The sequence below is a fragment of the Amblyraja radiata genome, chromosome 5 (genome assembly GCF_010909765.2).
Source record: "Amblyraja radiata isolate CabotCenter1 chromosome 5, sAmbRad1.1.pri, whole genome shotgun sequence".
Classification (NCBI taxonomy): domain Eukaryota; kingdom Metazoa; phylum Chordata; class Chondrichthyes; order Rajiformes; family Rajidae; genus Amblyraja; species Amblyraja radiata.
In genome coordinates, this window is record NC_045960.1 from 4,958,205 (window position 1) to 5,102,383 (window position 144,179).

General features: G+C 46.2%; 2 protein-coding genes across 2 annotated transcripts; one reads left to right on the plus strand and one right to left on the minus strand.

Moving 5' to 3' along the window:
• Window positions 1-399: 399 nt before the first annotated feature.
• On the plus strand, window positions 400-57,704 carry polr1b (RNA polymerase I subunit B). The gene is made up of 15 exons (XM_033020540.1): window positions 400-585; window positions 3,258-3,425; window positions 6,420-6,566; window positions 12,819-12,951; window positions 22,833-22,969; window positions 27,963-28,186; window positions 30,197-30,368; window positions 31,816-31,987; window positions 34,090-34,371; window positions 38,028-38,161; window positions 39,987-40,157; window positions 42,907-43,063; window positions 45,247-45,443; window positions 54,127-54,380; window positions 56,165-57,704. Exons 2-15 carry the CDS (start codon window positions 3,366-3,368, stop codon window positions 57,045-57,047), a joined length of 3,123 nt encoding a protein of 1,040 aa, XP_032876431.1. The 5' UTR covers window positions 400-585; window positions 3,258-3,365; the 3' UTR covers window positions 57,048-57,704.
• A 5,964-nt stretch (window positions 57,705-63,668) lies between these two features.
• On the minus strand, window positions 63,669-76,450 carry LOC116972944 (N-acetylneuraminic acid phosphatase). The gene is made up of 2 exons (XM_033020543.1): window positions 76,273-76,450; window positions 63,669-64,936 (listed from the first exon to the last, which is right to left on the minus strand). The coding sequence occupies exons 1-2, from the start codon at window positions 76,372-76,374 to the stop codon at window positions 64,295-64,297; spliced, it is 744 nt and encodes a 247-aa protein (XP_032876434.1). The 5' UTR covers window positions 76,375-76,450; the 3' UTR covers window positions 63,669-64,294.
• Between the last annotated feature and the right edge of the window lie 67,729 nt (window positions 76,451-144,179).

Sequence of the window (144,179 nt, forward strand, 5' to 3'; positions counted from 1 at the left end):
GTATTCAATTCAATTTCAATTTAAAAACTTTATTGGTGTGATAAAAAAACATTGTTATATTGCCAAAGTATAAAACACAACACACATTTTTAAAATGCATAAGTATAAATACAAGTATACAGTGCATGGATAGATATTTCCCTGTACATAAACTCGCAATAGGCCCATAGCCCTTTATTGATGCTACACGTTGTTGCAGTTCATTCATTCATTGATTGAGACATCCCCTGGACTGGAGTACAGCTGGGGACAGGCAGGCAGGCAGCGGAACCAGAGTGCGGAGCCGGTGTGAGCCGCCCGGAGCGGGCCTGTGGGAGCGGGAGCGGGGCCGGTGCGGGGCCGGTGCAGAGTGCGGGGCCGGTGCGGGGTCGGTGCTGGGTCGGGGCGGCGATGTCGGGCCGGTGGAGGCGGCTGTGCGGGGAGGAGAGGCTGGAGCCGGTGTTGCGGCGCCGGTGGAGCGGGGCCCGGGCCGGGCACGAGCACGAGCAGCAGCAACAACAGGCCGCGGCGCTGCACCAGCTGGTCGCCGCCCATGTCCGCTCCTTCAACCACGCTGCTGCAGAGGGGCTGAGCCGGGCCGTGCAGGTGGGTGGCGGCTCCCCTTGTACACCTTGTACACTCACCCTGCTCACACTCACCCTGCTCACACTCACCCTGCTCACACACACCCTGCGCACACTCACCCTGCTCACACACACCCTGCTCACACACACCCTGCTCACGCTCACACTCACCATGCTCACACACACTGCTCACACACACACTGCTCACACACACTGCTCACACTCGCCCTGCTCACACACACTGCTCACACACACTGCTCACACTCACCCTGCTCACACTCACACTGCTCACACTCACCCTGCTCACGCTCACACTCACCCTGCTCACACTCACGCTGCTCACACTCACACCGCTCGCCCTGCTCACGCTCGCCCCGCTCACGCTCGCCCCGCTCACGCTCGCCCCGCTCACGCACGCCCCGCTCACGCTCGCCCCGCTCACCCTGCTCACACTCACCCTGCTCACACTCACCCTGCTCACACACACACACACTCACCCTGCTCACACGCACCCTGCTCACACTCACCCTGCTCGCACTCACCCTGCTCCTGCTCACACTCACACTCACCCTGCTCACACTCACACTGCATACACCCCCCCTCCACACATACACACACACATACACCCCCCCTCCACACACACACACACACACTGCATACACCCCCCTCCACACACACACACACACACACACTCACACACACACACACACACATACACCCCCCCTCCACACACACACATACACCCCCCCTCCACACACACACACACACACACACACTGCATACACCCCCCCTCCACACACACACACACATATACCCCCCTCCACACACACATACACCCCCCCTCCATACACACACATACACCCCCCCTCCACACACACACACACACACATACACCCCCCCTCCACACACACATACACCCCCCCTCCACACACACATACACCCCCCCCTCCACACACACATACACCCCCCCCTCCACACACACACACACACACATACACCCCCCCCTCCACACACACATACACCCCCCCTCCACACACACATACACCCCCCCTCCACACACACATACACCCCCCCCTCCAACACACACGACATACTACCCCCCCCTCCACACACACACATAACACAACCCATCACACACACACTGCATACACACCCCCCTACACACACTCCACACAACACACACACCCCTGCATAGCACCCCCCCTCCACACATACACATAGGCACAAACCACAGCCGAGCACACACACACTACATACACACAACTACCTACACACACACACATACATCACCAACACACCCCCCCGCCACATCACCACAGACACCCCCGCCACACACACACCCCAGAACACAAACACATCCACAAACGACAGCACACACAAAAAAGACAGACACACACAAGAAAGCAACACACACACAGACACACACACACACACACACACACCCCCCGCCACACAACACCACAGACACATGACACACCGACACACTACACAGACACACACACACCACACAAACAACCCGCCACACACACACAAAGACACCCCAGCAACCAACACACAATCACACACACACCACACACACACAATCACTGAAACACCACCCCCCAACATACAACCCCCCTCCACACACCCACACACACACACACATCACACACCCACACAAACACACACACAAACGCATTACCCCCCCCACACACCATACACATTACACCCCCCCTCCACAACACACACATCAACCCCTCCACACACATACCCATTACACCACACACACACACAACCACCACACACACACACACACACACACACACACACACACACACTGCATACACCCCCCCCCTCCACACACACACATACACCCCCCCTCCACACACACACATACACCCCCCCTCCACACACACACATACACCCCCCTCCACACACACACATACACACACACACTACACACACACACACACACTGACTCTCACCCCCACCCCCTCACACACACACATGTGGACAACATCTACCCTGTACCCTGACCAAGGGAGGGAACCTTGACCCCGGGGAATAACTCCCCACTCCCAAGAGACAGCAACTACACCCCCCCTCTACCTTCTTCCTTAGGCTACCTCTTCCCACTCTGGGATACACCCTCCCACCTTCACCCCCACCCCACTAAATGCCGCTCCTCTGCCTCCCTGGGGGTTCCAGCCTAACCAGTTTTTTGTTAAAACTCCAGTACTGACCGTACATCTTTATAGAGTTACACAGGCGTGGAAACAGGCCCGTCAGCTCAACTTGTCCACACTGTCCAACCCTGGGCCCATTTCAGCCCCCTCCCCCAGGGAAATAACCACCATCTCGCCCCCTTCCCTGTCTTTGGAATGTGGGAGGAAACCGGAGCACCTGGAGAAAACCCATGCGGTCACAGGGTGAACGTCCAAACTCCGTATAGAAAGCAGTAGGGAGGAACTGCAGATGCTGGTTTAAATCGAAGATAGACACAAAATGCTGGAGTAACTCATCCCTTCTCTCCAGAGATGCTGCCTGTCCCGCTGAGTTACTCCAGCATTTTGTGTCTATCTTCGATTTAAACCAGCATCTGCAGTCTGTATCGAACCCGGGTCTCTGGCGCTGTGAGGCAGCAACTCAACCGCTGCGCCATCTGTCTATAAATACATATATTTGTGTAATTTATGTAAATGTGTTTCATCACAGGATATTCGTCCACTCGAGTTCGATTATAAAAATGAGCGCATCACCCTGGTGTTTGCAGATGCTCTCATCAGTCCCCCAACCGTCCCGAAAGGCAGCATCTGCAGTGACATGAAAATCTACCCAGCGGAGTGCCGAGGCAGGCGTAGTACTTACAAGGGCAAGCTAACTGTAAGTGTTCAGAACCTCACAAGCTCTTGCAGCAGAATTATAAGCCAGTCGGCCCATCAAGTCGACTCCGCCATTCAATCATGGCTGATCTATCTCTCCCTCAATATAATCTATGATCTACATAATAATGATCTATATAACCCCATTCTCGTGCCACCCCTCCCCATAATTCCCGGAATGGCGGGACTTTCATATGCTGAGTGAATGGAGCAGCTGGGCTTGTACACTCTGAAATTTAGAAGGATGAGAGGGATCTCATTGAAACATATAAGATTCTTAAGGGCTTGGGCACGCTAGAGGCAGGAAACATGTTCCCGATGTTGTGGGAGTCCAGTTTAAGAATAAGGAGTAAGCCTTTAGAACGGAGACAAGGAAACATTTTTTCTCACAGTGTGGTGAGTGTGGAATTCTCTGCCTCAGAAGGCGGTGGAGGCAGGTTCAATGAATGCCTTCAAGAGAGAGCTAGATGGGGCTCTTAGTCAGCGGAGTCAGGGATTATGGGGAGAAGGCAGGAACGGGGTACTGATTGGGGATGATCAGCCATCATCACATTGATTGGTGGTGCTGGCTCGAAAGTGCCGAATGGCCTACTCCTGCACCTATTGTCTATAACCCCTGGCACCCACACTAATCAATATAACCATAATGTTTAGGACACCAGCAATGTCATGTAAATGAAAGTAGTCATGTTTAGTATTTTGTTGGATATCCTTTGCATGCAATGACTGCTTGAAGTCTGCGATTCATGGACATCACCAGTTGCTGGGTGTCTTCTCTGGTGATGCTCTGCCAGGCCTGTATTGCAGCCATCTTTAGCTTATGCTTGTTTTGGGGGCTAGTCCCCTTCAGTTTTCTCTTCAGCATATAAAAAGCATGCTCAATTGGGTTCAGATCATGTGATTGACTTGGCCACTCAAGAATTGACTATATTTTAGCTTTGAAAAAATCCTTTGTTGATTTAGCAGTATGTTTGGGATCATTGCTGTAGAATGAACTGCCGGCCAATGAGTTTTGAGGCATTTGTATGAACTGGAGCAGATAAGATGTGTCTATACACTTCAGATTTAATTATGCTACTACCATCAGCAGTTGTATCATCAATGAAGATAAGTGAGCCAGTATCTTCAGCAGCCATACATGCCCAGGCCATAACACCCCCACCACCGTGTTTCACAGATGAGGTGGTATGCTTTGGATCTTGGGCAGTTCCTTCACTCCTCCATCTTACCATCACTTATATAACTTGATTTTCGTCTCATCTGTCCAAAAGATCTTTTTCCAGAACTGTGGTTGCTCTTTTAAGTACTTCTTGGCAAACTGTATCCTGGCCATCCTATTTTTGCGGCTAACCAGTGGTTTAGAAACATAGAAACATAGAAAATAGGTGCAGGAGTAGGCCATTCGGCCCATCGCATCTTGCAGTGTAGCCTGTTTATTTCTGTTCATGAAGTCTTCTGCAGACAGTGGTCATTGACAAATCCACACCTGACTCATGAATAGTGTTTCTGATCTGCTGGACAGATGTTTGGGGGGTTTTCTTTATTATAGAGAGAATTCTTCTGTCATCAGCTGTGGAGGTCTTCCTTGGCCTGCCAGTCCCTTTGCAATTAGTGAGCTCACCAGTGGTAGACTAAAATGCTGGAGAAACTCAGCGGATGAGGCAGCATCTATAGATGCTGCCTCACCTGCTGAGTTTCTCCAGCATTTTTATCTACCTTCAATTTTTCCAGCTTCTGCAGTTCTTTCTTAAACAGTAAGCAGTGTTCTCTTTCTTCTTAATGATGTTCCAAACAGTTGATTTTGGTAAGCCTAAGGTTTGGCTGAAGTCTCTAACAGTTTTATTCTTGTTTCTCAGTCTCATAATGGCTTCTTTGACTTTCATTGGCACAACTTTGGTCCTCGTGTTGATAAACAGCAATAAAAGTTTCCAAAGGTGATGGAAAGACTGGAGGAAAGACTAGGTGCTGAGAGCTCTCTTATACCTGCATTAAGGAGGCATTTAAACACACCTGAGCAATTACAGACACCTGTGAAGCCATGTCTCCCAAATATTATGGTGCCCTGAAATGGGGGGACTATGTATAAACACTGCTGTAATCTCTACATGGTGAAACCAAAATGTATAAAAATGGCCTTTATTAAAGTCTGACAATGTGCACTTTAACCACATGTGATTTTTGCTATTACAAATCTCAAATTGTGGAGTACAGAGGCAAATAAATAAATGGTGGGTCTTTGTCCCAAACATTATGGAGGGCACTGTATGCCTAAAGCACAAAGTGTAGAAACAGGGAAGGACAGATGCTTGTTTGCAGCTGACGACACAAAGTGCTGGATTTATGCCCCTGTCCCACTTAGGAAACCTGAACGGAAACCTCTGGAGACTTTGCGCCCCACCCAAGGTTTCTGTGCAGTTCCCGGAGGATGCAGGTAGTGGAAGCAGGTAGTGGAGACTGACAAAAACCTCCGGGAACCGCACGTAAACCTTGGGTGGGGCGCAAAGTCTCCAGAGGTTTCTGTTCAGGTTTCCTAAGTGGGACAGGGGCATAACTCTGCGAGCCAGGCAGCATCTATGGAGACCACGTTTCTGGTCAGGGCCTTTCTTCAGACTGATCTCCAGTTGATCAACAGCGTCTGAAGAAGGGTCCCGACCCGAAACATCGCTTATCCATGTTCTCCCCAGGCGCTGCCTGACCCACTGAGTTACTCCAGCACTTTGTATTTTGATCAAGCTGCCAGCCTCTGCAGTTCCTTGTGTCTCTGCCATCATGGCACATGTTTAATGTCTGCTGTCTTTTGTTTTGATATAGACTGTGTACTGACTGGAGCTGTGTTGATGATTGTGTTTTCAAGGGGAAAGTAGATGTCATGTAATTGGCCCTTTGCCTATGAAACATTTGCTTTTTAAAAGAAGGAATGGGAAAGTAAAAGTAATCGTCAAAATTGAAGGGGCTTGCAAGAGGCAATGAACTTTTCCTGTTCCTTTATGTTTAGGCAGATATCAGCTGGTCAGTGAATGGCATCCCCAAAGGCATCATTAAACACAGCCTTGGTCTGATCCCCATCATGGTCAAATCAACCCTCTGCAACCTGTACGGCCTCTCTCTTCAAGATCTCATCAAACATCACGAAGAAGCAGAGGTACTGAACTCCTATTTGAAGCCTGATTTCCTTTGTCCTCGGTGGCGATTCTGTCTGGGCTGCGGTGATTCGATAGACCGTGGTGGTGGTGGTGGTGGTTGGGAAAAGGAGGGGAGCTGAGTGGTGTGTTTAATTAGTGTGAGGCGAGTATGTCTTGATGTTCAGAGAGATCTGGATGTTCATCTGCCCAGGGGAACCAAATAGAATAGAAAGGGAACAAAGAATATCCTGTGTAGGAAGGAACTGTAGATGCTGGTTGACACTGAAGATTGACAGAAAATGCTGGAGTAAATCAGCGGGACAGGCAGCATCTCTGGAGAGAAGAAATATGTGACGTTTCGGGTTGAAACCCTTCTTCTGACTGAGAGTCAGGGGAGAGAGAAACTGGAGGTCAATGTCTTGTCAATATTGGGGCAGGTGGCAGAGCGGTAGAGTTGCTGCCTCACAGCGCCAGAGACCCGGGTTCGATCCTGACTATGGGTGCTGTCTGTACAGAGCTTGCACCTTCTCCCTGTGATGGCGTGGGTTTTCCCCGGGTGCTCCGGTTTCCTCCCACACTCCAAAGACATACAGGCTTGTGGGTTAATTGGCATTGGTAAAAATTGTCAATTGTCCTTGATATATAGGATAGTGCTTGTGTACGGGGTGATTGCTGGTCGGCGTGGACTCGGTGGTTCGAAGGGTCCGTTTCCATGCTGTGTCTCTAAAGTCTAAATCTAGAATAACTTGTCTTTCCTCGCAAGAGGAATGCAGTAGGATATTGGAAGAATGTGGTGAGGCCCCACATGAGGAGTAATGCACATGGTTTAATCATTCTTTTATGTGTGTGTGTGTGCTTGTGTGTATATCTATGTATATATAAACATATATAAATATTAAATATACATTGCAGATTATATATCATAGAGGTATGTAGACTAAATGTTACATTCACTGGATTGATTGATATTTGGAAAGAAAGGTTTCCTTTCGTGGGAAAGACTGGACCATAGATTGGCACAAAAAGCGTATGGCGTGATCGCTGGTCACCGTGCACTCGGTAGGACTGTTTCCGCTCCGTATCTAAAGTCTAAAGGTGATTGAAGGCAATAGATTTGAAGATGGCTCCAAGGCGGTGGTGTGGTGGACAGTGAGGAAGGTTGGCTTGGGTCTGGAGAGACTGGGAAAGTGGACCAAGGAATGGCAAATGGAATATAACTCGGACATGTAGGGGATGAGGGTGATCTTATAGCGGTGTATAAGATCATGAGAGGTTTAAGAAAGAACTTCAGATGCTGAAAAAAGGTAGACACAAAATGCTGGAGTAACTCAGCGGGTGAGGCAGCATCTCTGGAGAGAAGGAATGGGCGAAGTTTCGGGTCGAGACCCTTCTTCAGACTCAGCCTCACCCGCTGAGTTACTCCAGCATTTTGTGTCTACCTTCGATTTTACCAGCAGTTGCAGTTCTTTCTTGCACAGGGTGGTAGAAGTGGTCTACTTGGATTTTAGTGTGGGTTGTAGCAAGGCTTTTGACAAGGTCCTGGTTTGAATGGTTAGATCGCGATTGAGGGTGTGCATGCCAATGATGTGGGTTGGTGGAAGGTGATAGCGGGGGGGGGGGGGGGGGGGGGGGTTGTTCTGTGGATTGGAGACCTGTGCTATGTGTAGTGTCAATATATATGAATGATTTGGAAGAGAATATTGGTGGCAATAATTAGTGTTTGATGATGGCTCCAAGGCGGTGGTGTGGTGGACAGTGAGGAAGGTTGGCTTGGGTCTGGAGAGACTGGGAAAGTGGACCAAGGAATGGCAAATGGAATATAACTCGGACATGTAGGGGATGAGGGTGATCTTATAGCGGTGTATAAGATCATGAGAGGTTTAAGAAAGAACTTCAGATGCTGAAAAAAGGTAGACAAGAATGCTGGAGGAACTCAGCGGGTGAGGCAGCATCTATGGAGAGAAGGAATGGGTGACGTTTCGGGCCGAGACCCTTCTCATGAGAGGAATAGATTGGGCAGACGCACACTCTTTCCCAGAGTAGGGGAATCGAAACCAGAAGGCATCAGTTTAAGGTGAAGGGGGAAAGATTTTATAGGAACCTGAGGGGTAACTTTTTTACGCAAAGGGTGGTGGGTGTATGGAACAAGCTGCCAGAGGAGGTAGTTGAGGCTGGGACTATCCCAACGTTTAAGAAACAGTTAGACAGGTACATGGGTAGGACAGGTTTGGAGGGATATGGACCAAACACAGGCAGGTGAGACTAGTGTAGCTGAGACATGTTGGTCGGTGTGGGCAAGTTGGACGTTGATAACGTGGTGAGCAGGCGCGAACATGGAGAGAGCTAAAGCTAAACATCAGATCAGTTAATGACGTTGTGAGCGGCATAGGATATTGATTAGGAAGAGCTTTGTGGAAAATTGCAAATGTACAATGCCCCAATATGGTTAGAGTGGCACCCGAGTTACCGATTGATACCTTCCTAACTCTCCATGTTTGGATCAATCGTTTAACTGTGAAGACCTTAAACTGCATTGCAGAAGATTCTGTTTGCTTTGTGTGTGGGATGTATGTATAAACAGCACACTTCCTTAGTTATTGCCACCAAATCATGTCAACATTCAGCAACAGATAGCAGATACCAAACCTTGCATAGTAAATAGACAGTCTGACCCCGACAGTCCTTTCAGGTTAGGCAGAGGTTCACTTGCACCTCCTCCAATCTCATCTACTGTATCCGTTGTTCAAGGTGTGGACTCTTATACATCGGCGAGACCAAACGCAGACTGGGCCATCGCTTCCCGACCCGAAACGTCACCTATTCTTTTTCTCCAGAGATGCTGCCTGACCTGCTGAGTTACTCCAGAATTTTGTGTCTTCAGCATAAACCAGCATCTGCAGTTACTTCCTGCAAACCTTGAATAGTGATCATAAGTTCTGGGATTCGGCCCATCAAGTCTACTCAGCCATTGCTCATACATGTGTCAGAAGGAACTGCAGATGCTGGTTTACACCGAAGATAGATGCAAAAAGCTGGAGTAACTCAGCGGGGCAGGCAGCATCTCTGGAGAGAAGGAATGGGTAACCAGAGATATAGACGGTGGTGTGGAGAGATAAAGAACAATGAATGAAAGATCTGTGTAGGAATGGGAAGGAGAATTAAAATGTCCAGCAACTGGGAGATCAGGTTGGTTCAGGCGGGCTGAGTGAAGGTGTTCAGCGAAACGATCGCCCAGTCTGCGTTTGGTCTCGCCAATGAATAAGAGTCCACATCTTGAACAACGGATACAGTAGATGAGGTTGGAGGAGGTGCAAGTGAACCTCTGCCTAACTGAAAACGACTGTCGGGGTCCCTGGACATAGTCGAGGGAGGAGGTATAGGGACAGGTGTTGCATCTTCTGCGGTTGCAAGTGAAAGTACCTGGGGAGGGGGTGGTTTGGGTGGGAAGGGATGAGTTAACTAGGGAGTTGCGGAGGGAACGGTCTCTGCGGAAGGCGGAAAGGGATGGAGATGGGAAAATGTGGCTAGTGGTGGGATTCCATTGTAGGTGGCGGAAATTTTGGAGGATTAGAGCTGGAAAAAGAAAAAGAAGTACTGACACTTTTGAAAAATATAAAAGTGGATAAGTCTCCAGGTCCTGACAGGATATTCCCTAGGACATTGGGGGAAGTTAGTGTAGAAATAGCAGGGGGTATGACAGAAATATTTCAAATGTCATTAGAAACAGGAATAGTGCCCAAGGATTGGTGTACTGCGCATGTTGTTCCATTGTTTAAAAAGGGTTCTAAGAGTAAACCTAGCAATTATAGACCTGTTAGCTTGACTTCAGTGGTGGGCAAATTAATGGAAGGTCATGTTTGACTAATCTTCTGGAATTTTTTGAAGGGGTTACTAGGGAAATTGATGAGGGTAAAGCAGTGGATGTTGTCTATATGGACTTTAGTAAGGCCTTTGACAAGGTTCCTCATGGAAGGTTGGTTAAGAAGGTTCAATTGTTGGGTATAAATGCAGGAGTAGCAAGATGGATTCAACAGTGGCTGAATGGGAGATACCAGAGAGTAATGGTGGATGGCTGTTTGTCAGGTTGGAGGCAGGTGACTAGTGGGGTGCCACAGGGATCTGTGTTGGGTCCACTGTTGTTTGTCATGTACATCAATGATCTGGATGAAAGTGTGGTAAATTGGATTAGTAAGTATGCAGATGATACTATGGTGTTGTGGATAATGAAGTAGATTTCCAAAGTCTACAGAGAGATTTAGGCCATTTGGAAGAATGGGCTGAAAGATGGCAGATGGAGTTTAATGCTGATAAGTGTGAGGTGCTACATCTTGGCAGGACAAATCAAAATAGGACGTACATGGTAAATGGTAGCGAATTGAGGAATGCAGTTGCACAGAGGGATCTAGGAATAACTGCATAGTTCCCTGAAGGTGGAATCTCATATAAATAGGTGGTAAAGAAAGCTTTTGGTATGCTAGCCTTTATAAATCAGAGCATTGAGTATAGAAGTTGGGATGTAATGTTAAAATTGTACAAGGCATTGGTGAGACCAATTCTGGAGTATGGTGTACAATTTTGGTCGCCCAGTTATAGGAAGGATGTCAACAAAATAGAGAGAGTACAGAGAAGATTTACTAGAATGTTGCCTGGGTTTCAGCAACTAAGTTACAGAGAAAGATTGAATAAGTTAGGTCTTTATTCTCTGGAGCGCAGAAGGTTAAGGGGGGACTTGATAGAGGTCTTTAAAATGATGAGAGGGATAGACAGAGTTGACGTGGACCAGTTTTTCCCATTGAGAGTAGGGAAGATTCAAACAAGAGGACATGACTTCAGAATTAAGGGACAGAAGTTTAGGGGTAACATGAGGGGGAACTTCTTTACTCAGAGTGTGGTGGCTGTGTGGAATGAGCTTCCAGTGGAAGTGGTGGAGGCAGGTTCGATTTTATCATTTAAAAATAAATTGGATAGGCATACGGATGAGAAAGGAATGGAGGGTTATGGTCTGAGTGCAGGCAGATGGGACTAGGGGAGAATATGTGTTCGGCATGGACTTGTAGGGCCGAGATGGTCTGTTTCCGTGCTGTAATTGTTATATGGTTATATTATGTGTTGTATGTGATGGCTGATGGAGTGGAAGGTAAGGACTAGGGGGACTCTGTCTCTGTTGTGACTAGGGGGAGGGGGAGCAAGGGCGGAGCTGCGGGGTACCGAGGAGACACAAGTGAGGGCCTCATCTATGATGGGAGAGGGGAACCCCCGTTCCCTAAAGAATGAGGACATCTCGGATGTCCTGGTATGGAACACCTCATCTTGGGCGCAGATGCGGCGTAGACGGAGGAATTGGGAGTAGGAAATTAAAATTTTCCATTGACTCGGCCTCCACAGCCGTCTGGGGCAATGAATTCCACAGATTCACCACCCTCTGACTAAAGAAACTCCTCCTTGTCTCCTTTCGAAAGGTAACTCCTTTTATTCTGAGACTATGACCTCTAGTCCTAGTCTCTCCCACTAGTAGCAGAAACGGCCTCTCCACCCAGGCCTTTCTCTATTCAATAATTTTCAATGAAATCCACCCCCTTACCCTTCTAAACTCCAGCGAGAACAGGCCCAGTACCATCAAATGCTCATCCTATGTTAACCCAATCATTCCTGGGATCATTCCCATTCCGTTCTCCTTGAGCTGTAAATTTTAATGATACATAGGTAGAGAGATACTATTTTAAAGATATATAGATAGATACTATTTTAATGATACATAGATAGATAGATACTATTTTAAAAATACATAGATAGATAGATACTATTTTAAAGATACATAGATACTATTTTAAAGATATATAGATAGATACTATTTTAATGATACATAGATAGATAGATAGATAGATACTATTTTAAAAATACATAGATAGATAGATACTATTTTAAAGATACATAGATACTATTTTAAAGATACATAGATAGATACTATTTTAAAGATACATAGATAGATACTATTTTAAAGATACGTTTGATCTATGGATAATTATCATAATTAGTACTTGCCAGTAGAATTACTGAATTCCAATTTAAGATGGGTTGACAAAATGTGCTGTGAGTACTGTGTTTGCAAACCTGAAGTCCTGCGACTGCAAGTAAGAGCATTTATTTCATTGCTATATGTTTCGGGACGTGTGACAATAAAACTCTCGTCTCCGTCGCCCCCCCCCCCCCCCCCCTCATCTCCCTCCCCTCTCTCAACGCAGCAGAAACTGAACTTCTCCTCTTTTGAACAGGAAATGGGAGGATACTTCATCATAAATGGCATAGAAAAGGTCATCCGGATGCTGATCATGCCCCGTCGGAATTTTCCCATCGCTGTGCTGAGACCCAAGTGGAAGAGCAGAGGCCCTGGCTACACGCAGTATGGTAATGTAGTTCTAACCAAGCGAAGGTGGCGCAGCGGTAGAGTTGCTGCCTCACAGCGCCAGAGACCCGGGTTCCATCCTGACTACGAGTGCTGTCCATACGGAGTTTGTGCGCTCTCCCCGTGACCTGCGTGGGTTTTCCCCGGGTGCTCCGGTTTCCTCCCACACTCCAAAGACGTGCAGGTCTGTAGGCTAATTTTGCTTGTTATTATTGTAAGTTGTTCCTAGTGTTCGTAGGATAGCGCTAGTGTGCGGGGATCGCTGGTCGGTGCAGAGTCGATGGGCTTAAGAGCCTATTTCTGCGCTGATTCTCTAAACTAAACTAAATAAAATTCCAAGCTTGGAGAATCGGCTGTAACATGATTGTGATATTTGGAATGGCGTTTTAATAAGATATTAGACATTGATTTGCTGTTATCATGAGAAAAAGAAACAGGAAAAAGGGTCGTGTCTGTGGAAAGATCCCAATCTGAAACATTGTCTGTCCATTCCCCTCCACAGATCCTGCCTGATTCACTGTTCTTCCATCAATTTGTTTGTTTTTTTTGTGGCAGAAACTAGAATGAGATCAGCTTTGGTTTGCCCTCAACATCGAGTAAGATAGATTAATCGCCATTGTCCTGAGCTGGTTCAATGGTTCTTTGTTATCATGTGTAGCAAGGTAGTGAAAGCTGAAACCATGTCCCGCGCAGCCTCTGTGTCCCACACTGACTCCACATGCCTTAGTTCCCATGAAATCCAAATATCTATTTATCTTTGTTTTGAAGGAAGTTAATGACTGAACCGGGTCGGGAAAGAATTCCAAAGACTTAGGACTTTATCCCTTGGAGCGCAGGAGGATGAGGGGTGATCCTATAGAGGTGTATAAAATCATGAGAGAAATAGAGAGGGATAATGAATGAATAAATGTATTGGCCAAGTATTCACATACAAGGAATTTGCCTTGGTGCTCCGCCCGCAAGTGACAACATGACATACAGTGACAATTAAGAATGACACATAAAACATTAATAATAAAACATTATCGATTAAACATGTGAATGAAATAAAATAGCAGAGCAAAAGGAGGCTACAGATTTTTGGTTATTGAGTGGAGCTGCTACTCGTGGGGGACAAAAGCTGCTTTTTTTGTCTGCTTTGATAGTCCGGAGTCGCCTTCCAGAGGGAAGTGATTCAAAGAGTTTTACCTTTTACCCAGAATAGGGAAATCAGGAACAAGAGGATGGGTTTAAGGTGAGGGGAGGCAGATTTAATAGGAACCTGAGGGGCAATTTTGTCACACTCATAGTGGTGGGTATATGGAATGAGCACATGTCGCCTGTATGGTCGTGAGTAGTCGCCCAAAGAGTCGTACCTTTTTCTGGTCGCCGCTGGATTTTCAACATTTTGGAACTTTTTGGCGATCTGCTGCGACTATGACGGGTCCCAGTCGAAAAAATTGCTTGCGGGACAGGCCCTTAAAGGTCTCGACCTGAAACGTCACCTATTCCTTTTCTCCAGACCCGCTGAGTTAATTCAGCTTTTTGTGTCTATCTTTGTTTTTTTGATAGGTTGGAACAAAGGCCAGAAATGAAAAATCAGGGGTGAATAAAGGGATTGAAAATTGTGAAGCCAGAGGAAGGAATGTATTTTGAATGGGTTGTTATTGAAGGATATCCTCCTGAACTCTGCAGTTTGATTCATATAGTCAAACTATTTCATTCTGATAAGACCTTGGTGAAAGCAAACTTTCCATGCTTTCCATCTGATTTGTCCTTCCTTGATGCCTGAAGTGGTGACTCAGTAAATACATGATAGAAAATTGAGAGAGGCATTCTTCTTTCGTGTGGCGTGCACAGCCTAATGTTGTAGGACAGCTTGTTCTTCTGTTTGTGCACGTCGAGTTGATTGCATTAGTCGATCTTCCACCCCAAAAGAGGCATAGATAGGGTAGACCGTCAACTTTCTTCCCCAGGGTGGAAATGTCAAAAACTAGAGGGGCATAGCTTTCAGGTAAGAGGAGCAATGTTTAAAGGAGAAGGTGGGAGACAGGTTTTAACACAGAGAGTAGGGAGTGGCTGGAACACGCTGCCAGGAGTCGTGTTGAGGAAGGATACGCTAGTGATGTTTCGGAGGCTGTTGGATATGGAGGGATATGGATGGTGTATGTGTAGATGAGATTTATTTATCCTGGCATTGTGCTCAGCACAGACATTGTGGGCCGAAGGGCCTGTTCCTGTGCTGTACTGTTCTATAACCCCCCCCCCCCTCTAGTTCCACCGGCATAGGTATATTTTGAATGTTGATCCCAATTTATCCTCTTCTGATGTCCATCTATTTCTGATTTGAGGAAGGACAGCAAGTCGGAGTGAAGACGCCTCTGATATGTTCTATTTCAGGAGAATGGGGTTGAGAGGGAATGATGGAACAGCCATGATTGAATGGTGGAGTAGACTCCTTGGGCCTAATTCTGCTCCTATGACATTTTCTTACAGGTCTTTAGGTTCTGTAATCAACTGTGAGAGCTGTGCGGTGGTTGAATGGGAAGGCAGCCTCCTGTACTGTAATTTAGTTGAGAGAAACAGCATGGAAGCAGGCCCTTTGGCCCACCGAGTCAATGCCAACCATCGATTGCCCGTACACACATATGCCCCTGTCCCACTTAGGAAACCTGAACGGAAACCTCTGGAGACTTTGCGCCCCACCCAAGGTTTCCGTGCGGTTCCCGGAGGTTTTTGTCAGTCTCCCTACCTGCTTCCACTACCTGCAACCTCCGGCAACCACCTGCAACCTCCAGGAACCGCACGGTAACCTTGGGTGGGGCGCAAAGTCTCCAGAGGTTTCCGCTCAGGTTTCCCAAGTGGGACAGGGGCATAATTCTATGTCATTCACTCCTTATACACTAGGAGCAATTTGCAGAAGTCAATCAACCTGCAAATTCGCACGTCTTTGGTATGGGGGAGGAAATCAGAGCACCGTGCGGACTCGGGGGGGAAAAAAGGTGCAAACTCCACACAGACAGCACTCGAGGGCAGGATGGTTGGGCCTCTGGCGCCGTGTAGCAGCAGCTCTATCAGCTGTGCCACTAGCCAGCAAGGTGGGAGGTGGATGATATGAAGGCAGATGAGATTAGTTTATCCTGGCATTGTGTTCGGCACAGATATTGTGGGCCGAAGGGCCTGTTCCTGTTCTGTTCTATGTTCTCGGGGCTCCTTCATTGTCTCATCTGCACCGGATGTTGAATTTAGTTTAGAGATACAGCGTGGAAACAGACCCTTTGGTCCACCAAGGCTGACCAGCGATCACCTATACGCTAGTCCTATCCTACACACTAGGGGTAATTTCCACAAGCCGACGAACTACAAACCTGCATGTCTTAGGAATGTGGGAGGAAACCGGAACACCCGGAGAAATCCCACCCGGGGAGGAGGTACAAACTCTGTACAGACAGCACCCGTGGTCAGGATGGAACCCGGGTCTGTGGTGCTGTCTACCAACTGCACCTCCGTGTCACCAAGGAGATACGGATTATGTGAAGGCAGATATGATGAGTTTAAGAAGGAACTGCAGATGCTGGAAAATCGAAGGTACACAAAAATAGTTTCTCCAGCATTTTTGTGTACCTAAGTTGAGTTTATCTTGGCATTGTGTTCTGAACAGACACTGCAGGCTGAAGGGCCTCTTCCTGGGCGGCATTTTTCTTTGTATAAGAAGGAACTGCAGATGCTGATTTATACCAAAGATAAGGAAAGAACTGCAGATGCTTTCTGAAGAAGGGTTCCGATCTGAAACGTCACCTGTTGCTTTTTGCCACAGATGCTGCCTGAGTTACTCCAGCACTTTGTGTCTACCTTCTGCACTTTTCTATGTTCAGTTACTCCTACCTTTTTCCATCTGCACTGGTTTCAATCGACTGTTGAACAGATCTCAACAAAGTGGAATTTAAGATGCTTTTAGATAGGTTCATGGATATGCGGTGAATGGAGGGATAGGAATTATGTGCAAGATAGACACAGAAAACTGGAGTAATTCAGCATCTGTGGAGAAAAGGAATAGGTGACGTTTCGGGTCGAGACCCTTCTTCAGACTGAGAGTCAGGGGAGAGGGAAACGAGATATATACACGATGATGTAGAGAGATATAGAACAAATGAATGAAAGATATGCAAAAAAGTCACGATGATGAAACAGGCCATTGTTAGCGGAGGGCTAGATGTAAACAAGTTACAGACAATGAGACTCAACAAGACGACTTTGAAGCTGGTACGACTTGGGTGGGGGAGGGATGAAGAGAGAGGGGATGCAAGGGTTATTTGAAGTTAGAGAAAACACTGTACCACTGGGTTGTAAGCTGCCCAAGTGAAATATGAGATACTGTTCCTCCAATTTGCATTTGGCATCACTCTGACAATGGAGGAGGCCTAGGACAGAAAGGTCAGTGTTGGAATGGGAAGGGGAATTAAAGTGTTTAGCAACCGGGAGATCAGGTAGGTCCAGGCAGGCTGAGCGGAGGTGTTCAGCGAAACGATGGCCCAGTCTACGTTTGGTCTCGACGATGTATAAGAGTCCACACCTTGAAAAATGCATACAGTAGATGAGGTTGGAGGAGGCGCAAGTGAACCAGCATCTGCAGTTCCTTCCTACAATAATGTTCCTTACTACACATATGAGTTGTGTGCAGGTGTAGTTGCTGTGAAATGGGGTTGAGTCCCTGTTTAACTGTTGCCTGGTGTGCATGTGCAACTGAAGTAATGTGTGGTTGGGGTTGTGCCAGCTTTGTGTCCTCTCGGGATGAGAGCATTGCTGGCAAGCTCACAGTTGTTGCCCGTCTCTAGCTGAGCTGGTGGTGGTGGGCCACTGACGTTTCTGCTGCTGAAAGGAGGGCCTCTGAGAGGAATTTTATCAGTGGGTACAAAGTTTCTTTCGGGCCCCCTTCCCTTCTCCATCAGTCATGCTCAAAGATACTACAGGAGCTCCACACACCGCGGCTTCAGGGTGTTATAGTCCGCGGGCCAGCGATCGGCGCAATTCTTCTGGCGACCCCCGGCTCCACGATCTGAGCTATAGGAAGAGAACGGGCAGGCCACACGACAGAAAGTCATAATTTTTTACTTACCTTCTCGTCTTTAGTGGGGAACCTGAAGAAAGACGGCTATAAAGTACTCGAATCGCTTACATTGGTGATTCGAGCACTATAGCAGAACAGCTCGCTTTGCTTGTAGATGTGGACGCCATGACAGAGGCCCATTCAAACAAACCCCCCTCATATATTTGATTCCCAAAGTGGCGTGAAAAAAATTACTCATGACCGTACTACAGCTTTTTTGTCAAGTGGTCTATCTTGCTCCTCTAGTGTCTTTGGTCATGCTATTTTATCCACTACGGTTTTATGCCATGAGCTGTAGCCTGTAAGGCCAAAAAGGGTATGGAAGATGAGAGAGAGATGGAATGGAGCGCTCTGTTGATTTTCTGCATTTGTGGCCTTATGCTCCTATACTCCCTCCATGATAAATATAAATGAATATAAAAAGATCAGAGGAAAAAGAGCACATTTGTTTTGAACATCTTTGTTTGTGCTACAATATAGATAAGGAGAAAGAATTCACATTGAAACATCCTTTTATATTAATATCAATGCAGATCAGATCATCAGAATTATTAGTGAAAAGTAAAAAGTACTTTCAGCCTGAAAGTACTCCAGTCATTTTGCTCTGGGATCTTTACCCACCTGCGATGGAATGGCAGTAGAATATTTCTATACCAAGATAGTGCTCAATGTGGAGCTCAACTATGATTACATGCTGCTGTTACCACTATCGTTGGACAGTACACCACTGGAGCGGGCCCTACAGTGCACCATGTTGATGCTGAGCACCAGGCCAAGTTAAACTGATCTCAGGTAGACACAACGTGCTGGGGTAACTCAGCGGGACTGGCAGCATCTCCGGAGAGAAGGAATGGGTGATGTATCGGGTCGAGACCCTTCTTCACACTGATCTCATCTGCCTGCACATGATCCATATCCCTCTATTCCCTGCACTTCCAGGTGTCTATCTAAAAGCCTCTTAAATGCCACAATCGTACCTGCCTCCACCACCACCACCACCATCCCTGGCAATGCGTTCCAGGCCCAAACCAGCTAACAAAATTGCCCCGCACATCTCAATTGAACGTTCCCCCTCTCACTTTATAGCTCTGCCCGCTAATGTTGGGCATATCTACCCGACCTGGCTACCCGTCTGTGCCCCTCATCGCTTTATATACTTCTATCAAGTCTCCCCCCAACCTCTCGCGTTCCAAAGAAAATCATCTAAATTTATCCAACCTCCGCTTGTATCTAAAAGCCTCTAATCCAAGCAGCATTCTGGTAAACCTCTGCACCCTTTCCAAAGCCTCCACATCCTGTAATGGGGTGACCAGAACTACACGCAATACTCTAAATGCACCCTAACCAGGAGTCTTATCAAGCTGCATCATGATTTCTTGACTCTTGAAAGTCAATGCCCTTAGCAGTTCTGAAAACAACTAGTAAATACTGGATCCATGGCATAGAAAGTGTTAATATTTTAGCTCGTACTGTACCTGATGAGTGTTGAAACATGGAACTGCTGATGCTGGTGCCCAAAGTGCTGGAGTAACTCAGCAGATCAGGCAGCATCTCTGGAGAACATGGATAGGTGACGTTTTGGGTCGAGACCCTTCTTTAGACTGATTGTTGGGTGGGGGAATATTTGACTTGCCTGGGATTATGAGTGCATTATGATTTGAAGTAGCAACTGGATAGGTTGAGGTTGTTTTCCCAGGAACAGAGGGGGCTGAGGCGGGACCTGATGGAGGAATATAAAATGATGGGCGATTGAGGATGATCAGCCATGATCACATTGAATGGCGGTGCTGGCTAGAAGGGCCGAATGGCCTACTCCTGCACCTATTGTCTATTGACTAGCTCTATCAGGATGTAAATGCCGTATTTTGTGCTTGTTTAAAATATATTACGTAGATTATTGTCTATGTTTCAGGAGTCTCCACCTGCAGGATTAACTTTGTTTTCACTTTAAAAAAATAGCTGCATCAGTATTGATTTTTAATGCAATTGTAGTAAGACCTCTACATTAAAACTCTTAAGCCTTGCATGTGTACTTCCTTGCATGCAGCAATGTTGTTAAACAGAGAATGGTTCATTGAGTGAACTTGTCCCACCAGTAACTGACCAGAATGTGACAGAGATGCTGACCACAGTTTGCTACAACTGGAGTGTGAATGTTTCATTTTCATGCTTCAACATTGTAACAATGGAATTGTGACTTGCAGCAGATTAACAAGCCCTTAAATGCAAAATGCACATATAATAAATAATAACCATAATACGTGCAAAAACAGAGATCTTTAGTGCAACCAAAGTCCAGGTAGCTCATAGTTACTGAGGATGGTTGTTGGTAAGCAATTCTTAAGCCCCAGTCCCACTTACATGTCCTTGGCACGCTAATTACGCGACCTCATGGTCGCATTGAGGCTCGACGGTCCCGCGAAGGTCGCGCGCTGTCTGGAGCGCGTGACGTCATTTGAAGATGGACGCAAAATGCAGGAGTAACTCAGCGGGACCGGCAGCATCTCTGGAGAAAAGGAATACGTGAAAGAAGTCTGAAAGAAGGGTCTTGACCTGAAACGTCACCCATTGCTTTTCTCCAGAGATGCTGCCGGTCCCGCTGAGTTACTCAAGCATTTTGTGTCTATCTTCAATTTTCTTGGCCCTGCTCTGGGAGTAGAAGTGGGGGCAGATCCGGACCGCAACGGCCGTGAGCCCCAGGCCGAGCTCGGTGAATGTTTGCCTGCTTCTGCTGCTGTTGGAGGTGAGATGTTGTGTCGCGCCAGGGTCTTGGGCCTGTCCCACTTTGGCCATCAGTTACGCGACAGGCAGTTGGCGTGCGAAGATTTCGTTTGTTACAAAATTTCGGAGCGCCGAGCGATACCATGCACAACTCCATACCCCTCCGCGCTTCTCAGTGGGACAGGCCCCGCGTGGCCACATGATGCCCGTGCACCTCAACGCGACCATGAGGTTGCGTAATTTGCGTGCCAAGGACACGTAAGTGGGACAGGGCCTTAAGTTGTCACTGTTTTCAGGCTCCTGTACCATCTTCCTTGCTGTGGGTGATGAGCGCGTGGGCAGGGTGGTGTGGGCCTTTGATATTGGCTGCCTTTATGAGGCAGTGCCTCCTATAGATCCCTTTGATGGGAGGTGGAGGTGGGTGTGGGAGAGGTCATTGCCTGATCTGGATCTGGCAGTGTGCACCACTCACTATAATTTGAGTTTATTTTACTGTAGAGATACAGTGTGCAAACAGGCCCTTCAGTCTACTGAGACGGGGCCGACCAGCGTTCACCCCAACACTAGCCCTATCCTACTCACTAGGGACAATTTATAGACACTGATTAACCTACAAACCTGAAGGTAGACAAAAATGCTGGAGAAACTCAGCGGATGAGGCAGCATCTATGGAGCGAAGGAAATAGGTGATGTTTCGGGTCGAGACCCTTCTTCAGACTTAAGTCTGCAGTTCCTTCTTAAACCTATAAACTTGTACATCTTTTGGAGTGAGGGCGGAGACCGGAGCATCGGGAGAAAACCCAGGTGGTCACAGGCAGAACATACAAACTCCGAACTCAATCTCCGTATAGTCAGCACCCGTAGACTGGATCGAGCCCGGGTCTCTGGCGCTGTGAGGCAGCAACTCTACTGCTGCGCCACCGTGCCGATCAATCTACTTTGTTCCTGGGCGTTCGAGTTGCCGAACCAGGCTGTGATGCAACCGGTAGGCTCTTTCCTGCACACCGCGAATGTTCAATAGAGTAACCTAATTATATTTTTAAAATAAACTTCCACATGTGCATGGAACTAGAAAGTTTGATATTTTTAGCTTATGCCTGATTTTGTTGATTTTCTTTAGCGATGAAGGGAGTAACATGTGGTGCAAGATAAAGTCCGATTAAAGATAGTCCGAGGGTCTCTAATCAGTAGATCGTAGCTCAGGACTACTCTCTAGTTGTTGATAGGAATGGTTCAGTTGCCTGATAACAGCTGGGAAGAAACTCCCGGAATCTGGAGGTGTGCGTTTTCACACTTCTGTACCTCTTGCCCGATGGAAGGGAGTGACTGGGGGGAGACTGGTCCTTGATTATGCTGCTGGCCTTGCCGAGATTGCAAGATGACTAAATGGAGTCAATGGAAGGGAGGTTGGTTTGTGCGATGGTCTGGGCTGCGTCTACAATTCCCTTCAGTTACTTGCGGTCTTGGGTGGAGCTGTGATGGACATGCTGAACTGCCTGAGCCTTGTAAGGAAGTAGTAGCGTTGGTGTGCTTTTTTGGCCCTTGCTTTGACATGGGTGGTACAGGACAAGTTGCTGGAATTCCAACCTTTCAACCAGATGTCTGCGCCGAACATCATGCTATGATAAACTAGTCTCATCTGCCTACATATGATCGATATTCCTCTATTCTCTGCTTCTCCACATCATCAACAAGAGGTATCAGTGGCGGTAGAGCTGTTGCCTCACGGCGCCAGAGACCCGGATTCCATCCTGACTACAGATGCTGTCTGTACGCAGTTTGTACCTTTTCCCCGTGACATGCATGGGTTTTCTCCGAGAAGCTCCCTCCAAAGACGTACAGGTTTGTAGGCTAATTGGCTTTGCATAAAATGTAAATTGTACCCAGTGTGTGTGTTGGATAATGTTAGTGTATGGGGATCGCTGGTTGACGTGGGCTCGGAGGGCCAAAGGGCCTGTTCCCACGCTGTATCTCTAAACTAAACTAGATGAAGTTGGCGTTCCAAGTTGGTAACATAGCCAGAAAATGATCTGCCTGTAAATGTAATAGATTCTCTCGCTGTGTTTCTTCTGCCAGGTATTAGCATGCACTGTGTGAAGGATGAGCACACAGCTATCAACATGAACCTCCACTATCTGGACAACGGCACAGTGATGGTCAACTTCATTTATCAGAAGGAACTCTTCTTTATCCCACTCGGGTTTGCACTGAAGGTGAGATCGCATGTTCCACCATTTTAGAGTTGGGATTAAAAATCCCGAACGGGACCAAATCCTTTTCAGGAATGCATTGGCATTAAACTTCGTTGACCAAGGTTACATCATTTGCTTTATATTTATATTTTAGGTTGAGGTTTATTATTGCCACGTGTACCAAGGTACGGTGAAAAGCTTTGTTTGGCATGCTATCCAAACTGATCAGTTAATACTAGACATACATATCACCAAATCAAACAAGTACAATAGTTCAAACATAGGGGCGATACAGAGTGCATCACATAGCTCTCAGCATTGTAGCGCATCAGTCCCATAGACAAAGTCCATTGTCCACAATTGGCTGTCTTTTTGAGGCAGTGCCTCCTATAGATCCCTTTGATGAAGTGGGTGTGGGTGTGGGTGGATGTGGGGGAGGTCATTGCCTGTTCTACATCTGACAGTGTGAAGAAGGGTTTCGGCCCGAAACGTTGCCTATTTCCTTCGCTCCATAGATGCTGCCTCACCCGCAGAGTTTCTCCAGCATTTTTGTCCACCACTCACTGTAATTTGAGTTTATTTTATTTTATTTTACAGTGTGCAAACAGGCCCTTCAGCCTACTGAGTCGGTGCCGACCAGCGTTCACCTCTACACTAGCACTATCCTACTCACTAGGGACAATTTAAAGCCACCAATTAACCTACAAACCTGCACATCTTTTGGAGTGAGGGAGGAAACCGGAGCACCCGGAGAAAAGTCACTCTACCTGTCCAAGTCACCCTGCAACCTCCTAGTATTCTCTTCGCAGTTCACACTGCCACTCAGCTTTGTGTCATCTGCAAATTTCCTGGTGTTACTTTTAATCCCATCATCTAAATCATTAATATATATTGTAAATAGTTGCGGCCACTCGCCACTGCCTGCCATTCTGACAGGGACCCGTTTATTCCTACTCTTTGTTTCCTGTCTGCCAAACAATTCTCTATCCAAGAATTATTATTATTCTTTAATAATTGACTCCAGCATCTTCCCCACCACCAATGTCAGGCTAACTGGTCTATAATTCCCCGTTTTCTCTCTCTCGCTCCTTTCATGAAAAGTGGGATAACATTAGCTACCCACCAATCCACAGGAACCGATCCTGAATCTATAGAACATTGGAAAATGATCACCAATGCGTCCATGATTTCTAGAGCCACTTCCTTGAGTACCCTGGGATGCAGACCATCAGGCCCTGGGGAATTATCATCCTTCAGTCCCATCAGTCTACCCAATACTATTTCTCGCCTAATGCAAATTTATTTCAGTTCCTCTGTCTCCCTAGATCCTCTGTCCTCTAGTACATCAGGTAGATTGTGTGTGTCTTCCTTAGTGATGACAGAACCAAAGTACCTGTTCAACTCCTTTTTAAATGCTAATCCTTATAAAATGCTTTCTATGGCCCATCTGTAGAAGTTGGTGAGAGTTCTTGGGGACATGCCGAACTTCCTTAGCCTCTAAGGAAGTAGAGGCGTTGATGTGCTTTCTTGGTCGTTGCTTCAATATGGGTGGTCCAGGAGACGTTGTTGGTGATATTGACTCCGCATAATTCTAATTTATCAACCATCTCTAATTTGGCGCCATCAATGTAAACTGGGGTATGTGGACCGCTTCACTTCCTGAAGGCCATCACTATCTCCCTTGTCTTGCTGAGAGAAAGGTTGTTGTCTCGACATCAGGACACGAGGTTCTCAATCTCCTTCCTGTACTCCATCTCATCATTGTGTGGGAAGGAACTGCAGATGCTGGTTAAAACTAAAGATAGACACAAGAAGCTGAAGTAACTCATCTCTGGAGAAAAGGAATAGGTGACGTTTTGGGTCGAGACCCTTCTTCAGACTCAGGGGAAAGGGAAACGTGAGATATAGACGGTGATGTAGAGAGATATAGAACAAATGAATGAAAGATATGCAAACAAGTAAACATGATACAGGAAACAGGCCATTGTTAGCGGAGGGCTAGGTGTAAACGAGTTACAGACAATGAGCCTCAACAAGACCACTTTGAAGCTGGTACGACTTTGGTGGGGGAGGGATGGAGAGAGAGAGGGGATGAAAGGGTTACTTGAAGTTAGAGAAGTCAATATTCATACCACGGGTGTAAGCTGCCCAAGTGAAATATGAGATGCTGTTCCTCCAATTTGCGCTGGGCCTCACTCTGACAATGGATGCAACACCTGTCTCTATACCTCCTCCCACGCCTCTGTCCAGGGACCCCGATAGTCCTTTCAGGTTAGGCAGCTAATCACTTGCACCTCCTCCAACCTCATCTACTGTATCCATTGTTCAAGATGTGGACTCTTATACATCGGTGAGACCAAACGTAGACTGGGCGATCGTTTCGCGGAACACCTTCGCTCAGCCCGCGTGAACCAACCTGATCTCCCGGTTGCCAAATACTTTAATTCCCCTTCCCATTCCCACACTGACCTTTCTGTCCCCTAGGTCTCCTCCATTGTCAGAGTGAGGCTAAATGCAAATTGGAGGAACAGCATCTGTTATTTCGCTTGGGCAGCTTACAGCCCAGTGTTATGAATATTGATTTCTCTCACTTCAGGTAGCCCCGGCATTCCCTCTCTCTCTATCCCTCCCCCACCCAAGTCGTTGTAGCAGCTTCACCGTCGTCCTGTTGAGTCTCATTGTAACTCGTTCTCACCCAACCCACAGCTAACAATGGCCTGTCACCTTTATCATCATTACTTTATTGCATATCTTTCAATCATTTCTTCTATATCAAGATTCAAGAGAGTTTATTGTCATGTGTCCCAGATAGGACAATTAAATTCTTGCTTTGCTTCAGCACAACAGAACATAGTAGGCATTTACTACAGAACAGATCAGTGTGTCCATATACCATTGTATAAATATATACACACATGAATAAATAAAACAGATAAATTGCAAATAAACTGATAACGGGCTATTAATGTTCAGAGTTTTGTTTGAGTTGAGTTCAATAGCCTGATGGCTGTGGGGAAGTAGCTATTTCTGAACCTGGTCGTTGCAGTCTTCAGGCTCCTGTACCTTCTACCTGAATGTAGCAGGGAGATGAGTGTGTGGCCAGGATGGTGTGGGTCCTTGATGATACTGCCAGCCTTTTTGAGGCAGCAACTGCGATAAATCCCCTCGATGGAAGGAAGGTCAGAGCCGATAATGGACTGGGCAGTGTTTACTACTTTTTGTAGTCTTTTCCTCTCCAGGGTGCTCAAGTTGCCGAACCAAGCCACGATGCAATCGGTCAGCATGCTCTCTACTGTGCACCTGTAGAAGTAAGAGAGAGTCTTCCTTGACATACCGACTCTCCGTAATCTTCTCAGGAAGTAGAGTCGCTGATGTGCTTTCATTATAATTGCATCAGTGTTCTCGGACCAGGACCATTTATACCTCTCGTTTCCCTTTCCCCTGACTCTCAGCCTGAAGAAAGGTCTCGACCCGAAACGTCATCTATTCCTTTTCTCCAGAGATGCTGCCCGTCCCGCTGAGTTACTCCAGCTTTTTGTCCGTCTCTCCGCCTATGTCCGTCTCATTATTTGATATCCGGCCCACAATGGTGGCGTCGTCTGTGAATTTAAATGGAAATAGATTTGTACACAGCTGCCCTGTCGTGGGTATACAAGGGGTAAAGAAGGGGCTGAGAACACATCCTTGCGGAGCACCAGCGATGAGGATTATCGTAGAGGATGATTTGTCCCCTATCCTCATTGATTGGGGTCTGTTGGTCAGGAAATATAGAAACATAGAAAATAGGTGCAGGAGTAGGCCATTCGGCCCTTCGAGCCTGCACCGCCATTCAATATGATCATGGCTGATCATCCAACTCAGTATCCTGTACCTGCCTTCCCTCCATACCCCCTGATCCCTTTAGCCACAAGGGCCACATCTAACTCCCTCTTAAATATAGCCAATGAACTGGCCTCAACTACCTTCTGTGGCAGAGAATTCCAGAGATTCACCACTCTCTGTGTGAAAAATGTTTTTCTCATCTCGGTCCTAAAAGATTTCCCCCTTATCCTTAAACTGTGACCCCTTGTTCTTGACTTCCCCAACATCGGGAACAATCTTCCTGCATCTAGCCTGTCCAACCCCTTAAGAATTTTGTAAGTTTCTATAAGATCCCCCCTCAATCTTCTAAATTCTAGCGAGTACAAGCCGAGTCTATCCAGTCTTTCTTCATATGAAAGTCCTGACATCCCAGGAATCAGTCTGGTGAACCTTCTCTGTACTCCCTCTATGGCAAGAATGTCTTTCTAAGACAAGAAGTCAAGGATCCAGTTGCAGAGATGCGTGCTGACACCAATCCCCACGAGTTTGGTGATAAATGTGTTTAAGATAGAGCTGTGTTCTTTGAGTATGGAGTTTTGATGTTCTCCCTGTGACCGACCGCATAGGTTTTCTCCTGGTGCTCCAGTTTCGATCCCACACTCCAAAGATGTACTGGTTTGTAGGGTTATGTGGCTTCTGCAACATTATAAATTGTCCCTAGTGCGTAGGGTAGTGCGAGTGTACCTGGTGATTGCTGGTCGGCACGGATGGGCCGAAGGGCCTGATTGCACAGTGTATCTCTAAAGTCAGTCCCATCAATACTCTGTGTAAGAAGGAACTGCAGATGCTGGATAAAATCAAAGGTAGACACAAAATGCTGGAGTGGCTCAGCGGATGAGGCAGCATCTCCGGAGAGAAGGAATGCCAGGTGGGACTAGTGTAGCTGGGACATGTTGGCCAGTGTGGGCAAGTTGGATGGAAGGGCCTGTTTCCACACTGTATCACTCTGACCCGAATCGTCACCCAGAGATGCTGCCTCGCCTGCTGAGTTATTCCAGCATTTTGAGTCTCCCATCAATACTCTGTTTTCCAATTCTTCACTTGAATCAGTAACGTGACTCATCAAGATGCATGTTGGTTTAGCCATTCGCGTCTGTTTCTATTTTGCTTCATCCCGATCTAGCAGAGATGTTCCTGTTTTGTGTTTTTGCAGGGGTTAGTTGATTTCACCGATTTCCAGATTTACCAGGAGTTGATCAAAGGGAAGGAGAGCAACTCCTTCTTCAAGAGTTGTGTGGCGCAGATGCTGAGACTGGTGATGACTGAGGGCTGCACCACCAAGAAGCAGCTCTTGAATTACCTGGGCCAGAGGTTCCGCGTCAAGCTTTATCTCCCCGAGTGGTACACCAACGAACAAGCCGCAGAGTTCCTGTTCGAGTCAGTGACACTTATTAATATGCATCATGTGCTGCTTATATTACCATGTTACCACAGTTTAGTTTAGATAGACACAGAGTGCTGGAGTAACCCAGCATCGGTGGAGAACAAGGATGGGTGAGGTTTCAGGTCCAGACCCTTCTACTTCAATCCAAGCATCACCTATCCATGTTCTCCAGAGATGGCTGCCTGACCCACTGAGTTACTCCAGCACTCTGTGTCCTTCTGTGTAAACCTTGTGTAGGACAGAACTACAGGAGCTGGTTTAAACCGAAGATAGGCACAAAAAGCTGGAGTAACCCAGCGAGTCGGACAGCATCTCTGGAGAAAAGGAATAGGTGACATTTCGGGTTATAGAGTGATACAGTGTGGAAACAGGCCCTTCGGCCCAACTTGCCCACACTGGCCCACATGTCCCAGCTACACTAGTCCCGCTTGCCTGCGCTTGGTCCATGTCCCTCCAAACCTGTCCTATCCATGTACCTGCCTAACTGTTTCTTAAACGCTGGGTTAGTCCCAGCCTCAACTACCTCCTCTGGCAGCTTGTTCCATACACCCACCACCCTTTGTGTGAAAAAGTTACCCTTCAGATTCCTATTAAATCTTTTCCCCTTCACCTTGAACCTATGTCCTCTGGTCCTCGATTCACCTACTCTGGGCATCTATCCGATCAATTCCTCTCATGATCTTATATACCTCTGTAAGATCACCCCTCATCCTCCTACGCTCCATGTAATAGAGTCCCAGCCTACTCAACCTCTACCTATAGCTCACACCCTCTAGTCCTGGCAACATCATCGTAAATCTTCTCTGAATCCTTTCCAGCTTGACAATATCTTTCCTGTAACATGGTGCCCAGAACTGAACACAATACTCTGAAGAAATCCTCCTCTCGGACCAGCCGCAAACACACACAATACTCTGGCGCCACCTTGTTTTGAGGCAGAGGTTCACTTGCACCTCCTCCAACCTCATCTACTGTATCAAGGTGTGGACTCTTATACATCGGCGAGACTTAACCAGACTGGGCCATCGTTTCGCTGAACACCTTCACTCAGTCCACCTGGACCTACATGATCTCCCCGTTGCCAAACACTTTAATCCTCTTACCCATTCCCACACTGACCTTTCTGTCCTGGGTCTCCTCCATTGTCAGAGTGAGGCCAAACACAAATTGGAGGAACAGCACCTCATATTTTGCTTGGGCAGTGGTATGAATATTGATTTATCTAACTTCAAGTAACCCCCTGATAAAATGCTTTCTACGGCGCATCTGTAGAAGTTGGTGAGAGTTGTAGGGGACATGCCCCATCAATCGCATAACATCCAAACTTGGAAAAGAAATGCCAATCCTTCATTGTCGCTGGATCTAAATAATGGCTGATTTCCCACCCAGTAGAAGTGGGCACAATCTCACCAAAGCGACTCCAGTGCAGTGAGAAAATAACTTGATCATCAAAGCAACAGACATTACGACTTGGCAGCATACATATATATGCTTGCTTGCAGGTCTTGATCCTGGAGATGTACAAAACAAAATCTAGCACAGTGGAGTAGCTGGTAGAGCTGCTGCCTCACAGTGCCAGAGACCCACGTTCAATCCTGACCTCGGGCGCTGTCTGTGTGGAGTTTGCACTGGAGTTTCCTCCAGGTGCTCCAGTTTCTGCTCACATCCTAAAGGTGTGCAGGTTTGTAGGTTAATTGGCCTCTGTAAATTGCCCCCCTAGGCAGTGGTAGCGAAAATGGGTTAATATAGAGCTAGTGTGAATGGGTGATAGCTGGCCGGCATGGACTCGGTGGGCCGAAGGACCTGTTTCTATGCTGCATCTGTAAATCAAACTACAAATAGTTATTCTGATGCACGATGTGAGGCTCGCCAATAGCGATGTGTGTTTTTGATGTTTTTGCGATGTAATATTTTGATGCATTGTAAGAATTATAAAGGTAATGGACCTTTGCTGCAGTTATTACTTATTGCTTAATAATGGTGCTCTGCTTGTTTGCCTGCAGTCACTGCCTGTGTGTCCACTTGAAGTCTAACGTAGAGAAATTTTATTTGCTCTGCTTGATGACCCGGAAGTTGTTTACATTCGCCAAGGGTGAATGCCAGGCAGAGAATCCAGACAGTTTGATAAATCATGAAGTATTGACTCCCGGTCAACTCTACCTGATGTTTTTGAAGGTTAGTGACTCCGCAGCCAGCACATCATTCGCCCACATTTCCGTCACCTCCAACGTGATCCCACCACCAGTCCCATCTTCCCATCCCCACCCCTTTCTGCCTTCCATAGAGTGCTGCAATACTAAGTAAGTAAGTACGTTTATTGGCCAAGTATTCACATACAAGGAATTTGCCTTGGTGCTCCGCCCACAAGTAACAACATGACATACAGTGACAGTTACGAATGGCTCAGAAAACACTAAACATTAATAATAATGAAACATTAATGATAAAACACCATTGATCAAGCATGTGAACCAACAAAATACCAGATCAAAGGGAGGCTACAGATTTTTGGCTGTTGAGTAGAGCTACTACTCGTGGATAAAAACTGTTTTTATGTCTGGTGGTGGGATCATGTTGGAGGTATCTTCACCAAACCAAGGCCCATGTGAAGACTCAAGAACAGAACAAGTATTGCCTGGATGAGAGAGTATTACCGCTAATAGTATTAGAGTATTATCTGTCAAGAGCGGTTGGACAAAGATGAATTCTTTTCTCTGAAGCATCGGAGGCTCCAGTAGGTGGTGCAGCGATAGAGTCGCTGCCTTACAGCGCCAGAGACACGGGTTCAATCACACGGGTGCTGTCTGTACAGAGTTTGTACGTTCTCCCCTTGACCGTGTGGGTTTTCTCCGGGTGCTCCGGTTTCCTCCCACACTCCAACGACGTGCAGGTTTGTAGGTTAATTGGCTTCTGTAAATTGTGAATTGTCCCTAGTGTGTGGGATCGTGCGAGTGTACGGGGTGATCACTGGTAGGCACAAACTCGGTGGGGGTCGGCACAAACTCGGTGGGCCGAAGGCCCTGTTTCCACACTCTTATCTCCAAAGTCTAAACGTTTGAGGGCCAATCTGATAGAAGTATATAAATGTAATACCATTGATGGGGTAGATAGTTGGAGTTTTTTGTCCCAGGGTGGCAACCAAGGTATTGAATTACATTTGAGGTCGATTTGGTATTGACGTTTGGAGAAGCATTGCAGACAATTTATACACAGCAAGATCCAACAAGATCTTTGATGGTGGTTGTGTAAGCCGTTAGAGTTAGACAATAGACAATAGGTGCAGGAGTAGGCCATTCGGCCCTTCAAGCCAGCACCGCCATTCAATGTGATCATGGCTGATCATCCCCAATCAGTACCCCGTTCCTGCCTTCTCCCCATATCCCCTGACTCCACTATCATTAAGAGCCCTATCTAGCTCTCTCTTGAAAGCATCCAGAGAACCGGCCTCCACCGCCCTCTGAGGCAGAGAATTCCACAGACTCACCACTCTCTGTGGGGAAAAAGTGTTTCCTCATCTCCGCTCTAAATAGCTTACCCCTTATTCTTAAACTGTGGCACCTGGTTCTGGACTCCCCCATTTGATTTTCATACCAGCCTTTGATCGTTTTATTGTTGCTTGCAGGAGAAGATGGAGTTATGGTTGCAATCCATTAAACTAGCCCTGGACAAAAAGAGCCAAAAAGGAACCATCCAGATTAACTCCGAAAACCTGATGAAAGTTTTTAATTTAGTGCCAGATCTGTCGAGGCCATTTGAGTACCTCTTGGCCACTGGAAACCTGCGCTCAAAATCGGGTGAGTACTCTGTTATATAACTTTGGTTAGGACGAAGATAGACACAAAATGCTGGAGCAACTCAACAACGGCTGGCCAGCATCTGTGGAGAAAAGGAAGAGGTGACGTTTCGTGTCGAGACGCTTCTTCAGACTTGATTAGGCTGCGTTTAGTTTAGTTTAGTTTAGTTTAGAGGTACAGTGGGAAACAGCCCACGGAGTCCGCGCCGACCAACGATCCCTGCACACTAACACTACCATAGACACACTAGGGGCAATTTACAATCATACCAAGCCAATTAACCTACAAACCTGTACGTCGTTGTATTGTGGGAGAGAATCCACGCCGGTCACGGGGAGAACGTATAAACTCCGCACAGACAAGCACCCGTAGTCGAGATGGATCCCGGGTCTCTGGCGCTGTGAGGCAGCAACTCTACAGCTGCGTCACCGTGTTGGTTCATCCCATTATGGGAAGGATGTGGGGGCGTTGGACAGAGTGTATAGGAGGTTTACCAACATGCTGCCTGGAGCAGAGGGTCTTAGCTATAGGGAGAGATTGAACAAAGCTGGACTATTTTCTCTGAAACGTTGGAGGATGAGGGGAGGGATGCTTATATAATTACGGGAGGTATACACACGATCGATAGTCAGAAGCTTTCCCCCAGAATAGAAATGTCAGACAATGGATGGCATAGCATTAAGGTCAGGAGGGGAAAGTGTAACGTTTTCTTATATAGGCAGTGGTGGGTGCCTGGAACATGCTGGCAGCTACTATAGTGATGTTGATGAAGCTGTTATATAGGCAAATGAATATGCAGACAATGGAGGGACATGAATCATATGTTTAGTTTAATTTAGCAACCTGGTCGGAATGGACATGGTGGGCCGGAGGGCCTGTTGCTTTGTTGTACTAAAGATAGACACAAAATGCTGGAGTAACACAGCAGGTCAGGCAGCATCTCAGGAGTAAAGGAACGGGTGACGTTTCGGGTCGAGACCCGTCTTCAGTCTCCAGTATGTTGTGTCTATCTTCGGTGTAAACCAGCATCTGCAGTTCCTTCCCACACAACTCCTTTGTTATACTGTGCAGGAAGGAACTGCAGATGCTGGTTTAAACCGAAGATAGACACAACATACTGGAGTAACTCAGCGGGACAGGCGGCATCTCCGGAGAGAAGGAATGGGTGACGTTTCGGGTCGAGCCCCTTCCTTTGTTCTAAATGCATCATGTCCACTGCTTGACACTGCTGGCAAGTTAATAGTTACAGTATATTGAATTTACTGTGGCAAATTCAACTAAATCTAATTTACAAATGTGTATATATTTTCATAGCTGTGGTCAGAAATGACACGATGTTGCATAAGCCTTGTGTTACTTCACTTAAACCAATGCAATACTCCATACATGTGGGAAAATACCAAACATTCAGCACCCGATTGTTCAGCAATCCTCTGGTTCTTTATTGTCATATGTGCAAAGGCAGAGTGAAATTCGTTGCTTCCGTCCAGTCCAGTCCAGTGAGTATTGCCATAACTCAGCACAATCCCCGATTAGCAAAGTGTACGGAAATAGTCCACTGGGACCACATGCAAGAGGTGCCATTATCATAATCCAGCCCGTGCTCGAGGTCTGATGGAGCAGTGCCCGATCCAGGCGAGCCCCAGGTTGCTGCAGGGCCTCCAGCCATTGCCTTTCCTTGGATATCTGGTTGTCAGGCAATCCACAGTGTACAGACACAGGGTAATGGGAATAATGTTTAGGGATCATTGCACTGCATGGCAGCCTCATTGTTACTTGTAACAAAAGTTGTAATTCCAAAAGATTTTTGTTGAAAACCATCACAGTGAGAGTTGAAATGGCATTCTTTGGATTCTTTCTCAAACTGTCTGGATGAGAGGTCCAGTTGTGTGTGGTATCTGCCATGCAGAGTGACTAAACTATTCTAAAGTAGGCTGTAAACTACTGGGAAGCAGACTAGACTGTAAAGCAGACTACGTGACTAAAGCGGCTTTGATGTAATATAACACAGGCTCAGGATTGTGTGTGTCTTGCGATAAGTTCAACACTGGGCAGTGAACACCATTCATTCATTCCAACCTGTCATTCCTTCCTGATCCAAGGTCTGGGAATGCTGCAGGACTCTGGTCTGTGTATCGTGGCGGACAAGTTGAACTTCATCCGCTACCTTTCCCATTTCCGCTGCGTGCACAGAGGGGCGGCCTTTGCCAAGATGAGAACCACGTCTGTACGCAGGTTACTGCCGGAGTCCTGGGGCTTCCTGTGCCCCGTGCACACTCCGGATGGAGAGCCGTGCGGCCTGATGAACCACCTGACAGCTATCTGTGAGATTGTCACCCAGACATCCAGTACCGTCACCCTGCCCACTCTGCTCTGTGGACTTGGTAAGTACCTTTATTGCCTGTGTAATGCTTGTAATGAAATCACCCTGTATCTTTCCCATCTTACCTTCAACCTATGTCCTCTGGTTCTTGATTCCTTTACCCTGAGTAAAACACACCGTGAGCATTCCTTTAATTTTAGTTTAGAGATACAGCGCGGGAACAGCGATCCCCGTACACTAACACTACCCTGCACACATTAGGGACAATTTACATTTACACCAAGCCAATTAACCTACAAACCTGTACGTCTTTGGAGTGTGGGAGGAAACCGAAGATCTCGGAGAAAACCCACGTGGTCACGGGGAGAACATACAAACTCTGTACAGACAGCACCCGTAGTCAGGATTGAACCTGAGTCTTTGGCGCTGAAAGCGCTGTAAGGCCGCAACTCTACCGCTGCACCACCATGAGAGTTAATTATTCCTATAAAATCATTTCTCCCTCACCTAAACCCATGTACCCTAGTTTTTAATTTCCCCTACTCTGGGCAAAAGACTATGTGCATTCCCCTCGTTATGTTATACACCTCTTTAAGATAACCCATCGGCTTCCAGCACTCCAAGGAATGAAGTCCAAGCCTGCCCGATCTCCACAGCTCAGGTCCTCGAGTCCTGGCAACATTCTCGTAAATCGGTCAACTTGGAAATTACACGTAGCATCCATCTGCTGAAAGAAACACAAAGAACTGCAGGTTTTGGTTTGCAAAAGAAAAGACACAAAGTGCTGGAGTAACTTAGGCAGCCACTCGAAAGGGCATGGGTAGTTGACGTTTCAGGTCGGGTCAGAAGAAGGGTCCTGACCCGAAACATAAGTTCACAAGTCACAGGAACAGAATTAGGCTATTTGACCCATCGGGTCTATTCTGCCATTCAATCGTGGGTGATCTATCTTTCCCTCTCAAGCCCATTTGTCTGCCTTCTCCCCGTAAACCTTTGGCACGCGTTCTAAAGAATTTGTCAATCTCCGCTTTAAAAATATCCAATGACTTGGCCTCCACGGCCGTTTGTGGCAATGAATTCCACAGATTCACCACCCTCTGACTAAAGACATTTCTCATTTCAATTCTAAAGGTACGTCCTTTTATTCTGAGGCTGTGCCCCCTGGTCCTAGACTCTCCCACTAGTGGAAACATCCTCTCCACATCCACTCTATCCAGGCCTTTCACGACAGCATCTAGTAGTCCCTCTGCCAGATGAACTTGAGAGGCCAATCCTAACCTGCCCATTGTCACCTTCTTCAGGGCAGGTTAGGATTGGGTTAAAAGTGCTGACACCCTGAAAAATAAAATGTAAAAAATAATCTTGATCCTTCCGTCCAAGTGGACTGTAGCATTGTGGGGTGGCACGGTGGCCTTACAGCGCCAGAGACCCAGGTTCCATCCTGACTACGGGCGCTGTCTGTACGGAGTTTGTACCTTCTCCCCGTGACCTGCGTGGGTTTTATCCGGGTGCTCCGCTTTCCTCCTACACTCCAAAGACGTGCATGTTTGTAGGTTAATTGACTTCTGTAAATTGTCCCTACTTTGTAGAATAGACTTAGTGTTTGAGTGATCGCTAGTTGGCATGGACTCGGTGGGCCAAAGGTCCTGTTTCCATTCTGCATCTCTAAACTAAACTAAAGTTCCAGTGATGTATACCCAGGTTTGACATCTAATGAAAAACATGGTGGAAATTTCCACCTAATTCCCTCAGCTGGTTGTAAATGTGTAGAAAATGTGTGAGAGGATTTTGGATCTACTACTGTTCCTATTTAGTTTAGGAGAGACAGTGTGGCCCACCGAGCCCACGACAACCAGCGATGCCCCACTCTATCCCACACACTAGGGACAATTCAGAATTTTTACCAAAGCCAATTAATCTACAAACCAGTACACCTTTGGAGTGCGGGAGGAAAGCGGAGCACACAGAGAAAACCAACACAGGTCACGGGGAGAACGTACAAACTCCGTACAGATAGCATCCATGGTCAGGATGGAACCCGGGTCTCTGGCACCATGAGGCAGCCTTCCTCTTCTGCCATTATTTCTTATGTCCCTGTGGTTTGGCAAATGATGCCATGCCAACACAGAGTATAATTGTCAGCAAGTCTGGAGCTGGCACCAATAAGTACAAAATCATCATGCCTCTTTGGATTTGGAACTGGATGTTGAGTACGTTGGAACCCCCACCCTCTTGGAGTACGTTGGAACCCCCACCCTCTTGGCACCTTGCATAAAGGAGAGGTGTCAATGGGGCTTTATTACCACGTGCAAATGCACAGTGAAATCCCTTCTTTGTTTGCATACAGTTCAGTAAAGTATTGTGTATGTAAGTGGTCCACTGAGATCGCATGCAAGAATCACCATGTTTGGCTCCTCCAACCTCATCTACTGTATCCGCCGTTCCAGGTGTGGGCTTCTCTACATCGGCGAGACCAAGCGCAGGCTCGGCGATCGTTATCGCTGAACACCTCCGCTCAGTCTGCCTAAACCTACCTGATCTCCCGGTGACTCAACACTTCAACTCCCCCTCCCATTCCCACACTGACCTTTCTGTCCTGGGCCTCCTCCATTGTCAGAGTGAGGCCCAGTGCAAATTGTAGGAGCAGCACCTCATATTTCGCTTGGGCAGCTTACACCCCAGCGGTATGAACATTGACTTCTCTAACTTCAAGTAGCCCTTGCTTTCCCTCTCTCTCCATCCCTCCCCTTCCCAGTTCTCCCACCAGATTACATTTTAACTCTGTATCGCCCACTCCCCTGACATCTGTCTGAAGAAGGGTCTCGACCCGAAACGTCACCCATTCCTTCTCTCCAGAGATGCTGCCTGTCCCGCAATTACTGGAGTTACTCCAGCATTTTGTGTCTACCTTCGATTTAAACCAGCATCTGCAGTGCTTTCCTACACGCCATGTTTGGCGGCAGTTTCAAAGTCCAGTCCGTTCTCTAGATCTTATGGAGCGGTACCCGATCCAGGCGAGCCCCAGGCTGCTGCGGGGCCTCCAGCCGTCTCCTTCCTTGGACGTCTGGATTGTCCAGCGAACCAACGTCCCTCTCCTCACCCGTCCACCTTGAGATTGCGGAATGCCGGACCGCTGTTCACTCACCTACTGGCCTTGACCCTCGACTCTGGTCTCAGGGGATGAGCAAGGGGCAGGCTTGTCGGCTTCCTGCCCTCACGGTCTTGTGTGTGTGTTTTCATGCTGTGTAGTGTGAAAGGATGTGTGCCCCTTGTATGTTTAGTTTAGTGTAGTTTAGAGCTACGGCACGGAAACAGGCCCTTCAGGCCACCAAGTCCACCTCGCCCAGCGATCACCCGTTCACACTAGTTCTATGTTATCCCATTTCCGCGTCCACTCCCTACACACTAGGGGGCAATTAACCTACAAACCCGCACGTCTTCCGGAAACTCACGCGGTCATAGGGAGAACGTGCAAACTCCACACAGACAGCACCTTATTTTCGGATTAAAACGGGGTCACTGGTGCAGTGGGGCAGCAGCTGTACCAGCTGCGCCACTGTGCCGCGCTATGTTCAATGGGGGAGCGCTACCATGGGATCGTTGAGAGGGTGCTGCCGTTGCAGTGACTCTGCTGCTGCGGGCCACTATGTGAGCACTGTCTTTGCTGGTCAAGGCTCTGCCCTGAACTGCTCCTGTGTTTGTGTGTGTGTCCTGCAGGAGTCACCCCTATCGATGGCACACCCAGTCGGCCCTACTCTGAGTGCTACCCAGTCCTGCTGAACGGTGCCCTGGTGGGCTGGGTCGAGAAAGACAAAGGACCTAGAATTGCCGATGCCCTGCGCAACTTTAAGGTAGGCACCACTTTTGTTTCCTCTTTCAGCCGTTTCACGCGGTGGTTTCCAGGGGGAAGTATTTCAGTGGAAGACAGTAGCCGTTTGTTGCTCAACACACGCTGACAACCTGTCCACTCTCTGGTTGTAAGTTTTTAAATAGATAGACTTTAGAGATACAGCGTAGACACAGGCCCTTTGGCCCACCAAGTCCATGCTGACCGGCAATCACCCCGTACACTAGAACTATCCTACACACTAGGGACAATTTACAGTTTTACCAAAGCAAAAAAATGGCCTGTTTCCGCACTGTATCTCTAATCTAAACTAAACTCTCACTAAACACAGTGCCAACCATGTGCAAAACTCTTCACTTTAGTTAGTTTACCATTATTATCACATGTACCGAGATTTAGTTATTTAGTGTAGTTTAGGGATAGAACTCGGAAACAGGCCATTGGGCCCACCGAGTCTGCACTGACCAGCGATCCCTGCACATTAACACTATCCTACACATACTAGGGACAATTTACACATACACTAAACCAATTAACCTACACAAAAGTGCTGGAGAAACTCAGCGGGTGCAGCAGCATCTATGGAGCGAAGGAAATAGGTGACGTTTCGGGCCGAAACCCTTCTTCACACTGACCTTAACAATTAACCTACAAACCTGTACGTCTTTGGAGTGTGGGAGTAAACCGAAGATCTCATAGAAAACCCACGCAGGTCACGGGGAGAACGTACAAACTCCATACAGACAGCGCCCGTAGTCGGGATGGAACCCGGGTCTCCGGCGCTGTAAGGCAACAGCTCTCTACCGCTGTGCCACCGTGATATGGAGATGAAGTGAGAAGCGCTACTCCTCATCTCCATGAATCCACGGCATTGGTCAAATATATTATATAAACCTAGCGCTGACTGTAAAAGGCAAAAGCAGCACTACCTCCAGTCCAACAATGGGCCACTATAGGGCCCACCTTTCCTTGATCATCTGTTGCCGGCACCGCTTTGTTCCTGCATTTCTTTATCTCCAGTTCCCTCCCCTCTACTTTCGGTCTGAAGAAGGGTCTCGACCCGAAGCATTATCTATTCCTTTATCTCCAGCGATGCTGCCTGACCCGCTGAGTTACTCCAGCACTTTGTGTCTATCGTCAGTATAAACCAGTACCTGCAGTTCCCCAGTTGGTCTGCGTTTTTCCTTTAGCATGCAAACTCTTTAAGTTTGTATATATTTATGTAATTTTTGCTATCGGAGTGAATGGATCATGGATCCTAATGGAGATTACACGCATGGTATTTTGTGGGTAGACAAAAGTGCTGGAGAAACTCAGCGGGTGAGGCAGCATCTATGGTGCGAAGGAAATAGGTAACGTTTTGGGCCGAAACCCTTCTTCAGACTGATGCAGGGTGGGGGGGCGGGAAGAAGAAAGGAAGAGGAGGAGCCAGAGGGCTGAGGGAGAGCTGAGAAGGAGAGGAGACAGCCAGGGCTACCGGAAATTGGAGAAGTCAATGTTCATACCGCTGGGGTGCAAACTGCCCAAGCGGAATATGAGGTGCTGCTTCATTTTCCGATGGTGCTCACTCTGGCCATGGAGGAGGCCCAGGACAGAAAGGTCGGATTCAGAATGGGAGGGGGAGTTGAAATGCTGAGCCACCGGGAGATCAGGTTGGTTATTGCGGTCCGAGCGGAGGTGCTGGGCGAAGCGATCGCCAAGCCTACACTTGGTCTCACCGATGTAGAGCAGCTGACACCTAGAGCAGCGGATGCAATAGATGAGGTTGGAGGAGATGCAGGTGAACCTCTGTCGCACCTGGAACAACTGTTGTGTATTTTGTGGAGCAGGTGCTACAGATGAAGAAAGTGCCAGCCTGGATAGAGATCGTTCTGATTCCGATGATGGATAAGCCCGGTATTTACCCGGGATTGTACCTCTTCACCACCATGTGCCGAATGATCCGTCCAGTCAGGAACCTGGCCTTGGGAAAGGAAGAGCTTATTGGAACACTTGAACAGGTAACAAACTGCTTATAACGGCGTTTCCCACGTAAACCTCACTCATTCTTCACAAAATGATAAAACAAATGGGGGCGGGATGATCATAAGATCATAAGTGATAGGAGTAGAATTTAGCCATTTGGCCCATCAAGTCTATTCCACCATTCAATCATGGCTGATCTATCTCTCCCTCCTAACCCCATTCTCCTGCCTTCTCCCCATTACCTCTGACATCCGTACTAATCAAGAATCTATCTCTCTCTGCCTTAAAAATATCCACTAACTTGCCTTCTGTGGCAAAGAATTCCACAGATTCACCACCCTCTGACTAAAGAAATTCCTCCTCATCCTAAAAGAACATCCTTTAATTCTGAGGCTATGACCTCTAGTCCTAGACTCTCCAACTAGTGGAAACATCCTCTCCACATCCACTCTATCCAAGCCTTTCACTCTTCTGTACGTTTCAATGAGGTCCCCCATTGTTCTTCTAAACTCCAGCGAGTACAGGCCCAGTGCCGTCAAACGCTCATCATATGTTAACCCACTCATTCCTGGAATCATTCATGTAAACCTCCTCTGGACCCTCTCCAGAGCCAGCACATCCTTCCTCAGATATGGTGCCCAAAATTGACCAGCACCTTATAGAGCCTCAACATTACATCCCCGCTTTGTCTACAAGCCCGCTTGAAATAAATGCTAGCATTGAGTTTGCTTTCTTTACTACTGATTCAATTTGCAGATTAGCTTTTTGGGAATCCTGCACCAACACTCCCAAGTTAGAGACGGAGACTAAGACTTTGCCTCCATCACAGTGAGGATGTGCTTGGTGAACTCACTGTGGTGGATGTTTAATTTGTGTTTATTGTATGTTTTGTTTTTATTGGTTCTGTGTATGACTGCAGGCAACATAATTTCATTCAGACCGAAAGGTCTGAATGACAATAAAGGAATCTAATTCTAAAAAGTCCCTTTGCACCTCCGATTTCTGGATTCTCTCCCCATTTAGAAACAAGTCTACGCCTTTATTCCTACTGCCAAAATGCATGACTCCACACTTTGCTACACTATATTCCATCTGCCACTTCTCTGCCCACTCTCCCAACCTGTCCAAGTCCTTCTGCAGAGTCCCTGCTTTCTCTACACTACCTGCCCCTCCACCTATTTCCGCATCATCTGCAAACTTGGCCACAAAGCCTTCAATCCCCTCATCCAAATCATTAATATACAACGTGAAGAGCAGCGGGCCCAGCACTGACCCCTGCGGAACTGCGCTAGTCACAGGCAGCCAACCAGAAAAAGCCCCCTTTATTGCCACTCTTTGCCTTCTGCCATCCAGCCAACCTGCTATCCATGCTGGTATCTGCCCTTTGATACCATGGGCTCTCATCTTCCATAGCAGCCTCATGTGTGGCACCTGATCAAAGGCTTTCTGGAAACAACATCTACTGACTCTCCTTTGTCTGTCCTGCTATTTACTTCTTCAAAGAATTCCAGAAAATTTGTCAGGCAAGGCCTCCCCTTCACAAAGCCATGCTGACTTCAGCCTATTTTATCGTGACCTTCTAAGTATTCCGTAACCTTATCCTTTAGAATGGACTCTAAAATCTTATCATCCACTGAAGCCAGACTAACCGGCCTGTAGTTCCCACTATTCTGCTCTGCTCCCTTCTTGTACAGCGGGGTAATATTGGCAATTGTCCAGTCATCTGGGACCACTCCTGACTCTAGTGATCCTTAGCTTTAACTGATTTGTTATACTAACTGACCAGCACCTTATAGAGCCTCAGCATAACATCCCTGCTTTGTATACAAGCCTTTTGTATACAACCAGTATACTAACTCGACAGTCTTCCAATCCTCGCAACTAAAGTAACCCAATCAGAAGTAACAAAATGAAAAGATAATAAATAAAGGTTAAATGATCCACGTAAACGGCCAAAGGCTACTTTGTTTTAGATTAATTTTAGTTTTGTTTTAGAGGCACAGCCTTGTGCCGACCCTTTGGCCCACGGATTCTCCGCCGGCTAGCAATCATCCCATACACTAGAACTACCCTACACGCTAAGGATAATTTACACAAGCCAATTAATCTACTCAGTTAATCTGTGGAACTCATTGCCACAGAGGGCTGTGGAGGCCAAGTCAGTGGATATTTTTAAGGCAAGAGATAGACAAATTCTTGATTAGAACGGGTGTCAAGGGTTATTGCTACTGTATGTACATATATATATTTTTACTGTTCCATTACTCTATGTTCGCTCTTCTGGGTGAGATGCTAGCTGCATTTTGTTGTCTCTCTACTGTACTGTACACTGACAATAAAGATTGAATCTGAATCTGAATCTGATTTGGAGAAGGCAAGAAAATGGGGTTAGGAGGCAGAGATCAGACGGAGTAGACTCGATGGGCTGATAGGCCTAATTCTACTGCTATAACTTGGGAACTTGTGAAACCTGCACTTCTTTGGAATGTGGGAGGAAACCGGAGTAGCCGGAGAAAACCCATGCAGTCACAGGGAGAACGTACAAACTGCGTGCAGACAGCACCCGTAGTCAGGATGGAATCGTGTGTCTGGACGGCAGCAACTCTACCGCTGCACCACTGTGCCGCACAATCTTTTGCCTGAAAATAAAACGGGATAAAATGCCTGATAGTCATTGAGGCGAGCACTTTGCAGTTATCATGACATGGTAATGTTAAATATAGAATTGTATATAACATTGGAAGAGGGCATGCTAACACTTCTGACATATTGTTGATCCTGCAGCTGTACATGAACATTGCCATCACTGAGGCAGACATCCTGCCTGGAATAACGAGCCATCAGGAGCTTTTTCCCCACAGCATGCTGAGTGTTGTGGCTAGTTTCATCCCCTACTCAGATCACAACCAAAGTCCCAGGAACATGTACCAGTGTCAGATGGGTGAGTTAAAATGGAAGGTGTTGTGTTACAAGCTGTTTGCACTGACTATAACCCCCGTGTGGAGTGAATGTCAGAAATTTGGAGAAATTCAAGCGGGCAATGGTACAGAGAAGATTTACGAGGATGAGGGGTGATCTTATTAAGGTGTATAAAATCATGAGAGGAATAGATTGGGTAGATGCACAGAGTCTCTTGCCCAGAGTAGGTGAATCGAGGACCAGAGGACACAGGTTTAAGGTGAAGGGGAAAAGATTTATTAGGAATCTAAGGGGTAACTTTTTCACACAAAGGTTGGTGGGTGTATGGAACAAGCTGCCAGAGGAGGTAGTTGAGGCTGGGACTATCCCAACGTTTAAGAAGCAGTTAGACAGGTACATGGATAGGATAGGTTTGGAGGGATATGGACCAGGTGGGCCTAGTGTAGCTGGGACATGTTGGCCGCTGTGGGCAAGGTGGGCCGAAGGGCCTGTTTCCACACCCTATGACTCTATGCAGAGTTTCACCGAGTTTGGTGAGTGAATTAGCAAGAAAATAAAAGGGTGGTGGTGCTGCAGACAAGACAACTCGATGAGTTTAGTTTAGTTCAGAGATACAGCGCAGAAACAGGTCCTTCAGCCTTTCCGAGTCCGCGCCGACCAGCGATCCCTGCACACTAACTTACTCGGGACAATTTACAATTTTACCGAGGCCGATTAACCTACAAACCAGCGACCACCTGAACACTAAGTCTAACCTACAAAGGAGGGACAATTTATAGATGCCAATTATCCTACAGACTTTGGAATGCGGAGCACCCGGTGAAAACCTTTGCGGTCACAGGGATATCTCTTTCAAAGCATTTCAATAGGGATGATGTTGGATCTATCGGGTGGTAGTCATTGTGAAAGATCATTTGACTTGGGGACTGGACAGGGAGAAGCTGCTCTGTTGAGGTTCACATCAGAGAAAACAAAATGAAGAACATTGGTGCTCGGGCCAAAATGGAGGTGTGTGTTTGTACAGTGAGTGTTTAACATTGGGTATTCACTGCAGGCGAGTGAGGTTCACGGAACAATTCAATCCTGGAATTCAATAGATGACCAATATGTAGAGTCACAGAGCATGGAAACAGGCCCATCGACCCAACTTGCCCACACCGACCAACATGCTCCATCTACACTCGTCCCACCTGCCTGAGTTTGGCCCGTATCCCTCCAAACCTGTCCTATCCATGTACCTGCCGAAATGTTTCTTAAACGTTTTGATAGTACCTGCCTCAACTACCTCCTCCGGCAGCTCGTTCCATACACCCACCACCCTTTGTGAGTGTACTTGAAAGGGAAATAATTGCAGGACTGGGGGCGGCGGGTGCAGGAGGCAAACTAGCTGGATTGCTCCTGTGTAAGACACAGTGCTGGAGTAACTCAGTGGGTCAGGCTGCATGTGTGGAGGGAAGGGATAAGATAACGTTTTGGGACAGGACCCATGTTCAGACTCTGAGCAGGGCAGGAGAAGAGATTACTGAGGGAGAGCAATGAGAGAGAGTCTCACAGAACCCCTTCTTCTGACTGCTTTTAGTTTAGTTTGCAGATACATCACGGAAACAGGCCCTTCGGCCCACCGAGTCCGCACTGACCAGCGATCCCCGCACACGAGCACTATCCGACACACACTCGGGGCAATTTACAATTTTACAAAGTGAATTAACCTACAAACCTGTAAGTCTTTGGAGAGTGGGAGGAAACTGGAGCACCCGGGGAAGGCCCACAGGTCCTGCATGTCACGGGGAGAACGTACAAACTCCGTACAGACAAGCACCCACAGTCAGGATCGAACCTGGGTCTCTGGCACTGTAAGGCAGCAACTCTACCGCTGCGCCCATGTTCTGTGAAGGACTGGAGTTTCGGCCCGAAACGTCGCCTATTTCCTTCGCTCCATAGATTCTGCCGCAACCGCTGAGTTTCTCCAGCATTTTTGTCTACCCTAGAGTGGACATGATGGGCTGAATGGCTTCCACCATTCAGTAATCTTGGCGATCCTGTCGTTTTGTTTTGGTTAAGGCTGTTTCCTGCAAAATATCAGCAATCAGAAATTCACTAATCCATATATACATGTCTATCAAATAATTATATGATGTGTTGATGACCTTTTGATTTTGTATTGCAACCCAACAGATTATTTACTTCTATCCATCTTCCTTCTAGGGAAGCAGACAATGGGGTTTCCATTGTACACTTTCCCAGACAGATCGGATAGCAAACTGTATCGTCTCCAAACTCCACAGAGTCCACTGGTTCGGCCGCATATGTATGACTTTTATAATATGGACAACTACCCCATAGGAACCAATGCTGTCGTGGCTGTCATATCCTACACTGGATATGATATGGAAGATGCTATGGTACGTATGTACTTGGACTTGGATAGCTGGTTTAGCAAGTGGAAATTAATTCACTGGTCGATTAGCAGCTAGCTTTGGTGAGGTAGTGTACTTTAAAAACTTATCTTTGCAACTAATTCTGCTATAAATGGAACAGGCAACACTACAAACTCCAAATAAGCTCAGGACCACCTAGACTATTATTGGTTGTTTGATTTTATGTGTATATATGTGTGTGTGTGAGATATATATGCATATGTGTGTGTGTGTGTGTATATATGTGTATATGCATATGTGTATATGCATATGTGTGTGTATATATATATGTGTGTGTGTGTGTGTGTATATATATATATATATATATATATATGTGTGTGTGTATATATATATGCATATATATATATGTATATATATATATATGCACATATACATACACACACACATATATATATATATATATGCATATATATGTGTGTGTGTGTGTGTGTGTATATATATATATATATGTTTTCATTCCAAAGAGGAAGAAAGATTCTAGGGGGAGAATGAGGTGGCCGTGGCTGACAAGAGAAGTCAAGGATAGTATAAAACTAAAAGAGAAGACGTATAACATTGCAAAGATTAGTGGGAAGCCAGAGGATTGGGAAGCTTTTAAAGAACACCAGAAGGTAACTGAAAAGACAATACGGGGAGAAAAGTAAGCTAGGAAGCTACGAAGGAAAGCTAGCCAATAATATAAAAGAGGATAGCAAGAATTTATTCCGTTATATAAAGAGGCAAGAGTGGACGTTGGGCCGCTGGAGAATGATGCAGGAGAAGTGAGAATGGGGAATAAAGAAATGGCAGAGGACTTGAATGACTTTTTTGCATCAGTCTTCACAGTGGAAGACACCAGCAACGTGCCTGAAATTGAAGAGAGTCGGGGGGTGGAAGTTAGTGGAGTGGCTATTACTAGGGAGAAGGTGCTTGGGAAGCTGAAAGGGCTGGAGGTGGATAAGTCACCTGGACCGGATGGACTACACCCTAGGGTTCTGAAAGAGGTGGCTTTAGAGATTGTGGAGGCGTTGATGGTGATGTTTCAGGAATCACTAGAGTCAGGACTGGTCCCAGATGTTGGAAAATTACCAAGATTACCCCGCTGTACAAGAAGGGAGCAAAGCAGAATAGTGGGAACTACAGGCCGGTTAGTCTGACGTGTGGATGGTAAGATTTTAGAGTCCATTATAAAGGATGAGGTTACAGGGTACTTAGTTCACGATAAAATAGGCCAACCAGCATGGCTTTGTGAAGGGGAGGTCTTGCTTGACAAATTTGCTAGAATTCATTGATGAAGTAAATAGCAGGACAGACAAAGGAGAGTCAGTAGATGTCGTTTACTTAGATTTTCAGAAAGCCTTTGATAAGATGCCACACGTGAGGCTGCTAAGGAAGATGAGAGCCCACGGTATCAAAGGGCAGATACCAGCATGGATAGCAGGTTGGCTGGATGGCAGAAGGCAAAGAGTGGCAATAAAGGGGGCTTTTTCTGGTTAGCTGACTGTGACTAGCGCAGTTCCGCAGGGGTCAGTGCTGGGGCAGCTGCTTTTCACGTTGTATATTAATGATTTGGATGAGGGGTTTGAAGGCTTTGTGGCCAAGTTTGCGGATGATACGAAAATAGGTGGAGGGGCAGGTAATGTAGAGAAAGCAGGGACTCTGCAGAAGGACTTGGACAGGTTGGGAGAGTGGGCAGAGAAGTGGCAGATGGAATATAGTGTAGCAAAGTGTGGAGTCATGCATTTTAATAGTAGAAATAAAGGCATGGACTATTTTCTAAATGGGATAGAATCCAGAAATCAGAGGTGCAAAGGGACTTGGGAGTGCTGGTGCAGGATTCCCAAAAAGCTAATCTGCAAATTGAATCAGTAGTAAAGAAAGCAAACTCAATGCTAGCATTTATTTCAAGAGGACTTGTATACAAAAACAGGGATGTAATGTTGAGGCTTTATAAGGCGCTGGTCAGGCCACATTAGGAATATTGAGAGCAATTTTGGGCACCATATCTGAGGAAAGATGTGCTGGCTCTGGAGAGGGTCCAGAGGAGATTTGGAAGAATGGTCCCAGGAATGAGTAGGTTAACCTATGATGAGCATTTGTCGGCACTGGGCCTGTACTCGCTGGAGTTTAGAAGAATGAGCGGTGACCTCATTGAAACTTACAGAATAGTGAAAGGCTTGGATAGAGTGGATGTGGAGAGAATGTTTCCACTAGTTGGAGAGTCTAGGACATAGTCTCAGAATTAAAGGACGTTCTTTTAGGAAGGAGGCTTGATGGGTCGAATGGTCTAATTCTTCTCATATCACTTATGATGTATGTGTGTGTGTATATAATATATATATATACAGTGGCTTGCAAAAGTTTTCATACCCCTTGAACATTTCCACATTTTGTCACGTTACAACCATAAACATAAATGTATTTTATTGGGATTTTATGTGATAGACCAACACAAAGTGGTGCATAATTGTGAAGTGGAAGGAAAATGATACATGGTTTTCAAATTTTTTTACAAATAAAAAACTGAAAAGTGTGGCGTGCAAAGGTATTCAGCCCCCCTGAGTCAATACTTTGTGGAACCACCTTTCGCTGCAATTACAGCTGCAAGTCTTTTGGGGTATGTCTCTACCAGCTTTGCACATCTAGAGACTGAAATTTTTGCCCATTCTTCTTTGCAAAATAGCTCAAGCTCAGTCAGATTGGATGGAGAGCGTCTGTGAACAGGAATTTTCAAGTCTTGCCAGAGATTCTCAATTGGATTTAGGTCTGGACTTTGACTGGGCCATTCTAACACATGAATATGCTTTGATCTAAACCATTCCATTGTAGCTCTGGCTGTATGTTTAGGGTCGTTGTCCTGCTGGAAGGTGAACCTCCGCCCCAGTCTCAAGTCATTTGCAGACTCTAACAGGTTTTCTTCCAAGATTGCCCTGTATTTGGCTCCATCCATCTTCCCATCAACTCTGACCAGCTTCCCTTTCCCTGCTGAAGAAAAGCATCCCCACAGCATGATGCTGCCACCACCATGTTTCACAGTGGGGATGGTGTGTTCAGGGTGATGTGCAGTGTTAGTTTTCCGCCACACATAGCGTTTTGCATTTAGGCCAAAAACTTCAATTTTGGTCTCATCTGACCAGAGCACCTTCCTCCACATGTTTGCTGTGTCCCCCACATGGCTTGTGGCAAACTGCAAACGGGACTTCTTTTGGCTTTTTTTCAACGATGGCTTTCTTCTTGCCACTCTTCCATAAAGGCCCGATTTGTGGAGTGCACGACTAATAGTTGTCCTGTGGACAGATTCTCCCACCTGAGCTGTGGATCTCTGCAGCTCCTCCAGAGTTACCACGGGTCTCTTGGCTGCTTCTCTGATCAATGCTCTCCTTGCCCGGCCTGTCAGTTTAGGTGGACGGCCATGTCTTGGTAGGTTTGCAGTTGTGCCATACTCTTTCCATTTTCGGATGATGGATTGAACAGTGCTCTGTGAGATGTTCAAAGCTTGGGATATTTTTTTATAACCTAACCCTGCTTTAAACTTCTCCACAACTTTATCCCTGACCTGTCTGGTGTGTTCATAGAAACATAGAAACATAGAAAGTAGGTGCGAGAGTAGACCACCAGGTCCGTCGAGCCCGCACCGCCATTCGCTCATGGCTGAACACTAAACAGACACACTTACCCACAAACAGTAGACACAAGACACAGAACACAAGACACTACCCTCCCCTTTATACCGCTATCACCCCTCTCCACCCCAAGAACCTCGTGATCTCCTGGGGGAGGCAAAAAACCGGATAAAAACCCAGGTCCAATTCGGGAAAAAAATCCGGGAAATTCCTCTCCGACCCCAATCCAGGCGATCGACACTTGTCCAGGAGATCACTCAGGTCTTACTATACTAACCATACCTAGGTCCATATCCCTGCCCTCTCCCCGTAGCCCCTTATCCCCTTGGCAGCTAAAAAACCATCTATTTTAGTCTTAAATATATTTAAAGTTTCTGCTTCCACTGCTCCCTGGGGCAGTGAATTCCATAAATTAACCACCCTCTGGGTGAAGAAGTTCTTCCTCATCTCAGTTTTAAAAGAGCCCCCCCTTATTCTGCAACTATGTCCTCTAGTTCTAGTTTCCCCGATCATTGGGAACATCCTCGGTGCATCCACCCGATCAAGGCCCCTCACGATCTTATATGTTTCAATGAGATCGCCTCTCATTCTTCTAAACTCCAAAGAGTAGAGTTCCAGCCTACTTAACCTTTCCTCATATGTCAATCCCCTCATTGCAGGAATTAATCTTGTAAACCTTCGCTGCACTGCCTCCAGGGCTAGTACATCCTTTCTTAAGTATGGACCCCAGAACTGTACACAGTATTCCAAATGTGGTCTCACTAATACTGTGTACAGCTGCAGCAAGACCTCCGTGTTTTTATACTCAATCCCCCTAGCAATAAAGGCCAAAACTCCATTGGCCTTCCTGATTGCTTGCTGCACCTGCATACTAACTTTTAGTGATTCATGTACTAATACCCCTAGATCCCTTTGCGTTGCATTACAACGCAGCTCCTCCTCATTTAGAAAATAACTTGCCCCATCATTTTTTTTCCCAAAGTGAATGACTTCACATTTATTAGTATTAAATTTCATCTGCCAAGTTGTTGCCCACTCACCTAGCTTATCTATATCCTTTTGCAGACTCTTCCTATCCTCCTCATCCCCTACTTTTCCTCCCATTTTTGTATCGTCCGCAAATTTTGATATATTACACTTGGTTCCCTCCTCCAAATCATTTATATAAATTGTGAACAACTGGGGTCCCAGCACCAACCCTTGCGGAACCCCGCTAGTTACCGGTTGCCATCCCGAGTATGAACCATTTATCCCCACTCTCTGCTTCCTATTTGTTAGCCAATCCTCTACCCATGCTAATATATTACCCCCAATCCCATAATTTTTTATTTTTAGCAATAGTCTCTTATGTGGCACCTTGTCAAAAGCCTTTTGGAAGTCCAAGTATACCACATCCACCGGTTCCCCTTTATCCACCCGGGTTGTTACTTCCTCAAAGAATTCGAGCAGATTCGTTAAACAGGACTTCCCCTTCACAAAACCATGCTGGTTCTGTCCGATGAAGTCATGTTTATCCAAGTGCCCCGTTAGTGTTTCTTTAATAATTGTCTCTAACATTTTACCCACCACCGATGTTAGACTAACCGGTCTATAGTTACCCGCCTTCTGTTTACTTCCTTTTTTAAATATAGGTGTTACATTGGCCATTTTCCAATCCACTGGGACCGTTCCTGCCTCCAGGTAGTTTTGGAAAATTATCACCAATGCATCCACGATCCCCACCGCTATCTCCCTCAAGACCCTTGGATGTAATCCATCAGGCCCAGGGGATTTATCCTCCTTCAGTCTCATTAATTTCCCTAATACCACCTCCTTGGTGATCTTAATAGTATTTAGCTCCTCCATTCCTACCGCCCCCTGTTTATCCAGCGTTGGAATATTTTTTGTGTCTTCTATGGTGAAGACTGATACAAAATACTCGTTTAATGCCTTTGCCATTTCCATGTTCCCCACCAACAACTCTCCAGTCTCACCCTCCAATGGACCAACGTTCACCTTAGCCACCCTTTTTCTTTTTATATAGCTATAAAAACTCTTACTATTAGTTTTTATGTTGTTCGCTAAATTCCTTTCATAGTCTATTTTCCCCGTCTTAATTAATCTCTTAGTTATTTTTTGCTGACCTTTAAATGCTTCCCAATCCTCTACCCTCCCACTATCTCTGGCTACCTTATATGCCCTTGCCTTCAGCCGAATACTATCCTTTATAGTTTTACTGAGCCATGGCTGACTGTTCTTACCCTTACCCCTTTTTTTCTTCATAGGAATAAATTTTTCTTGAAGGTTATACAGTATACCCTTAAACGTACACCACTGCTCATGTACCGTCTTATTCTTGAGTCTGCTATCCCAGTCAACTTTGATCAGCTCAGTCCTCATACCTTCATAATCCCCCTTATTTAGACTAAGCACCCTAGCCTGAGTTTCAACCTGCTCCCCTTCTATTTGAATATGGAATTCGACCATATTGTGGTCACTTGTTCCCAACGAGTCCCTAACTATGACATTTTTAATTAATCCTGCTTCATTACACAGGACCAGATCCAAGATTGCCTCCCCCCTTGTCGGTTCTGTGACATACTGTTCTAGGAACCCGTCTCTAATACATTCTATAAACTCTTCCTCTAGTCTACCCTGCCCAGTTTGGTTTGCCCAATTAATATGAAAATTGAAGTCCCCCATGATTACAGCAGTTCCCTTTTTACATGCGTCAACTATTTGCAGATTTATGTTCTGACTAACAGCGTCACAGCTATTTGGAGGTCTATAAATTACACCCACTAGTGTTTTTTTCCCCTTATTATTCTCTATCTGTACCCAAGCTGTTTCACTATCCTGATCCTTCAACGCAATATCCTTCCTCTCTATTGCCGTTATTCCCTCCCTTATTAAAAGGGCCACCCCTCCTCCCTTTCTTTCCTGTCTATCTTTCCTAATTGTCGAGTACCCCTCTATATATAACTCCCAGTCCTGATCCCCTTGCAGCCATGTCTCCGTAATGGCCACGATATCATAACTATATATACTTAATTGCACCGTTAATTCATTTATCTTATTACGAATACTCCGTGCATTTAGATAAAGCACTTTCAGATGATTTTTACTACCCTTCCTTACCGTTTTTGCCCCTTTTACATCTAGAGCTTTATCTTCACACATTCTGTCTCCTGTCTCATTTTGACTTACCGCTTCCCCACTGATACCCTGCTCTATTTCCTCTACCCCTGCCGTTATTACCCCCCTTGATACCTCCCCCCCGCTACTTAGTTTAAAGACCTCTCTACTGCCCTAGTTATATGATTTGCCAGGACCCCAGTCCCAGCACCGTTCAGGTGAAGTCCGTCCTTACAGAACAGATCCCCCCTGTCCCAGTACTGGTGCCAGTGGCCCAAGAAACCAAACCCATTATTCCCACACCAGTCTTTGAGCCACGCATTTAGCTTTTTAATTTTACGTACCCTCGCCGATTTGGCCCGTGGCTCAGGTAGCAATCCGGAGATCAGTACCCTCGAGGTTCTGCTTTTTAATTTATTCCCTAACTGCTCAAACTCCTTCAGCAGATCCTCCTTCCTCGTCCTTCCTATGTCATTGGTCCCCACATGGACCACGACCACTGGATCCTCCCCCTCCCACTGCAAATTTCTCTCCAGCATCGCAGAGATATCCTTAACCCTAGCACCGGGTAGGCAACACAGCCTTCGGGACATGTTCTGCTGGCCGCAGAGAACCTTATCTACCCCCCGAATAATACTATCCCCTATCACTACGGCATTTCTTCTAACTCCCCCCTCTTGAATGGCCTCCTGATCCACGGTGCTGCAGCCAGGTTGCTCATCCCTCCCACAGCCCCTGATCCCGTCCTTACATTGAGTAAGAGCCTCGGTCATGCTCGTCAGGGACAAGGGCTGTGGCTCCTGCCGCATCTCCTCCTGGTTCCCCCTACCTGCCTCGCTTATGGCCACACCTTCCTTTCCTTGCTCACTGCCTACTGAATTAGTTAAACTGGTCGGTGTGACCATCCCCTGGCACAAAACATCCAGGTAATACTCCCCCTCCCTGATGTACCGCAGCGTATGAAGTTGGGTCTCCAGCTCATCAATGCGGAGCTGGAGTTCCTCTAGCCTCAAACACTTACTGCAGCTGTAGGGATCTTCTACATCAATGGTGTCGACAAATTCCCACATCTCGCAGTATTGGCACATCTCCTGACCGCCCATCTTATATAAGTAATTAACTGGTCCTATTTAAGAATCCCCTACTGTATTGATACACCCCTTATTTATATAATCCTACCTCCTATAAATGGGAAAGTACTCACCCCAGCCGTAAATTACCTACTGGTTTGGCTGTCTAGTGGTAATTCCTTCCGCTCTTCCTATCTGGTCCACTGCTCCCTTGCAGTGTGTGGCAAACCTCTTTGCCTCTGTTAGTCTCTGTTAGTCTCTCGAGTCTCTCGAGCCGCGGCTCCGTCCGTCCTCCCTCGGCGACAGCACCTGTGGCACCGCGGTCGTGACGTCCCTTCCGTTTTTGAGAGTAGAAAGGGAATGTCACTCCATGTCGATGCAAGGGACTGCAGATGCTGGTTTACATGTAGGTGACGTTTCACAGAGTGCTGGAGCCACTCAGCGGGTCAGGCAGTATCTCTGGAGAACATGGAAATGTGACATTTTGGGTCGGGATCCTTCTCCAGTCTGAAGAAGTCGACCCAAACATCACCTATCCATGTTCTCCACAGATGCTGCCTGACCCGCTGAGTTACTCCAGCACTGTGAAACGTCACCTACATGTTTTCCAGGGATGCTACCTGACCCGCTGAGCTACTCCAGCACTCTGTGTGTTGTTTGTTCCCATTCCTCCATAACTGCTTACCCCAATTAGTGCAATTAATTTTTTTAAAAAAGCATATTTGTTTTCAAGTGATCTTCATTATATTCTAAACATGTCAGGGAAAAAGTATGTTTCCATTGGATGCAGATTTGCTTTGGGGGACATTTGTATTAAGCCTTTTTGGTTCTAATGGCACATGTTTTTTTTTAATTTAAAAGATTATCAACAAGGCATCCTGGGAGCGAGGCTTTGCCCAGGGAAGTGTCTATAAGACGGAAATAATCGACCTTGACCAGCAGGTTAAGCAAAGCAACGGGAACATTGTGTTCGGCGTAGCGGCCGATCAAAAGCGAGTCGCACACAAACTAGATGATGATGGATTGCCACCAGTCGGGGCTGTACTGGAGTACGGTGATCCGTATTATGGTTACGTCAACCTTAACACTGGGGATGGTTTTGTCAGCTACTACAAGTGAGTCGTCTATTCACTGCAAATACCCAACGAATTATGGCGGAACGGTGGCGCAGTGGTAGAGTTGCTGCCTCACAGCGTCGGAGACCCCCCCTTCGTTCCCGACTACGGGTGCTGTCTGTGCGGAGTTTGTACCTTCTCCCTGTGGCCACGTGGATTTTCTCTGTGTGCTTCCGTTTATTCCCACATCCCAAAGACGTGCGGGTTTGTATGTTAATTGGCTTCTGTAAATTGTCGTCAAAACATGCGTAGTATATTTCAAAAATAGTTTCACTCTGCAGTTCTATGTGTGGCAAATAAGGCACCAGTAAATTGTCCCTAGTGTGTCGGATAGTGCTAATGTACAGGGTGATCGCTGGTCGGTACATACGCGGTGGGCCGAAGGGCCTGTAACCACCCTGGATCTCTAACGTCAAAACTCTATGTTTGCAAAATTGATCTGAGTTCATTTATTTGGGCTCGTTTCCTTTCCCACCAGAAGCTGACACTTTTCTATATCTGGCAGGGTCAATAGAAACGCTTTATTTGTTCCTTCTGAACACTTCATGATATATTTACATGTGTGTTAAAACAAAACTAACTTTGGACACAAACTGTAAAGACAATGAGAAACAAACAATCTGCTGGAGAAACCCGGCAGATCAGGCAGCATCTGTGCAGGGAGATGTTTTGGACAGGGATTCTTCATCTCAACTCAGTGGATTGCAATTGGTTTTGGGTTAGGACCTTTCATCTGGGCTGCGAAAAGACTGGATTACAATTACAGGTGTTGCCCGACTTACATAAGGGTTACATCCTGTGGATCCTTGCTTAAGTCAGATGTTGTGTAAGGTGGAGAACCATGTGGGAACTCTGTGGAGATGAGGGCGGGCATGGTGGCGCAGCGGTAGAGTTGCTGCCTTACAGCGCTTGCTGCGCCAGAGACACAGGTTCGATCCCGACCACGAGTTTGTACGTTCTACCCGTGACCTGCGTGGATTTTCTCCGAGATCTTCGGTTTCCTCCCACACTCCAAAGCCGTACGGGTTTGTAGATGAATTGCTTGGTATATATGTAAATTGTCCCTCTTGTGTGTAGGGTAGTGGTAATGTGCAGGGGTCGCTGGTCGGTGCAGACACGGAGGGGCCGAAGGGCCTGTTTTCTCACTATATCTCTAAACTAAGAAATAAACTAAATAGGGGTGCTCCGACGTGGAGCCCACAGGGGGAGCAACACGAGACCAGCCGACTGGCTTGTGGAAACGGCCGCATGCGATGGCAGCGGTGTACCGCTTCGGAGACGCACAACCTGGAAATAACGCGGCGGCTTAAAAAACGTCATGCATCGGTGCGAGTCTATGTAAGTCACCTATTTTAGTTCAGTTTAGAAATACAACGAAAGAGGATCTCACGGATCTTCCTGTTGGAGAAACCCTTCTTCCGACTGCTTCTTTTAGTATTAGTTTAGAGATACGGTGCAGAAACAGGCCCACCGAGTTCGCGCTGACCAGCGATCCCTGCACACTGACATTATCCTATACACACAATAGGGATAATTGACAATCTTTACCGAAGCCAATTAGCCTACAATCCTGCACGTCTTTGAGTACGGGAGGGAACCGGAGCACCCGGAGAAAACCCACCCGGTCATGGGGAGAACGTGCAAACTCCATACAGACAGCACCCGTAGTCAGGATGGAACCTGGGTCTGTGGCGCTGTGAGGCAGCGACTCTACCACTGCGCCACCGTATGCCCGTACGTAGGTTGGGGAGTGCGTGTGGTTTAAACGTGTATTTGTTCTGCAGGAACAAGGAGAGCGGCGTGGTGGATAACATCAAGGTGTGCGGCAACGACAGTGGGACAGCGCTGTTTAAACGGGTCTGCATCACCCTGAGGATCCCGCGCAACCCCACCATCGGGGATAAGTTTGCCAGCCGGCACGGGCAGAAGGGCATCTTGAGCCGTCTGTGGCCAGCGGAGGACATGCCGTTCACGGAGAGCGGGATGGCGCCGGATATCCTGTTCAACCCGCACGGCTTCCCTTCCCGCATGACCATCGGCATGCTGATCGAGAGCATGGCGGGCAAGTCTGCTGCCGCGCACGGCCTGTGCCACGACGCCACGCCCTTCACCTTCTCCGAGGAGAACTCGGCCCTGGAGCACTTTGGCAAGATGCTGCGGGCAGCCGGCTACAACCACTACGGCACGGAGAGGCTCTACAGCGGCATTAGCGGGCTGGAGCTGGAGGCAGACATCTTCATCGGGGTGGTCTACTACCAGCGCCTGCGCCACATGGTGTCCGACAAGTTCCAGGTGAGGACCACTGGGGCGAGGGACAAGGTGACCAACCAGCCCCTGGGGGGCAGGAACGTCCAGGGGGGCATTCGCTTTGGGGAGATGGAGCGCGACGCCCTGCTGGCTCACGGCACCTCCTTCCTGCTCCAGGACCGTCTCTTCAACTGCTCCGACCGCTCGCTGGCCCGCGTGTGCGTTGGCTGCGGCAGCCTGCTCTCACCGCTGCTGGAGAAGCCACCGCCGTCCTGGTCCGCCACCCGCCACCGCAAGTACCAGTGCACCGTCTGCCACCAGTCCGACACCATCGAGGTCATCTCCCTGCCCTACGTCTTCCGCTACTTTGTGGCCGAGCTGGCTGCCATGAACATCAATGTCCAACTCAACGTGCGATGACCACCGCTGGCTCACGTTTAGTTTGGAAACAACAGGCCCCTTCGGCACATCGAGTCCATGCCGACCGTTCCACGTAATCCCATTTCATCCGCTCCCTGCACACCAGGGGCAAGTTTACAGAGGGCCGATTAACCTGCACACCCCCATGTATCTTGTGATGTGGGAGGAAAGCCAAGCACCGGCAGGGAGAACATACAAACTCCGCGCAGACAGCATCCCAGATCAGGATAGAACCTGGGTCTGTCATGCTGTGAGGGAACACATCTACCGGCTGTGCCACTGGTAGAGCTGGCAATGGGATGGTTTTTAAAAAAAGTATTTTTGTAGCTCGGTGGAAAAATGAGATCCAGAGAAACATGGACTGTGCTAAAAAAAACAAACGACATAATCAAATCTTGCTGTGGACTCATGGTGACAGCATCCATGCTTTATTTCTGCTAAAGCTACAGGTCAAAATGAAAGCAATTGTATTATCCAAGATGCCTTTTATAAAATGAATTATGTATTGAAACGACAATACCATTCCAACAACTTTCCCACCCTGCCATCTCTGTGCATTGGATTATGGTTTGAGTGCCCTGGGTTGTTAGGGTGTGGACAGACTGGAAGAAACATTAGTTTTCAAATAAAATGTGCTGCCATTTTTATTTTGAAGTATTTACTTGTCAAAAGCCTTCCTCAATGTCCCTGCGACCTTGCATCTCCACCTGTTCCTGTGTCTTGGCCTTCCTAATCCCTCAGGGCTGATCTGCCCCAAGCCTCAACTCTTCTGTGCCAGTTCCCCCCTTGCCCTTAATACCTCGATTTTTCAGAAACTTATCCGTCTCCTCTTTAGATATCCCCAGTGACGAAGCCCGGCATGGTGGCGCAGCGGTAGAGTTGCTGCCTTACAGCGCTTGCAGCGCCGGAGACACGGGTTCGATCCCGACTACGGGTGCTGTCTGTATGGAGTTTGTACGTTCTCCCCGTGACTGTGTTGGTTTTCTGCGATATCTTTTGAGGCGTTTCCTCCCACACTCCAAACACGTACAGGTTTGTAGGTTAATTGGCTAGGTATAAATGTAAAATTGTCCCTAGTGTGTGTGGGACAGTGTTAAGGTGCAAACTCGGTGGACCGAAGGGCCTGTTTCCTCTCTAAACTAAACTTTAGACTGTAGATAACAGCGCTGATTCAGGCCCTTCAGCCCACCGAGTCCTCGCCGACCAGTGATCATCCCCGTACACGAGCGCTATTCTACACACTAGGGACAATTTTACAATTTACTGAAGCCGGGTGGGTTCCCAGTTCCGCAGCAGGTGAACCAGATTCAAGATTCAAGAGAGTTTATTGTCATGTGTCCCTGATAGGACAATGAAATTCTTGCTTTGCTTCAGCACAACTGAACATAATAGGCATGACTACAGAACAGATCAGTGTGTCCATATACCATAATATAAATATATACACACATGAATAAATAAACTGATAAAGTGCAAATAAACAGATAATGGGCTATTAATGTTCAGAGTTTTGTCCGAGCCGAGTTTAATATCCTGATGGCTGTGGGGAAGTAGCTATTCCTGAACATGGTTGTTGCAGTCTTCAGGCTCCTGTACCTTCTACCTGAAGGTAGCAGGGAGATGAGTGTGTTGCCAGGATGGTGTGGGTCCTTGATGATACTGCCAGGCCTGCTGTTTGAGATTCTCCCCATGAGTGGAAACATTGTCCACACAGTCGTGATCCCTGAAGATCTTCTGTTCCTGTAGACATCACCCCTCATTACTCTAAACCCCAACACATATAGATCTAGCCTCTACAGCCGCCGGTAATAGGACAACCCTCGTGCCAGGAATTAGCCTATTTACACTCCTCTGGAACCACTCCAATGCAGTATATCCTTTCTTAAATAATGCAACCAAAACTCTTCAAAGTACCGTAGTTTGTCTTTACCAGCCCCTGTGACTGTACTTCCCCATTGTAAAACCCAGTCCTTTTGCAATAAAAGGGAGCCCAGGACAAGGAGTGTGGGGCTGGGGGTCGGTGAGTCTGGGCTGAAGATCGTGGAGAATCTGTGGAATTCTTTGCCACAGAAGGCTGTGGAAGCCGTCAGTGGATATATTCGGCAGAGATAGATAGATTCTTGATTAGTGCGGGTGTCAAGGGTTATGGGGCGAAGGCAGGAGAATGGGGTTAGGAGGGAGAGATAGATCTGCCATGATTGAATGGCAGAGTAGTATTGATGGGCTGAATGGCCTAATTCTACCACTTATAATAAAGACCATATGCCATTTGCCTACCTATCCACTTGCTGTACTTGCCTGCGAACGCTTTACGATCTGTGCACAAGAACGCCAAGACACTTTTGCACTTTGTACATCTGCAATCTTTCTCCACTGAGATAATAATCTGCCTTTGTATTGCCCCAACCAAAGTGCAAGTCCTCAGTAAACTCCATCTGTCACTTTTCTGCCCACTCACTCAACTTGTCTATATCCTGTTGCATAGTCCAAATATCCTCATTGCAACATTTTCTCTCACGATTTTTGTGGCATAGTGTCATAGAGTGATTCAATGTGGAAACAGGCCCAACTCGCACACACCAGCCAACAATGTCCCAGCTACACTAGTCTCACTTCGTCCATATCCCTTCAAACATGCCCTATCCATGTACCTGTCTAACTGTTTCTTAAATGTTGGGATAGTCCCAGCCTCAACTACCTCCTCTGGCTGCTTGTTCCATACAGGTGTGAAAAAGTTACCCCTCAGATTCCTACTAAATCTGGGTAAAAGACTGCATCTACCTGATCTATTCCTCTCATGATTTTGTATAACTTTATAAGATCTCCCCTCATCCTCCTGCGCTCCAAGGAATAGAGACCCAGCCTACTCAACTTCCCCCTATAGCTCACACCCTCTAGTCCTGGCAACATCCTCGTAAATCTTTGAACCCTTTCCAGCTTGACAATATCTTTCCTATAACATGGTGCCCAGAACTGAACACAATATTCTAAATGCAGTCTCACCCAACATCTTATACAACTGCAACATGACCTCCCAACTTCTGAACCCAATACTCTGATTGATGAAGGCCAAAGTGCCAAAGGCCTTTTGGACCACCTTATCCATCTGCGACTCGACCTTCATGGAACCATGCACTTGACAAACCTGAGGGTCTGGCATACTGATTACAGCTGTATTCATTGGTGACTTTAATCTACGTATAACTTGGTCAAAGCAAATCAGCAATGATGCAGAAACAAGGAACTGCAGATGCTGGTTTGTACCAAAGATAGACACCAAGTGCTGGAGTAACTCAGGCAACATCTCCGGAGAAAAAGGATAGGTGAAGTTTCGACTTGGGACCCTTGACACTGAAGGTGGAGCCCCCGGATATTAAGACCACCTGAGGAACAGATTCTTGTAGATTGGGTACTAGATTACTAAAGGCATGGTGGCGCAGCGGTAGAGTTGCTGCCTCACATTGGCAATGGGAGGGGGAATTAAAGTGCGGAGCAACCGGGAGATCAGGTAGGTTAAGGCGGACTGAGCGGAGGTGTTCAGCGAAACGATCGCCAAGCCTGTGCTTGGGTATCACCGATGTACAGAAGTTGACACCTGGAACAGCGGATACAGTTCTTTCCTACACACTGTAACCAGAATGTTTAGGAAGGAACTGCAGATGATGGTTTACACCGAAGACAGACACAAAATGCTGGTGTAACTCAGCGGGACAGGCAGCATCTCTGGAGAGAAGGAATGGGTGATGTTTCGGGCCGAGACCCTTCTTCAGACTGAGAGTCAAGAGGAGAGGGAAACTAGAGATATGGAAGGTACACAATGCAAAAAGGATAGATCAAAGCAGAAGATGATCAATGGTTGATTAAAATGTGGTCTGAGAGCCAGAGAGCAGGAGGAATCAGAGGGGGAGCAGCAAGAGAGGGTGTTGCAGAACTCCCGCTTCAGAAATGAGGAGAGCTTCTTCAAAGTAGGCACACCTTGAGATTTCACAGTGGAACAGGCAAAATGTTTTGGGTGGAACTGCAGATGCTAATTTACACCGAAGTTAGACACAAAATGCTGGAGTAACTCAGCGGGACAGGCAGTAAGTAACCAGAAGGCAATTTCACAAGTTATTTACTGTTGGCTATTATAAATTTTTTACACTGATAATGATAAAAATGTGGAACAAAATCCATTCAACAGTTGATGCAAAAACAGAGAATTGAGAAATTAGTAAATGCTCTCGGGCAATGTTTGTCCAATTTAATCCATCTAGTTTTGGTCACCCTTTAGTAGGAAGGATGTCGTTAAGCTGGAAAAAAGTGCAGACAATGTTTTTGAGGATGTTGCCAGGACTTGAGGGCTGAGCTACTGTATAGGGAGAGGTTGAGCAGGGTAGGACTTTATTCCTTGGAGCGCTGGAGAAGGAGGGCTGATCTTATAGAGGTGTACAAGGTCATGAGAGGAATAGATAGGGTAAATGTGCCGTCTTTTACTCAGAGTAGGGGAATCAAGAACCAGAGGAGTGGCGCGGCCTTTCGTGGAGGCCGACCAGGCGCTTCAAACGCGGGTGCGGACTTACCGTTTTGGAGCTTGCGATCCCTTTGCCGGGTATTGACTGGAGAGCTCCAACCGTGGGCCTGTGGACTTTAGCATCGTGGAGCCCGCTGTCCCTGGTTAGAGACCGATTCGGGAGCTCCAAGCCGCGGAGAGTTTCGATCACCACGACGCGAGGGCTTCGGAACGCCGGCTGCGGGAGCTTTGATGGCCTTGACTGCAGATGGTTCGACAGCCCCAACCGCGGGAAAATAAAGAGGGAGAAGATTGTACTTTATTACCTTCCATCATAGTGAGGAATGCGGGGAGCCGCTGTGGTGGATGTTTATGTTAACTTTTATTTTATGTGGCTGTGTGTCTTGTTGCTTTTCACTTAGTATGGCTGTATGGTAACTCATATTTCACTGTACCTTAATTGGTACATGTAACAATAAACTAACCGTTGAACCTTGAAACAAGCTGCGGGAGGTGGTTGAGGCAGAGACTATCACAGTGTTAAAGAAACATGGATAGGATAGGTTTAGAGGGAAATGGATCAAATGAAGTCTGAAGAAGGGTTTTGGCCTGAAACGTTGCCTATTTCCTTCGCTCCATAGATGCTGCTGCACCCGCTGAGTTTCTCCAGCACTTTTGTCTACCTTCAAACGAAGGCATGTTGGGCTGAAGGGCGTTTCCACACTGGATGATTCCATGACTAGATGATGAATTACTATGGACAACTGTCCTTATCGTTCTGAATTATCCAGTCAGATGTCACATTTGATAAGATGTCTTCCTTGGGTTGAATTTTGCTTGCGACTAATCTTTAAGATGACATCTTTAACATGAGGGGTGGGGTACCCTGTTCCTCCGGTTTAGTTTATAACGGGTGTAGTCATCTGCTCTCTACCTACTTTCCCCATTATACAAGGTGCCATAAGTGCACTTTTAATTGTGCATCAGAAACCATGTCATCGTGCCAGCAAGGTGTGGTATCTGATTTTAATCAGCTTGGATATAATGCAGGACGTAACGACTGGTGCCTTCCAGTTACCATGCATTGTCTTTCAAAACTATACTCTGACTAACAGCTTTGTGCGCGCATCATTTCATCTTTCATTATCTCGTTGTGTGCTTAGATTTCATCAACAGTTAAGTGCACCTCTTTGCCGAGGCACATTCTTACCTTTCTGTCAACCTGTGATTTGTTTGAGATTCACTTTTTCATAGAACGCCCATTTTAAGTGACGAGGCAACTGTGATGTAGTGGTATATATGATAAATCTATCATATTATACAGCCCTTGTAATTGAGGTCAACTTTACTACTGATCCCTCTTGAGACAAGAGAGGACTATTAAACATGACTGAATTTTACAGCGACTCTTTGGTGGGGAAATTATTTTCTATTCAATGTGTAAATTAGAAATCGGTAACACTATAGAGCCTATAGAACCAGCCGCACAGTTGCTGCCTTACATTGGCAGGGACCCGGGTTCCATCCTGACTACGGGTCTGTACGGAGTTTGTACGTTCTCCCCATGACCGCCTGTGTTTTCTCCGGGTGCTCCGGTTTCCTCCCACGTTTCCAAAGACGTGCAGGTTTGTAGGTTAATTGTTTAAGATGGAACTGCAGATGCTGGAAAATCGAAGGTAGACAAAAGTGCTGGAGATACTCAGCGGGTGCAGCAGCATCTATGGAGCGAAGGAAATAGGCAACGTTTCGGGCCGAAAAGTTGCCTATTTCCTTCGCTCCATAGATGATGCTGCACCCACTGAGTTTCTCCAGCACTTTTGTCTACCTTTGTAGGTTAATTGGTTTGGCTAAGAATTGTAAATTGTCCCTGGTGTATAGGACAGGGCAAGTGTATAGGGACCGCTGGTCAGCTTCGGCTGAAGGGCCTGTTTCCACTCTGTATCTCTAAACTAAACTTTAAACTCTGGGAAAAGTAATTGAGGCCAACTTCTTTACCACTGACCTCTTTTGAGATGAGAGAGGGTGTTTAAACATGACTGAATTTTACAGGGACTCTGGTAGACAATATTGTTCTACAATAAATCCTTTAGATACTATACTCTTGTTAAAACATTCATATTGACAAGTGCACAAATTAGCTGGTTTCCTTTATTACATCTTTTTGATGCTATTGTCGAATTTTAAAACTAATAACAGCCTTAATAAAATTAAATCCCCACATATTCAATATTTGTAAATTTCCCATAGCCATCATAATAAACCTCCAAACTCAAGCATGTATTCCATTGTTAAACTCCAAAAGCATTACAACACTTTGCTTTTGAATGATAATTCTTGAAAAAAATAATTTAAAGTCCTGCCACCCCAATTAGATGATTTTCACTCCCAAACATTTTTTCCATTAAAATAAATACCAAGTCAATTAGGCGACAAGAGACTGCAGATGTTGGGATCTGGAGGAAAAAGACTGCTGGTGTACTCAGCAGGTTGAGCAGCAGCTGTGGGGAAACATTTCTGAGGTATCAACAGCAGGTTACAGGCACCTTGCGTTTTACGTGTGTGTGATTTATGCATCTTTGAAATAACATGCTTGTTCCTTTCATACTAAAGTTTGATTTATGCGTTGGTATTTTTGGAATAACGCGCTCAGATTTATTGCTGACAGGGTCGTTGCGAGTACGCTTTGAATCAAGCGCTGCTTATTCAGCACGTAACCCCACGTAAAACACCAGGTGCCTGCATTTTCAGTCAAACGTTAGACCCGTTCTTTCCCCAAAATGTCCATAACCTCCAGTACAGATTTCACAGTGTAGTCGGGCACAGCACCTTTGTCACATTTGACATTAGTATTGTTGATCCAGACAGTGGCGCCTAGACCAGCGTTCACACCTCCTTTAATGTCGGTATCTAGGTTGTCACCGATCATCATGCAGCCGTCTGCCTCCACTCCCAGCAGCTGAAAGCATTTCTGGAATATAGAGAGAGCTGGCTTCTGCTCCTGGTGTTCGCCCCCTATCACGATGGTGTCAAAGTACTGCTGGCACTGGCACGCGCTGATCTTCTCCCTCTGGACCGTGGTGCTGCCGTTAGTTAACAAGAGCAGCTTGTAGGACTGGCGGAGGCTCCTCAGCATGGCCTTCACTTCGTCCGGAATGTGCATGTGTTGGAGCCTCGTGGCTTTCCAGAGGAAGTAACACTTAGCAGCCAGGCCCTGATCTGGGTCAAGACCGTCTGTTTCTTGCAGAGCCGCCTCAAACAGCAGTATCCTCTCCTCATCAACGTTCACTCCGGGAATGCAATCTAAATTCTCCATCTGCAACTTGATGTTAAACTTCTCAATCACCAGCTTTGCAGTAGATTCTTCGTAACCATATTGTGACTTCAATAAATCTTCAACCTTTGGACGGAAAAATAAAAAGGTATAATAGATTATATATAAACGTGGAAACAGGCCCTGCGGCCCAACTTGCCCACACCGACCAACATGTCCCATCTATACTGGTCCTACCTGCCTTCATTTTGCCCATATCCCTCTAAACATTGAACTTTTAGCGGTTAGTTTAAGACCATATTACCTACCCAGGGAGTTCACTGTGGTGGTAGCCATTGTTGTTTACATTCCTCCATCTGCCAAGGCGGAAGTCGCGTGTGATGTGCTGCACACCACTATAGCGGGACTCCAGTCCAAGTACCCAGAGGCGTTCATTGTTGTGTCTGGAGATTACAACCATGTCTGTCTCTCTAAGACTTTGCCCACTTTTAAACAGTTTATTGACTGTACAACCAGAGGTGATAAAACGCTGGATCTTTTGTATGCAAATGTGAAAAATGCATACAAATGTACTGCACTGCCCCCTCTTGGTCGATCAGACCACGACATGCTACATCTCTCTCCCTCCTACACACCAGCTGCCAAGAGGCTGCCTGTCACCACCAGAACATCAAGAGACTGGTATCCTGAGGCAGATGAAGCCCTGAGGTATTGTTTTGAGACAACAGATTGGGATGTGTTCTGTGAGGAGTATGGGGAAGACATTGACGGCCTAACATAATGTATTACCCATTACGTCAATTTCTGTTATGATGACATCATGCCATCCAGGGTAATTCGTTGCTACCCTAATAACAAACCTTGGATTACCAGCAGCCTGAAGACCTTACTAAATGAGAAGAAAAAGGCTTTCAGGGAGGGCGACAGGAATAAAATCAAAGAACTTCAAAAGGAACTGAAGGTGAGGATTAAGGAGGGGAAAGAAGCCTATAGGTTCAAATTGGAACGACAGCTGCAGCAAGATGGTGTGAAGCAGGTATGGGCTGGAATGCGAAAGATCACGGGCATGAAGCAGAATGGTGGTACACTGCCTGATGGTGAACAGAGTCTGGCTGATGATCTGAACAGATTTTTCAACAGATTTGACTGCCCCACACCACCCCAGCCTTCCCCCACCTGGTCTGCTGACCATTGCTGCTTCCTCTCCACCTCCCATCCCTCTCTCCATCACTCCTGAGATGTCACCTGTACGGAGTCCCCTCTTTCCACCTCCCACTCCACCGGCAGCCCCACCTATGACTCTTCATACTGCTCAGGTCAAGGTGATGCTGGACAGACTGAAGCCAGGGAAAGCAGTGGGGCCTGATGACACCAGCCCAAGGCTACTGAAGACTTGCTCTTCAGAGCTGTGTGGTATTCTAACACACCTGTTCAACCTGAGCTTGCGTCTACAGAGGGTTCCAAGGCTGTGGAAAACATCTTGCCTGGTACCTGTCCCAAAGAAGACCCATCCCACTCTCCACAATGACTACAGACCAGTAGCGCTCACTTCACATATAATGAAGACATTTGAGAGACTTGTCCTTTCCTACATCAGGACTAGTGTGTCAAATCAAATGGATCCTTTACAGTTTGCATATCAGCCTAACATCAGTGTCGATGATGCCCTCATTTACATGCTGCAGAGGGTGTACACACATTTGGACACTACTGATGCATCTGTAAGGATTACATTTTTTGACTTCTCAAGCGCCTTCAACACAATTCAGCCCCGACTGCTAGGGGAGAAGATGGAGAAGATGAAAGTGGATCCATCACTGGTACTGTGGTGTTTGGATTACCTTTCCCTCAGACCACAGTACGTGCGCCTACAGAACAGTGTCTCGGGCACCATCTTGAGCAGCACAGGGGCTCCACAAGGAACGGTGCTGGCTCCGTTCCTGTTTACCATCTACACAGCGGATCTCCAATATAACACCAACAGCTGCTTTTTGCAGAAGTTTTCGGATGACACAGCTATTGTCGGCCTCATTAAAGGGGGCAATGAGGAGGAGTATAGAGACATAATAAGTAACTTTGTGGAGTGGAGTGCACACAATAACCTCCATCTTAACACCAAAAAAACCAAGGAGATAGTTGTGGAGGGGGAGGAGGAGGACTCAAGCAACACCAATCACCATTAAGGGCACTGAGGTGGAGGTGGTCGCTAACCACAGGTACCTTGGGGTGCAGCTTGACAGTGAGCTGGACTGGAAGTGTCATATGGAGGCGGTGTACAGGAAGGGACAAAGCCGACTGTATTTTTTAAGGAGGCTGAGGTCATTTAACATCTGCCAACCCCTACTGTGCAGTGTCTACCATTCAGTGGTGGCCAGTGCTCTGTTTTTTGCTGTGGCCTGTTGGGGAGATGGCGCCCGCATAGCGGACAAAAACAGACTGGACAAGCTAATCAGGAAGGCCGGCTCAGTGATCGGGGCTGAGCAACGAACGGTCCAGCAGGTGGCAGAGGCCAGAACTCTGAACAAACTGGGTTCAATAATGACCAACCCCACTCACCCACTCCATGCCCTGAAGGTGATCAAGAGCAGCATCTTCAGTCAGAGACTGATTGCACCAATGTGCAAAACTGAGAGACATAGGAAGTCCTGTTTACCAGCTGCTATAAGGTTATATAATGCGCATAAATAACTGCACTTTTTTTAAATTAATTGTATTTTAACTTGTATTTTAACGTATTTTAACTTGTTAAGTATGGAAGCCATTTGAGGAAATGTGTGGTGTTATGTCTGTCTTGAAGCTGTCGTGGCACTGTAATTTCCTGTAAAGGATTATTAAAGGTATAATCAATCAATCAATCAATAATCAACCTATCCTATCCAAGTATCTGTCTAAATGTTTCTTAAATGTTGTGATAATTCCTGCCTGAACTACCTCCCTCGGCAGCTCGCTCCATACACCCACCACCCTTTGTGTAATAAAGGTCACCCCTCGGATTCCTATTAAATCTTTCCCCCCTCACCTTAAAGGGCCTGTCCCACTTAGACGACTTTTTAGGTGAGTGCGGGAGACTGCGCTCGCCTCATGGATCGCCACATGGTCGCCATATGTTCGCTGGTGGACTCTGATGAGTCTCCTTCAAGGTCGCGAGGAGTTCCCGCATTCTGGGAACTAGTCACGGCCTCAGTATGGTCGCCACAAATTTTTCAACATGTTGAAAATTTTTCTGCGATCACAAATTGGTCGCCATAGAGAAAATCGATAATCCTGTAGTCGTAGGTGCAGTTGTAGTGGGGTCGCCATGTAGTTATAGGTAGTCGAGGTAGTCGTAGGTAGTTTTAGTTACTCGCCTTGGCTGACCGAGCATTTTCATTGGCTCATTGGGAGGGAAAAAATGTAAGCACGAGTTTTCAGAACCAAAGAAAACCAACCGGTAATGTTAAATGCCCGCTAAACTTCACAGCTGTGTATTTCTGGCTCATTAAAAGTTGTCTGGCTTCTTAAAAGTGTCCACTCCTTCTCCCCCCCCCCCCCCCCCCCCCCCCCCCGCTCTTTTAAAGGACTTACCGTACACTGTGCTAGCCGTCTTAACCTTCCTGTTCATCGCAGTGTGTGTCTGTATCACCTTGGCTTTGCACTGTGTGAATTTCAGACAGTGCTCCCCCACTTTTCCTGGCCCCCGCCTTTGTGGTGTGTTTGTGTGTGTGTGTTCCATTCTTGACACTCGCCGTTCCAGCTCCCGGTTTTTCAGGCGAGTGCCGCGGGCTTGACAGTCTCCGGCAGTCCGCTGAAAAATCGCCTAAGTGGGACAGGCCCTTAAGCCTACGTCCTCTGGTTCTCGATCCCCCTACTCTGGGGGAAGAGACCCTGTGTGTTTACCCGATGTATCCCTCTCATGTTGAAGACAGGGATACCATCAAAAACGCTATAACCAATCTTAAACCAATCTGCAGCCAATGTGAGTCTCCATTAGAAGCAGAAGGGTCAAGACTTTGTACCTGGATTGAGCAACCTTATCTTGAATGGTAGGCAGGTGGGTACTATTGCAACGTTCAAGAAACATCACCCATTCCTTCTATCCAGAGATGCTGCCTGCCCTGCTGAGTTACTCCAGCATTTTGTATCTTAAGAAACATTTAGACAGGTACATGGAAAGCATTTGGAAAGACAGGGACTGATTAACGATGGTTAGCAAACCTTTATGTGTGGGAAATTGTGTCTGATGGTATTTTTCAAGAGGATTGATGAGGGCAGGGCAGTGGACGATGTCTACAGGGACCATCGTGAGGCCTTTGACAAGTCCCACATGGTAGGCTGGTTGGACGGTTAGTATTCAGTATTTACTTTAATGTCATTTTAACTGAGTACTTACATACGCAGAAGAAACGAAAAATAGTTTCTCAATCAGTTCCTGTCAGTGTAGTTAATAAAAACAGAATAAATACATATAGCTTTAAAATTAAAATATCTAAAAATAGGCCTAAAAACAGACATTCAGACCGAACAGTGACTTTACCTTGACAGGTGTCTAGCTGTCATAGTATGGGCGAGGTTAGATATGTTGGTGTATAATATATGGGGAGGGGACACAGTCCGTTGACCAGTCTTATTGCCTGTGGGAAGAAGCTGTGGAGCATCCTGCTGGTTTTGCAGCTGATGCTCCTGTACCTCTTCCCAGATGGCAGAATGGAGAAGATGTGGTGTGATGGATGATAGGGGTCCTTAATAATGGAGATGGCTCTGCAGATGCTGTGCTTCTGGTAGATCTCCAACAGGAAAGGGAGTGGAGCACCAATGATCCTACTGGCTGTCTTCACTATCCTGTTAAGTTGTTTTTGCTCATAAGCCTAGCAGCTCCCAAACCAGGAAGTGATGCCGTAGGTCAGTATACTCTCGATGATGCCCCTGTAGAAGGTCCTTAGATGAACAGTAGGGAAACCTGCTTTCCTTAGTCTCCGGAGAGGGTGGAGCCGCTGCTGAGCTCTTTTGATGACTGCTGTGGTGTTGGTCGTAGAGGTCAGGTCATCCGGCAGGTGAAGTCCCAAGAACTTCACACTGCTGACCCTCTCCACAGCAGCTCCATCAATATGCAGCGGAGTGTGATGGTGTTTACCAGCCCTCCTGAAATCGATCACCATCTCCTTTGTCTTTTCCACATTGAGGGTGAGATTGTGAGATCTGCACCACTCCGTAAGCAGCTCCACCTCCATCCTGTACGCCGACTCATTATTGTCACTGATGAGACCCACCACTGTTGTGTCATCAGCGAACATATTGATATAATTATTGCTGAGTCTGGCAGTACAGTCATGAGTAAACAGACTGAACAGCAGGGGGCTTAGGACACAGCCTTGGGGTGAGCCGGTGCTCATTTGATGTCCGGCTGCCCACCCTGACTGGCTGCTGCCGCTGCGTCAGAAAATTAAGGACCCAGTTGCAAGTGCCAGTGTCCACCTTCAACAGCTTCAGCTTCTCCACCAGCTGCTGTGGGATGATTGTATTAAAAGCTGAGCTGAAGTCTATGAAGTGGATCCTGCCATAGGTGTTCTTCCGGTCGAGATGTGATAGTGCGAGGTTGAGTGTTGTAGAGACTGCGTCCTCTGTGGCTCGGTAAGCGAATTGTAGTGCGTCCAGGTTGGCAGGGAGACAGTTTTTAATGTGCTGCATGACCAGCTGCACAAAACACTTGATTAATATGGGTGTGAGAGCCACTGGACAAAAGTCATTGAGACAGGCTGGGTTGGGCTTCTTCAGGACGTGAGGTGGCAACGAGGCACTACTGCCTGGCTGAGTGAGATGTTAAAAATGTCTGCAAAGGCATCTTTTAGTTGCTCTGCGCAGTCCTTTAAAACGCGTCCAGGGATGTTGTCCGGCCCTGCAGCTTTGCATGGATAGACACTGGCAAAGGTCTTTTTAACCGGCTGTGGACAGCCTGAGTGACTGGTCGCTGGGTGATGGTAGGAGTGATTGTATCTGGGTGGAATTTTTAAACCTAAAAACGTGCGTAAACTTTGTTTAGTTCGTCTGGTAGAGAGGGGTCCTTTTGGCATATCCGCAGCGGGAGGGGGGGGGGGGGGGCTTGTAGTCAGTGATGGTATGAAATCCCTGCCACAAGTGACGTGTGTCTTTGTCGTCTGCGAAGTGGCTGTTTAGTTTTTGTACATACCGCCTCTTCGCATCTCTGATCCCCCGGGACAGGTTACTCCGTGCCAATTTGTATGCTGCGTTGTCCCCAGATTTGAATGCAGTATTCCGGACTCTCAGTAAAGAACAAACTTCCCCAGAACGCATGCAATCGAAGGTGGGCTTGCTAAATGGAAAATGGCTCAGAGGAAGGAGTCAAAGGGTAGTTATCAGGGTTTATTTTACTGATTGGAGCAATGGGTTCAGCAGACAGGGGTCAGTTCTGGGTCCACTGTTGCTTGGCATCTAAATCGGAGCAATTGCAGAGAGTTGTGCAAGAGCGGACCCAGTGGCCGTCGAGAACAAAGACGGAGACAGACACAAAATGCTGGAGTAACTCAGCAGGGAAGGCAGCATCTCTGGAGAGAAGGAATGGGTGACATTTCGGGTGGAGACCCTTCTTCAGAGAGCAAAGACAGACCAGGCAGCTGAAGAGAACGAGCGGCGAGAACAAGGATGGATGCGGTGGCCTGGAATGGAAACAGTTCATAACAACTTGAGCGCGGACTGGACTTTGGAAAATGGTGCCAAAACCGGAGCATGCGGGATTGTAATCATGTATTGCCTTTCTGCTGACTGGATAGCATGCAACTAGTTTTTCACTGTACCTCGGTACACATGATAATAAACTAAACCAAACTTCCTGGTTGTGTAGGAAGGAACTGTAGATGCTGGTTTACATTGAAGATAGACACAAAATGCTGGAGTAACTCAGCAGGACGGACAGCATCTCTGAAGGGGAGGATGCAGCCTGCGCTGCCGGGTTGCTGCAGCATTTTGTGTCTATACCCCGTGGATTGCCGGGTCAGGGGGCGCTCAGAACCCCGCCGACCCCTGCTCCCTACCTCTTTATTTCCAAAATAAATTCAGTCAATTATTTACAATAGGTGACAGTGGGGAAATCCTGATAGACAATAGGTGCCGGAGTAGGCCATTCTGCCCTTCGAGCCAGCACCGCCATTCAATGCAATCATGGCTGATCATCCACAATCAGTACCCCGTTCCTGCCTTCTTCCCATATCCCCTGACTCCGCTATCTTTAAGAGCCCTTTCTAGCTCTTTCTTAAACGTATCCAGAGAACCGGCCTCCACCTCTGAGGCAGAGAATTCCACAGACTCACTTTCTGGATGAAAAAGTGTTTCCTCATCTCCGTTCTAAATGGCTTACCCCTTATTCTTAAACTGTGGCCCCAGGTTCTGGACTCCCCCAACATCGGGAACATGTTTCCTGCCTCTAGCGTGTCCAAACCCTTAACAATCTTATATGTTTCAATAAGATGCCCTCTCATCCTTCTAAAGCCCAGCTGCTCCATTCTCTCAACATATGAGTCCCGATATCCCGGGAATTAACCTGGTAAACCTACGCTGCACTCCCTCAATAGCAAGAATGTCCTTACTCAAATTAGGGGACCAAAAACTGCACACAATAATCCAGGTGTGGTTTCACTCGGGCCCTGTACAACTGCAGAAGGACCTCTTTGCTCCTTTACTCAACTCCTCTTGTTATGAAGGCCAACATGCCATTTGTTTTCTTCACTGCCTGCTGTACCTGCATTAACTGATGAACAAGGACCTCCAGATCCCGTTGCACTTCCTTTTCCCAACTTGACACCATTCAGATGATAATCTGCCTTCCCGTTCTTGCTACCAAAGTGGATAACCTCACATTTATCCACATTAAACTGCATCTGCCATGCATCTAGCCACACCCCCAACCTGTCCAATCCACCCTGCATCCTCATACCATCCTCCTCACAGTTCGCACTGCCATCAAGTTTTGTGTCATCTGCAAATAAGCTAATGTTACTCTGAATCCCTTCATCCAAATTATTGATGTATATTGTAAATAGCTGCGGTCCCAGCACCGAGCCTTGCGGTACCACACTAGTCACTGCCTGCCATTCTGAAAGGGACCCGTTAATCCCTACTCATACCATGTGCTCTGATTTTTCCCACTAATCTACTAATGAAGTAGATTTTCAAAGTCTACAGAGAGATTTATGCCAGTTGGAAGAGTGGGCTGAAAGATGGCAGATGGAGCTTAATGCTGATAAGTGTGAGGTGCTACATCTTGGCAGGACAAATCAAAATAGGACGTACATGGTAAATGGTAGGGAATTGAAGAATGCAGGTGAACAGAGGGATCTGGGAATATCTGTGCACAGTTCCCTGAAAGTGGAATCTCATGTAGATAGGGTGGTAAAGAAAGCTTTTGGTGTGCTGGCCTTTATAAATCAGAGCATTGAGTATAGAAGTTGGGATGTAATGTTAAAATTGTACAAGGCATTGGTGAGGCCAATTCTGGAGTATGGTGTACAATTTTGGTCGCCTAATTATAGGAAGGATGTCAACAAAATAGAGAGAGTACAGAGGAGATTTACTAGAATGTTGCCTGGGTTTCAGCAACTAAGTTACAGAGAAAGGTTGAACAAGTTAGGGCTTTATTCTTTGGAGCGCAGAAGGTTAAGGGGGGACTTGATAGAGGTCTTTAAAATGATGAGAAGGATAGACAGAGTTGACGTGGATAAGCTTTTCCCACTGAGAGTAGGGAAGATTCAAACAAGGGGACATGACTTGAGAATTAAGGGACAGAAGTTTAGGGGTAACATGAGGGGGAACTTCTTTACTCAGAGAGTGGTGGCTGTGTGGAATGAGCTTCCAGTGAAGGTGGTGGAGGCAGGTTCGTTTTTATCATTTAAAAATAAATTGGATAGTTATATGGACGGGAAAGGAATGGAGGGTTATGGTCTGAACGCAGGTGTATGGGACTAGGGGAGAATACGTGTTCGGCACGGACTAGAAGGGTCGAGATGGCCTGTTTCCGTGCTGTAATTGTTATATGGTTATATGGTAATCTCCTGTGTGGGACCTTGTCAGGGAATTCATTCAATTATTTACTATACTATTCACAATACTAATGACAATACTAAACAAACCCACCACCATAGTACAAGTGAAGTAAATACACTGAACATTGGATGACTATTTCCCCATCCTTTAAAAAAAAAGATTCATTCAATTATTCACAATACTATTTACAATACTATTTACAATACTATTTATAATACTAAACAAACCCACCACCATAGTACAAGTGAAGCAAACATTGGATGACTATTTCCCCATCCTTTAAAAAAAAAGATTCATTCAATTATTTGCAATACTGTTCACAATAGGGGGGTTGCACGAAAGGTCACTGGGTCAGAGGGCTCGACGCACGTAGCCGCTAAATCCAACTGGAAGACATCCGTCACTTCCGGTATATGTTATTAATGCTAGAAACGCGTACTTTCCCACCTGTTAAAAACCGCCAAAATGTGGGAGTCGGGGTAAGTGTGAGAGACATGTACCCAACTTTAGAATTCCAAACGTGAAGCGAAATGAAGGTATAGAGAAGCGAGAACTGAAGGGACTACAGCAGCTAAAGTGCTTGGTAAACATTGAAAATATTGGGAATTATCACGTTTGCTCACTGCATTTCATCAAGTAAGGCATTATTTGTGTTTTTTCTTGATTCCTTTGGTATCTAAAAAGTCTCAGAAGTGATAAATCTGGCTGTAAATTTTTCTTCAGATGCGTTTTCATTTTGTATGTAAAAACCCACGGGAACCATGTGCGATTAAAAAAAATTACAGCCAGATTTATCACTTCGGAAACTTTTTAGATGCAAAGGAATCAAGAAAAAACACAAATAATGCCTTAGTTGATGAAATGCAGTGAGCAAACGGCCAATGTTCGCCAAGTTGTTGTTGTCCCTTCAGCTCTCGTTTCTATCTACCGTCATTTCTCCTCACTTTTGGAATTCTGAAGTAGGCTAAATGTTTCTCACGCTTATCCCGATTTCCATAATTATTTACAGCGCAAAAATTGACAATTTCAGCGGGTTTTAACGTGCCCGCTACGCTGGAAACAACGGTAAGTGCCTACCTGCAGTTCATCGCGTGTACTCCTAGGTATGTTGCAAAGCCTACCTGAAGCGTCGTTGAAAATCTGCCGCTGCGGGTGTGCGCGATGTTGGCGCCGTTTAGAGGGGGGCGGGTTTAAAACGCGATTTTCTCTAGGCTGTTCAAATCGAAGATGTTCAGCCGAGTTAATTATTAACGAAAAATCGCTGGAAGACCCCGTCGCAAAAGCTATTATTAGTTTTAAAGGCCTCGTATAATAGTTATAGTAGTTTAAAAATCAATCTCTAAACCCGTGACCACCGGCAGCTGTCAGGGTCTCATAGAGCAAATAACTGAAGGTAGGTTGTATATTTTTACATTAAAAAGGGCTTCTTAAGATCCCTTTATACAAAGTTTAATATTGCGAGTAGCTCATTTTGGGCCCATTATATCCCGCAGTATTTTTCTGGGCATTTGGGGGCACAAATCTACCGCAATGTGAACGTTCTAAACCAGCGCGTTCCACAGGGACCCACTGGAAAGCTGATTTAAAATGGGCATTTATTTACAGCAATTGAACACTAAATTCCTTCCATTTGGTCTATAAACTAATGTAAATGAGATTTAAAAATCATGTTTTATTGTGAATTATTTGTGAATATTATTTGGACATTTAGGCTATTTAAAAATGTTAATCACTTATTAAGAAATGGATAGATGTTTAGATCTAGTAATTGAAGTCTGAAATTAGCTACAATTAGGTAACTAACTAATTATATGCTTTAATTTCAGGTCATCCAAGTAAGATTATTTTATATTTGTTTCAGAATGCTTCAATCTATGATAACTGAAAATTTCATTCAGTTCTCTTAATTTTTAAGAAAGTTATGGGCTTTTGACTGTTCACGATCACAACTTTTTTGTTATGTCCATAGAAAATCAATAGGGAACAAGATGCTCATTTCCGAGTATGAAAATGGCCATAACTTTTTAAATACTTGAGATATGAAAGTGAATTAGGTGTCAAATTAAACTTATTTTTATGCTTTATCTGATGGGATAAATTACAGACTTGATTTTTAAAAATCTCAAAATTTTGTAACATTGCTAGGACTCCAGTTGGCGTAGCGTAGCAACAGTACGGGTCATGGGTCGTGACCCGACTGCCGTGAGACCTCCCTATACTATTTACAACACTAAACAAACCCACCACCATAGTACACATTTGATAACTATTTCCCCATCCTTTAAAAAAAATAGATGTATTCAATTATTTGCAATAGTACACATTTGATAACTATTTCTCCATCATGTTTTTTCACCAAAAAGAGACTTATTCAGGAACCCAGCAGCACAATGCGAGTGAAACACATTTGCCTGACACAACCATGGCCCTACCCGGCACAGGGCTCTGCTGCTGGCGCCGGCCGTGTCCACCAGCGTGTTGTCCAGGTCGAAGAGCAGCGCTCGGATGCCCACTGCTGCTGCCTGGGCCGCCATCACCCGGGCAACCGCTCCCCCTCCAACCCGGGCCCGGCGACGCACCACGCCTGCGCGACGCCGCCTCAGCCGGCACCGCCCCCAACACGCCTGCGCGCCGGCCTCGACGACCAACGCGTCTGCCGGTTGCGGAGTCAATGCGCACGCGCAGTATAGGCAACCGGCAGTCTAGTCGGGATACGCATGCGTAGTGAACGGCAGCCGGTGGCGGAGTCAGTGCGCCTGCTCCGGACATCACTCACCCCTTGCATGAGAATGGAAGAAGGTCCTGCAGGCGCAGGCGCAGCTGGAGCTCCAGTGGCAGGTGCAGCAGGCAGTGAAGAAAGCGAATGGTATGTTAGCTTTCATAGCAAAAGGATTTGAGTATAGGAGCAGGGAGGTTCTACTGCAGTTGTACAGGGTCTTGGTGAGACCACACCTGGAGTATTGCGTACAGTTTTGGTCTCCAAATCTGAGGAAGGACATTATTGCCATAGAGGGAGTGCAGAGAAGGTTCACCAGACTGATTCCTGGGATGTCAGGACTGTCTTATGAAGAAAGACTGGATAGACTTGGTTTATACTCTCTAGAATTTAGGAGATTGAGGGGGGATCTTATAGAAACGTATAAAATTCTTAAGGGTTTGGACAAGCTAGATGCAGGAAGATTGGTCCCGATGTTGGGGAAGTCCAGGACAAGGGGTCACAGCTTAAGGATAAGGGGGAAATCCTTTAAAACCGAGATGAGAAGAACTTTTTTCACACAGAGAGTGGTGAATCTCTGGAACTCTCTGCCACAGAGGGTAGTCGAGGCCAGTTCATTGACTATATTTAAGAGGGAGTTAGATGTGGCCCTTGTGGCTAAGGGGATCAGAGGGTATGGAGAGAAGGCAGGTACGGGATACTGAGTTGGATGATCAGCCATGATCATATTGAATGGCGGTGCAGGCTCGAAGGGCCGAATGGCCTACTTCTGCACCTAATTTCTATGTTTCTATGGTCCCAGAAAGAAGCACAACTGGGGGTAATGGAGTGTAATAATAATAATGTAATAATAGTCATGGAGTGATACAGTGTAGAAACTGGCCCTTCGGTCCAACTCGCCCACACTGGCCAACAATGTCACAGCTACACTAGTCCCACCTGCCTGCGTTTGGTCCATAAAGGGGCTGTCCCACTGCGGCGAGTATGAGTTGAGGGCAAACTCTTCTGAACTCGCGGATTAGCTCAACTCATACTCGCAGCATGGTCAACACAAGGTCCTAGGAAGTCTTTGTACTCTCCTTCATGCTCGAGAGTAAGTCCCCGCGTACTCGAGGCCTCAGCAAGGTCGCGGCATATTTTTCAACATGCTGAAAAATGCCCGCGAGTAAAAAAAGGTCGCCATGGAAAAAATCAATATTTTTTTAACTCGTATGTTTAGTCGAGGTAGGTCGTAGTAGGTCGGCATGTTATTCGTAGGTAATCGAGGGTAGTGGAAGGTAGTCGAAGGTAGTCGTAGATAGTCTTCAACATAGTCGAAGGGAGGTCGAAGGAGATCGTCTTCACTCTCCACTATTCGGTGTCCAATTTTCCCAAAGCTAGTCGAAGCTAGTTTTCAACATAGTCGAAGGAGGCCTTCTACATAGTTGAAGGAGGTCTTCAACATAACACTTTTTCAAACTCTCCTAAACTCGCCAATTAGGTCGCTGCAGTGGGACAGCCCCTTATCCCTCCAAACCTGCCCTATCCATATACCTGTCTACGTTGGGATAGTCCCAGCCTCAACTACTTCCTCTGGCAGCTTGTTCCATACGCCCACCTGTGTGGAAAAAGTCACCCCTCAGATTCCTATTAAATCTTTGTGATAATAAATGTGACAATAAACTGACCTTGAACCTGTGAAATCTACTCTGAACCCTCTCCAGCTTGACAATATCTTTCTTGTAACATTGTGCCGAGAATTGAGCACAATATTCTAAATGCAGTCTCACCAAACGTCTTATATAACTACAACATGACCTCCCAACGCCTATACTCAATACTCTGACTGATGAAGGCCAATGTGCCAAAAATCGTTTTGACCACATTATCTACCTGCAACTCGACCTTCATGGAACCATGCACTTGTACTCCTAGATCCCTCTGCTCTACAACACTACCCAGAGGCCTACCATTTACTGTGTAGGTCCTGCACTTGTTCGACGTCCCAAAATGCAACACCTCACACTTCTCTGTAGTAAATTCCCTCAACCATTCCTCTGCCCACCTGGCCAATCGATCCAGATCCAGCTGCAATCGTTCACAACCATCTTCACTATCTGCAAAACCACCCACTTTTGTGACCCATCTTTGACATTTGCCAAAGTTTTCTGCTCTGAAATGATTTCTGCAGAGCACAGGGGTAGAATTGGGATAAAATTGGGATAAAACCCATTCCTTTAGCAGCTCCCACCAGTGCAAGGAGCAGAGGAGTATAAACCTACTTCCCAACACTCATTGTGTAGGAAGGAACTTCAGATGCTGGTTTAAACTTCAGTCTGAAGAAGGGACCCAACCTGAAATGTCACCTATTCCTTTTCTCCAGAGACGCTGCCTGTCTGACCCGCTGAGTTACTCCAGCATTTTGTGCCTATCTTCTGAGCACTCGTTCATGGAAAGAGCTGCCAGAGGGTATAGTTGAGGCAGGTACTATAACAACATTTAGAAAACACGGGCAATTTCAATAGTATTTTGTTGTCAAATGCTCATACGTCACAGGTGCAGAGTTAGGCCATTCGGCCCATCATGTTTACTCCACCATTCAATCACGTCTGTTCTATCTCTCCCTCCTAACTCCATTCTCCTGCCTTCTCCCCACGACCCCTGACTCCCGCACTAATCAAGAATCAATCAATCTCCGCCTTAAAAATATCCACTGACTTGGCCCCCACAGCCATCAGTGGCAATGAATTCCACAGATTCACCACCCTCTGACTACAAAAATTCCTCCTTTCAAAAGGTACATCGTGCCAGAGAGGACAGTGGATACATAGAAACATTGAAAAATTGGTGCAGTGGTAGGCCATTCAATATGATCATGGCTGATCATCTAAAATCAGTTCCTGCTTTCCCCCCATATCACTTGATTCCTTTAGCCCTAAAAGCTAAATCTTACTCTCTCTTGAAAACAGCCAGTGAACTGGCCTCCACTGCCTTCTGTGGCAGCGAATTCCACAGATTCACAACTCTCTGGGTGACATTTTTTCCTCATCTCAGTCCTAAATGACCTCCCCTTATTCTTAAACTGTGACCCCTGGTTCTGGACTCCCCCAACATCGGGAGCATATTTCCTGCATCTCACCTGTCCAATCCTTTAAGAATTTTATATGTTTCTATAAGATCCCCTCTCCTAAACTCCAGTAAATATAAGCCCAGTCGACATCATATGACAGTGTTGAGTTAGATAAATCACTGGGTTCAGATAACAGAGTTTGATTCACTCAGTAATTAATTACACTGCTAAATAAGGCATGTACACTCATGTATCCTCAAATATCCCCGAACGCACTCGCAAACCCCGAGTACACAGCAGAGCACGCCGCAGGGTGTTTAGTTCAAGATCACCTGACACGGTCCAAGGCTGAGTTCTCTCACCGAAAGGGCGTCCAACACCATCCTTTATGGCATTTCTTATCAGAGCAGACTGCCCCCTCCCCGAGCCATTCATAAGCCCCACTTGTCTGCAATGTTTCTGCGCTACTAGCGGCAAGGGGTCTACCCAACTATTGCTGTTGTGTTGTGTTTGCCAACGTTACGCTTTCCCATAGAATGGCTTGGGAAAGGCTGTGTTCCCAGACAACAGGTGCGAGGAGATAACGCGTCTGGAAACTTGTTTTCGAGAGGCTATGGGATGTAGGGCTGCTCATTTAGCTGATAACTCCATTCCAAATCTATATAACAAAAAGTCTCATCTTGACCACTTCCTGTCTGCACTGTATGTTTGATTTTAGAAAAAATGCTACTCTGTATCACTATGAATTTTTGGCCATCTTACACACAGTCCTCCTCTGCTGAGGCAGCCCCGAGGATTTTTCCGATTGATGAAAAATAAAAAACTTATGAGTGTTTAAAAAATCTTGATATCAGCTGATTGGTCTGCTCACCTTCCAATCACCACGATGAAGGTAACGCCCCTTCCGGGTTCGGGGGGGGGGGGGGCAGGACTATAAAACCCCGGATGCCTGGACGTGAGTCAGTTACTCTGGAAGATCGCAAAGGAGAGGCGACAACTGTGATTCTAAGCTGTGAATCAACTGAAATGTGACTCGGCAATGTACTTGCAATAAATGATTTGTTAGCCTGTGATGACAATGCCATGAGTTGTTTGCAGGCCCTGCCCTGCCTGTGCTTGAAACTGCAATGCAAAATTTGAAATGAATAGACAATAGACAATAGGTGCAGGAGTAGGCCATTCGGCCCTTCGAGCCAGCACCGCCTTTCAATGTGATCATGGCTAATCATCCCCAATCAGTACCCCGTTCCTGCCTTCTCCCCATATCCCCTGACTCCGCTATCTTTAAGAGCCCTATCTAGCTCTCTCTTGAAAGTATCCAGAGAACCGGCCTCCACCGCCCTCTGAGGCAGAGAATTCCACAGAAATGAAATGACAATGCCATGAGTTGTTTGGCCCACCCTGCCTGTGCTTGAAACTAGAATGCAAAATTTGAAATGAAATGACAATGCAATGAGTTGATTGACTTGACTTGACTTGACGACGACTTGAAATGGATCAATGACTTGACTTGAAATGGATTTACTTGACTTGACTTGACTTGAAATGGATTGTTGGCCCTGCACTCACTGTGCTTGACTTGACTTGACCCACAACACCCATGCTAGCGCTACAGAAAGCCCCCCACCTCCCCCCCACTGGCCAGCAATATTGGAATTAGTGCCAAGGTGTAATTTTGCTTTGGGGGACCAGCCCTCCTGTGTGAAGCTGGGACCCAACGGGTCCCACTTAGTCTAGTTTTAGCTGAAATTGTCAGTTTAACCCTTGCACTACACTCCACCCCTTGGAGTTATCAGTCTACATTAGCGCCCATCTAATGACATGTTAGAGTATACAAACAATAATAATCAAAAGTACAGTATAATAATTCTACCTATGAATGTGAGGTGGTTATGTGTCACCTAATTATCCATGCCATAATGGAGTGAGTTACGGTGTCCTCCATAATGTTTGGGACAAAGACCATTCATTTCTTTATTTGTCTCTGTACTCCACAATTTGAGATTTGTAATAGAAAAAAAATCACATGTGGTTAAAGTGCACATTGTCAGATTTTAATAAAGGTCATTTTTGTACATTTTGGTTTCATCATGGGGGACCACACACGGCCATTAGCTGGTGACGACCTCAGTGGTATCCTACTGTTTGGGGAGGAGGGGGTGGGGAGTTATTTGGTTATGTGCGATCGTTTTCATTGCCTGAGCACAGCATTTGTTCACAGGTGGTATACCTACAGATGCACAAACTTACTTGATATCAGCAGCAATAACTATAGTGTCTCACATATTCCTTACTTGATTATTACAGTGTGCCTCCATTATAGTGCAACTTAATAATTTCAGGAAAGTTTTACTTTTGCATGACTGTTCAGTTCAGTTCAGGTTTTATTTCAGTTCAGTTTAGACAATAGACAATAGGTGCAGGAGTAGGACATTCGGCCTTTCGAGCCAGCACCGCCATTCAATGTGATCATGGCTGATCATCCACAATCAGTACCCCGTTCCTGCCTATTGTCACATGGACCGAGCTACAGTGAAAAGCTTTTGTTGTGGGCTATCCAGTCGGCAGAAAGACAATACCATGATTGTATTCATATATATTATTAATTGTATAGTACACAAAAACCTTTCACTGTATCTCAGTACACGTTACAGTGATTAATCAGCATCAATTTTGAACAATTTTGTTTCCATGGTTGTAAATTTGGGCATTACGGGCCTAAGTTGTTCATTTTGCAGAGGATCCATGGATGATAGAGCAGTACAGCTCAAGAAGAGGCCCTTTGACCTACAATGCCTGTGCCCATCATGATGTCACATATCTACCCATATCCCTCCATTCCCTGCATATCCATATGCCTATCAAAACATATTTTGGTGTTTTATCATTAATGTTTTATTATTATTAATGTTTAGTGTTTTCTGAGTCATTCGTAACTGTCACTGTATGTCATGTTGTTACTTGTGGGCGGAGCACCAAGGCAAATTCCTTGTATGTGAATACTTGGCCAATAAGCTTAATTAAACTTTAAAAAAACTAAAAAACTTTTAAACGCCATTAACATATCTGCTCAATCACCACCCCCAGCAGTGCCTTCCAGGTGCTCACCACTCTCTGTGTCAAAAAAAAGTCCCATAAGACAAGACAGGGCGATGAGGGGTGATCTTATAGAGGTGTACAAAATCATGAGAGGAATAGATCGGGTAGATGAACAGAGGCTCTTGCCCAGAGTAGGGGAATCGATGACCAGAGGACATAGGTTCAAGGTAAGGTTGGGAATATTTAATAGGAACCTGAGGGGTAACTTCTACACAAAAAGAGTGGTGGGTATATGGAATGAGATGCCGAAGGGGGGCAGTTGAGGCAGGGACTAAGGCAATGTTTAGGAAACAGTTAGACAGGTACATGGATAGGACAAGTGTAGAGGGATATGGGCCAAATGCAGGCAGGTGGGACTAGTGTAGCTGGGACATGTTGGCCGGTGTGGGCAAATTGAGCCGAAGTTTCCATGCTGTATGACTATGATTCTAAATATTATAAAGGTGTATGGATGAGTCTGTGGGAAACAGTAGATCCAGTAAATGTGGGAAGGAACTGCAGATGCTGGTTTACACCGAAGATCGACACAAAATGTGGGGTAATTCAGTGAGAGGCAGCATCTCTGGATAGAAGGAATGGGTGACGTTTCGGGTCGAGACCCTTCAGACTGAGAGTGAGGGGAGAGGGATACATAGATATAAGAATGGTATGGTGTAGAAACAAGACATCAAAGAGGATGAGGATCAAGGAAAATGTAGAATAGATCATTGTTAGCTAGGAGAAGGTGACAACGAAGCAAACAGAGATAAAAATGTAGTCGGGGACAGTCAGACTGGTCGGAGAACTGGGAAGGGGGAGGGATGGAGAGACAGGGAAAGCAAGGGTTACTTGAAGTTAGCGAAGTCAATGTTCATACCGCTGCCCAAGTGAAATATGAGATGCTGTTCCTCCAATTTGCGTTGGGCCTCATTCTGACAACGGAGGAGGCCCAGGACAGAAAGGTCAGTGTGGGGATGGGAGGGGCAGTTAAAGTGTTTAGTAACCGGGAGATCAGGTAGGCTCTGGTGGACTGAGCGGAGGTGTTCAGCAAACGATCACCGAGCCTGCGCTTGGTAACGCCGATATGTAAGATCTATGCCTGGAACAGCGGATCCAGTAGATGAGGTTGGAGGAGGTGCAAGTGAACCTCTGCCTCACCTGGAAAGACTGTTTTGGTCCTTGGACGGAATCTAGGGAGGAGGTATAGGAACAGGTAAGATGGCCAGGAGTTGAATGGATAATGGAGGTTTAAACTGGATATATTTTGGGAGTTCAATTTTGTACTGTTTTGATTCCTAAAAAAAGATGGTGCTGTATTTATGCAATGCCACTAGATGTCAGTATATTCAATTCAATTTTGTAATGAGATTGATGTGCCAATTCCAAACTATCCGGACATTTTACCTGCTGCAGGTATTAGGGAAGGAAGACAGAGGTATTGCTTTTATGTTGCATTCGTGTAGCCATCGCCCAGGTTTGTAGCTTCATAGAGGATAAGCTTACAGCATACAACAAAGTAATAATAATAATAATAAATTTTATATTTAATGGGCGCCTTTCATACAAAATCTCAAGGACACCTTACATAGTAATCGAAATTAAAACATATAATCGGAGTAAAACAAGTAATTAAAGACATCACAATGACACAAATTAAAAACAGAATTCAATCCAAAAACAGAAAATCAAAAACACAGTGTGAAGAGAGAGCAGCGGCAACCAATTCGTGCCAGCGTCCACTCTCCCTTCACGGCAGCCATCTTGGACACAGACCTACAGGACTACAGTTAGACACAAAAAAAAAAAAAAAAAAAAAAAAAGTACATGACAAGGACATTTTTCTATCTGTAGTTGATTGGGAATGTTCATAGAGGCATACACCATGGAAACAGACCATTCGATCCAACTTGCCCACACCGACCAAAATGTCTCATCCATGCTAGTCCCACGTGCCTGGGTTTGGCCCATATCCCTCTAAAGCTGTCCTAGCTATGTACCTGTCAAAATGTTTCTTAAAAACGTGGTGATAGTCCCTGCCTCAACTACCTCTTGCGGCAGCTCGTTCCATACACCCACCAAGATTAAATTGTTGCCCCTCTGATTCCTATGAAATCTTTCCCCCCTCTCCTTAAACCTATGTCCTCTGGTTCTCGATTCCCCTAATCTGGGCAAGAGACTCTGTGTTTAACTGATCTAATTCTCTCACGATTTTGTACACCTCTGTAAGATCATCCCTCATTCTCCCTAGCGTCCTAGCCTGCTCAACCACTCCCCATAGCTCAGGCCCTCGAGTCCTGGCAACATCCTCGTAAGTCTTCTCTGCACCCTCTACAACTTGACAACGTCTTTTCTATAACATAGTGCTCAAAACAAAACACAAAACTCTAAATGTGGCTTCACTAACATCTTACATAACTGCAACATGACCTCCCACTTCTATACAAATTTGTCTTTAGAATTTCTGCAAATCTGAATCAGTAAAAGATGATTGAAAACGAGAGCATGGAAACACACCCTTTGGCCCCTCATGGCCAGGCCGACCATCAATCACCCATTCACACTGTTTAGTTTAGTTTAGGGATATAGTGGTTCTATGTTATCCCACTTTCACATCCAACCCGTGCAAACCAGCGGCAATTTACAGAGACCAGTTAATCCACAAGCCCGCACAACTTTTAGGATGTGGTAGGAAACCGGAGCACCTAGTCCAAACAAAGAGAGCGTGCAAACTCCACGCAGACAGCACCCGAGGCCAGGATTGAACTAGGGTCCCTGGCGATATGAGGCAGCAGCTCTACCAACTGCACCACTGTTAGTTGTTAGTACCTCTGGTATTAGTACCTCTAATACCATCAGATGTTAGTACCTCTGGTATTATAGTTCACCTCCTTGTCTTCTTACCAAGTCACTCGCTCAGCAGCTTTAGTTAATTTTAGTTTAGAGATACAGCGCGGAAACAGGCTCTCCGGCCCACCATGTTCGCGCCGACCAACGATCCCCATTCACTAACACTATCCTACACAAACTAGAGGGGTAGGAGATTGCAGCCTTCATGTGGTCCGCCCTGCTTCAACGAATGCAATCAACCTGGCGTGCACAATCAAATAAGATCAAACAGAACAAGTTGTCCTACAACTTTAGGCTGTGCATGCCATACGCAAGAAGAAGAAGACACAAACTGGAGATCATTTACAATTTTACTGAAGCTAATTAACCTACAAACCTGCACATCTTTGGAGTGTGGGAGGAATCTGGAGCACCCGGAGAAAACCCACGCGGTCAGCGGGAGAGCGTACAAACTCCGTACAGACAGCAGTCGTAGTCAGGATCAAACCCGGTGCTTGAAGGCAGCAGCTCTACCGGTGCGCCACCGTGCTGCCCAATCTCTGCCACTAAGCAGTTAAATCACTCTGTTTGTTCAGGCCTAGAGTCACACAATGCTGGACTGGCTGAGGATGGCAGATTTCCTTTGCAATAATGAATCTTTCGGGGTTTAATCGTTGTCGTGTTCATTGTTCCTTCCTGGTTTCATGCTTTCGTGCTGGATATCTCTATGTCTCTATTTACATTGGAGCCTAGAATAAACTCAGCAATCGAGGCTCCACCATTCACTGAAGTGAATTCCAAATTCCAACGGTTCTCAACCCTCTGAATGAAGAGGTTCTTGCCCACCTCTGTACTAAATGCTGGATTTTCCTCAGCATTATTAACCCAAGCCCATCCCTGGCAAAACACAAAGGGCTGGAGGAACACACCAGGTCAGGCAGCATCTGTGGAGAGAATGGACAGATAACGTTTCTCCCGACCTTCCCGAAACGTCACCCACCCGTTCCCTCCACAGACGTTGCCTGACCCGTTGAGTTCCTCCAGCACGTTATATTTTGCTCTCCCCACCCCAGTCCTCGATATCTAGGTGCATTATTTCTTCTTTAAGACTTTTTTGACACTAAATTCTTTGTCTGAACAAGGGCCAGACCCGAAACATTGCCTCTCCCGTTTCAGTTTAGTTTATTGTCACGTGTACCGAGGTACAGGGAAAATCTTTTGTTGCGTGATGACCAGTCAGTAGAAAGACAATACATGATTACAGTCCAATGAACCTACAAATCTGCACATCTTTGGGATGTGGGAGGAAACTGGAGCACCCGGAGGAAACCCACGCGGTCCCAGGGAGAACGTACAAGTCCATACAGACAGCACCCATAGTCAGGATTGAACCTAGATCTCTGGCGCTGTAAGGCAGCAACTCTACAGCTGCGCCACCGTGCCGCCACTATTCTCTCTCAGTTTACCATCAGCTTTATACAGTAGACCGTTGGTTGTCAATGACCTTCATACCTAATGTCATTGGCTGGGGTAACATTGGTACTAAGTAGTCCATTGATTAACGGGCTATTGATTGCTCTCAGGCCAAACTTAATGCTTCTGTTAAATCTGATGAAGTTTAGAGATGAAGGCCAGATAGGAATGACAAAGACATCCTGCAAATTACCATGGCATCTCTTGAGCTTGTGTCAACGGCCACAGCAATATGCAATTGACTCACTAATGTGTGGAAGGCCATGGTCTGGTAAATGAAGGCCAAGTGCCAAGACTCACGGGATCATTCTAAGAAGGTAGACAAAAATGCTGGAGAAACTCAGCGGGTGCAGCAGCATCTATGGAGCGAAGGAAATAGGCAACGTTTCGGGCCCGAAACGTTGTGTATTTCCTTTGCTCCATAGATGCTGCTGCACCCACTGAATTTCTCCAGCATTTCTGTGTACCTTCGATTTTCCAGCATCTGCAGTTCCTTCTTAAACACGAATCATCGTAAGGCATGGCAGTAGAATTAGGTTGTTTGGCCCATCCAGTCTACTCTGCCATTGGTTCCTGGCTGACCTATCTTTCCCTCTCAACCCCATTCTCCTGCCTTCTCTCCCTAAACTAAATTGCAAATATTACCCCGCTGTTCAAGAAGGGAGCACAGCAGAAGAGTGGGAACTACAGGCCGGTTAGTCTGACTTCAATGGTTGGTAAGATTTTAGAGTCCATTATAAAGGATGAGGTTATGGAGCACTTAAACGTTCATGATAAAATAGGCCAAAGTCAGTCAGCGGAAAGATAATACATGATTACAACTGACCTATTTACAGTGTGTGAAGGGCCTGTCCCACGAGCATGCGACCTGCATGCGGCAAGCGCGACCTAAAGGGCCGGTCCCACCAGCATGCGCCTGCATGCGGTAAACGCGACCTAACCAGAAGCGGGGGCCGTACGGAGGTCGAGTGAGTGACATGAATTGCGGGCAAAGTCCGCGGGAAGTTCATGCGTGACGTACGACGTCGAGGCGGCTGCGGGCTGTCGGGCCGTTGGCGCGCAGAATTTTTGAACACGGTCAGTTTTTCGGAGCCCCGCGCGATGTCGGGACCTGCTCCGCACAACTCCATACGTCTCCGGCGATCTAAGTGGGACCGGCCCTTTGGGTCGCACTTGCCGCATGGAGTCGCATTCCCGTGGGACAGGCCCTTTAGCAAATAACGTTTAATGCATGACCTCAGCGCCCCCACCTCACACGTGGTCGGTGGGGGCGCTGCAAGTCGGCGCCCTGTCAGCAACGTGTCTGTTTTTTTCTACTTTTTTTGTTTTTTTAGTATGTTTTAATGTATTTTTTAATGTTCCTTTGTGTATCTTGTGTGGGGGCTGGTGTGGGGGAAACCGCTTCGGTCGCCTCCTCCACGGAGAGGCGACTTTTTCCAGGTCGCCTCCCCCGTGGCCTAACAACAAGGATCGGCGCGGCCTTTCCCGGAGACGCGCCCAGGGCTTCAACGGCGGGCGCAGCGTGGAGCGGGCGAACCCCCGCTGGGGCTCGCCGGAGGGTAGCGCTCCGTTTCGCTGGCCCGTGGCAGCCGGCAACCTGAAGCCGCGGTCTGCACAGCTCCAGCTGGCGCGGCGTCTGCAGCCCGGGATCCCTCGTGGGGGACCCGGGGGGAAGAAGAAGCTATCACCGCCGGCCCGTGGCCGACTTCTACCGCGAGCGCCGTGGCGACTTACCATCGCCGGGGATCCCTGGAGGGGAGCTTCGTCTGTCGGCCCTGCAGTCTGCGGTGCTTCTGGCTGCGGCGCAAACTTTAAATCTTCGACCGCCGGCCTACGGCCTACACCAGACTGAAGCCGCGGTCTCCGGTGGGGAAGAGCCGATCCTGGACTTACCTTGACTTTTCCCTTGTCCTTTTATCATCTGGACGCCCGCAGCCGTGGCTGCAGAGGGTTGAGGTCCCGACCACGGGGGAAAATGGAGGAGGACTGGCCAATTTCTGTGCCTTCCACCACAGTGATGAATGCTGTGGTGGATGTTTGTGTTAAATTTTTATTATGTATTGTGTGTTCTTTATCATTGTACCGTGCTGACAAATTCATTTTACTTGCACTTTATGTGCAATATGACGAATAAAACTGATTGATTGATCCAGAGATGCTTCCTGTACCACTGAGTTTTTCTAGCACTTTGTGTTTGTTTAGATAGTTATGTGACTATGCAGGGAATGGAGAGAACCGGATTATGTGTAGGCAGATGAGTACAGGTCTGGGCATTATGCTCGGTACAGACAATGTGGGCCGAAGGGCCTGTTCTTGTGCTGTACTAAAGACTGTTCTGTACTAAATTGATACTAAATTCTTGATCTGCAAATCTAAATTCTTCAGTTTCGACCCGAAACATCGCCTCTCCGTGACCTCCAGAGATGCTGCCTTTGACCTGTTGAGTTACTCCAGCACTTTGTGCTTGTTTTTTGCACTGTCAGCTGTTTGGAATTACAGTAAGAATAGTTAAAGAAGCGAAACTTTAAGCAAGATTGGAGGATATGTTATCTTCGAAAGGAATTTGATAATTCTTAGATTCTCATTTCATTTTTTTCTGGAAAAGCTAATGTCTTACTTAAACGGCAATTAGCCTTTCTTTTAAAAGGAAACAGAAATATTCCTATCCCACTTGTGAGGAGTGAGATGCATACTTTAATGCTGGAGAAGCAAGTTGCAGCAGGAATAGTTTGAAATTGTTGATAAAGTCATCCAGCCCAGGTGTTCCATCCAGTTGCATACTTGAATGTAGTTTCCTCTATTAGAAACCTTCATCCACAGCTATTTTGTCTACACTGGAAATGTGGTTTACAAGATATAGTTGCCAAAAAAAACACTCCTTATCCTGGGCTCAATTCCAGGACTCCGAGCTAGAAAATTCACCATATTCTTCAATGCTTTAACTTCTGAATGGTTCAAATAAACACAGAACAGACCTGAAAATGGAAATGAGTAGCAGAGAAAGCGTGGGTGCAAAGAGCGAGCACAATTTGACACTAATCTCCACACACAAGGGACTGCAGAGGCTGGAACCTTGTGTAGAACTCTAAAGGCTAGAGTAACATTTGGATAGGTATGTGCCTATGCAGGGAATGGAGGGATTTGGATTACGTGCCGGCAGTTCAGTTGGTCTTGGCACAGACGTTGTGGGCTGAAGGGCCTGTTCTTGTGCTGTACTTTTCAAAGTTCCGTGCTCTAACTCACTGGGTCAGGCAACATAGGTGACGTGGATAGGTGACGTTTTGGATTGGGATTGATCCCTGGGATGGCGGGACTGTCATATGATGAAAGATTGAAAAGACTAGGCTTGTATTCACTGGAGTTTAGAAGGATGAGGGGAAATCTTATAGAAACATATAAAATTATAAAAGGACTGGACAAGCTAGATGCAGGAAAAATGTTCCCAATGTTGGGAAAGTCCAGAAACAGGGGCCACAGTCTTAGAATAAAAGGGAGGTCATTTAAGACTGAGGTGAGAAAAAACTTTTTCACCCAGAGAGTTGAGAATTTGTGGAATTCCCTGCCACAGAGGGCAGTGGAAGCCAGGTCACTGGATGGATTTAAGAGAGAGTTAGACAGAGCTCTAGGGGCTAGTGGAATCAAGGGATATGGGGAGAAGGCAGGGATGGGTTATTGATAGGGGACGATCAGCCATGATCACAATGAATGGCGGTGCTGGCTCGAAGGGCCGAATGGCCACCTCCTGCACCTATTTTCTATGTTTCTATGTTTCCATGATCCTTCTTCAGTCTGATTATGGTGGGGAAGGGTGGGGTGGGGTGGGGCAGAAAGCTGGAAGAGAGGAGGGGCAGGACAATTCTTAATTTTTCTTGATTAATACGGATGTCAGGGGTTATGGGGAGAAGGCTGGAGAATGGGGTTCGAAGGTAGAGATAGATCAGCCATGGCATAGTAGACTTGTGTAAGGAAGAACTGCAGATGCTGGTTTAAATCGAAGGTAGACACAAAATGCTGGAGTAACTCAGCGGGTGAGGCAGCATCTCTGGAGAGAAGGAATGGGTGACGTTTCGGGTCGAGACCTATCTTCAGACTGATGTCAAGGGAGAGGGCAGGACAAAGATAGAATGTAGTCGGAGACAGTAAGACTAGTGGGAGAACTGGGAAGGGGATGGAGAGAGAGGGAAAGCAAGGGCAATGTGAAGTTAGAGAAGTCAATGTTTATACCGCTGGGGTGTAAACTGCCCAAGCGAAATATGAGGTGCTGTTCCTCCAATTTGCACTGAGCCTCACTCTGAGGAGGCCCAGGACAGAAAGGTCACATTGGGAATAGGAGGGGGATTTGAAGTGCTGGGCCACCGTGAGATCAGATGGCCCAGAACTTCCTCCAACTAAACGAGAGTAAGTCTGAGGTCATCCTTCTCGGCCCCTCGGACTCAATCAAAATGATAGCAGGCAGCCTTGGAAGCCTTACCCCACTACTCAAACCTCACGTCAAAAACCTCGGCGTGATATTTGACTCAGCATAGAAATTTGACAAACAAGTCAATGCCGTGGTAAAAGCTAGCTTCTTTCAGCTTCGGACGATAGCTAAAATAAAACAATTCCTCCAATTTGATGACCTCGAAAAGATCATCCACACATTTATCTCCTCCCGCCTCGATTACTGCAACTCCCTTTACACTGGCATCAGCCAATCTTCCCTGTCCCGCCTGCAACTGGTCCAAAATGCCGCAGCGAGACTCTTGACAGGCACCCGAAAAGGGACCACATCACCCCGATCCTGGTCTCTCTCCACTGGCTCCCTGTGCGGTTCCGAATAAATTTCAAGATCTTTTTTTATGTTTACAAAACCCTTAATGGGCTTGCCCCCACCTACATCAAAAGCCTGCTTACCCACCACTCCACCTCCAGGTCCCTCAGATCGGCCGACTTGGGGTTACTGAACATCCCGCGGTCTAGGCATAAGCTCAGGGGCGACCGCGCCTTTGCGGTTGCAGCTCCTAGACTGTGGAACAGCATGCCTCTTCCCATCAGAACTGCCCCTCCATCGACTCCTATATGTCGAGACTTAAAACTCATCTTTACTCCCAAGCCTTTCTTGACGTCCTCTGAGTGAGGGCTATATGTATGTATTTATGTATGTACTTAATCTATGGACCAATGTTGTATAAAGTTAATACCTCCACCAATGTAAAGCACTTTGGTCAATGAGAGTTGTTGTTTAAATGTGCTATAGAAATAAAAGTGACAAGTGACAAGACGCACTGAGTGGAGGTGGTCAGTGAAACGATCGTCGAGCCTGCGCTTGGTCTCGCTGATGTAGAGAAGTTGACACCTGGAACAGCGGATACAGTAGATGAGGTTAGAGGAGGTTCAGGTGAACCTCTGTCGCACCTTGTTTGGGAAAAAATAGCGTGAGGCCCATTAGATATTGTAAAGCATTTTCACTATTGGAGCAGGTCATATGGACATAGTGAACACTTTACATTTACCTTTACAGAGCAAAGTCTGTGGAGTCTGTGGAATTCTTTGCCACAGAAGGCTTGGCCTCCCGTGCCCTCGAGGTTGGCCGTGGGAGGCACCTCTGGGAAACAGAGGTGGATGGGTGAGGAAAGGATGTTGGATGCTGGTCAATGAGGCAATGGCAATGGCCTGCGGTAGCCTGGGGCTTTCCTTGAATTGGGCACCGCTCTGAACAACTTGAGAGTGGACTGCACTTGTAAAATGGCGCACAAAATGGCGACTCCTGCGCGCGGCGGGCTCAGTGGAATGTTTCTGCACAACTGCTAATTGGGGATGGTATGGAGATACCAGACTGGACTGTCGGTAAGAAAATAGTTACACTGTGTGTTTACACCATTGAACCGTCGAGTCCGGGTGAAACATTGTGGTGGGGCAGGAGAGCAGCAGGAAGCATAGAGGGGGAACAGCCAGCGAGTCAGGGTGGAAGAGAGGAGAGCTTCATCAAAGTGGGCATATCCTGCCGAGACTTTGCAGTGGATCAGTGAAGTGCAGAAAGAAACAAAGAACTGCAGATGGTGGTTTACAAAAGAAGACATAAAGTCCTGGAGTAACAGTGTCTCAGGAAACGTATTGCTGACATGTAGGGTCGGAACCCTTCGTAGCCTCTGGAGCTAACTCTACCCTCCCCTCTCCCAAGTAACTCTTATCTATCTTTTTTTTAATTGTTTTAATTTTATTTATTTTTTATTTATTAGAAGTTGTGTACATTACAGTGATATAAACCAAAAATAACATAATACATTTCCTGTACCACTTCATATTTTAAACTTTAAAAAGAAGAAAAGTAAAGAGAGTTAGATAGGATAGTAAGTGCGTGAAAGAGTGATCAAGAGAGACCCTTAGAACCGTAAAACTTGAAAAAGAGTTAAGAAGAAAGCCAAAGAAAAAGAAAGAGAGAAGAAGAGAACAGAAGATATAAAAAAGTAAAAAGATATATTTTGTTACTTATCTATCTTTTAATCAACACCTATCCACCTATCACTTGCTATTTCTCACCCAACCTCTTCCCACTCCCTTACTCTCTCAGTCCAAGTGAACGGTCTCAGCTCAAAACATCGGCCCTCCATTCCCTCTACAGATGCTGCCTGACCAGCACACTTTTGCCAGCAGCTCCCACTTTTTTTGCACCAGCCTATGCATGCATCCTCTTGTGGCTCCCTTGAGCTATTTTGAAAGAACTATTAGGTTTAGAGATACAGTTCGGAAACATGTCCTGAGGCTCACCCACACACCTTCCCTACAGCCATCAGGCTATTAAACACTGCAACCTCCAAATAAGCTCTGAACTACATAGGCTTGGGGGCATCGGATTTTGTCATTTTTGCACAATTATTGTTTGTTTGTTTTTATGTGTTAATATCTGCACACACACACACACACACAAACATGCACACACACATATACACATACACACACACTCATATATATATATACACACACATACAGACACACACACACACACATATATATACACACACACACACACTCCACACATACGCACACACACATACAGATACACACACACGCACACATATACTGTATATACTCACACACACATACAAACACACACATCAACACACACATATACACACACACACATATTTACACACACATACACACGTATATACACACACACACGTATACACACACACAGCCCACAAACACACACACAGCCACATATATATACACACACACACACACACACACACACACACACACACACACACACACACACACACACACACACACACACACACACACACACACACACACACACACACACACACGCACACGCTGAAAAAGACACACTGATCTTTGTTCTCATTTGTTATGTTGTTTACAGTCTACTATGTTTACATATTCTGTTGTATTGCTGTAAGTAGAATGTAATTGTCCTGTTTGGGACGTATGACAATAAACCACTCTTGAATAACATCTATCTATCTATACATAACTAAAAGTCTCATCTTGCATGTATGTATATATATGTATGTATGTATGTATGTATGTATGTATGTATGTATGTATGTATGTATGTATGTATGTATGTATGTATGTATGTATGTTCCCAAAATACAGCCAAAATGGTACATGATAGCGCAACAATTTTAGGGGCACCTTGCGGGGCTGTCCCACTTAGGCAACTTTTTAGGCGACGGCAGGAGACTCTGCATTCGCCACATGGTCGCCACCTGTTCGCGGGTGGTTGCCGGTGAATCGCCTTCATGGTCTTGCCGCATTAAGGTCGCCACAAATGTTGAAAAAGTAGCGGCGACTAGAACGAAGCCGCCATGGAAAGTAGTGAGAATTCTCGAGCCGTAGGTGGGTCGCCAGGAGGTCCTAGTAGGTTGCCAGGAGATCGAAGGTTCTCGTAGGTTCTCGTAGGTTGTAGCCGGTGCTGAATGGTGAATTTCATTGGCTCATAGGGGGAAAAAACGTAAGCAGTACTTTTAAGAACCAAGGATAACCGACCGATAATGTTAATGTCCGCCGAGCTTCACAGCCGTGTATCTCTAGCTTCTTAAAAGTTGTCTCCACTACTTCTCCCCCTCCCTTCTCCCCCTCTCCTCCCCCCTTTTAAAGGACTTACCGTACACTGCTTTAGCCGCCTTAATTACAGCGCCAACCTTCCTGTTCATCGCGGTGTGTGTCTGTATGACCTTGGCTTTGCACCGTGTGAATTTCAGACAGCGCTCCCCCCGCTTGCCCTGTCCCCCGCCTTTGCGATGTGTTTGTGTGTGTGTGTTCCACTCTGACAGTCGCCGTTCCAGTTGCAGGTTTTTCAGGCGACTGCCGGCAACTTGACAGTCGCCGGCAGTCGCCTGAAAAATGGCCTAACTGGGACAGGCCCATTACTCATCATTCACCTGCAGTGTGCAGTATCAAGTTTTGTTCCATTTTACAAACTAATTCCCTTCATAAACTTTAATTAACTTTCTAGCATGAACGGCAGTGTGCTCCCACTTGCCGGGCCCGCTATCCGTGCATGAGCAGTTGGGGGAAGGTTTGAGATCGCCATTTTGATCTCATACTTATGTGTGCAGATGACTGGCTCCACAATGGGGACCCAACGCGTCCACGGGTTGTCTGGTTCTTTATAAAATCAAGGGCGTCAGAATTTATGCAATTTTACTGATGCCACTAGGGGTCCTCAATGAGCTAGAAATGAAAAGAGGACACACTCGTTCCTGGGCATACTGTATACATTAATAATCTCTTCTGAGACAATTTCAGTTACTAACCCCAAGTAATATCATATTAGGAACACTTAGTTTGGCTGTAGGAAATCATTTCCTCAGCACAGACAAATTTTAAAAGGAGTTAAAAGTAGGTCGTTTTATAATCTGATGAAGAGTCAGAAGAAGGGTCCCGACCTGAAACGTCACCTATCCATGTTCTCCAAGGATACTGCCTGAACCGCTTAGTTACTCCAGCACTTTGGGTATTTTTTTATGAATGAATGAATGAATGAATTGGCCAAGTATTCACATACAGGGAATTTGCCTTGGTGCTCAGCCCGCAAGTGACAACATGATATACAGTGACAGTTAGGAATGACACATAAAACATTAAACATTAATAATAAATTATCGATTAAACATGTGAATTAAATAAAATACCAGAGCAAAGGGAGGCTACAGATTTTTGGTTATTGAGTAGAGCTATTACTCGTGGAAAAAAAACTGTTTTTTTGTCTGGCTGTGGCTGCTTTGACAGTCCGGAGTCGTCTTCCAGAGGGAAGTGATTCAAAGAGTTTGTGGCCAGGGTGAGAGAGGTCAGAGATGATCTTGCCCGCTCGCTTCCTGGCCCTTGCAGTGTACAGTTCGTCAATCGAGGGAAGGTTGCAGCCAATAACCTTCTCAGCTGATCGGACGATTCGCTGCAGCCTCCAGGTGTCGTGCTTGGTGGCTGAGCCAAACCAGACCATGATGCAGAAGGTGAGAACAGACTCTACGATGGCTGTATAGAATTGGACCATCATTGCCTGTGGCAGATTGTGCTTCCTCAGCTGCCGCAGGATGTACATCATCTGTTGGGCTTTTTTGACTGTAGAGTCGATGGTAGCCCCCCATTTAAGGTCCTTGGAGATGATGCTTCCCAGGAACTTAAATAACTCCATAGGTGTGACTGAGGTGTTGTTGATGGTGAGTGTCCGGAGGGGAGGAGGAGCTCTCCTAAAGTCTACAATCAATTCCACCGTCTTAAGAGCATTGAGCTCCATGTTGTTGCGATGGCACCAGGACGCCAGCTGTGTCACTTCCTGCCTGTAGGCAGATTCCTCCCCATCCTGGTTCAGCCCAATCAGGGTTGTGTCGTCCGCAAACTATATGTAAACCTTTTCTGCAGTTCCTATTGTCTACTCTCATTGTTTAATAATTTTACTGGTTTATCTGTCGATACACAGCACAGTGGTGGCACGGTGGCACAGCTGGTCGAGCTGCTGCTTCACCAGAGACCAGGGTTCCCTCCTGACCTCGGGTGCTGTCTGTGTGGAGTTTGCATGCTCTCCCTGTGACCGTGTGGGCTGCTTCCGGGTGCTCTGGTTTCCTCCCACATCCCAAAGACGTGCAAGTTTGTTGGTGAATTGACTTATGTAAATTGCCCCTAGTATTTAGGGAGTGGATGAGAAAGTGGGATAACTAGTTTGAATGGGTGATTGATGGTCGGCGTAGGCTCGGTGGGCCGATGGGCCTGTTTCCAAGCTGTAAATTCCAATCAATACTAATTCCAATTCAATCGATACTAATGACAACATGCTGATTTTTTAAATGGAAGAGAGCAGCAGATTACTGTCAAAGACACGCTGCAATTTCAATTTCAGTGATAACACGAGCTGCCTTTCCTGATTGTCAACTTTTGCCACAGTTGGTTTCAGGACCTGGTGAGGGGTGAGTAAAAATACGAAGTTGGTATATCCCTTTTATCTCTTTTTTTAACTTTTAATATATCTTCTGTTTTCTTTTTCTCTCTTTCTTTTTCTATGGCTTGCTTCTTAACTCTTTTTCGAATTTTTCGTTTCTAAGGGTCTCTTTTGATCACTCTTTCACATACTTACTATCCTGTTTAACTCTCTTTACTTTTCTTCTTTTTAAAGCTTAAAATATGAAGTGGTACAGGAAATGTATTATGTTATTGTTGGCTTATATTATTGTAATGTACAGTACTTCTAATAAATAAAATAAAAAAATAAAAATAAAAAACTTTTGCCACAGTCCCTACCAGCATATTTCAAGGTCTACGAAAAGGAATAGAATCAGTTTCGATGAACGGTTTCTCTCTCCATGGGCGCTGCCTGATCTGCTGAGCATTTCCTGCACTTTCCACGTTCAGGTTACAAATCAAACAACGTACAAAATAGACATTCACCTGAATGCATGGAGGTTTCTGATGACCTATAGTGGAGTTTAAAACTGTCAAAAGATTGGATTGTAACTGGACTGCTATCTCTGGTCAAGGGATCAAGACCTGTCAGCTGTGATTATCTATATAACTAAAAGTCTCATCTTGACCACTTCCTGGCTGCGCTGTATATTGATTTTAGAATAAATGCTACCCTATATCGCTATGGTTTTTGGCCATCTTACTCACAGCCCTCTTCCACTGAGGCAGCCCCGAGGATTTTTCCGATCGATGAAAAATAAAAAAGTTATGAGTGTTTAAAAAATCTTGAGATCAGCTGATTGGTCCTCTCGCCTGTCAATCACCACGATGAAGGTAACGCCCCTTCTGGTGGGGGGCCAGGACTATAAAACCCCCGGATGCCTGGATGTGAGTCAGTCACTCTGGAAGATCGCGAGGGAGAGTCCACGACTGTGATTCTAAGCTGTGAATCAACTGAACTGTGAGTCTGCAATGTACTTGCAATAAATGATTTGTTAGGAGGTTGAAATGCTATGAAATTTAATTTGCTGGCCTGCACTCTACTTGAAATGCTATGAAATTGAATTTGCTGGCCTGCACTCTTCTTGAAGTGCTGTGAAATTGAATTTGCTAGCCTGCACTCTGCTTGAAGTGCTGTGAAATTGGATTTGCTGGACTGCACTCTGAAGTACTGTGAAATTGGATTTGCTGGCCTGCACTCTGCTTGAAGTGCTGTGAAATTGGATTTGCTGGCCTGCAATCTGCTTGAAGTGCTGTTAAATTGGATTTGCTGGCCAGCACTTGGCTTGGTGCTGTGATATTGAATTCGCTGACCTGCACTCGGCTTGATATGCTATGAAATTGAATTTGCTGGCCTGCACTGGGCTTGAAGTGCTATGAAATTGAATTTGCTGGCCTGCACTCTGCTTGAAGTGCAATGAAATTGGATTTGCTAGCCTGCACTTTGCTTGAAGTGCTATGAAATTGAATTTGCTAGCCTGCACTCTGCTTGAAATAGAATTCCAACGAATAGCCGTAAGTGAACTGCCAGCCCACCAGCCCTGAGTGTCTGATCTGCCAGCCCACCAGCCCCGAGTGACTGAGCTGCCAAACCACCAGCCCTGAGTGACTGAGCTGCCCGCCCACCAGCCCTGAGTGACTGAGCTGCCAGCCCACCAGGCCTGAGTGACTGCCAGTCCAAGAATCCATTCGGCCCACAATGTCCATACTAGACCTCTAGAAACCAGTCCTTTCGGCCCACAACACCCATGCTAGCGCTCCAGAAAGCCCCCCCCCCACCCTCCACTGGCCACCAATATTAGAATTGGTGGAGAGGTGGAATATTGTGTTGGGGGACCAGCACAATATTGTGTTGGGGGTCCCGTGTGAACATGGGACCCAACGGGTCCCACTTAGTCTAGTAACAGATTAAATTAAAAATGGGGAAAAATATCAAAATGCTGGAGTAACTCTGACAGCATCTTTATTTTACTTAGAGATACATTGCGGAAACAGGCCCTTCAGTCCACTGAGTCTGCACCAACCAGAGATCACCCTGTACACTAGCACTATTCTTCACAGTAGGGACAATTTACAATTTACAGAAGCCAATTCACCTACAAACCTGTACGATTTTGGAATGTGGGAGGAAACCGGAGCACCCAGAGAAAACCCATGCGGTATCGGGGAGAACATACAAACTCCGTATAGACAGCACCTGTAGTCAGGATCGAACCAGGGTCTCTGGCGCTGTACGATGGCAACTCTACCGCTGCGCCATTGTGCCACCCCTATTTCACATTTAACAGTAAAAATATATCTGGAGGACATGGATATTTGACGTTGCGGGTCAAGACCCAACATTAGGCAGGTTCTTCTTAAAACAGGGATGTGCGGCTTTGGAATTGTCCTCTGCAGGTCACCTGAAGAAACGTCATTGAACTGAAATTTTTAGGTTTAGATTTCTTGTTGTCATGTGTATCGAGGTACAGTGAAAAGCTTTGTTTTGCATATTATCCAAATAGAATAGAAATATCATACATTTAACTCTGTTGGTAGGTTATTTGGCCTCTGTAAAAGTTGCCTCTAATGTGTAGGGAGTGGATCTTCTTCTTGTTGAGTCCACACACAATATTAGAAGTTGTTCAGCCAGAGCTGAGCGCACTTCTCGGCATCTGCACAATGGTGTCTGTCTTGTGGTTCTTGTGCTTCTTGTGCGTGATGGTGGAAAGATTGGTGGAAACAGGGCCGCGACGTGAATGCTCTTTCCTTGACCCCTAGGGAGTGGATGAGAAAGTGGGATAACACATAACTAGTGTGAACGGGTGATCGATGGTCGGCGTGGACTCGATGGGCCGAAGGGACTGTTTCCATGCTGTATCTCACAACTAAACTAAATATTTTCTCTTTTCATTTCAAGGACAATCAAATCAAAGTTACATTGGGGAGGTAAGGAAAGATAGCAAGGCCAGAAAGTGCTTTTAGGATTCATTCCATACAGTGGAGGCTAATTTGGCCCAGTTGGCCAATGTTTGGTTATACACTGTACAACTCATTTGCAGAATGGTCCCTTCTAAATGTTACTTCCCATTGTTGAAAGGGGAACTAATGGTGTTGTCCAATTGCACCTTTGGTAGAGCTGCCATCTCACATCTCCAGAGACCGGGCAGCACGGTGGCGCAGCAGTAGAGTTGCAGCCTCACAGCGCCAGAGACTCGTGTTCGATCCTGACTATGGGCGCCATCTGCACGTTTGTACAGTTTGTATGTTCTCCCTGTGACCGCGAGGGTTTTCTCCAGGTACTCCGGCTTCCTCCCACTCTCTAAAGCCGTGCAGGTTTGTAGGTTAATTGGCTTCAGTACTGATTTTTCATTGTCCCTAGTGTGTGTATGATAGTGCCAGTGTACAGGGTGATCGCTGGTCGGCACGGACTCGGTGGGCCGAAGGGCCTGCTTCCAAGCTGTATCTCTGGAGTCTAAAGTCTAAAGTAAAGTCAAAAGTCATTGCCATTCTTACTTTGACATTGTGAATGTATCTGGGGAGTTATTGCCTTGATTGCGGCTACATTTACCTGAATCTTGCATGTTCCCAGTTTAGCTGTTATACTGGAGAAAAGCCAGCATTAGAGATCAGGTTTTTTTGGTTGAATAACCAGACAGTGCTTTGTTTAGTCTGTTATTAATGATTCAGCAACAAAGCCTGCAATTTCCAGGAAGGTGATTTCCTTTGGCAAGTTTGTTGTAATCATCCCTCAGTGCCATGGCCATCAGAGGTGCGGAGGAAGGAACTGCAGATGTTGGTTTAAACTGAAGATAGACACAACGTGCTGGAGTAACTCAGCGGGACAGGCAGCATCTCTGGAGAGAAGGAATGGGTGACGTTTCAGGTCGAGACCCTTCTTCAGACTCGACCTGAACCATACCCTATTCCTTTTCTCCAGAGATGCTGTCTGACCCGCTGAGTTACTCCAGCTTTTGTGTCTACTTGTAAAGCACCAGTTTGACACAACACGCTCTCAGGATGTAATTTAGGAACTTCCTGTCTTTTAACAGGATACTCAATATTGCAATAACTGCGGTGCAGCGGTAGAGTTGCAGCTCGCAGCACCAGAGACCCGGGTTCGATCCTGACTACGGGCACTGCGTGTGTGGAGTCTGAACGATCTCCCTGTGACCCCGTGTGTTTCCTTTGGGTGCTCCGGTTTCCTCCCACACTCCAAAGACGTGCAGGCTTGTAGGTTAATTGGCATCGGTAAAAATGGTAAATTGTCCCTAGTGTGTCGGGGAGTGCTAATGTACTGTTCGATGCGAAGGGTCTGTTTCCTTGCTATATCTCTATACTAAGATAAACTAAACTAAACATACGCCATCAACTGCTCGGTGCTACTATTGTATATGGGGCAGAACATGACTTCCAGGAGGGACCCCTGCCCAGGGGCGATCGCCACTGTCTCTGATCCCCCCTTGGGGGGAATACGACTTTTTCGTATTTCGTATATAGAATACGACTCTCTGCCTCCGTCTGCGCTGAGGCCTAATGGCGACCTCGGGACTCCGGAGGCAGCCTGTCAGGACTCGCCCTGGGTTCGCTCCCGTGAGGGCGGCCCGGCTCGGGGCTGGAACTGCGCTCCCGTGAGGACGGCCTGGCGAGGGGCCGAGACTCTCCCGTGAGGGGCTGTGGCACTCCCGTCGGAGTGGCCCAGCCCGTGGGAGGAATGGCACTCCCGTCGGAGTGGTCCAGCCCGAGGATGGAACGGCACTCCCGTCGGAGTGGCCCAGCTCGAGGTGGAACGGCACTCCCGTCGGAGTGGCCTAGCCCGAGGGTGGAATGGCGCTCCCGTCGGAGTGGCCCAGCCCGAGGGAGGAACGGCACTCCCGTCGGAGTGGCCCAGCCCGAGGGAGGAACGGCACTCACGTGAGGGCGATCCGGCTCGGGGCTGGAACGGTGCTCCGGTGGCTGGGACGGCGTTCTGGCGGCGGTGACCTGAGTCCTGGGTTCAGCTGCGGGCCAGTGGCTGCGTCCGTTGGACTGGAGGGCGGCAGCTTCGACCACCCCCGGGCCGCGGGGGTGTTTGAGCCGGCCCGTTTGCGGGGTTCGGTGAGCCGCGGGACTGATTTACCATCGCCCGGTGGGGTATCGCCTCAGCGCAGAGGGAGAAGAGGAGGGAAGAGACTGCAGCCCTAAGATTTTTGCCTCCATCACAGTGAGGTGCTTGGAGGATACACTGTGGTGGTGTTAATTTGTGTTTATTGTTGTTATTATTGTATGATTGTATTTATGACTGCAGGCACGAAATTTCGTTCAGACCGTAAGGTCTGAATGACAATAAAGGCATTCAATTCAATTCAATTCAATTCAATTCAATCACAGATGTTCAATGAAAAGAGAGTGTGCATTAAAAGAAACAGCGCCCCATATTCTGCTAAAATCTCCAACCTACAAATGACCCACTTTTATTTCCCTTCCCCTCCCCACATGGACTCACACCCATTTCTCCCCTTCCCCTTATATCTCTTCCTCCCGCATCACAGTTTGCATCTCTTCTATCATTCTCACACCTTTTGTCTTTTCATCTCCAGCCTTTGCCCAATCATCAGCCCATCAAACCCCTTCCTCTCACCTCTATCCATCTATCACTCACCAGACTTTGTCTTGCCCCTTCTCTCTTCCAGCTTTCTCCTTCCCCCATCACAATCAGTTTGAAGAAGGGTCCCAACCCAAACCATCACCAATCCATGTTCTCCAGAGATGCTGCCTGACCTGCTGATTACTTTGTGCCTTTTTTTCACTTCTCCAATATGGACTGGGGCTTCCTTACTGCAAGAGGTTTAGATGGGGCAGAATGTGTAAGGTGCAGAGAGGGTTGCTTATAAGCAACATGAGGAAACATCACTCATGATGTGATATTGGAAAATGAGCCTGACCAGGTGACTGACCTTTCAGTGGGGTTTCAATGCTCCTAGGCTGTGGGCCGAGCATCAAAAATGTGTCTAGAAATCAGTTTTCGTGACCCAAGTCACCAAACTACATGAAATTTTCCACAGATTTAGATGAAATATAATTGAGAAGGAAGGAAGTCATAACTCGTCATTGCTGAAAGTTGCACATTAATTTTCTAATTAAACTGATTAGAAAATGAGATCCGGTTTTTCCTCTAGTTTAATAAAAATGTGCAAGTCTTGTTCATGACGAGTTTCAGGAGCGATTTATATAATTTCTTTACACAATATGTGAAAATTTCATGTAGTTCTGTGACTTGGGTTACGAAATACTGGAATAAATGACTGAATGAATGAATGAATGAATGAATGAATGAATGAATGAATGAATGAATGAATGAATACGTTTATTGTCATTGCACAATACTGTGCAACGAAATTCCATTACATCTCCTCCGGTTAAAAAAATACAAACACGACAACCATTAACACATATGTACACTTATTAGTAAAAAATAAATAGGTATTTTAAAAGAATTTAAAAGAATTTAAAAGAATTTGGCAGCATTTCTTGGAATTACATTTTGCTTCCCCAGCATTCTCTGTTGGAATTTAGCTCTTTTATCGCACATGGGTAGAAACTATTTTTTAGTCTACCGGTGCGAGCACCTCAGCCCACAGCCTATCCTTCAATTGTAAAATATTTATGAATGAGGATAAGTCTGGACTGTGGTGGGAAGTACTAAATTGTGAGAAGGCAAATGACAACTTTATTAAGAAGGAGGTAGGGAGAGGAAATAAGGAAGAGCTGAAATTGGGTAGATCCACACCTGACACGTGAGAATCAGGGTTCAGGATCAACATGTTCCAGTAAGGAGGAGGGACAAGGATGGCAAGGTCATTTTTATTCTTTGGCTTTCGACACTGGCTGAGGCATTGCTCCTGTTTTTAGTGCTTTTAATGTCTTTTAATTTTTAGTGTGTTTTTTATAGTCCTTCGTTTTACGGTTTTTAATGGTTTTTAATTGTTTGTAATAGCTTTTTGTTCATGAGTTCTCATGTACAGCACTTTGTGGCAACTGTAGTTGTTTAAAGTGCTTTATAAATAAAGTTATTATTATTATTATTATGAGAGAATGTGTAGATTTGGACACAAAGGAAAAGGTTCATGAAGATCACAAAGATCATGAAGATCATGAAGATGCAATCAAACAGAGGCCTTTTTGGAAGATATAACAACAATATAAACATGGAATTAGGAAGGTCATGGGGAGCCATGAAATGCTATTGGCGAGTAGAATTAAATCATGATAGAATCCTTCCACATCAACACGATGGGAAAAGCTTCTCAGAGCCCTTCGAAATCTGCACTGGCGTCAAACAAGGCTGTGTCCCCGCTCCCACACTCTTTGGGATTTTCTTCGCTCTGCTCCTGAAACATGCCTTCGGGACTGCAACAGAGGGGACCTACCTGCCTACTAGATCAGATGGCAGGCTCTTCAACCTCACTCACCTCAGAGCAAAGACAAAAGTACTTGAAGCTCTCATCAGAGACATGTTATTTGCCGACGACGCTGCAGTTGTGTCCCACACCCAGCAGGAACTACAGTCACTGATGGACCGCTTCTATCGGGCATGCAAGGACTTTGGGCTGACCATCAGCCTGAAGAAGACCAACAAGGATGTTACCAGCACCAGAGGGCCTGGGCTATCGGTTGAGCAGGCTAGACCTTACTGCTTGGAGCGCTGGAGGCTGTACATAAAATCATGAGAGGAATAGATAGGGTGAAGGTAAAGTCTTTTATCCAGAGTATGGGAATCAAGGACCAGAGGACACGGGTTTATGGTGTGAGGGGAAAGGTTTATTTAGAACCTGAGAGACAATTATTTCACAAAAAAGGTGGTGGGAACATAGAAACATAGAAAATAGTACAGGAGTCGGCCATTCGGCCCTTCGAGCCAGCACCGTCATTCAATATGATCATGGCTGATCATCCAAAATCAGTACTCCATTCCTGCTTTTTGCCCATATTCCTCGATTCTTTTAGCTCTAAGAACCAAATCTAACTCTCGCTTGAAAACATCCAGTGGCAGAGACTTCTACAGATTCACAACTCTCTGGGTGAAAAGATTATTCCTCATCTCAGTCCTAAATGGCCTACCCCTTTTACTTAAACTGTGACCCCTGGTTCTAGACTCCCCCAATGCCCACCATCCCGGGAATTAACCTGGTGAACCTACGCTGCACTCCCTCAATAGCAATAATGTCCTTCCTCAAATTAGGAGACCAAAACTGCACACAATACTCCAAGTGTGGTCTCACCAGAGCTCTGTACAACTGCAGTAGGACCTCCCTGCTCTGAAACTCAAATCCTCTCGCAATGAAGGCCAACATGCCATTAGCTTTCTTCACTGCCTGATGTACCTGCACGCTTACTTTCAGCAGGAACGATCTTCCAGAGGAGTTAGTTGAGGCAGCTACTATAACCACATTTGACAGACATTTGGAAAGGTACATAGTTAGGAAAGGTTTAGAGGGATATGGGCAAAACGTGGGCAAGTGGGACTATGGACATCTTGGTCGGCATGGACAAGTTGGGCTGAAGGGCCAGTTTCTGTGACTCTATAAATCTATGTATTTGATAAGCATGATATTAATTGAAGAATAATTGGCTTTTTACAGGAAAGGAAATGAGTGATGGGCTAAATTATGATCTTCAGAGGCCACACACTGACAAGCCAGCTCTCGTTACAGGACATATCCAAATAGTTTCAATGTCCAATGATAGGATTGATGTAGTTGAGTGCTGAAGGCTCTGTACCAACTACAATAGTACATTAATGTTCCCTCGTCACTGATACGTCAAAGTATTAACGTTGGTGCCAGAATTAGAATTGGAATTCCTACTCATCAAGCTGGACATTTGTAAGAAATAGCTAGACAGTGAGAATTGGATTAATTTATATCTATCCTTTCTATGCCTGAAATGATCCAGAATACGTAATCAGATCTCATGTTTGTCATGATGTATGCTTGTTTACCTTGGGTAAGGTAAAGGTTTAAATTATAGAATTAAGACATTAATTACAAATTAATTAACGTTAAAATGACTAAACTGCCAAATCTTATTGATTGTATTCTCACACTTTGCAATATAATCCTTGGTGTAAATTCTGTTGAATTGAAATCAGTCATAAAGGTATCGTCCTACATATGTACACCACAGTGCTGCTGCCGACCTTTTACTCTCTTCTTCCAAAACCAAATCACGGGCAATAGAATGAAACACATTTGAAATCTGATTCCTAGTAGCAGTAATTTTCCTATATCATAAATCTTAATGTTTCTTTGGTTCTGCTGCCTCTTAGTACAGTATCAGTCATCTGAAAACTGCAGAATATCACAGAGAATGCAATTACTAGTTTGTCAATTTTACTTACCAATTTAGACAGATTCATATCTCTCAAAACTCTCATCACAATTGTTGACTCGCTGTCTTCAGCCCGTGCTCTCTTCTGAGCTCCCAATGTCCTCAGTACAGAGAGAATGTTTCTTAAACCAAAATCATAATGAACCTAGTGTAATGAATATGACAATAACATTATTCATGGAACAATTATTCAGAAGAAAGATAATCACTTCATATTTTTTCTTGAAAATAATAACAGCAAATATCAGATTAAAACAGCATACAATGTTTGACATTTTAATTTATATACAAGCATGTGGTTCACTGCAAAGGGCAATATTTATTGCCCATCCATAATCACCCATGCTGATCGCCCACCATGTTTTACCCCCAGATCTCTGTGTGAAAGTACTTGCTCATTTTCACAGAATTTGGACCAACTTCCAGCATGCATGAGTTTGGACAATTGTAGGGATGTCATAGAAATAAAGAACTGCAGATACTGGTTTACACACAAAAGAACACACAGTGCTGGAGTAACTCAGCAGGTCTGGCAGCATCTCTGGGGAACTTTCCAGTTTGCATGTAGTCCCACTCTGGCAAAGAAGGAGGCAAAAGACAGAACGTTCGGTATAGGAATGGGAAGGGGAGTTAAAATGGTTGACAGCCAGGACATCCATTGGTCCTTGGTGAACCGGGCGCAGGTGTTCAGCAAAACGGTCACTGAGTCTACGCTTGGTCTCGCCAATGACAGCTGGTCACATCGGGAACACCAGATACAGTAGATGAGGTTAGAGGAGGTGCAGGTGAAGCTCTGTCTCACCTGGAAGGACAGCCGGGATCCCTGGATGGGGCAAGGGAGGAGGTAGAGGGACAGGTGTTGCAGGGGAAAGTATCTGGGGAAAGGATGGTGTGGGTGGATCATGTTATTGCTCTTACAGTATATTGCCACACAGTTACACATTTGGGAGGCGATGTGAAATAAAATTGAGTAAGATTGTGCAGGCATGTTGGCACAACACATAATGCAGCAGAAATGGACCAATATTGGAGACCATGAATACTTAAGGTTGTATTTTGTTCTGCTTCTTGACGCTCCTGATGTTTCTTATGGATGTTGGAAGACTTTAGGGATCAGGGAATGGGAATTGTACACGATAGAATGCCCACTCACAAACCCATTCTTAGATCCAGTGTTTTGTGAGTGGTTCACTTAAGTTTCTGTGATTCCCTAAGTTTTGATACCCGTGCACCCCTTTGTAAATTTTCGTTAGCATCTTGTACCCCTCGTTACATATCGTACTTATGAAGTTTCTTCGGCATCTTCTTAGTTGGCCCTTTAGAGATGTCAGGTGGCACACCTTTCTCAATTTCATTAAATTCATATGGTCCAGATATAGAAACATAGAAACATAGAAAATAGGTGCAGGAGGAGGCCATTTGGCCCTTCGAGCCAGCACCGCCATTCATTGTGCTCATGGCTGATCATCCCCTATCAATAACCCGTGCCTGCCTTCTCCCCATACCCCTTGATTCCACTAGCCCCTAGAGCTCTATCTAACTCTCTCTTAAATACATCCAGTGATTTGGCCTCCACTGCCCTCTGTGGCAGGGAATTCCACAAATTCACAACTCTCTGGGTGAAAATGTTTTTTCTCACCTCAGTCTTAAATGGCCTCCCCTTTATTCCAAGACTGTGGCCCCTGGTTCTGGACTCGCCCAACATTAGGAACATTTTTCCTGCATCTAGCTTGTCTAGTCCTTTTATAATTTTATATGTTTCTATAAGAATCCCCCTAATCCTTCTAAACTCCAGTGAATACAAGCCTAGTCTTTTCAATCTTTCCTCATATGAGAGTCCCGCCATCCCAGGGATCAATCTCGTGAACCTACACTGCACTGCCTCAATCACAAGGATGTCCTTCCTCAAATTAGGAGACCAAAACTGTACACAATACTCCAGATGTGGTCTCACCAGAGCCCAATACAACTGCAGAAGAACCTCTTTACTCCTATACTGAAATCCTCTTGTTATGAAGGCCAACATTCCATTAGCTTTCCTCACTGCCTGCTGTACCTGTAAGCCAACTTTCAGTGACCGGTATACAAGGACGCCCAGGTCTCGCTGTACCTCAACTTTACCTAACCTAACCCCATTGAGATAATAATCTGCCCCCTTGTTTTTGCTGCCAAAGTGGATAACCTCACATTTATCTATATTATACCGACGTTTTCTCGTTGTCTGCGGCTTATTTCTCTCTTTTGTGCATTTTGTACACCCAGTTTTGAACCTTCTGAACCTTCTGAATTTTGTAGTTGGCAGGGCAGTACTCTGTATAGCGCCAACTTGGATAATTTTACATTTTTATCAAGCCAATTAATCAAGGCACTTAACCTACAAACCTGTACGTCTTTGGAGTGTGGGAGGAAACCGAAGATCTCGGAGAAACCCCACGCAGGTCACGTGGAGAATGTACAAACTCCATACAGACAGCACCCGTAGTCGGGATCGAATCCGGGTCTCTGACGCTGCATTTTGCTGTAAGGCAGCAACTCTACTGCTGCGCCACTGTGACTGCCCTATGATCCATAATTGAGAATTTAAGGGCTAGAAAGGCAGTTACCCACAACCATACGATTACGCTTTCTTAGTCGCGGACGCACATGAAGTGCAAACCATTCGAGCAAGTTAAGGGCCGGTCCCACGAGCATGCGACTGCATGTGGCAAGCGCGACCAAACCAGAAGCGGGGGCCGCGCGGAGGTCGAGTGAGTGACATGAAGTTCGAGCGAAGTCCGCGGGAAGTTTGCACGTGACGTACGGCATCGAGGCGATGCGTACGGTGTCGAGGAGGCTGCGGGCCGACAGGCCGTTGCCGCGCGGAATGTTTGAACATGGTCAGTTTTTTGGAGCCCCGCGCGATGTCGGGACCAGCTCCGCACAACTCTATACGGCTCCGGCGATCGAAGTGGGACCGGCCCCGCGAGGCCGGACGACTCAAGCGACCACGTTAGGTCTCGCTTGCCGCATGGAGTCGCATGCTGGTGGGACAGGCCCTTTAGGTCGCGCTTGCCGCATGGAGTCGCATGCTCGTGGGACAGGCCCTTGAGGCTGAACGAAAATTTACGAGTTGTCGCGCGGGAGTTTGCAAACTACCCAAATACACAGCCATCACAACTTGAGTAGGAGAATTCATACAAAATATATAATTTATTTGCAAATATGTGTGTATAAAATAATTCGTAACCACAGTATTTTTTTCTAATGAATCTATGTTTCAGTAGTACATAGCTGAAAATTGCCGCGTACCCCCTGAAGACGTCTGGCGGTACGCGAACCCCACTTTGGGAAACATTGAACTAATGTCACAGCATCTTGCTGGTGGAGACGGTATTGGGCAGGCAATATAGAGATGTCAGCTGCATCTCTCTCATTGCCAGGCTGCTTCATATCATGAATACAGGAATATTACTCCACACAGCCAGCCTAAGCCTGCACATTGTCTGTGTCTCTCCATGAATCTACCAATTGTTTCATGATCTGAGAAGGATGAACAACACTGAATATTAAGCAATCAACAGCACACATTCTTCCTTCAATACGTCAGGGCGTCGAGTATAAGTATCAGGAAGTCAGGATGCAGCATTACAGGACTTTGGTTAGGCTGCATTTAGAGTGTTGCATGCCACCACTATTCACCACATTACAGGAAGGATGTGAAGCCTTTGGAAAGGGTGCAGAGGAGGTTTACCAGAATGATGCCTGGAGCAGGGGCTGTGAGCTACAGGGAGAGGGTGGGTAGACTTTGTCCACTTCTGTCCCCTCTCCCCCCTGTTCCATTCACATGTTACTCATACATTTGACCCACCAGCTTCCTTCCCGCTCACCCATCTAGTTCTGATTCCATCTGCTCTTCACCTCTCTCCTAAAAGTTCCCATTTTCACCTGTTTTATCCTTCCAGCGCTGTTAGCCGTTGTGTTCCAGCTTTTCATTCTGCTGGCTCTCTCCATTTTTACCTTTCCCTCCCATCCACCTTGCTCCTTCTGCCTTTTGTTTGTTTGCCTCAATCTATCACCCAACTGTTTCTCATCTCCACTCGACCCCACTTCCACCCCTATCTAGCTCCATGCTTCACTCCTCCACCACCCACCAATTGCCCACTGGCCACTCACACCTCTCCCTCTTCTGTCTGTGTTGTGACTCTCTTCCCTCTCCACTGAGTCCTGATACAGGGTTTTGACCCAAACCATCAACAATGACTTCTTCTCCCCACCAGCCACATATTCTCCTCCCCACTCTTTCCGCCTGCTGAGACCACTTCCTTTGAGACTGCCTGGTGTATTTATCCCTCCCCACCCACGCCTCCCTGACCCCTGGCACTTTCCCTGGATACTTTCCAATATCAATGTATATTTATACATACATTCTACAAGTCAGTGAAAGGAAAAAGACATTAGTGGAAAAACACAATTAGAAAACAAGCCCATGTTAGCTCAAGAGGTGGTTCATAGTGTTGCATAATGAACGTAGGATCAGGGTAGGTTCAAGTTCAAACGGATATTATCTAAATCCATTGCTATTCTTTACAAAACAAAGGATCTGTTGAATAAGAAGTGTTTGTATATATTGTATTGCTCGCTTATAATGCCATATATGTCATATTGTGTTGAAGTTTAGGGAAATGTATATAAAACAAATATAGACCCTATAATTAAACTCCAGAAGAGAGCTAGTAGAATAATACTCCAGAAGAGAGCTAGTAGACAAATCCATTATTCATAAAGTACCTTAAAATGTTGGATATTGTGCATGTAAAGACATTATAAATACTTTTCCGAGTTAGGAATAAAAGCCTTCCTGTTAGTATTCAACAAAATGTTTAATTAAGCGAAGGACATTATAATTTTAGAGGGTTGTGTATTTTTGAAACATGTAAAGTGAGAACCAATGTAAAATATAGATGTGTCTCAGTTTTGGGAGTCAAATTATGGAACGGGCTTAAGGGCCTGTCCCACCAGTATGCGACTGCATGCGGCAAGCGCGACCTAACGTGGTTGCTTGATCCGTACGGAACTCGCGGGGCTGGTGCCACTTCGATCGCCCGAGCCGTATAGAGTTGTGCGGAGCTGGTCCCGACATCGCGCAGGGCTCCGAAAAACTGACCCTGTCCAAAAATTCCGCGTGGCAACTGCCTGTCGGCCCGCAGCCGCATTGAGGCCGTACACAGCGCCTCGACGGGCGTACGCAGTGTCTCGACGGCCGTGCGCAGCGTCTCGACGCAGTACGCATCGTCTTGATACCGTACGCAGTGTCTTGACCCCGTACACAGCCTTTTGATGTCGTACGCCTAGCGCGTGGCGTTGCGTGATGACGTCACCGCCCGACGCCGTGCGACGTCCAAATTCCATCGGCCCGCCTCCTGCCCAGCTGATTGGTGAGTATGATGTCGGGACCAGCCCCGCACAACTCCAGACGGCTCCGCGGTTGGAAGTGGGACCGGCCCCGCGAGGCCGTACGCCTCAAGCCACCACGTTTGGTCGCGCTAGACGCATGCAATCGCATGCTGGTGGGACAGGCCCTTAAGTGATGAGTTGAAATTTTGTAGCTCTCTGTCGAGTTTCAAAAAAGCCTTAAAATGTATAATAATTAAGGATTATAATGTAAAATGATTAAAATGTAAAATAAGTAAGGATTACAATTTAGAGTAAATTGTATTTTTTTTCCTTTCCTTTTTAATGCTGATATTCTGGGTTATTTTATGGATTGTAGAGGATAGGCAAAAATAACCTTTGTGGCTTCAGCCTATTCCTATTTCGGTCATTGATTATGTGAACATTGTGTGAAATGGATACAGTGTTGGTTCAAATTCACACTGATTGTAATGTTTTGTTCTTTTTAATGTATGACCAAAATAAATTATTCATTCATTCAAGATAGTTGCAGGAAGATAGCTGCTCCTGAACCTGGTGTTATGGGACTTCAGGTTTCTGTACCTCCTACCCGATGGTAGCAATGAGAAGATAGCGTGGCCCAGATGCTTCATGAGGCAGCGTCTCATGTGGATACCTCTGATGGTGAGGGGGGCTGTGCCCAAGAAAGACCAGGCTGATAAGTTGCAGCGGCCATTTAGTCGATGGGTGAACGTGGACATTTAGAAAAGACGTGGACCGTAAGATGAGAGCAGTTAGAAGAATGAGAATGCAGGCAAAGTAATGTCCAAAGGCATGGCTATAGATATGTCTCTACAGGTCATGTGTGGGAAGGAACTGCAGAGGCTGGATTAAACTGAAGATAGACACAAAAAGCCGGAGTAACTCAGCGGGACAGGCAGCATCACTGGAGAAAGGTGACGTTCCGGGTCGAGACCCTTCTTCAGACTGAGAGTCAGGGGAAAGGGAAACGAGAGATATAGACGGTGATGTAGAGAGATATAGAACAAGTGAATGAAAGATGTGCAAAAAAAGCCACGACGATAAAGGAAATAGGCCATCGCTAGCTGTTTGTTAAGTGAGATTGGGAACAGACAATGAGACTCAACAAGATGACATTGAAGCTGGTATGACTTGGGTGGGGGAGGGATGGAGAGAGAGGGGATGCAAGGGTTCATAAGATCATGTGATAGGAATAGAATTAAGCCGTTCGGCCCATCAAGTCTACTGCACCATTCAATCATGGCTGATCTATCTCCCCCTCCTAACCCCATTCTCCTGGCTTCTCCCCATAATCCCTGACACCCGTACTAATCAAAATCTATCTATCTCTGCCTTAAAAATATGAAAGGCCCTGCGAACGGGCTGATTGAAGCCCCACGATTCAGGGCGGACGAAGCTGCTGTTGCTGGAGTTCGGAGTCGGCCACCAACCAGGTCAGCTCCCGATGTTACCGTCCACAGGGCCACGGTCGAAGCTTCACGCGCGCGTGTGTGTGTGCGCATGCGCATGCGCGCGAGGGGCCGCCAAGAAATTGAGTCCCCCCCATGTTTTGATAGCGATTTCCGCCCCTGCCCCGTAACCTCATCCTTTATAATGGACTCTAAAATCTTACCAACCACTGAAGTCAGACTAACCGACCTGTAGTTTCCACTATTCTGCTTTGCTCCCTTTCTTGTGCAGCGGTGTAATATTGGCAATTTTCCAATCATCCCGAACCACTCCTGACTCTAGTGTGCCGATTATTTCAACCGCCCAGTGGCTGGTCACAGAGCAGCATTGAGTTAAGTCTGGGAGTTGTCACCAGTCGCCTTTGTTAGCAAGGGAGTGGTGCATTTAATCAGAGCAGATCACTTAAAAATAGATAGCCTTTACAATTAAATACATGCAGTTCCCACTCGCTAACTAGAAGACTATTCTTGTCTGTGGTCAGAACCCTAATTCTTTTACTTGATGTACAACCCAGATTATCGGCATCTATGTGATGTGAAAATTGCAGCAGTTCCGAGCACAATTGGAATGCTAAATAAAATCAGTAGATAAATTCCATGCACACAAGCTACAGAGCACTGGAATGGTCATGATAAGGTGAAAGACGTCTAAATGAGTATCAAGAATGTATTGGTGACGTTCCTCATATTGTTTGTTATCACCTAAATTATGTTTTTATAAAAGAGGGAGCAGTTGGCATTCAAGTGCTGGACGTGTATGTGACATTGTTTTCAAAGCAATATTTACTTATCCGTGGTAGACAAAAATGCTTGAGAAACTCAGCGGGTGAGGCGGCATCTATGGAGCAAAGGAAATAGGCAACCCTTCTTCAGACTTATCCGTGTTCCACTGGTAGCAAGGCTATCAAGGTTACTCACACTGTTGACGGCACGGTGGCGCAACGGTAGAGCTGCTGCCTTACAGCGCCAGAGACCCGGGTTCCATCCTGACCACGGGTGCTGTCTGTGTGGAGTTTGCACGTTCTCCCCGTGACCGCGTGGGTTTCCTCCGGGTGGTCTTGTTTCCTTCCACATCCCAAAGACTTGCAGGTTTGTAGGTTGTGTAGAAAAGATGCTGGTTTAAATCGAAGGTGGACATAAAATGCTGGAGTAACTCAGCGGGACAAGGCAGCATCTTTGGAGAGAGGGAATGGGTGACCCTTCGGCAGAGTTTGTAGGTTAATTTGTAACTTGCCCCAAGTGTGTAAGAGAGTGGATGTGAGAGTGGGATAACATGGAACCAGTTTGAATGGGTGATCGATGGTCGGCGTGGACTCAATGGCCCACAAGGCCTAAACCAAACTAAACAAAGTGCTGGAGGAACTCAGTGGGTCAGCCAGCATCTGCGGAGGGAATGAACAGATGATGTTTTGGGTCGGGACCCATTAAATCTGTAGTTTTTCCATCATAAAGCTATTTCATTTGAATCAAACTGCAATTAGATATGTGTAGGAAGGAACTACAGATGCTAGTTTACACCAAAGATAGATACAAAATGCTATATAAATTCAGCGGGACAGGCAGCATCTCTGGAGAGAAGGAATGGGTGATGTTTCAGGTCGAGTCCCTGCTTGAGACCGAGGCTGAAGAAGGTCTGCAAGTCATGCATTCATGCGTATTGGTCTCCTAATTTGAGGAAGGACATCCTTGCTGTTGAGGCAGTGCAGCGTAGGTTCACGAGGTTAATCTGCGGGATGGGCCGGACTGTCATATGAGGAATGTCCAGTTGGGGATGTCCAGAACCAGGGGCCACAGTCTAAGAATAAAGGGGTAGCCATTTAAAACTGAGATGAGAAAAAACGTTTCCACCCAGAGAGTTGTGAATTTGTGGAATTCTCTGCCACAGAAGACAGTAAAGGCCAAATCACTGGATAAATTTAAATGAGCACTTGGGGCTAGCGGAGTCAAGGGATGTGGGGAAAAGGCAGACACGGGTTACTGATTGTGGATGATCAGCCATGATCACAATGAATGGCGGTGCTGGCTCGAAGGGCCAAATGGCCTCCTCCTGCACCTATTTTCTTAGTTTCGATTCTCTCTCTCCAGAGATGCTGCCTGTCCCACTGAGTTACTCCAGCATGTCTATCTTGCAAGTGGTTATATGTAGGATTTAAGAATCCTCGATATGTAATTATTTGCAAGATGAGAAAGATTAAGACTATGTTCAGTATGTTCATTGAATTGAATACCTTTATTGTCATTCAGACCTTATGGTCTGAACAAAATTTCGTGCCTGCAGTCATACATGAAATCATACAATAATAAACAACAATAAACACAAATTAACATCCACCACAGTGAGTCCTCCAAACACCTCCTCACTGTGGTGGAGGCAAAAATCTTAGGGCTGCAGTCTCTTCCCTCCTCTTCTCCCTCTGCGCTGAGGCGATTCCCCACCGGGCGATGGTACAAACAGTCCCGCGGCTCACCGAACCCCGCAAACAGGCCGGCTCAAACACCGCGGCCCGGGGTGGTCGAAGCTGCCGCCCTCCAGTCCAGCACACGCAGCCGCTGGCCCGCGGCTGAACCCCGGACCCCGCCAGAACGTCGTCCCAGCCACCGGAGCACCGTTCCAGCTCTGAGCCGGATCGCCCTCACGTGAGTGCCGTTCCTCCCTCGAGCTGAGCCACTCCGACGGGAGTGCTGTTCCTCCCTCGGGCTGGGCCACTCCGACGGGAGTGCCGTTCCTCCCTCGGGCTGGGCCACTCCGACGGGAGTGTCGTTCCTCCCTCGGGCTGGGCCACTCCGACGGGAGTGCCGTTCCTCCCTCGGGCTGGGCCACTCCGACGGGAGTGCCGTTCCACCCTCGGGCTGGGCCACAGCCCCTCACGAGAGAGTCTCGGCCCCTCGCCAGGCCGCCCTCACGGGAGCGAGCCCAAAGCGAGTCCTGTCAGCTGCCTCCGGAGTCCCGAGGTCGCCAGCTCCACCATTAGGCCTCAGCGTAGACGGAGGCAGAGAAGGGGGATACGACAAAAAGGTCGTATTCCCCCGAAGGGAGAGATAGCAACCCCCGTTTCACCCCCCCCCCACCCACCCCACATAAACACAACTTAAAAACCAAAAACGTAACTAGACAAAACGAAAAAAAACAACACAAAAAAGTAAAGACAAACGGACTGCAGGCGAGCCGCAGCCATTCACCAGCGCCGCCACTTCCGTACAATGTTCTGCAGATAAGTTCTGTTATCTCTAAGGCGAACTGTTGACTAATAGGCATGCTAAGGCATGAGTCATTTGCATCAATGAACTCCAAGAATGCCTGTGTTTATGGTGTAATTTTGCTACATTCCTGCTATTGTATAATGTTTTCTAAAACATATTCTCATAAAATAGGAAGTGTGAGGTCTTTCAGTTCTAGATAAGAACGTGATATTTTTGAAATGACACTGTGTACTATTTGCCTCAACTATATTAATCTTGCTCTCCAAGTTGTAACAATGGTTTTGAAGGGGATAACTGGGGCAGTTGACAAGGACATATTTATCAGCTTCGACAAAGCATTCAAGAGGTTTCCATGCAAGTGCATGCTCACAAAATGCGAGTGCATAGAATTAGAGGCAGAATTCTGGTTTGCAAAGAGATTGGAAATCAAAACACTGCAGATGCTGGATGTCTGGAAGCTGGAAAGGGTACAGAGGATGTTGCCAGGACTAGAGGGCCTGAGCTGTAAGGAGAGGTTGAGTAGGCTGGGACTCTATTCCTTGGAACGCAGGAGGATGAGGGGTGATATTATGGAACAAACTTCCAGAAAAATGCAGGCCCGCTCCAACTATAAACCATATAACCATATAACAATTACAGCACGGAAACAGGCCATCTCGACCCTTCTAGTCCGTGCCGAACACATAATCTCCCCTAGTCCCATATACCTGCGCTCAGACCATAACCCTCCATTCATTTCCCATCCATATAACTATCCAATTTATTTTTAAATGATAAAAACGAACCTGCCTCCACCACCTTCACTGGAAGCTCATTCCACACAGCTACCACTCTCTGAGTAAAGAAGTTCCCCCTCATGTTACCCCTAAACTTCAGTCCCTTAATTCTCAAGTCATGTCCCCTTGTTTGAATCTTCCCTACTCTCAGTGGGAAAAGCTTTTCCACGTCAACTCTGTCTATCCCTCTCATCATTTTAAAGACCTCTATCAAGTCCCCCCTTAACCTTCTGCGCTCCAAAGAATAAAGCCCTAACTTGTTCAACCTTTCTCTGTAACTTAGTTGCTGAAACCCAGGCAACATTCTAGTAAATCTCCTCTGTACTCTCTCTATTTTGTTGACATCCTTCCTATAATTAGGCGACCAAAATTGTACACCATACTCCAGAATTGGCCTCACCAATGCCTTGTACAATTTTAACATTACATCCCAACTTCTATACTCAATGCTCTGATTTATAAAGGTCAGCACACCAAAAGCTTTCTTTACCACCCTATCTATATGAGATTCCACTTTCAGGGAACTGTGCACAGTTATTCCCAGATCCCTCTGTTCACCTACATTCTTCAATTCCCTACCATTTACCATGTACGTCCTCTGTCCTTTTAAATCGGAGCTGAAGACTTTTCTGTTGTACGCTGCCTTTAATTAAATAAATAATTATTCATTTACACACTGCACTGTAACTTTTATTCTTGTACTTTATACTTGTCTTATTCTATTTTAGCTTGTTTTTATTTTCTATCCTTTTTAATAACAGTTTTTAATTACTTTTGATTCAATGCTTTGTGTAAAGCACTTTGATTTGGCTTGTTGCTGAAATGTGCTATATAAATAAACTTGCTTGCTTGCTTATAGAGGTGTATAAAATCATGAGAGAAATAGATCGGGTAGATGCACAGTCTCGCCCAGAGTAGGGGAATCGAGGAAATGCTGCTGCACCTGCTGAGTTTCTCCAGCACTTTTGTCTACCATAAAAATCTGAACGATAGTCAAGACTTGATGTAAGAGCGCCAAATACAGTGATCGCTGGGTGCAATCTAGGAGATGCTCAACAAACAAAGATTCATCTGCTTATCTACAGAATTTTCCTTTGATGTGCTGTTTATTGTAGAAGGCACTTTGGAACTTTTCCTTCTTCCAAATGGTCTTATAACAAATGTATATATATTTTTTTGTTTCAAAATAGATTTTATTCAAGTAATAAATATATACAATACATGAACCGTGCAAAAAATTCATCCGACATTTTCGGAGGCTATACAAATTGTTCAATGCAGTCTACATACATTGCTCAAATTTCACGAATTTGTCCCCCACCCTTGCCACTCATGTGGCCCACTGGCGTGGAATCCCTTCCCTTATTTTGAGGGGAGTCCCCACCACACTCCTGTATGTGTTCCCTGTTTTTCTTTTGGGCCTTCACAATTTGTCTACAATATTCTACCCATTTGTCACACACCTCGTAGAGTAACTTCCTCTTGACCCTCCCGTCCTGGTGGTGCTCACATTACTCTTCCCATGATGACTTCATGTGGGTCTGAAATCACTCTCACACTCATTAGTACAAAGGGTAGTGCATCAGGCCATTTCAGCCCAGTTTCGCGAGAACATTTCGCTAACGAGAGGAAACGGGCAAAGTACCAGGAACTGGTGGAGATGTGCCAGGGCAGAGGCTGGAAGACATACCATGAGCCCATAGAGGTGGGCTGTAGAGGCTTTGCAGGATGCTCACTCTGCAAAGTCCTCAACCAGTTGGACATTACGGGGCTGGCAAAGAAGACGGCCATTCAATCCGCAAGCGAAGCCGCAGAGAAAGCCACTAGGTGGCTTTGGATTAAGAGGGCTGATCCGTGGGCGGTTGCTGCTGGGACACAAGTCGGGGCCTGATCAACCCCGGCTGGGTCGCCTGGGCGAGGGTGTCTGATGTTGTGAGACCCGAAACACCCGATGACCCCAGGTCACATCACTGAGGATGCATCCCAGCGCATCTAGAAGATGTACCTTTCACACGCCAATTTGTTCTTGATCACCCCCATTGTATCTTTCCACCACGCCTGATGATTGTAAGTGATACAGCCAATGTAATTCTGTATAACTTCCAGTACCATGCAAGATCCTTGCATTATATCCCCTGCATTATACTTCTGACAAACTGCAAATCCTGCGTAGTACCTTACTGCAGTGGAAGAAAATCCCGGTGCACACCAGTGTTTGTACGGCCATTTAATCATCCCCCCCCCCGCCCCAGCTCATGTGACATTATCCGTGAGTAACAGCTGCTAAATAGGGGAACATCTGTTTAGGGGCAATTTCCTGAATGTCCCTTAATAAATTTCATTTATTAGGATTCCAAAATAATTTACCAGGATTCCAAACTAAATCATAAGATGGTAAAGGGAAGAGTAAAGGGCCTGTCCCACTTGGCGATTTTTTCAGCGACTGCCTACGTCAGGACTGATTATAGTAGGGAGAATGCGAGAACAAACTGGGCAACAACAGATGACCTCAGGCAAGGAGGTTCCCTGATAGGTCGATTGTTGACCCTTGTCGATAATCGCCGAGCGCCCTAGTCCTCACCTTCCACTCCATCAGCCGTCACATACAACACATAATCCTCTGGAATTTTCACCACCTCCAACGGGATTCCACCACTAGTCACATCTTCTCATCTCCGACCCTTTCCGCCTTCCGTAGAGACCGTTGCCTCCGCAACTCCCTGGTTAACTCATCCTTTCCCACCCAAACCACACCCCCTCCCCAGGTACCTTCCCCTGCAATCGCAGGAGATGCAACACCTGTCCCTACACCTCCTCCCTCGACTCTGTCCAAGGACCCCGACAGTTCTTTCAGGTGAGGCAGAGGTTCACTTGCACCTCCTCCAGCCTCATCTACTGTATCTGCTATATATATGTATCTTCCTATATATCGGAGAGACCAAGTGCAGGCTCGGCGATTGTTTTGCTGAACACCTCCGCCTAGTCCGTCTAAACCTACCTGATCTCCCGGTTGCTAAACACTTTAACTCCCCCTCCCATCCCCACACTGACCTTTCTGTCCTGGGCCTCCTCCATTGTCAGAGTGAGGCCCAGTGCAAATTGGAGGAACAGCACCTCATATTTCGCTTGGGTAGTTTACACCCCAGCGGTATGAACATTGACTTCTCTAACTTCAAGTAACCCTTGCTTTCTCTCTCTCTCCATCCCTCCCCCTTCACAGTTCTCCGACCAGTCTGACTGTCCCCTTGATTAAATGTTATCTCTGTTTGCTTCGTTGTCACCTTCTTCTAGCTAACAATGATCTACTCTACAATTTCCTTCATCTCCATCCCCTTTTGATATTCGTTCTCACACCTTACACTTCCTATGTCTATGTCTCCCTCTCCCCTGACTCTCAGACTGAAGAAGTGTCTCGACCCGAACCGTCACCCATTCCTTCTCTCCAGAGATGCTGCCTGTCCCGCTGAGTTACTCCAGCATTTTGTGTCTTGCCCCTGTGGAAGTCCACCATGAATACAGGAAGGGAGACAAAGTTCAGAAGTAAAAACTCAGCAGGTCCGGCAGCCTCTCTGGAGAACATGGACAAGTGTCGTTTCGGGTCAGGACCCTTCTTCACACTATCATAGTCAGTTCAGGGCAGGGCACCATTGACGTAATTAAGGCCCTGTCCCACTGTACGAGCTAATTCAAGAGCTCTCCCGAGTTTAAAAAAAAATCAAACTCGTAAGCACGGAGAATGTACGTAGCGGGTACGTCGGTGCTCGGGACGTCTCTTAGCGGCTCGTAACGCTAACGGCAGGTATTCGGGAAACGAGGTAAGTTCGTGAAGACTCGTGAAGATTTTTCAACATGTTGAAAAATGTCCACGAGAGCCGGATGGACTACTCCTGCACCTATTTTCTATGTTTCTATGTTTCTATGTTTCTATTAGGTTGACAAGAATATATAGAAACATAGAGACATAGAAAATAGGTGCAGGAGTAGACCATTCGGCCCTTCGAGCCTGCACCGCCATTCAGTATGATCATGGCTGATCATCCAACTCAGTATCCCGTACCTGCCTTCTCTCCATACCCCTTGATCCCTTTAGCCACAAGGGCCACATCTAACTCCCTCTTAAATATAGCCAATGAACTGGCCTCAACTACCTTCTGTGGCAGAGAATTCCACAGATTCACCACTCTTGGTGTGAAAAATGTTTTTCTAATCTCGGTCCTAAAAGATTTCCCTCTTATCCTTAAACTGTGACCCCTTGTTCTGGACTTCCCCAACATTGGGAACAATCTTCCTGCATCTAGCCTGTCCTCAATCTTCTAAATTCTAGCGAGTACAAGCCGAGTCTATCCATTCTTTCTTCATATGAAAGTCCTGCCATCCCAGGAATCAGTCTGGTGAACCTTCTCTGTACTCCCTCTATGGCAAGAACGTCTTTCCTCAGATTAGGAGACCAAAACTGTACGCAATACTCCAGGTGTGGTCTCACCAAGGCCCTGTACAACTGCAGTAGAACCTCCCTGCTCCTATACTCAAATCCTTTTACTATGAAACTTTTGCTATAATTTATTTTAAGCAAAAAAGGTTCACAGAATTAAACTAAAGGTCAACCATTAACGACATGAATGATATTTGAGTGAATGGTCTGAACCTACAAGGAAGTGAAGGGAGTGATTTCACATGATGACCTATGCTGATATCTTGCAAATCTTAAATTCTTTACATTTTCTCAAGGTTACCAGGTTATAGATGACATTTACAACTCTTTAACGCATCCGTGGGCCGTGCCAATGTGCTTCCTCAATAACAATTTTTCAATTCTAATCTAATTTTTCAATTCTTACAATCACTAAGCACACTACAAAAAAGAGCTATTCGTATAGTAAACAATGTAGGATATCATGAACACACCAATATACTGTATTTAAAATTACACACCTTAAACATTAAGGATCTGGTAGAATTTAAGACTGCACAAATAATTTATAAAGCAAAAAATAAACTGCTACCTGTAAACATACAAAAATTGCTCAAAGACAGAGAGGGGGGTTATAATTTTAGAGGGAAACTAAACTTGAAACAGCATTATGCTCGGACCAATTTAAAAAGTATGTGTATTTCCATTTGTGGGGTGGTTTTGTGGAATGGTCTTGACGAAACGATTAAACAAAGTATGAATATAATGCAATTTAAAAAAATGTACAAAAGATATATCTTTGAAAAGTACAGTAATGAGGAAGGAGAATGTAAATCTCACAGATGTTAATGGTGTTTGTTCTTTTTGTTCTTTTCTTTTTTTGTTCTTTTTTTCTTAATAGCTTGATTGGAGTAGTTTTATTTGAATTGTCTGTTTATTTTATTTTATTGAATTTTGCATTTGTTAATGGTGAAGAATGGGGGTAGGACTTGACAAGCATAGGCTTCTTCCTATCCCTTTTCCAACGAGTCTAATGTGTATTATGTTGAAATTGGCTTTTGATTTTTTAATTTATGTATGTACATATATGTTATGTATATGTGTATGTGTGTATATGTGTATATGTATGTATGTATATATGTACATGTATATGTATGTATGTGTGTATGTATTTATGTATATATATATATGTATATATATAATTTTCCTTTTATTTATTCATTTTCATCTTTTCTTTTCTTCTTTTTTTTTTAATCGTTCGAAATAAAAGATAAAAGATATCATTCATTCATTCATTCATTCAATGTTGTTGATTGAAATTTAGTGAGAGGATGCAGATTATTTTTCCAAATATGTGCGTATAATCAAGATTCTTGTGATACTGACACATCCAGAAGATAGTTTGCAAAACCTAGAAAGTTATATTGAACTGTAAGTATGGGCGTTGTGTTCAGATTAGTTTAGTCTAGTTAGTCCAGCTTAGTCTGTCTAGTCCTAGATTAGTCTAGACTAGCTTTGTCCAGTGTGAAGAAGGGTCTCGTAGACTAAAGATAGACACAAAATGCAGCGAGACAGACAGCATCTCTGGAGAGAAGGAACAGGTGACGTTTCGGGACGAGGAAGACAGGACATTTGGAAGCCCGGGACGCAAACCTATCGAGGATGGAAGACGTCGCACATAACCGAACAGAATGGCGAATGCTTGCTGCCCAATGCACTCAAGAGTGTGAGAGGAACTAAGTCTCAGTAAGTCTCCTCCAGGTGGCATTACTTCTGTGGGAAAACTAACGTCCTCGGATACCAGATAGTCAATGGTTGCGGAAGTCATTGTGGAAATGAGGATGGGCTAGTGGTATGTTGCTCTTCCAACACCTGTGAGGTTGGCCAAGACAGCCTCAGAGAAAAAAACAGCCCAAACCTTTGCAAAGGGTCTGCCGGAGGTTATGGGGAAACCTGATAGAAGTAGATAGGTACAGATTGTGGATGATCAGCCATGATCACATTGAAAGGTGTTGCTGGCTCGAAGGGCCGAATGGCCTACTCCTGCACCTATTGTCTATTGTCTTTAACATTATGAGAACATTAGACAGTCAGAACCCTTCATCTCCAATGCGGAAATGTCAAAGACCAGAGGGCATAGAGTCATACAGTGTAGAAATAGGCCCTTTGGCCCAACTTGCCCACACCGGTCAACATGTCCCATATACACTAGTCCCACCTGTCTGCGCTTGGCTCATATCCCTCCAAACCTGTCCTATCCATGTACCTGTCTAACTGTCCAACAGTGGCCATAGGGTCATTGCATTAAGGTGAGATGGTGAAAGTCTAAAGGAGATGTACTGGGCAAGTTTCTTTAACCAGAGGGTGGTGGAAACCTGGAACTCGCAGCCAGGAGTGGTGGCGGAGGCAGATATGTTAGCGTTACTTTAAGAGTCTCTTAGATAGCCACACGAATATGCAGGGAATTGGGGGGGATATAGATCAAGATCAAGTAGAGGAGATCAGTTTGAAGAAGGGTCTCGACCCGAAACATCACCTATTCGCTTTCTCCAGAGATAGTGTCTGACCCGCTGAGTTACTGTAAATTGGGCATCAAATTACTGTAAGTGAGTGGAATGATTTAATGGGGTGACTGAAGCTGATATCTTCAAATCTTAATGTCTTTACATTCTCTAAAAGTTACTAGGTTATAGATGACGTTTACAATTCTCTACCGTATTCTTGAGCCATGCCAATGTGCTTGATAACGTCATAAGGTCACAAGGTCATATATTTCTTCAGTTATATGAAGAGTAAGAAAGCGGCAAGAGTGGACGTTGGGCCGCTGGAGAATGATGCAGGAGAAGTGAGAATGGGGAATAAAGAAATGGCAGAGGAGTTGAATGACATTTTTGCATCAGTCTTCACAGTGGAAGACACCAGCAACGTGCCTGAAATTGAAGAGAGTCGGGGGGGGTGGAAGTTAGTGGAGTGGCTATTACTGGGGTGAAGGTGCTTGGGAAGCTGAAAGGGCTGGAGGTGGATAAGTCATCTGGACCGGATGGACTACACCCTAGGTGGCTTTAGAGATTGTGGAGGCGTTGATGGTGATGTTTCAGGAATCACTAGAGTCAGGACTGGTCCCAGATGACTGGAAAATTGTCAATATTACCCCGCTGTACAAGAAGGGAGCAAAGCAGAACAGTGGGAACTACAGGCCGGTTAGTCTGGCTTCAGTGGTTGGTAAGATAAAGGATGAGGTTGTGGAATACTTAGAAGGTCACGATAAAATAGGCCAAACAGCATGGCTTTGTCAAGGGGAGGCCTTGCTTGATAAATTTTCTGGAATTGTTTGTGGAAGGAAATAGCAGGACAGACAGGAGAGTCAGTAGATGTTGTTTTCGGAAAGCCTTTGATAAGGTGCCACACGTGAGGCTGCTAAGGAAGATGAGAGTCCACGGTATCAAATGGCAGATACCAGCATGGATAGCAGGTTTGCTGGATAGCAGAAGGCAAAGAGTGGCAATAAAGGGGGCTTTTTCTGGTTGGCTGCCTGTGACTAGCGGAGTTCCGCAGGGGTCAGTGCTGGGGCCGCTACTCTTCACGTTGTATATTAATGATTTGGACAAGAGGATTGGAGGCTTTGTGGCCAAGTTTGCGGATGATACGAAATAGGTGGAGGGGCAGGTAATGTAGAGAAAGCAGGGACTTTGCAGAAGGACTTGGACAGGTTGGGAGAGTGGGCAGTGAAGTGGCAGATGGAATATAGTGTAGCCAAGTGTGGAGCGAGAATGGGGAGAGAATCCTGAAATCGGAGGTGCAAAGGGACTTGGGAGTGCTGGTGCAGGATTCCCAAAAAGATAATCTGCAAGTCGAATCAGTAGTAAATAAAGCAAACGCAATGTTAGCATTTATTTCAAGAGGGATTGTATACAAAAACAAGGATGTAATGTTGAAGAGTGTAAGACGGAACTGCAGATGCTGGTTTAAACCGAAGATACACACATAAAGCTGGAGTAACTCAGCGGGACAGACAGCATCTCTGGAGAGAAGGAATGGGTGACGTTTCGGGTCTAGACAATTCTTCAGAGGTTAGCAAAAGTGTCTCGACCAGAAACATCATCCATCCCTTCTCTCCAGAGATGCTGCCTGCCCCGCTGAGTTCCTCCAGCTTTTTGTGTCTATCTTCAATGTAATGCTGAGGCTCTATAAGGTTGTATTTGTAATATTGTGAACAATTTTGGGCACCATATCTGAGGAAGGATGTGCTGGCTCTGGAGAGGGTCTGGAGGAGGTTTAAACTAATGATTCCAGGAATGAGTGGGTTAACCTACGATGAGCGTTTGTTGGCACTGGGCCTGTACCCGCTGGAGTTGGGAAGAATGAGGGGGACCTCATTGAAACGTGCAGAATAGTGAAATACTTGGATAGAGTGGATGTGGAGAGGACGTTTCCACTAGTGGGAGAGTCTGGGACCAGAGGGCACAGTCTCAGAATTAAAGGATGTTCTTTTAGGAAGGAGATGAGGAGGAATTTCTTTAGTCAGAGGGTGATGAATCTGTGGAATTATTTGCCACAGAAGGCTGTGGAGGCCAAGTCAGTGGGTATTTTTAAAGGCAGAGATAGATAGATTGTTGATTAGTACGGGTGTCAGAGGTGATGGGGAGAAGGCAGGAGAATGGGGTTAGGAGGGAGAGATAGATCAGCCATGAATGAATGGTGGAGTAGACTTGATGGGCCGAATGCCTTAATTCTACTCCTATCACTTATGACCTTATGTTTCCACATGTTTCATGTCTTTCCTGTATTCATGACCCTTCGTTAATGTTCCCTTTGAATGTTTATTTATCCTTTTCTTCCCTGTATTTTGCCCGTGACTAACAACACAAGTTTCCCTCGTACATGGGGATGTAGATGATGTAACCCAAATGTAATGTGCTCCAGATGTTTCCCTCTGGCAGAACTATCAACTCTTATTCATAAAATCCTCACTGTAATCTTTGGCAATAGTCCTAAATGTCACTCAAGTAAATCAATCACAAGGTAAAATTTCACAATTTGCTAATTATATGTATCAACTTGAATCTCCATTTTTTTCCCTCTCTTTCAAACCATGTTTCTTCAATAGGCTTCCAATGTTGAAAGCTAACAATCTTTCATAGGGCATGTATACACATTAGGTCCTTTTATCTTTGAGGATCTCAGCCAATCCAGTAAATATTCTCTGATGATGCCGAACCGTGGGTGGGAATATCTGTGGGTGGCGGTAGAGTTGCTGCCTCACAGCGCCAGAGACCCAGGTCAGATCAATAGACAATAGACAATAGGTGCAGGAGTAGGCCATTCGGCCCTTCGAGCCAGCACCGCCATTCAATGTGATCATGGCTGATCATCCCCAATCAGTGCCCCGTTCCTGCCTTCTCCCCATATCCCCTGACTCCGCTATTTTTTAAGAGCCCTATCTAGCTCTCTCTTGAAAGCATCCAGAGAATTCTCTGCCTCCACCGCCCTCTTGAGGCAGAGAATTCCACACTTGCCACTCTCAAGAAAAAGTGTTTCCTCGTCTCCATTCTAAATGGCTTACTCCTTACTCTTAAACTGTGGCCCCAGGTTCTGGACTCCCCCAGCATCGGGAACATGTTTCCTGCCTCTAGTGTGTCCAAACCCGTAACAATCTTATATGTTTCAATGAGATCCTCTCTCATCCTTCTAAACTCCAGAGTGTACAAGCCCAGCAGCTCCATTCTCTCAGCATATGACAGTCCCGCCATCCCGGGAATTAACCTTGTAAACCTACGCTGCACTCCCTCAATAGCAAGAATGTCCTTCCTCAAATTAGGGGACCAAACCTGCACACAATACTCCAGGTGTGGTCTCACTAGGGTTCCTGTACAACTGCAGAAGGACCTCTTTGCTCCTATATTCGATTCCTCTTGTTATAAAGGCCAACATGCCATTCGCTTTCTTCACTGCCTGCTGTACCTGCATGCTGTACCTGCATGCTTACTTTCATAGACTGATGAACAAGGACCCCCAGATCCCGTTGAACTTGCCCTTTTCCCAACTTGACGCCATCCTGATCCTGACTATGGGTGCTGCCTGTGTGGAGTTTGTACGTTCTCCTGGTGACCAGGTGTGTTTTCTCCAGGTGCTCCAGTTCCCTCCCAAACTCCAAAGCCGTGCAGGTTTGTAGGTTAATTGGCTTCTGTAAATTGTACCTTGTCCTCAGAGTGCATGATGGAACTAGTGTTAAAAGGCGATTGTTGGTTGGCATGGTCTCAGTGGGCCTAAGGGCCCGTGTCCACGCTGTATCTCTAAACTAAACTAAACTGATGTGAAACAGATGCCATGGGCTGCTGTATTAAAGGTACATGTTGGTTGGTATATAGCAAATGGCTGGCACTTACGTTCCTTATGATTTGATGCAGAGACACCTTTGCGGTGCACTTCAAAGTTCTCTGAAAGTAGCAACACAAATGGACAGACATAAATGCTGGAGTAACTCAGCGGGTGAGGCAGCATCTATGGAGCGTAGGAACGGGTGACGTTTCGGTTCGAGACCCTTCTTCTGACTGATAACGGGATGGGGGATGGGAAGAAGAAAGGAAGAGGCGGGGACATTGGGCTGTGGGAGAGCTGGGAAGGGGAGGGTAAAGAGGGAGAAAGCAAGGACTACGGGTGCTCCATAGATTCTGATTCACACTATCACACTTGTTCTATCCTGCATTCTGGGGCCAAGGTGCAATTTACAGAAGCCAATTAACCTACAAACCTGCACGTCTTTGGAGTGTGGGAGGGAACTGAAGCACCTGGTGAAAACCCACGCGGTCACCGGTAGAATGTACAAACTCCACACAGGCAGCACCCATAGTCAGGATCAGGATATATATATATCTATCTATATTACTAAAAGTAAGATCTTGACCACTTTCTGTTTTACTGTATATTTATTGAAAAAACGCTGCCACTTACAGCTGTGATTTTTTGCCATCTTACTCAGAGTCCCCCTCCGCTGCGCAGGACAAGAGGATTTTTCCCATCGATGAAAAATAAAAGAGTTATTAATGTTTTTAAAATGTTGACGTTCTCTCTGCTGCCCCTGCTGGTGGGAGGGGGGAGGGACTATAAAACCCGGAAGTGTTGTGCCTCACTCAGTCTCTGCATGATGGAGGAAGCGAGAGGGTCACGTCTCTCTGAGCTGTGAATAACACTGAACATATGTCTACTCAACTGTGAGTGCCCTTAATGTGGTTTGAAAATGAAAATATGGTTGCTTTGAAATGCTGCACTGCAAATGGTTGTTGGTGGTGGTAACTGCTTTGAAATGCTGCACTGTAAATGGTTGTTGGTGGTGGTGACTGAATAACTTCCTGTTTGCACTGTATATTGATTTTAGATAAAACGCTACCAATTACGGCTGTGATTTTTTGCCATCTTACTCAGTCTCCCTGCGCTCATCAGGACAGAGGATTATTCCCATCAATGAAAAATAAAAGTGTTATTAGTGTTTAAAAAAATGTTGAGAATCTCTCTCCTGTCCATCATGCCATGAAGGCCACGCCCCTTCCGGTGGGAGGGGGAGGGATTATAAAACCCAGAAGTGTGGGTGTGGCTCAGTCTCTGCAAGATGGGGGAGGGAGAGGTCACGACTCTGTCTGAGCTGTGAATCGACTGAACACACTGAATTTCTACTGAATTGTGTGTGGTGTTCATGTGGTTTGTGTGATTTTATGGTGGTTTCACCCTGCGTGAAATGGTATGAAACTGCATTTGAATGTGGTGGCCTTGCACCCTGCATGAAATGGTATGAAACTGCATTTGAATTTGGTGGCCCTGCACCCTGATTGAAGCGGCATGAAACTGCACTTGAGTTAGGTGGCCTTGCACCCTGCTTGAAGTGGTAGGAAACTGCACTTGAATTCGGTGGCCTTGCACCCTGCTTGAAGTGGTAGGAAACGGCACCTGAATTTGATGGCCTTGCACCCTGCTTGATGTGGTATGAAACTGCAATTGAATTTGGTGGCCTTGCACCCTGCTTGAAATAGAATTTCAAGGAATAGCCGCGTGTCAACTACCAGCCCACCAGCCGTGAGTGAGCTGCCAGCACATCAGGCTTCAGTGACTGAGCTGTCACCCCAAAAATCCATTTGGCCCACAATGTCCATACTAGCCCTCTGGAAACCAGTCCCTTCAACTCACAATACCCATACTAGCGCTCCAGAAAGCCGCCCCCCCCCCCAAACTAGCCACCAATATTGGAATTGATGGAGAGGTGAAATATTGTGTTGGGGGACCAGCCCTCCCGTGTGAACACGGGACCCAACGGGTCCCACTTAGTCTAATATTTATGTGTGTGTGTATCTATATCTATGTGTATATCTATATCTATGTGTAAGAAAGAACTGCAGATGCTGGTTTAAATCGAAGATAAATGCTGGAGTAGCTCAGCGGGTGAGGCAGCATCTCTGGAGAGAAGGAATGGGCGATGTTTTGGGTCGAGTCCCTTCTTCAAACTATCTATCTATATATCTAGATCTAGACATACACACACACACACACATATGTATAATAGTCTATGTGTGTATACATATGTATATATACATCCATATGCATATATGCATGGTGCGCTGACAACAACCTGGCCCTTAACTCCAAGAAGACCAAGGAGCTCATTGTAGACTTCAGGAAGTCCAGGGGCAGCACGCACACCCCCATCCACATTAACGGGACGGAGGTGGAACGTGTTTCTAGCTTCAGGTTCCTGGGAGTCAACATCTCCGATGACCTCTCTTGGACCCACAATACCTCAACTCTGATCAAGAAGGCTCACCAGCGTCTCTTCTTCCTGAGGAGACTGAAGAAGGTCCATCTGTCTCCTCAGATCCTGGTGAACTTCTACCGCTGCACCATCGAGAGCATCCTTACCAACTGCATCACAGTATAGTATGGCAACTGCTCTGTCTCCGACCGGAAAGCACTGCAGAGGGTGGTGAAAATTGCCCAACGCATCACCGGTTCCTCGCTCCCCTCCATTGAGTCTGTCCAAAGCAAGCGTTGTCTGCGGAGGGCGCTCAGCATCGCCAAGGACTGCTCTCACCCCAACCATGGACTGTTTACCCTCCTACCATCCGGGAAGCGCTACAGGTCTCTCCGTTGCCGAACCAGCAGGTCCAGGAACAGCTTCTTCCTGTCACTCTACTCAACAACGTACCTCGGTGACTGCCAATCACCCCCCCCCCCCCCCCCGGACATAATAATACTTATTATTATTTATTCAAATCATTTGCTATGTCGCTCTTCCAGGGAGATGATAAATGCATTTCGTTGTCTCTGTACTGTACACTGACAATGACAATTAAAATTGAATCTGAATCTGAATCGGTATGTATATGCACACACACATATCATATAGGTACACACACATACCCACATATTGACATACACTCAATATGTTTGTGTGTCTACATGTGGGCATGTGTGCATACACACACTGAACTTTTTTTTCCTCGTTTATTATATTGTTTACATATTGTGTTGTGCTGCTGCAAGTAAGAATGTCAATGTTCTATCTGGGACATATGACAATTAAACACTCTTGACTCTCACCTCATCTCACTGCTACTATCAGGAAGAAGCTACAGGAGCCTGAGAACCGTGACGTCTGAATTCAAAGACAACTCTTTCGCACCAACCATCAGACTCCTGAACCACCCGGCATTACCAAGACCAACACCACAACTCCGCACCCAACTGCTATGGGCTTTGCACAATAAGCTTGCAACACATACTTCGGATACACTACCATGGTCTGGTGTGCCTTGAATACATTTTAACATATTCCGTGTGAAGGATGGAAATGCAGGTGCTGGTTTACACTGAATACAGACACCATGTGTTGGACTCCTATACTTCGGCGAGACCAAGCGCAGGTTCGGCGATAGTTTCGCTGAACACCTCTGCTCAGTCCACCTAAACCTACTGGTTGCTAACTCCCCCTGCCATTCCCACACTGACCCTTCTGTCAGAGGGAGGCCCAGCGCAAATTGGAGGAAAAGCACCTCATATTTCGCAGTATGAATATTGACTTTTTTAACTTCAAGTAAGCCTGGCTTTCCCTCTCTCTCCATCCCTCCCCCTTCCCCGTTCTCTGACCAGTCCGATTGTCCTCCTGATTCAATTTTACCTCTGTTTACTTTGTTGTCACCTTCTCCTAGCTAACAATTATCTACTCTACATTTTCCTTGATCTCATCCCCATTGATGTCTCATTTTCAAAACCTTACACTTCCTTATCTCTGTGTCTCCCTCTCCCCTGACTCTCAGTCTGTAGAAGGTTCTCGACCAGAAATGTCAGCCATTTCTTTTCTCCAGAGATGTATAGCCTGTACCGCTGAGCTACTGTGTCCTTCTTCGGAAATAACAAATTCTGTATTTATTATGTCCGAAGAAGGATTCTGACCCAAAACATCACGTGTCCATGTTCTCCCGAGATGCTGCGTGGCCCTCTGAGTTACTCCAGCACTTTGAGTCATTTTTTGTAAACCAGCATCTGCATTTACTTGTATATTTATTTGTATTGTTGCATTAAGGATTATGTAAAGCTGTAGTAATTTAAAATTTAATTGTTCTCGTGCTGGTTCATATGATAATTAAACACCCTGTGTACTACCCTCGGTAGTAAAGAAAGCAAACTCAATGTTAGCATTTATTTCCAGAGGACTTGTATACAAAAACAGGGAGGCTCTATAAGGCACTGGTCAGGCCGCATTTGGAATATTGTGAGCAATTTTGGGCCCCATATCTGAGGAAGGATGTGCTGGCTCTGGAGAGGGTCCAGAGGAGGTTTACATGAATGATCCCAGGAATGAGTGGGTTAACTTATGATGAGTGTTTGTCGGCACTGGGCCTGTACTTGCTGGAGTTTAGAAGGATGAGGGGGGGGGACCTCATTGAAACGTACTGAATAGTAAAAGGCTTGGATAGTGGGAGAGGATGTTTCCACTAGTGGGAGAGTCTAGGACCACAGGTCTAGGCCTTAGAATTAAAGGACATTTTTTTTGGAAGGAGATGAGGAGAAATGTCATTAGTCAGATGATGGTGAATCTGTGGAATTCCACAGTGGCGCAGCGGTAGAGTTGCTGCCTTACAGCGCTTGCAGCGCCGGAGACACGGGTTCGATCCTGACTACAGGTGCTGTCTGTACGGAGTTTGTACGTTCTCCATGTGACCAGCGTGGGTTTTCTCCGAGATCTTCGGTTTCCTCCCACACTCCAAAGACATACAGGTTTGTAGGTTTATCGGCTTTGGTAAATGTAAAAAAATTGTCCCTAGTGTGTGTGTAGGATAGTGTTAATGTGCGGGGATCGCTGGTCAGCACGGACTCGCTTGGCCGAAGGGCCTGTTTCCACGCTGTATCTTTAAACTAAAATAAATTAAAAAAAGAAGGCTGTGGAGGCCAAGTCAGTAGATATTTTTAAGGCATAAATAGATTTTTGATTAATATAGTTTATGGGGAGAAGGCAGGAGAGATAGATCAGCCATGATTGAATGGCAGAGTAGACTTGATGGGCAGAATGGCCTAATTCTGCTCCTATCACTTATGACCTTATGATCCTTGACTCGCCACAGACAACTACACAGGTGAGGATTGAACCCGGGTCTTGCATTTTCCCCTTGCAGCCGGAGCTCTAGAACTCCAGCCTAACCGGAGCAAGCACATCCTTTCCCATAGCCGACTTCTGCGGCCGACTTTGCCGCCGGTATCTCGGCCCCCCTCCCCCGAAGGCCGCAACCGCTGTTGTTCCGGCAAAACGCATACTCTGGAGTTCAGAAGGATGAGAGGCGATCTCATTGAAACATATAAGATTATTAAGGGATTGGACACGCTAGAGGCAGGAAACATGTTCCTGATGTTGGGGGAGTCCAGAACCAGGGGCCACAGTTTAAGAATAAGAATAAGGGGTAAGCCATTTAGAACGGAGACGAGGAAACACTTTTTCTCACAGAGAGTGGTGAGTCTGTGGAATTCTCTGCCTCAGAGGGTGGTGGAGCCCAGTTCTCTGGATGCTTTAAAGAGGGAGCTAGATATGGCTCTTAAAGATAGCGGAGTCAGGGGATATGGGGAGAAGGCAGGAACGGGGTACTGATTGTGGATGATCAGCCATGATCGCATTGAATAACGGTGCTGGCTTGAAGGGCCGAATGGCCTACTCCTGCACCCATTGTCTATTGTCTATTGTAATCCGGCAAGGCACTGGAACCAAATGTGCCAGAAAATCAGTGGTGGACCTGTACCAAATAGAATAAGAGGAACGGACGCAAAAAGGTGGAGTAACTCAATGGGTCAGGCAGCATCTGTGGCGAAAAAACACACCTCCAGATTTAGGGACAATTTCTTCCCAGCTGTTATCAGGCAACAGAACCATCCTACCACAACCAGAGAGCAGTGCTGAACTACTATCTACCTCTTTGGTGACCCTCGGACTTTCCTTGATCGGACTTTGCTGGCTTTACCTTGCACTAAACATTATTCCCTTATCAAGTATCTGTACACTGTAGATGGCTCGATTGTAATCATGTATTGTCTTTCTACTGACTGGTTAGGGCGCAACAAAAGCTTTTCACCGTACCTAGGTACACATGACAATAAACTGATCTGACCTGAACAGTTCGTAATAACACAGATCAGTGTTTAGTTTGGGAAACGTGCTCATTTTGAGCAATAAAAAACCCTATCAGCTGAAGTAACAAAGTATCTTTGCATTTTCTGGCGACGAAAGCAACACAAAACATTTTTGTTAATGGCCAACGGCAGCCCTGGCCCTTTCCCCCATTGTGCACCGAGCCTTTCTTGGCATGCCACATCACCTTGGCATTCAGGGAACTTTAATGCGGCAATTATTTGAGGATCTGCAGTTTCTTGTCACGCACTCCATCTGGCTCCTGACACATACCCAGCTTGTTGGCACATATCCCGAGCTATCCAAGATTAAGATCATACTGCATTATTTTAAACTAAATTGCAATTGCGGTGCGTTTTGTCCGTACCGCTGTCCCCCTTCTGCTTTGGGGCAGCACTGCAACTTGCTTTGTATCGGTACAGTGGGTTATGATTACGTGATCACCTGTGGCTCTGGCCAACACTGCCATGTCACGCAATCACGAAACACCCCAAGGTCTGTTTACTCAGCACATGACCTTAGGCTGAGACCGAGGCTTGTGTGTGTGGGATTGCTCGAGCCGTTGTAATCCCGGAAATAAACCTTGTCCACATTAAGCTGCCACTTCAGACAGGCAGCTTTTGCTACTTTTCTTATGTTTATGTTAGCCCTCCTATTTCTCCCAATGAGCGCACTACAGTAAAATGCTTGAACTGTTCAGAGCCGCTGCCCCACAGCACCAGAGGCCCGGGTTGGACCCTTACTAGGGGCTGCTGTCTGTACGGAGTTTGTACGTTCTCCCTGTGACCGTGTGGGTTTTCACTGACCGCTCTGGTTTCCTCCCACATTCCAAAGACGTACAGGTTTGTAGGTTAATTGGCTTCTGTAAATTACCCCCAAGTGTGGATGAGGAAGTTCATAAGGTGTTAGGAGCAGAAGTAGGCCATTCGACCCATCAAGTCTACTCCGCCATTCAATCATGGCTGATCTATCTCTCCCTTTCAACCCCATTCTTCTGCCTTCTCCCCATTACCTATACATCTACCTTTGACACAAGGACCTGTCAATGTCTGTTTTAAAAATATCCAATGAAGTGGCCTCCACTGCCGTCTGTGGCAATAAAGTCCACAGATACACCACCCTCTGGCTGAAGAAATTCCTCCTCGTCTCCATTCTAATGTCTATCTATTTGGAAGAGGGGTAACATGGAACTAGGGTGAATGTCGGACCGATGGTCGGTGTGGACCTGAAGAGCCTGTTTCCAGTTTCAGTTCAGTTTAGTTTATTGTCACGTGTACCGAGGTACAGTAAAAAGCTTTTGTTGCGTGCTATCCAGTCAGCAGAAAGACAATACATGATTACAATCCAGCCATTTGCAGTGTCAGATACATGATAAGGGAATAATGTTTAGTGCTAGGTAAAGCCAGCAAAGTCCGATCAAGGATAGTCCGAGTGTCACCAATGAGGTGGATAGTAGTTCAGCACTGCTCTCTGGTTGTGGTAGGATGATTCAGTTGCCTGATAACAGCTGGGAAGAAACTGACCCTGAATCTGGAGGTGTGCGTTTTCACACTTCTGTACCTTTTGCCTGATGGGGGAGGGGAGAATAGGGAGTGGCCAGTGTGCGACTCGTCCTTGATTATGCTGCTGGCCTTGCCGAGGCAGCGTGAGGTGTAGATGGAGTCAATGGAATGGAGGTTGGTTTGTGCGATGGTCTGGGCTGCGTCCACAATTTGCCGCTGACTTTTTCCACACTGTAGGTATGTTACTATACTTACCTTCAGCAGCGCTGCAGTTCTGCCACTGGCCGTGTGCGCGATTTTGGCGCCTTTGAGGGGGGGGTGGGGTTAAAACACGGTTTTCTCCTACCTTGTCCTGGATTATATTTTGTCGGGTGCAAGCTTTTGCTGAAGAATTGTTCCGATGGCCGTTCTGTGCCTTTTAAAAAAAAAAGGCCAAATAATTTCAGCGCTGAAGTCATTTTAAAATCAGCTTCTAAAGCCGTCAACGCCGACAACGGGGACGGATTTCACGTAGGGGACAGGTAAAAGAAAGCCGTTTATTTTTATGTATAAAAGTGTTTCTTAAGATGCCTTTAGTTCACATTTTAAGTTGCGAAACGGTGATTTAGTCCCCAAACGAACCGGCAGTGTTTTTCATGCCGATATGGGGATCTGCAACGTTCCAAATGGTCACGTTCAAGAATCTGCACTGCAAACTGCAACGTTCCAAATGGTCACGTTCCAGAAAAGCCCACTCGCAAGTTGATTTAAATGGCCATTAATTTGCAAGTGTTAAACATTAAATTCCTTCCATTTGGCCTATAAATACATGACAATGAGATTTAAAAAACATGTTTTATTGTGAATTGTTGTGTGAATGTTATTTGGACACTTAGTCTATTTAAAAATGTTAATCTATTCTTAAGAAATTGATAGATGTTTAGATCTAGTAATTGCATTTTGTAATTAGTTACAATTAGGTAACTAACTAATTATAAGCTTTAATTTCAAGTCATCTAAGTAAGATTGTTTCATATTTGTTTCAGGATGCTTCAATCTATAATAACTGAACATTTCTTTCAGTTCTCTTAATTTTTAAGAAAGTTATAGGCTTTTGACTGTCCTCGATCACAGCTTTTGAGTTCAGTCAATGGAAAAGCAATAGGGAACAAGATGCTAATTTCCGAGTATGAAAATGGCCATAACGTTTTTAATACTGATGATATGAAAGTGAATTAGGTGTCAAATTAAACTTATTTTTATGCTTTATCTGATGGGATAAATTACAGACTTGATTTTAAAAATCTCAAAATGTTGTAACATTGCTGATAGATAGTGTTGACAGTCAGAATGCCAAAGGCCAGAGGACATAATTTGAGGGCGAGAGGGTCATGGAGATGTGTGAGGCAGGTTTATGACAGAGAGTGGTGGGTGGCTGGAACACGCTGCCTGGGGTGGATGTGGAATTAGATACTGTAGGGTCATTTAAGAGGCTTTCAGACAGACACATGGATATGCAGAGATGGGAGGGATATGGATCACGAGCAGGCAGATGGGATCAAGTATAATTTGGCATCATATTCGGCATGGACATTGTGGGCCAAAGGGCCTGATCCTGTGCTGTACTGTTCCACGTACAAACAAGGAACTGCAGATGGTGGTTTGCAAAAAAAGACACAAAGTGCTGGAGTAACTCAGTGGGTCAGGCAGCATCCTCAGAGAACATGGATGGGTGACTTTTTGGGTCTGGACTGATTGTGGGGAAAACGATGTCGGGACCCCTCTTCAGACTATTTGTTCCCCCCCCCCCCCTACAATCAGTCTGTTTGGAGGTCTATTCTTTTTTATGTGGGGGAAAGGGGGAAACTGCTCTTCCTGGTCCCTACCTGGTCGGAGAGGCAGCTTTTCTCCGGGAAGCATCTTCGACCTGTCCTCGCGGCCTACCAACGGGCCTGGAGCGGCGTTTCCTGAGGGGACCTGGACAGAACCTCGGCTTCGGTGGCGGCACAGCGCTGGAGCGCTATCGCTATCGTGGAGCGGGTGATGCCTTGCCCGGGTCACCGCGCTGGAACTCCGGTGAGCTGAGCCTGCCGATGAAATATCGTGAAGCTGCGGGATTGTGGAGCGGCCAGCCGCGGGCGGCGGCGCTGAATTTACATCGGGAGCCTGGGATCTCTCGCCGAGATCACCAGTGGTGAAGATCCATCCAGCGCGGCCTGTCGGCTTCGGGAGCCACGGCCTCCAGTACGGAAGCGGCCGTTCCACGTATCCCAAGCCGCTGAGAGGATTCTCCCGACTCCGGAGCACCATCACCCGGCGAGAACGGCCTGAAACGGCGAGTAGCGCCGACTGCAGAGGCCTCAATAGGCCCGACTATGGGTGGACAAGGGGATGGGGACTGGACTTTGTGCCTTCCCTCACAGTGGGAACCATTGTGGGGGGATGTTTTTATGTTTTAATGTTAAACTTCTTCTTTAATGCTATGTTGTATTTTTATTAGTGTGCTGCAAGGATATCTGAATTTCCCCTGAAAAGGGAATTAATAAAGTACTTATTATTATTATTATTATTATTATTATGATTATCATCGTCTATATCTCTTGTTTCCCTCTCCCCTGACTCTGTCTGAATTGGGGTCTCGACCAGAAACAACACCTATTCCTTCTCTCCAGAGATGCTGTCTGACCTGCTGAATGAATCCAGTTTTTTGTGCCGGTTTAAACCAGCATCTGCAGTTCCTTCATACACATACCATTTTATTGCCTTCTGTGAGCGATTGATGGTGGCACAGATTAGATATAAAAACCTTTAAGATATAAAAAAGAGATAATGGCCACACTTGTCTCAGTACCTCTCTTTAACCTTTCCAGCATCTGCAGTTCTTTGATTTTCTCTAAGATATTGGATAATAGTCCATGCAGTAATTCAAACCAGCAAGGTAACTTATTAAAGAAAAGCTTGCAGAGATAAACAACATTGTTGTGGCTTTGTCCATGGAGACAGACAGACTGCCAACAAACTCCACACTGAACAACGAGGCGACAATATCCACAGCAATCAGTCTCAATACTCACAGCTTTCCTCCCCCCCCCCCACCCCCCCCCCCCTCCGCACACAATCAGTCTGAACAAGGGTCCTGACCTGAATCGTCACCTATCCATGTTCTCCAGAGATGCTGCCTGACCCGCTGACTTACTCCAGCACTTTGTGTCATTTTTTTGTTAACCAGCATCGGACACAAGGAACTGCAGATGCTGGATTACATCAAACGACACAAAGTGCTGGAGTAACTCAGCGGGTCAGGCAGCATCTCTTCTACCTCTTTTTCTTCTTTTTTTTCTTCTTCTTTTTCCTCTTCTTCTTCTTCCTCTTTGACCGACAACTTTAGGCTGTGCATGCCATACACAAGAAGAAGAAGGCAGCATCTCTGGAGGACATGGACAGGCGATGTTTCGAGTCGGGACCTTCCTTCAGTAGGGGGAGAGAAAGCTTCAAAAGAGAGCTGGGGGCAAGACAAAGCCAGGCAAGTGATAGGTGGATACGAGTGGGGGGTTGGAGGGGGTGAGGGGGAGCTTTCATTGGGAATTGGGTGGACAACGACCAGAGATGGGATGGAAACAAAGGGCTGCTGTGAGAGAAGATAAGGAGAATGTGAAGTCAGAGAAAGGGATACAGTTTCATTTCGTTTATTATTGTCACATGTACCGAGGTACTGTGAAAAGCTTTTTCTTTCGTGCTACAAAAAAACTGCATGATTACAATCAAACCGTCCACGATGTACGGATACAAAATAAAGGGTAGAACCTTTAGTGCAAGGTAAAGTCTGATGTTTCAGGTCATAAGAGTTATGGGGCTGTCCCACTGTACGAGCTAATTCAAGAGTTCTCCCAAGTTTCCCCTGATTCGAACTCGGAGAATTACGGTAATAGCCGCTCGTAGGTACTCGGGGCTCTCGTGGACATTTCTCAACATGTTGAAAAATCTTCACGAGTCTTCACGAGCTTACTGCGTTTCCCGAGTGCCTGCCGTTAGCGTTACGAGCCGCTAAGAGACGTCCCGAGCTCTGACGTACCCGCTACATACATTCTACGTGCTTACCACGAGTTTGATTTATTTTTTTAACTCGGAAGAGCTCTTGAATTAGCTAATACAGTGGGACAGGGCCATAGAGTCACAGTGTAGAAACAAGCTCTTCGGCCCAATTTGCCCACACCAACAAACATTTTCCATCTACTCGTCCCAACCGCCTGCATTTGGTCCATATCCCTCCAAACCTGTCCTATCCATGTACCTGTCTAACTGTTTCTTAAACGTTGGGATAGTCCCAGCCTCAACTACCTCCTCTGGCAGCTTGTTCCATGCACCCACCACCCTTTGTGTGAAAAAGATACCCCTCAGATTCCTATTAATTTTTTTCCCCTTCACCTTAAACCTGTGCCCCCCTAGTTCTCGATTCCCTTACTCTGGGCAAGAGACTCTGTGCATCCACCCAGTGGCGGACTGGCCAGGGTGTCAGTTTGCCCGATGGCAATTGGGCCCCTGATGAAGTGGGTCCCCTTTGTCTCCTGGCAACCAATATTTTTAGACCCAGTCCGCCACTGCGTCCACCCGATCTATTCCTCTCATGATTTTATACAGCTCTATAAGTTCACCCCTCATCCTCCTGCGCTCCATGGAATAGAGTCCCAGCCTACACAACCTCTCCCTATAGCTCACACCCTCTAGTCCTGGCAACATCCTCGTAAATCTTTTCTGCACCCTTTCCTGCTTGACAACATCTTTCCTATAACATGGTGCCCAGAACTGAACACAATATCCTAAATGCGGTCTCACTGACCTCTTATACAACTGCAACATGGCCTCCCAACTTCTATACTCAATACTCCTTCTCAGTTGAGACCCTTCTTCAGATTCTTCATTCAATGCAAGGGAGGTTGGTTTGTGTAATGGTTTGGGCTATGTTCACAACCGTCTGCAGTTTTTTGCAGTCTCGCGTGGAGCTGATCCCAAACCATGCTGTGAAGCATCCCGATAAATTGCTTTCCACGGCGCAACTGTAGAAGTTGGTGAGAGTTGCTGAGGACGTGACATACTTCTAAGCCTTCTAAGGAAGGAGGGGGGTTGGTGTGCGTGGGTCTGGGATGCTGGTGAGGGGGGCTTACTTGGCAGATGGGTGGATGAAAGCTAGAGGTGAAAAGGAGACAAGAGTGTGTCAGATAAGAAGAGCGAAAGGATTTGAGTATAGGAGCAAGGATGACCTACTGCAGTTGTGTGCAGTTTTGGTCTACTAATTTGAGGAAGGACATTCTTGCTATTGAGGGAGTGCAGCGTAGGCTCACCCGGTTAATTCCCGGGATGGCGGACTGTCATATGGTGAAAGAATGGATCGCTTATATTCACTGGGATTTAGAAGGATGAGAGAGGATTTTATACAAACATATAAAATTTTTAAGTGATTGGACAGGCTAGATGCAGGAAAAATATTCCCCATGTTGGGGGGAGTCCAGAACCAGGGGTCACAGTTTAAGAATAAGGGGTAGGCCATTTAGGACTGAGATGAGAAAAAACGTAATATTCAAGAGAGTTAGATTTAGCTCTTTGGGCTAACGTTGTAGGAATTGTAGGAAGAACTGAACTGTTCTTCCATTTTGTCTTCAACATGGGCAGCACTTCACTCTTTGGGAATTGAACTTTTGACTCTAAGAGCCACCAGCACCAGGCCTGTTTAGCATAGAGTCAAAAATTCGCTTGATACATAGAAGAGCTTATGTACTCAAGGCAACACTGAGATTCCCTAATCTTTCCACATCGATAAAGAAGCCTGTATCTCCGTGGAAAGTTACTGAATGCTGGATCACAATAGTTAAACCTGTAAACAAGTGTACGTGACTAACCTTGCTTCAATGCTATAAAAAATGACATAAAAATACTGCATGCTATGTATTGTGACGACAGTCTCAGTCTCCTGGTCCAAGAACATTGATGCAATTATAAAGAAAGCTCATCAGCGCCTCTACTTCCTGAGAAGATTACGGAGAGTCGGTATGTCAAGGAGGACTCTCTCTAACTTCTACAGGTGCAAAATAGAGAGCATGCTGACCGGTTGCATCGTGGCTTGGTTCAGCAATTAGAGCGCCCAGGAGCAGAACAAACTACAAAAAGTAGTAAACACTGCCCAGTCCATCATCGGCTCTGACCTCCCTACCATTGTAGGGGTTTTGTTTCCCTTTACTCCACTTCGGGCCCAACTGCCCGAGTTATTCTCTCCCTTGTCGGAGGGTCAAACGGCCACCACTCCACTCGAGCGGTTTCCAAGAGAGAAAATACAACAAAAGGGATTCCCCTAGGTTCTAGACCTCGGAGTTATGGTGGGATATGATAAAAGGTTGAATTGACCAGAGTGTGCTGATGAGAGAAAACAGAAACCAAGATGGACTCAAAGCAAGTCTAAAATTTACAGGCTTTATTAAACAATGAGAAATCGAATCTCACCATCACTACATAATGCGTGGCTAAACTTATGCTTTAAACTAAGACTATGGAAGGAAAACTATCGGGCACGTCGTAAAACTTACTTTACACAATTTTACTTGCAAGTACACTCCGCCTTTCCCCTTCTTCTCTCAACCTCTATCCTATTTCGGGAACTTCACCAGGTCACTGGGATACTTACAGCTAGGTTGATGCAGGCTCATGAGCCGTCCAGCAGAGCAGAAAGAGAGCGAGTTCTGGCTTGACTCCGGCTTTTTATACCCGAGTTTCCTTTGAAACCCCCAGGTGGCCCTCTGGATAAAAGGGTTCTTTTGATGATTCCCAGTTTCGATCTGGCATGAACAATAGGCTTCCGATGATACGGAGTTTGCTGATGTCATGATCCCTCAGCCTGATCGTTATCCCATCGCCTACATGGGCTCCCATTGTCCTGATGGATGGGTCATCCACGATGGTGATTGTGCTTGCTGCTGGCCTGTTTACCACTGTCTGCTGAGGCTCGGTAACTTCCTTTGTATATCCAAGATAATCTCGTTATCTCCGTCTCAGCCTTTCCTGCCCACACCATCCGCCTAGTTGTGTGATGCCCAAGTCCACAGGCCAGACAGGTTTGAAACTTGAAACTGATTCTTTCTTTGTGGATTGGGGGTTTTTCCGTTGCAGCCAGCAAATCTGTCTTTTTAAAATGTCCATGTCCTTATCCGAGTTCTTCCATAATTTTGGAGGATTTGCCCCAATCACTTACATGCCCCTACGATACGTCCAGGCTTGCACGGACCGTATCGATTGACAAAGTTAGTGGGCAATCCTCCAGCCTCAAGAGCTGTAAACACTCCTGGTGAGAAGGTGAAATGATGTACCCCGAAAGCCCCCTTAATTGCTAAACTAGGCCCTCGAAGCACATTAACTTACACTATACACCTTTTACTTTACATCAATCCCACAAACCATACAGTACCCTCACGACCATTCCCTGAAAATGCAGGGATTACAACATATGTACAAAAACTATTGCACTAGAGTACAGACATTTTACAGTGACGGGGTGTTGTTACGGTGACGTCGGGCGGCTCGATTTACCAGCTGTTGTAATTTGGTCATCCTCCTCCGCCTTTTAAATTTGCAATTAATGCATAGCAAATACACCACAATTATCATCTGGCAGATGATCAGAACATGGGACACGATGCGGACCCATGCTGGAACTATGATCCAGGACTCCAGGTCCCACCAACTTGGAGACTTGATCTCTTCGATCTCCCTGGCGATATCCAGAGTCTTTTGTTCCAGGGAGAAGAAGTGTTTGTGCGACAACTCGACCGCCACCAGCAACTCTTTTAATTTTTCATTCACTGGGGGAATATCATACCCAAAATGGGCAACATAGTTAAATAAGTCAGTTACATTTTCTCGTACCGAGAGGTGAACCGAAGAAGGTTCCGGGATGGGTAATATTCGCTGCTGTGCCACATGGACTTCTGCCCTGGGTTTAAAGCAGAAGCTGCTGTGCGGTATCGGGCACCACAGCTGTGATCCGTACTGATACCGCTGGGCACTTGTGGTGAC

Coding starts and splice junctions, on each gene's coding strand:
- LOC116972944 (XM_033020543.1), bottom strand. CDS start 76,374: ATGGCGGCCCAGGCAGCAGCAGTGGGCATCCGAGCGCTGCTCTTCGAC. Junction 64,937..76,272: donor GCAGCAGAGCCCTGTGCCGG/GTAGGGCCATGG, acceptor TTCCGTCCAAAG/GTTGAAGATTTATTGAAGTC.
- polr1b (XM_033020540.1), top strand. CDS start 3,366: ATGAAAATCTACCCAGCGGAGTGCCGAGGCAGGCGTAGTACTTACAAG. Junction 31,988..34,089: donor AAACCTGCGCTCAAAATCGG/GTGAGTACTCTG, acceptor TCCTGATCCAAG/GTCTGGGAATGCTGCAGGAC. Junction 54,381..56,164: donor GGTTTTGTCAGCTACTACAA/GTGAGTCGTCTA, acceptor TTTGTTCTGCAG/GAACAAGGAGAGCGGCGTGG.